This window comes from Podarcis melisellensis (assembly GCF_964234715.1).
Source record: "Podarcis melisellensis genome assembly, chromosome: 8".
NCBI classification, from domain to species: Eukaryota; Metazoa; Chordata; class Lepidosauria; order Squamata; family Lacertidae; genus Podarcis; species Podarcis melisellensis.
The window spans coordinates 11830859-11973015 of record NC_138540.1 but is presented as its reverse complement, the minus strand read 5'-3'; the positions used below and the strand labels follow the sequence as shown (position 1 = coordinate 11973015).

At 49.1% G+C, this 142157-nt stretch overlaps 2 protein-coding genes across 5 annotated transcripts; one reads left to right on the top strand and one right to left on the bottom strand.

Moving 5' to 3' along the window:
- Positions 1-7349: 7349 nt before the first annotated feature.
- ALPL (alkaline phosphatase, biomineralization associated) lies at positions 7350-64634 on the bottom strand. The gene is made up of 12 exons (XM_081923146.1): positions 64517-64634; positions 43809-43957; positions 42726-42845; positions 40479-40594; positions 34376-34550; positions 29290-29465; positions 18160-18303; positions 16873-16942; positions 15182-15316; positions 14182-14373; positions 9011-9130; positions 7350-8073 (listed from the first exon to the last, which is right to left on the bottom strand). The coding sequence occupies exons 2-12, from the start codon at positions 43864-43866 to the stop codon at positions 7802-7804; spliced, it is 1578 nt and encodes a 525-aa protein (XP_081779272.1). The 5' UTR covers positions 43867-43957; positions 64517-64634; the 3' UTR covers positions 7350-7801.
- Positions 64635-73589: 8955 nt separating this feature from the next.
- On the top strand, positions 73590-137246 carry ECE1 (endothelin converting enzyme 1). Of its 4 annotated transcripts, none has more exons than XM_081923133.1 (18): positions 73590-73697; positions 100439-100522; positions 109701-109842; positions 110965-111168; positions 112738-112862; positions 114708-114854; positions 116085-116150; positions 117330-117521; positions 118673-118815; positions 120386-120500; positions 121562-121672; positions 123566-123742; positions 124158-124261; positions 125863-125973; positions 128913-128980; positions 129508-129698; positions 131909-132004; positions 133542-137246. In XM_081923133.1, exons 1-18 carry the CDS (start codon positions 73695-73697, stop codon positions 133716-133718), a joined length of 2256 nt encoding a protein of 751 aa, XP_081779259.1. In that variant the 5' UTR covers positions 73590-73694; the 3' UTR covers positions 133719-137246. The 4 variants fall into 4 exon arrangements, with proteins under 4 accessions (XP_081779259.1, XP_081779261.1, XP_081779258.1 ...); XM_081923135.1 differs by lacking the exon at positions 73590-73697 and adding an exon at positions 73762-73869; XM_081923132.1 differs by lacking the exon at positions 73590-73697 and adding an exon at positions 78352-78456.
- Positions 137247-142157: the final 4911 nt, after the last annotated feature.

Sequence of the window (142157 nt, the reverse complement as noted above, 5' to 3'; positions counted from 1 at the left end):
AACTGTGTTTATGGAAGACAATCTTACTCGGCTACAAGTGATTGCCAAAGAAGAAGAAGACATCTTTGGAACTCCCTGCCTAGAGGAGCCAGACTCTCCCTCAGGAGGTGGCGGCCTCTCCTTCCTTGGAGGTTTTTAAGCAGAGGATGCTTCAGCTGAGATTTGCACATTGCAGAGGGTTGGACTAGATGACCCCTGGGGTCCCTTTCCAACTCTACAAATCTGCAATTCTATAACTGGCTCCTTCCTTGCTGTCCTTTCCACCAATATTGGTAATAATATACAAATAGAAGACTGGGGAAAATTATGGAAAGACGGAATAAATTTTACTGCTTGCAGTGCATTGAAAGAAATGATGAAATGATGTGCAGGATAGTATATAACACCAGTGAAGTTAGCTAAAATGTACAAAACAGATAACAAATGTTGGAAATGTAAAGAAAAGGAGAGTTCCTTTTTACCATATGTGGTGGGAATGTAAGAAAGTGAAGGACTTCTGGGAAATGATTTATAATGAATTGAAAAAAATGTTGAAATATACATTTGTTAAAAAACCAGAAGCCCTTCTGTTGGGTATGGTGGGTACAGAAATTTATAGGGATGATAAAAAATTGTTTTTATATGCGATAACTGCAGCAAAGATATTGTTAGCCCAAAGATGGAAGCAAGATGAAATGCCAGAGAGTGGCAAGAAAAACTGATGAACTATGCTGAGATGGGGAGATTAACTGGGAAAATTCGGAACCAGCAGCACCAGACTTTGCTAAAGGAATGGAAGAAGCTTTTGACGTATTTGGAAAGCAACTGTAACCAATTGACATCGCTTGTAGGGTTAAAATAAGTTTTGTAAGGAGTAATATATAAATTATTGTGAAAAGAATTAAGAATAGGTATTAAGATTTGAATTTATAGCAATAACTGTAGTAACAAAATGCATAATTAGAAAGGATTTTAGAAAACCATCAGTTGAGGTTGAAGGAAGTCTTAGGCTGTGATAGCCAAAGATTTTGAAATGATGTTTAAAAGGATGATATGCTGGGAAATATGTGTAAAAACCAATAAAAAATTATTATTTTTTTTAAAAAAAGGTGAAGGTTTTCTTCTTCCAATAGGCTTTTGGGAACTGACTGCTTTTAATAAAAGGGCTGGCGCTGTGCTGCTTTTATTGTAATTATCTGGTAAGTTTTTAATAAATCTTATAGGTAGCTAGTTAGGTGATAGTTTTAATTCATCAATGTTAAATCGTTTTAAATGGGAACACACACCCCCATTTTTAGCTGTTCCCATTTTATCTGTACGTCTCTGAGTCCCTATCAAGGTAGCAGGAAGGATATCATAAATATATAATATAATACTGTAATTATAGTAATAATCTGGTCAGCTGTTGTGCTGGCTTGATGAAGTGGGGCCCTGGATTCTCACAAGAAAAGGACACAACAGCTCTCAGTCACTTTCTGAGCAACTGTGTTCCCAAAGTCAGGTCTGTGGTTCTGGAACACCTGTGTGATGTCGTCCCTGTTTCCTTCAAAACACTCAGTTCTCCAGCTGTTCAAAAATAATTTTATTTCAAATTTTTAAAAAAAGTTATGCCAAAGGACAACAAGAAAATCAATCAACAGGGACTCTGATTTATAAAACACACACAACAGCAGCATCAACAACAACAACAACAACTCTCTCTTTCAGCAAAGTTTGATGCCAGCATCTCTGCAAATCCTTTGCTTTGGCAGCAAGCGTTTAATTCCACAAGTGAGCAGCAGCCAAGCTTGGATCTTCCTTCTGTCTGCAGGTGAAAGGGGGTCAAATCTTTGCTCAGTCTACCTGGCCCCTGCAGGGGAGACTGAAAGGAGGTTTCTCCCTGTTCAGTGACAAACATGCTCAGGCAAGGCGTGAGATGGGCAGATCTGAATCAGCTTCCACTCCTCTCCGATCTTCTAAACCTCTCCAATCTTAAGCCCAGTCCTTCCCATTTCCACATCAGCTTGTGGTTTGTTTGTTTTTAAAATCTCTTCCACCTTTTAGTGCCAGCTTCCCCCCAATGTAGGTAGACCTCCGCTTTCATGTATTGAACATGTGTGGTTTCAACTTTACGTTTTCGCAACACGAAAAGAGCTTTTAAGACCTCCGCCTTGCTTGCTGGACTGGTTAATTGCTGAACTGTGTTTCTTGTGAGCTATTTCCCCTGTTTTTAAATGGTTGTTTTGGCTATACACTATTTTGGCTGAGGGCCTTCTTGGTAGTGATGTCCTCCCTGTGGAACGCGCCCCCACAATCAGATGTCAAGGAGATAAGTAACTAGACAACCTTTAGAAGACCTCTGAAGGCAGCCCGATATCAAGAAATTTGTAACGTTTAATGTTTCATTGTGTTTTTGAATATGCTGGAAGCCGCCCAGAGTGGCTGGGGCGACCCAGTCAGATGGGCAAGGTACAAACAATAAAAAAAAATTATTATTATTATTTACACGCTATCCCTGGAATGTAACCCCCACAAAAGATGCGGGCTACCAGAATGCACATTTTCGCGTGCATTTTTCTCTAAAACCCACCCTTTTGCAAAGCAGTTTTCCCAATGCCACACATTAGCATACTTTATTATATGCAATTTAATCCATGATTTGCCCTAACATGTGCATTTTCGCACCCCATGACTTGGCTGGAGTGGCATTGCAAAATTCAGAGGCGGGCGAATTGCAAGGATGCCTTTGCTTTTGTTCGCACCTGGTTTTGGAAAGAGAAAATTAGATAGGTTTGTCTTTAAGTGCTAATAATAATAATAATAATAATAAATTTTATTTATATCCCACCCTCCCCAGCCGAAGCCGGGCTCAGGGCGGCTAACAACAATAAAACAGTACAAAAGTACAGCACAAACAGCACTCTAAAATCATTCATTATAAAATTAATTAAATTCAAGCCACTGGCCACCATTGGGCCAGAGCTCCACAAAGATTGCCGAGGGAGGGAGTCAGGCTGTGCCCTGGCCAAAGGCCTGGCGGAACAGCTCTGTCTTGCAGGCCTTGCGGAAAAATGTCAAGTCCCACCAGGTCGGAGCCACAGCCGAAAAAGCCCTGGCTCTAGTTGAGGCCAGCCTAACTTCTCTGTAGCCTGGGACCTTCAAGATGTTTTTATTTGAAGACCGTAAGTTTCTCTGTGGGGCATACCAGGAGAGGCGGTCCCGTAGGTACGAGGGTCCTAGGCCGTATAGGGCTTTAAACCATTCTCCTGTGTCCTTCCCTCCCCAGCGGCTTCCCCCACCCCAGTTGGTGTCCTAATAGGCAAAACTAGACTGAACTGACAGACAGACCTGAGGAGCCTGTGGCCCTCCAAATTGTGTTGGACTCTTCAATCCCAACAGCCTCAGTCCTGGCAGAAACAGGTAGCATTCAGTGCCAGATTCTATTTAGACACATACCCTCCAACATTTTCCCGATGAAAATAGGGACGTCCTAATCCATAATAGAGGGACGTGAGTGGTGCTGTGGGTTAAACCACAGAGCCTAGGACTTGCCGATCAGAAGGTCGGCAGTTCGAATCCCCGCGACGGGGTGAGCTCCCGTTGCTCGGTCCCTGCTCCTGCCTACCTAGCAGTTCAAAAGCACATCAAAGTGCAAGTAAATAAATAGGTACTGCTCCAGCGGGAAGGTAAACGGTGTTTCCGTGTGCTGCTCTGGTTCACCAGAAGCGGCTTAGTCCTGCTGGCCACATGACCCAGAAGCTGTACGCCGGCTCCCTTGGCCAATAAAGCGAGATGAGCGCCACAACCCTAGAGTCAGTCACGACTGGACCTAATGTCGGGGTCCCTTTAATCCATAATAATAACTGCCTTGCCCCCAGCCACTCTGGGAAGCTTCCAACATATATAAAAACATAATAAAATATTAAACCTTTTTTTAAAAAAAACCAAAAACCTCCCTATACAGGGCTGCCTTCAGATGTCTTCTAAAGAAGGCAGCCCTGTTCAGGGAAGTTTTTAATATGTGACATTTTAGTGTATCTTTCATCTTTGTTGGAAGCCGCCCAGAGTGGCTGGGGAAACCCAGCCAGATGGGCGGGGTACAAATAATAAATTATTATTATTATTATTATTATTATTATTATTATTATTATTATTATTATGTCTAGTTACTTATCTCCTTGGCTCGGAGGTCGCATAACTCCATACCCTCCAACATTTCTCCAATGAAATGCGGGACATTCTGGAATCTAATCAGGAACCGGGATGGCTTCTGTAAGTCTGGGACTGCCCCTGGAAAAGAGGGGCACTTGGAGGGTCTAAGACCACCTTGGGCGGCCAGGTGGTTAGGAAGGCCCAAAAGGGACTCCATTTCCTTAGGGTCTTGCGTAAGAACAATGTCACACCAAAACTGATGATCTCTTTCTACCGGTCCACAATAGAAAGTGTCCTTTCACACTGTATTACAGTCTGGTATGCTGGTTTGAAGTCCCTACAGAGGGTGGTGAATACAGCACATGATATCATGGGCTGTCCCCTGAGTTCACTTAGATGACATCGCAGGAGACCGCTGCCTCAGGAGAGCGAGGAAGATTCTCAGGGACGACACACACCCCAGCCAGCACATCTTTAATCTCCTACCTTCGGGCAGGAGATACAGAAGTATTGTCAGCTAAACCAACAGGTTAAAGAAAAGTTTTTATGCATGGGCTGCTAAATGGGGGGGGGGGGCAAATAGTGGTGCAGTTGACTTCCGACAAGCACACAAAGTGTAAACAAGACTGAGTGTATGTGGCGGGGGGGGGGCTCATTTAATTTCACTGCACACAGGTGGTGTAGTGACAATAAAAGTTCATTATTTTATTACTATTATTATTATTATTATCTGGGTCCCTCCCCACCGTGCCCCTGCAGTCGTGCCTGTGCCACTCACTGGTACCTGAAGTGCATCAGTATGGGCAAGGGGGCAGCCGTGGGGCTGGGACTATTTGCCTGCAGCACCAAAATGTCGCAGGCCAGCCGTGTCATCACCTGCCACCCCACCCACCCCCATTCAAAGCCATTGGCACTCCCTAGAACTTGGTGGCGATTAAGCCTGCAAATTTCGCATTATACGAAGAAGGGCATTTTTGTTTTGGCCTGAACTTGCTTCCAACCAAACGTCTTTCATTGAGCCGCCCCGAAGTTCAAGTATTATGAGGAACAGGGAATAATTCGTTCTGGTTAATTAGAATTGGGCTGTGGGCCCAGCTCAAGGCATTCTGCTGCCTGAGAGAAGGGACAAAATGGCGCCACTTTGAACGGACAGAAGCTGACTTAGGCCACTGGCTTTCAGCTGACCGGTTGGGACCCACTGCTGGGTCGCTAGCTGGTCAAAGGCGGGTGTCACAACAGCATAGCCACCATGCAAATATGTGGGGAACTATGAATAACTGTGCCCTCGCAACAGGTTGGAGATTACTGAACTAGGCTGATAGCTGGACTGAGGAAATCAGGGAGCTGCCTTTTACAGAGTCAGGGCATTGGCCCAACCGGGTGACAGGCAACAGTAGGTCGCCAGGGTTTTCTCCCAGCCCTACCTACCACTGGAGACTAGTACTGGGACCTTCTGCTTGCAAGGCAGATGCCCAACCGCTGAACTATGGCCTTTGCCCAATCCTCTCCTGGAGCTGATTTTAAGGAGAGATGGAGATTCTGCTAGTGCACATCCCTTGCACTGGATTTTGCCCGCTGTCCACTGAGGGGGCAGGCTATTTGGGGTGGCCAGGAGACGGTGCTTAGTATACAGCAGGTGCGTGCGTGCGTGCGTGCGTGCAGGAGCTTAGGAAGCCAGGGCCTGCTCCCTCCAGCATCCGCCACCTGAGGCACTGTCTCCTCTTTTTGCACAACGGCAGGGCCGGCCCTGGATACACGGCGCTGCCTTTAACCTCCTTGAGCCGTCAGAGGAGTCTTGAACTAATGGTTGACTCTGTGGTTGCTCCAGTGCTATGGAGCAAGCTCAGAGTTCAAATCAGAGCCTCCTCCGGGTTCTTGCTTTGCAGCTCCTCAATCCACCACGGGGCAGCACCTCTGCGTGTGGTTCATGCAAAGCCATTTGATAAAGGGTTTTGAAGGCTGCAGGGTTTGTGATGCAGGCTGCTGGCTTAAGACACCCTCCAGCTGCCTTCCAGCATTGCAGTGCCAGCAACTATCTAATTCCCTCCAGGGACAAAGTTGGAGAACTAAAGGCGGCGGAACCTTCTGTGTTGCTCACACAAAGCGAAACCACTTTGGATAGATCAAGGCTGTCCCTTGTGTGCCATGCAGATGTTGCAGGGTTTGCCATTGCCCTATCAGCCCTAACAGCTGGCTGGAGGCTAACAACATCTGGAGGGCTAAAGACGCTCCCCAGAACTGAAACAAGTCGGAAGGTATCGCATGGCTGGCTAACGTTGCAAGCTGCGTGCAGAGATAGCATCAGAGAGGAGAGCCAGCCCTTTTCCCAGCCCCAAGGCCACAGCACACCACATGAGCATGGCTCACACCACATCAAACAGAGCCCCTCATCCTCCTCTCATCCTCTCAGCACAAGTTCTCTGCCACTTAAGAAAACAAAAACTTCAGAGTTCATTTCTTTAAACATACAATCAAAGGTTTGCTCGTTGCTTTAAACAAAAGCATAGGATTTCAAATGCTGCAGAACTTGTGGTGTTACAACCAACGACCACTTAAAACACACCCACCCCACCTGGTTTATCATTCAGGCATGATTTTGCTAAGGGTTAGGTGCATACATGTGACCAGTGCTTTTTTTTCTTTTAAAAAATGTTTAGGGGTACTCTCATTTTCCTACTGATATTGAAATACTGCCCCTCCATGAGGCCAAACTTAGATCCACAAAATGTTTAGGGGTATGTATACCCCCCCGCGTCCCCCCATAAAAAGAACATGCTGCATGTGAACAAATCAAGCTGAGCATTCCTCTGGTTATTTGTTTGTTTTTGTGTGTGTGCTTTTGTTTTGTTTAACTGTTTTACTTCATACACACACACACACCCAAAAAGTGCTCCCGGAGCCATTTACAAAAAGCACTAATAAAATACGTGTGAAAGGAAGAAAAGGGGACTGGGAAGAAGGAGGGGGGGGGAAGCAAACTAGGCGCAGAAGTCCTTCGAATGAAGGAATGGAAAGAGGTTCAAGGAGAGCGGAGCCCCAAAGTCTCCCAAAGGAGAGTCCTGGTGCGGCCCACGGTCTCTCTTTCTGCCAAGTAGCCAGAGGCCTGTGGGGCAGGGGACCGATAACCCTCTGCTTCTTTGAACTTAAATTTCACGGCTGGTTTTGAGCTGGTTGATTGGTGGAAGAACTCCCACTGCTCACAATATAAATCAGGAATAATGGATTGAGAAGGAAGAGTGGGTGGTTTTTGTTTTTATATCTTTTAGGGGTGCCTGCCTTTGCAGAAGGAAGGAAGGTGACAAGCCTTTAAGACAGCAGGCGGTTAAAACGTTCTGGTGAAGTAAGAGACACTTCAGCAAAGAGAAAGAAAACAAAAAACGGAGAGCATGCCCTTCCCATGCAACAGAGCCCTATGGCGTTCTTATCTTCGTTGAGGAAGTTGCCAGAGAAAATATCTCAGAATGTCAGGCTGGCGTTGCTCCTGGAACATCCAAAACAAACAAGTGATGTTTGACCCGGTGCCCCCGGTGCCTTCGAGCCTGGAATGGAAATTCCTAGCGGTTGGTCAGTCGCAGCAAAGAGGTGCACTCTGTCGCTGAAACCTGAACCCCATTTCCAGAGGCAGGTCGTGGAGCCCCGGACGCTGCGCGGTCAGGCTCAACCGGTAGAGGAGCGCTCCGAAGGCAAGCCTTTAGAACAGCAGCCTGAGCAGAGCGAGGGAGAAGAACATGGGGGTCGCAGCGAGGAGTCCCGACGGGCTCCTTGTGGGCGCTCCGGAGCGGCAGTGGCCTGTGTTCTCGCCAATGCAGGCGGCGTAGGCCATGACGTGGGGTATGTAGTTCTGCTCATGGACTCCGTGGAGGAGGTGCGCCATGGGCCCCTTGGCGAAGATGGCCACGTCTTCCCCTCCATGTGTCTCCATGCGCATTGGGACGGCGGACTGAGCCTGGTAGTTGGCATCCGCTAGAAAATGGAGGAAACACTTATCAGGGTGCATTTTGTGGGATGCGATCCATGAGAGGCAGTCAAGTACAACATTCCTTGTTTTCCTAGAGTGGACATGCAAGGGAATGTTTGGTCCAGTCAGTCGAAACTTCCTGTTCCTCCTGGCTAGAGCATCCTTCCTTTTGCATGTGATAGAAGGTAGGCGTGACCTTACCTGTCCAGGTAACAAAAGGAAGAGTCACGCAGCAACCTTCCTCTTTTTGACTTCCTTCACTTTTGACCAGCTTCTAGCTAGGACTGCTCTGCTAGCTCTCAGCTAGCAGAAGCACTGGGATCATTCCCCCATATGGGGTAGATCCACATGTACATATTTGTAACTAAATCTGCCTTCAGGAATCCAACTGTGAACTGATGTGAGTAAACTTCTTTTATTGAATTTGAATAAGATTGCCATGTCTTTATTCTTTTAAGATGGATTCAAGGGAACTTACAGTTCACCAGGAACGTACAATTCAATCTGAGACAGACAGAATTGTGTAATAGTGAGAGGCTCACACGAGCCTGCAACCAGCTATCTGCTCTGCATATAAAAAGGAGAATGTAACTCTGCTGCATAAAGGAGCTTGATAGCGCAAGTTAGGAAGGATATTAATAAACAATATATCCTCTCCTGCCACCCTGAACATTCCCACACATTTCTCTCTATTAAAGTTATTAGACTTCTTAGCCACTTTGTGCAAGGAAAAAGTCTCGAAGCGACTTAGCGGTATGAAACGCAACCTGATAGAACCAGTGAAGAGTTAGAACCCATCTTAAAACTTAGAGCACTGCCCCTCCCGCCCCCCCCCTTAGAATTACCACCACCATTATGGCAGAGTGGAAGTGGAGGGAGGGGTGTGTGGGCAGGGGTGACTGGGGGTGGGGTGGGGGTGTCCCCTATAGGCCTGGGACTCACTGAAATTCACTGTGGACACGTTCTCTCTCTCTCCATCGATGACTCTGTACCCGGGCCCATTCCCGTAGAGGATAGAGGTGAAAGGTTTCTTGTCCACGTCACTCTGCATCGGGGCCAGACCTAAGTTAAGGGGAAAAGAAGAAATGAAGCACTAGACAGACCTTACGCAGCCACTAAAATATTTATTATCATCATTATTGTTGTTGTTGTTGTTGTTATCATTGTCATCATAGTTTAACAACTGTGAATTTGTCGAATCCTCTTTTTTAAAGTCACCCAGTGTGATGGCCTGGGACTCGGGCTCAGACTCGGAACCAGAGGAGTCTCAGTCGGCACCGGATCCTTTGCCTCAGGCGGCACCTGAACCAAGTCTGGGGCCTGATTCTGAAGAGCCCCAGTCTGCACAGGTTCCCCTGCAACAAACACCAGCTGGGCCAAGTCAGGGGCCTGAGCCTGTCCTGGCTCCAGATGCGGGGATTACCTTGTTGCCTCCAGCTGGGCAATCACTTACAGCTGCTCCACTACCAGTTGGGTCAGGGGAGGCTGAGGCGGCCCCTGGGTCTAGTAACCCACTGACGTCTCCCGAGCTGCAGAGACTAAGGTCTGAGAGAAGGAGAGACCTGAGTACTCGCAGGAGGAGTGCTTGCCTTCGGGCGAGACAGGGAGGAGAGTCACCAGGGGATCAGGACCAGTCATTACCCCAACAAAGACAAAAGGCTGTCGGACCCCACCCCAGGTTGCGGGAGCAACATTGCTGTTTGCTAGAACCTGCCTGAGACCCTGTGCCTGACCTTGCCTGGTTTCCTACCTCGCGTCCTGCCTTGGCCCTGTCGGACTGACTTCTCACAGAACCCTTGGATTCAGGACCGGACCTGGACCACGTTGCTCAGGTTACCCCCGGGCCCAGAACACCCAAGCTGTATCAGGGGACAGTGCTGAGGAGGGCTGCACTGAGGAGGAATGGTGGGAGCCACCCCCTCCCCCTGCTCCTGATCCTGAATCTTCCCAGGAGTAGGAGGACAGTATAGATTTGGAACAGTGGTTTGCAGAGGGGCACAGTTCAGAAGGCAGAAGCTGGGAAATACTGGATGGGGAACAGCTAGGAGAAGAAACACTGGAAAAGAGAGGGTTAACAGATTCACAGTCGCTGGACATCATTCCTCTGCTCTGCCCAAGGTCATGAAGAGCTCAGAAAGTCTCAGAACAGAAAGCGCAGAGAGTGCAAGCTCAAGATGTAGGAATGACATAGATTAATAGGGACGGATGGGAGTAATCCTTAATTGGGAGCACCGCCATTTCTAGGAGATGTGTTCTTTGTTCTCTCGCTGTGATTATTAAAGATTCTAACTGGTAAGACCTTCCTTTCGTTTGATCGTCTTATCTACTGCCATGGGGGGAGGAAGCTGATTCCCCGAAGCCTGACAGGTTGATGGCCGTCGCTTCCTGTGATCTGCCATGGATGCTTTTGTTGAGATTCCTGCATTGCAGGGGGCTGGACTAGATGGCCCCTGGGTTTCCTTCCAGCTTTACGATTCTACGATTCTACCTCCTGTGGGAAGGAGTTCCACAGTTTAACTATGTGCTTGCTACATGAAGAAGGACTTTCTTTCCTCCGTCCTAAGATTCAGCTTCATTGAATACCCATGAGTTCCAGTGTTAAGTTGAGAGGGAGAAAAGCTTTCCTCTGTTCACTTTCTGCAGGTAACACAGTAGGACACCTGCAGTTCAATGGCATTTTACTGGTGTTTTATTGAGCAACGATGACAGTGCATTGGTGCGACAGATAAAGGTAAAGGTAAAGGGACCCCTGACCATTAGGTCCAGTCGTGGCTGACTCTGGGGTTGCGGCGCTCATCTCGCTTTATTGGCTGAGGAAGCCGGCGTACAGCTTCTGGGTCATGTGTCCAGCATGACTAAGCCACTTCTGGCGAACCAGAGCAGCGCACAGAAATGCCGTTTACCTTCCCGCCGGAGCGGTACCTATTTATCTACTTGCACTTTGACGTGCTTTCAAACTGCTAGGTTGGCAGGAGCAGGGTCTGAGCAACGGGAGCTCACCCCGTCGTGGGGATTCGAACCGCCGACCTTCTGATCAGCAAGTCCTAGGCTCTGTGGTTTAACCCACAGTGCCACCCATGTCCAGAAGCAGGACCCAAATTAACCAGGACGTTAAAGGCATGATAACACTATGGAGTTATGGGATTTGCACTGACTGGAAGTGGCCCAATGTTACCACCCCAATGTTTTTGCCGGCATAAACAGTCTGGGAAACAGGCTTGGGTGTGAATGCCCTTATAGCATCGTGAGCACAAATCACCTTCGGAGAATGCAGCCATGTTCCCCGACAATCTTCGCTTCCCTGAGCTAAACACACCTGGTTCCTCTTAGCCTTTCCAATCTTTGTTTGAAACTTTTCTAGTTTGCCCATGTTCTTCTTTAAGTGCAGCGCCTGAACTGAACACAGCACTCCATACAAGCTCAGAGTAATGCAGAATAAAGCACAACTGATGCTTCTTGCGACTTGGAAACAAGAGTTCTGTTAAACCAGCCTAAAAATCGTATTAGCCTTTTTGGCTGCTGTGTCACACTGCTGGCTCGTGTTCAACTTGTGAATTGCCAGACAGGTGATAGGGCAGCATATAAATACTTGATATAAATCAATTGCGGTGGGAGGGGTGGAATTATGTGGAGCATCCAAGAAGCTCTGGGCAGGAACATCTTCCCGATATCTTTTTTTTTAAGGTGATAAGTGGTTAGAACCATGTAGCAACCCTATCTTGCATTTAAGCAAGGCAGGGCTAGGTGGCAATTCCTGAGAAATAGATGCCCTGCCGGTTTTAACCATTTTAACAACAACAACTTTACTTATACCCTGCTCAGCTGACTGGGTTGCCCCAGCCACTCTGGGAGGTTTTGTAAGGTTTAACCAAGTTCCAGCGTAATAAAACTACATTAAAAAACCAAACATTAAAAAATTTTTGATACAGGGCTGCCTTCAGATGTATTCTAAAAGTTGTGTAGGTTTTTTTTTATCTCCTTGACATCTGGTGGGAGGGCATTCCACAGGGTGGGCGCCACTACCGAGAAGGCCCTCTACCTGGTTTCCTGTAACCTCGCTTCTCACAGGGAGGAAACAGCCAGAAGGCCCTTAGAGCTGGACCTCAATGTCTGGGCTGAACAATGTGGGTGGAGACACTCCTTCAGGTCTACTGGGCCAAGGCCGTTTAGGGCTTTAAAGGTCAGCACCAACACTTTGAATTGTGCTCGGAAACGTACTGGGAGCCAGTGAAGATCCTTTAGGACCGGGGTTATATGATCCCAGTGGCCGCTCCCAATCACCAGTCTAGCTGCCACATTCTGGATTAGTTGTAGTTTCCGAGTCACCTTCAAAGGTAGCCCCACGCAGAGCACATTGCAGTAGTCCAAGCGGGAGACAGCCAGAGCATGCACCACTCTGGCCAGACAGGCTGCGAGAAATGATTAACCATTCTGCTCTGAATTTCATGGCACTCAGCAGTGTTTGCATTCCTCTGCAGTTTGGCTTCTGCCAAAAAGTTATAGGTTTCCCTGTCTTCTGTGGCAAGAGTATGTAACTTACACAATATATGTAATTAATTAGATAAATTGTGTTGTTATTACGTTATTCCACACCATTCATTTCAATGTAAATGGGGCAAAACAATGTAATCCATTTCGTACTGTTTGCAGACTGAAAGCAACCGCGGCAGCAGTGAACACCTAATTGATTTCTGCTACATTGATTTATGTTCCAAACACGAGACAAGTTAGTGAACCTCGGTAATTTCCACTCCTGTTTCTGTTTTCATGTGAATTTTCTAACATCCCTGATCGTCAGCAGGGGTCCTGTTTTGTTGCAGGAAAGCGGAATGAATCTGTAGTTATTTTTTAAGAAAAACTAAAACCATGCCTGCCTGCTAGAAGTTTGTAACTCTGCTCTGGGAAATATTCCAAAACACTGTAAACGTTAGCCACAAATGTTTCTTTGGAAATTAGCGTGGAGAATGCTCCAGCAAACCCTCAGGGGGTGGATCTGCAATTATCTTTACAGAGAATAAGTATGTGGACAGACCCACAAACACATGCCCAACACCCACACGGGACACCCACTTCAGTCGGTCATCTCCAAGAACAAGGCTGGTTGATGTGAAAGCAGAAAGATGTCTGGAGAGCACCTGAAACTCTTTGCTTGTAAGCCCAAGATAGGGTTGTCCTGTGTCAGGAATTTCCCAGACATAGCTGGGAATCGGCTGTTGGAAGCAGGGGCCGGGTGTCAGGGGCTGGACCGAGGAGGAATGGTGGGGATCGCTGCCCCCCCTTCTCCTGAACCTTCCTGAGAACAGGAGGACCGTATAGATTTAGAACAGTGGTTTGCAGAAGGGCATAGCTCAGAGGCTGCAGAGGGGAAATATTGGGAGGGGAACAGCAGGGGAGAGACAGCTAAGAGACTCAGTGTCTTTGGAAAGTATTCCTGACCCCACCCTCCCAGGACCAGGCAGCCATTGAGAGTAGTAGAACAGAAAGTGAAGAGGCAGAAAGCTCAGATCAGCCAATGTAGGGATGACGTATAATAGGAGAGACGGAGCTGGTGGGACTTTACTCGCAGTGACGCCATTATTTAAGGGAAACTACATTCCTTCTCTCTCTGTGAACATTGAATAAATTACTTGGTAAGACTTCTTCTTGTTTATCTGCTTCTTGGCTTCCGCCATGGGAGGGGTAGGATTCTCTGAAGCCTGACACCAGGTGGAAATTGTTGAAATGTCTGGACAAATACAGGCATACAGCAACCCGGGTCGGTAGTGTCGTTTTGGGCGATGTCCCTTAAAAATAGCACGCTCAACAACTTTGGCAACCTGAGGCAGAGCAGTTCCCTGCCCCTCCATTCCAATGACAGAAACTGACCAGCTTGGTAGCTGAATTGTACTTCGGTACTGCACCTCTCTCTACATTAAAACAACAACAAAGAGTCCCACATTTTCAAGTTGCAATGAAGTGGGAAAAGACGATGGGAACAGGGGGGAGATGAAAACACTACTGCGACTCTTAAATGTCACGAATGGCCCCTCCAGGTGGTTGCAAACTGCAACCATAGGGCATGTTTAACCTCTCATCTACGCCGTGGATGTCAGCTTGTGTGCGTGTCAACATACCAAAAATGGGATTGCCGCGGGGAGTATACCCTCCAAAAGTGAAGACGTGGGAATGATCTGCAGTAACCACGGTCAGGGTATCCTCAGAAGAGGTCATGATATCAGCCCGGCCAATTGCCCGATCCATCTCCACAGCTTCATGCAAAGCCTGCTTTGCTTTTCCTTCGTGGTGTCCATGGTCAATCCTGCCTCCTGCGGAAGGAATTATTAGAATCAGAAAACTGTCAGAAGTGCCCCAATTGTCCTCTAGTCCCAACCCTTACAATGCAGGAATTGCTGCTGAAGAATCTCTGGCAGATGGCCATCCAATCTCTGCTTAAATATCTCCAGCAAAGGAGAGCCCACCAACACTCCAATATTATCATCATTACTAAAATTGAATTTGTACTCTGCCCTTCAGAATTCGGATTCTGAAATTCCCAGGGCAGTACATAACAATATGTTAGGATACACAAATTTATACAAACATCTTCCATAAAACCATAAGAAAACCAGTCACCAGAAACCAAAATCAGAGACAATCAGTCCTTAACCTGTTTCATATGTTGTTGTTTTACCGCCAACAGACCACAGTCAGAATCCAGTTTGTTTCAACCATGGTTTGGTGTTATGTGTGAACTTGGCCACGGTTTGCTTGGCAACCCCACCCCAGATGCTCACCGAGCTACAAAGGCACGAGGGCAAGAGCAGCTGGAAAGCAAACCATACTTTGAAGAAGCAAACCATGGTTTCTTTGTCTGTTGGGCAACTCATGGCTTGCTAAACCAACAATGGCTTAAAAGAAACCACGGTGTTGTGTTGGATATGAACCAAGGGTTTCTTCATTCCTTTGGTGCTTTAAGAATAAAAGAAGGTCCTGCTGGATCAGGCCAATGGCCCATCTAGTTCTGCGGTCACCCTCCAGAATTGCTGCATAACTGGCCTTTGAATCAGCATGCAGGAACAGTGGTCCCTCCTACGGTGGTCCCTTGCCTTCTCCACACCTTCTTCCTCCTCTCACCTTCTACTAGAAGGAAGAACCCAAGAGGGTTCTTCTGGAGGATTTTGAGGGCCACCTCCACCATTTCCGTCAGAGAAGGGTCTGTTTCGTTGTTCCTGTTCAGCTCGTACACCAGGTCAATCGGCTCAAAGAGGCCTGCGGACGAAAGCCAGAGGTGTGAGTGACAGCCTCGTTATCGCTCATGCTCCATTCGAGTCCCTGATCTCACTTAAATAATGATTTTGTCTGTGTATTACATGTTTGCATTTCTCCACAACGCTGGCATAGCATGCAGCCAACATAGTCAGGGCCGGCTCTAACATTGGACAGAGTCAGCTGGCTGCTTCAGGCAGCAGAAGCGAAGGGTGTTTGAGGCACACAATATTTTTTATTATTTTTTATTAAATATGTATACCACCCTTCATCAGTGGATCTCAGGGTGGTTCACAACATTAAAAATACACAAAAGACATAATAAAAATAAGAACGAAAACAAACCAATAATCTCCCCCTCCCACAACACATATAAAAGGGCATTGGCTGTTAATCAGCCAAAGGCCTGGTTGAAGAGGAACATTTTTGCCTGGCGCCTAAAGGTGTATAATGAGCCTCCTTGGGGAGAGAATTCCACAAACAGGGAGCCACTGCAGATAAGGCCCGTTCTTGTGTTGCCACCCTCAGGACCTCGCATGGAGGAGGTACATGAAGAAGGGCCTCAAGTGATGGACACAGAGTTGGTTTATATGGGGTGAGGAGGTCTCTGAGGTATTGTAGTCCTGAGCAGTTTAAGGGCTTATAGGTAAAAACCAGCACTTTGAATTGGGCCCAGAAACTAATTGGCAGCCAGTGCATTATGCTCAAACGGCCTCGCCGTGGCAACCCAGCCGCCAAATTCTGCACCAGCTGATGTTTCTGAGCCATCTTCAGAGGCAGCCCCATGTACTGCAGTAATCTAACCCTCCTGGTCGATTGTTTGGGAGCTTCATAAGCTTTCTTCTGCCCTAAAATCACAGCGACCGATGCCAACAGACATCGGCACATTTAGGGATCCGCAGAGTTTGTGCAGCTTGCATAAGAGACCTCAGCAACTCAGCATTTTGGCTAATCTACTTTATTTACATATAAGCACTGCAACATGGCTCCCTCTCTCTCTAGCTTCAGACAGCAAAATGAAAGAACATCCTGTCTCCATCACTTTCCGCTCTGTGGAGTCAAAATGTTTATCGTCATGTGATAGACAACAATCCCATGACTGCAATCGCAGAGCAGGAATTCTAACAGTTACCAACGCATAGACAACAGTAGTTAGGTTGTCTCTGTCCAGACAGGGGTGCATCTGGGCCACCAGCCGGAGCTGATGGAAGGCACTCGGGGCCACTGAGGCCACCTGAGCCTTGAGCAACAGCAAAGGATCCAGGAAGACCCCCAAGCTACATACCCACTCCTTCAGAGGAAGTGTAACTCCCTCAAGAGCAGTCAACCTCCCATCTATTTGGTCTAGGAAACCACCCACTAAGATTGCCTCTGTCTTATCTGGATTGAGCTTCAGTTTGTTGGCTCTCATCCAGTCCATTACTGAGGCAAGGCAATGGTCCAGCACTTCCACTGCCTCACCTGTAGATGTAAAGGAGAAATAGAGCTGAGTGCCATCAGCCTATTGCTGACAACTTAATCCAAAATTCTGGATCACCCCTCATGAACTAGAAACTCACCCATTAAATAGTCCACCTTGTTCAGGTCAAGCTTCATCAGTTCTGTCCGATTCCACACATAAAAGGCGTTCTGGGGAGAGAGAGAGAGAGAGAGAGAGAGAGGAATCAATTTGCCACTGAGGAGCACCTTTGGTGGTCGTCTACTAAACTGGTGCACTGATGAGGTGAAATAGCAGTACTTCCAAGGGGTTGTATGGATTGGGCCCCTCTCATCAAGGCCACTGGGTTTGTTTTCATGACTATAGTAGAGTGTGAGGATGACCAGGAGGAGAACTGGGACCAAACAGATCCCCAACTGGGATTGTCATCATTGTTGTGGGTTTGGGGGGATCAGTCTGGGTGATGCCCCCAGTCCTTTCCAGTTCTTGGGGTCCTATAAAAGGTAAAAAAGATAAAGGACCCCTGGACGGTTAAGTCCAGTCAAAGGCGACTATGGGGTTGCAGCGCTCATCTCGCTTTCAGGCTGAGGGAGCTGTTGTTTGTCCACAGACAGCTTTCCGGGTCATGCGGCCAGCATGACCAAACCGCTTCTGGCACAACAGAACACCATGACCAGAGCACACGAAAACACCATTTACCTCCCCGCCGCAGCGGTACCTATTTATCTACTTGTGCTGGTGTGCTTTCGAATTGCTAGGTTGGCAGGAGCTGGGACAGAGCAACGAGAGCTCACCCCACCATGGGGATTTGAACCACCAACCTTCTGATCGGCAAGCCCAAGAGGCTCAGTGGTTTAGACTACAGTGCCATGAGGTCTTATATCCAGTGAGGGTCAGGATCTAAGAGAAGATTCTGTTGCTGAACTGGTTAGACAGGTTTCTTTGTAAGTCATTGACCTTAGCTGGCCATATAAGTATCCTGATCAGCATCCCAGAAGAATGAGCCACAAGAGCTACAACTGAAGGATGGTTCCCTCCAGGCTCATGGACCCCACTCTCCTTGCTGCTAGGCAGGAGAACAAGAGACAGAGAGCTGAGCCGGAAACAGGTTGGCAGCTGGAAGACCAAAGACCCACTTGCTCTGTGCTGGACCCCAAGGAGTGACTGATGGAGACGTAAGATCTGTTGGAGCATCAATGCCGTGAGCATCTCATGCTCAGGTTGGATATTTGTGTGAATCAAACCGTATATTCTACAGACCCCGCAGCCTCTGCCAACCTTCACCCCAAGGAAATCAAACTCTGGGAAAGTCCCTGGCTGCTCGAGATTGAGGTGGGGTGGAACATCATTGCAATCATAATCGCCACTCCAGACTTCACCGGGAGGGTTCCAGAAATGTCCCATTTACCTTATCCTTTGGTTTTGTCTTCCTCCATGCCTCAATGAGGTTCCTGCCATCCAGCCGAGTCCCCCTGAACTTCTCCTCGTTCGGATATTCCACATCGCTGGTGTTCTTGGGGAACATGTACTTCCGACCCCCTCCCATAATCACCTGAGCAGGAGGCAAGGAAAGGAGTCTGTTTCTACCTGGCATGCAAGGTGAGCATGGACATCACAGTATCGCTTGGATCGAAAAGACTTTCAGAGCGGCTGTGATGGCCTGGGAATCCGATTCAGAGGCTGAACCGGAGGAATCCCAGCCTGCACAGGAGTCCCCGCCTCCAGGGCCGGCTGAACTGGGGCAGGGCCTTGATTCTGAAGTGCCTGCACCTGTGCCGGATCCTCAGGAGCAGGCATCAGGTGAGTCCACTCTGGCTCCAGAGGTGGTTGAGGACTCAGTGCCTACAGGTGAGTCTCCCCCTGGGCCCAGTAACCCTCCAGCCTCTCCTGAACTGCAGAGGCTCAGGGCAGAGAGGCGAAGGGAACTGGTTTCTCCCAGGAGGAGTGCTCGTCTTAAGGCAAGGAGAGGCGGGTCTCCTGGGGGCCGGGACCGCCCCTGGCCTCAGAGAAGGGCCAGTCAGCCCGGTCCCAGGTTGTGGGAGCAACGTCGTTGTTGAGTACCTGTTCCTGCCCGGACCCGGACCTGACCCTCCAGTGTTCCTGCCCCCGCCCGGCTTCCTGCTTCAGATCTCGCCCCGCTCCTTGTGAACTGTTTCCAGGCTAGTGACCCAAGACCGGACTTTGACTACGCCAACGGTAACCTTCCCCCTGGGACCAGCACAGCGGCTTGCGAAGCTTGAGGCTGCAGTTAGAAGAGGACGATGTGCTCAGCTGAGAAAAAAGATACCAGTGGCTGAGCTAAGGCCATCCTGCCTCCTGACTGGGCAAGGTTTTGGTGCAGGGCCACAGGCCAGTGGTGAGACACGTGAGGAAAGCCTCAGGTTCAATCCCTAGAAAAATGCAACCTGTGCTGTTGATAGAAGTAGTACAACTCATGCAAGACATTGGCGACTAATATACACACAAGAATTACCAAAATAATTATACATTCTTTATCAACCTTCTGAGAAAAATACAAAACCTTGTGCAAAGCCACAGAGACTTACGAACTACCCTATTGAGGACTGGGGAAAGCTAGTGGAATATTGGGAATGTATAAGTGATAATGAAATAACGTTAGTGGCATTTAAAGAAGCTCTGTAAAAATCTAAGAAATATTGTAAGAAAGTAAAACAGGTGTGGAAGGGTGTGCTAAAAGGCAATAGCAAATTTAGGAAATGTGTAATCAAAACGTTTAATTCGGACGATTGTCAGAGAGGCTGAAGGAAGCCCAAAAACGAGAAAATGTGTTAAAGTTGTAATGTGGTACGATATGTATTTGTCTTGATGAAAATTAATTAAACATTATAAAAAAGGGGGGGGAAGAGACTTACAAACTACCCAACCTAAGATGAGCTTATAATGTCTGGTTTCAATTGATTTTTCAAATGCTTTTGTTTTCTTTATCTTTTTTAGGCTTTGCACAAGGTTTTGTATTTTTCTCAGAAGATGGATAAAGAATGTATAATTATTTTGGTAATTATTGTGAGTGTATCAGTCACCAACGTGTTGCATCAGGTTCAATCCCTGGCAGAGAGTTACAGAGCAGGTAAAAAAAAAAGAGGTAAATGACCCCTGGACGGCTAAGTCCAGTCAAAGCAACTATGGGGTTCCCTCGCTTTCAGGCCAAGGGAGCCGGTGTTTGTCCACAGACAGCTTTCCAGGTCATGCAGCCAGCATGACTAAATTGCTTCTGGTGCAATGTGACACCGTGATGGAAAACAGAGTGCACGGAAACGCCATTTACTTTCTCGCTGCAGCGGTACCCATTTATCTACTTGCACTGGTGTGCTTTTGAACTGCTAGGTTGGCAGAAGCTGGGACAGAGCAACAGGAGCTCACCCCGTCGCGGGGATTTGAACCACCCACCTTCCAATTGGCAAACCCAAGAGGCTCAGTGGTTTAGACCACAGCGCCACCTGCCTCCCTAGTTACAGAGCAGGCTGGCTGGAGTGCTGCTTCTCTGCCCAAGACCCTGCAAAGCTGCTGCCGGCCAGAGCAGCAGGTCCTGAGCCTGACGGGCAACAAAGCAGCTTAGGGCATCTGCGTCCTGCCCAGTTCTGGCACTGTGTCTACTGCAGCGTCCGACGGGCTCCCGCGATAAGGCAGGCAAGCAACCGGGAATGCGAGTCAAGGTGGACAGTTTGTTCCAGTGTAAACAGAACACCGTCTGACTCAGCAGGGTGTATCTAAGGACCTTTCCATGTTCTGGACATTTTATCATGCCACTTTGGCTCTGGGGCGAACGAGAACACCTTGGCTCCAGTTTTGTGGGACAACTGCAGGAATTGTGGTTGTAAGACCTGGATAAACAAACCTCCCAAAATGAGGTTTCAAAGAACCTCCTCTCTCATTCTGCTCAGTTTCCACTTTGCACCGGTTCAGACAGAATAGAAAAGGGGCCTCAGGTGGAGTGTTAGAATGTTAATAGAAAACTTGGCCCAAGAAGGGAATTGCTGAGCAGGCAATAGAGCATAGCTGTCAAGTTGCAGATTTGAAAATAAGGGACCAGCAGCCTCAAAAATAAGGGTTCAGCAGCCAAAATAAGGGATTTTAGTCAACCAGCTGAAATATGAAGTTAAAAGGGACCAGATAATTTGGGAGAGCAGCGCCGGTTTTTAGCCCTTCGTTTCCAGAGGTTGCTGCTCAAGACACCAGCTGATGAAACGCTGCAATTAAATAACTACAAGCAGCAACCACTTTTCGCGCAAAACGAAGCCCAAGCTATGAAGATGCTGCTGCAGTTCTGTATCTTTTCTCTCATGTTCCATCTGCAGCTCTCAGTTCCATCAGGCGGGGCGGGAGGAGGGGGGGGAAATAGCGCCCGAAGTAAACCCGCAGATCAGACCATCTATGCTAGTCTACCACTACAAATCTATGGGAGAAGCGCTTGCGGTCCTTCCTCCGCTTTCCCCCCTCTATGGTTAGCCCTTGGAACACCTGCCCGTGCCTCCTCCTCCTCTCTCTGAACTGCTTTCTCTATGGTTGCCCTCACTCTCCTCTCAAGGCTCCTCAGTCCTGGCGGGAAGGGGCTCCCAGGGGCCAAGGCTGGTGAGAGGAGGCCGGAGGGGGGCTGGCCGGACAGCCAAGCAACACAGTTGGAGCCTCCCTCCTCCCTGGCCGTCAGGGAGGGAGGGAGGGAGAGGAGCTGCTTCCTTTGAAACCCGGGAAATTTAAGGGACATCACCAATAAGGGACAGCAGCGGGACAGGGCGCTGGGATAAGGGAGTTTCCCGCCAAATAAGGGACGGTTGACAGCTATGTACTAGAGACATTTTGAAAGGGAAGGAAAAGTCTAAGGAGAGTCCTACATTCATAAACCTCTGCAGGTTTAAAAGAGATGCTTCCTGACTGTGTCTTCCTGCAATCTGTCCTTTGCAGGCTCTCTGCCCAGCCCAATAGGCGCTTACAATTCAGCTGGGCTGCATCTGTGAAGGCCTGCAACGGAGAGCCCGTTTATTTGACCACAATTACGCTTCTTTGCTGGCTCTCCAACCCCCTCCTCCGGTTTAGGGTCTTAGAAGGTGAATCACCCAGTACAGCAGAACTGGGCCAGGTTGTGGGGTGGGGGAAAAGAGATTTGAAGGGGAATATTTAATTACACACCCAACAGAATTGGCTCGCCCAACATGTAATTATTGCAGAAGAAAGTTAAAATTATTATCTTCTTTTTTTTTTAATGGACATATTAAGCTGCTTAAATAACAGGTTCAGCTTTTTGCTTTATTTTTGCCGTAGGTTTATTTGAAGTAGAGAGACACAACCACCCCTATTTATTTACCCCGGGGGGGAATGCGGTGCTGGGTTCCATCGGACGATGCGAGCGGTGAAAGGAGCCCGGAGACTGACCTCTGTCGCTCAAACCACGGGGTGGCTGGGGCCGTTGTGGCCGCCTGTTTGCACTGCCACGGCTGCTGCAACCAAGCTAACATCGCCCCTGGCATTGCCGGCTGTTCCTGGGCCAGGGCTGTTTGGAGAGCGCCCAGCAGCGCTCCAGGCGCCCGCAGGCAGCAGGAATGCGAGGTCATGCCTGGCTTAGCCAGACCTTTGTGGTGGGGGGAGAGCATTCTGTGGGGTTTGTGGCAGGGTGTGCCTGGCACCAGGTCCCTGGCCCTGCCCAATCTTCTGGGCCCCAGCACCTCTCTTGCACGAATCTACGGTTCGCACTCATGCCTCGCTGCTGCTGTTCCTCCTCCACCAGCCGCACGGGGACCCAGCGCCTTCCGCAACCTGCCAGGAAAGCGCACTGTTTTGCCTGGTGAGAAATCTAATTCCATGGCAAGGCCTCAGAAAACTGGGAGTGGGAAGCCAGCTGCCTGGCTCAGCCTCCTTTGGGCAACGCAGGAGCCCCCATGTGCTTGCATAACATTAGTAGCTTCTAATAACTGGCTTCCTTTGCCTGCGCACTGCAAAACGCCTCTTCACCCAGAGGAATGAATGCCACAGCGAGCGGCCAGCACCGCATTGAAACAGGCCTCTCCTCCCCCTAACTCTCTCCCTTTCTCTCTCTCTTTTCCCCTCCTGCTTCAGCTGGAAATTTTTCGCCCTGGGGGTATATATTTCATTCTGCGTTTGTTAGATTAAAGTCCTCTGAGAAGCATGGAAAAAGCCCTGTTTCTTCATCCGGAAAATGCCATGCCACCAGGTTCATGGGCACTAGGAAGATCCTGATTGCATATTGATTACTTTTAAAGGCTGAAGAGTTTAAAAAACCCAAAAGACTCTGCATTATACTGAGTCAGACCCTTGATCTGTCTAGCTCAATGTTGTCTACACTGACCGGCAGTAGTGGATCCCCAGGGTTTCAGGCAGGGAAGTTAAGAGGAAAGATTGTGTCTTTAAAAGATGTCTGGCGGTTGCTTCATCAGGTATGGCACAGGCAAAGGGTACCTCTGAATCAGGCATAGGCAAACATGGCCCTCCAGATGTTTTGGGACTACAACTCCCATCATCCCTAGCTAACAGGCTCAGCGGTCAGGGATGATGGGAGTTGTAGTCCCAAAATATCTTGAGGGCCGAGTTTGCCTATGCCTGCACCTTCCGATCAGCAAACCCAAGAGGCTCAGTGGTTTAGCGTCACTCGTGTCCCTGAAACCTCTGAATTACAAGCTGTTGGGGAGCAAAAGTTTAGAGAAAAGATAAGTCAGAGGCAACAGGAAAGTTTATACAATTATGAGCGGCACAGAGAGCAGCACTAGAACTCGTGGCTATCCCAAGAAGCTGGATGCTGGAAGACTGAAGACCGATAAAAGAAAGGGCTTCTTCAAGTAGTGCGTGGTTAAAACTATGGAACTCCCAGCGGCAGGAAGCAGCGATGACCACACACTAAAGGTAAAGGTACCCCTGCCCATACGGGCCAGTCGTGTCCGACTCTAGGGTTGCGCGCTCATCTCGCTCAAGAGGCCGGGAGCCGGTGCCGTCCGAAGACACTTCCGGGTCACGTGGCCAGTGTGACGAAGCTGCAACTGGCGAGCCAGCACCAGCGCCGCACACAGAAACGCTGTTTACCTTCCTGCTATAAAGGGGTACCTCTTTATCTACTTGCACTTAGGGGTGCTTTTGATGTGCTAGGTGGGCAGGAGCTGGGACCGAACGACGGGAGCTCACCCCACCGCGGGGATTCGAACCGCCGACCATGTGATTGGCAAGTCCTAGGCGCTGAGGTTTTACCCACAGCACCACCTGTGTCCCGACCACACACTAGGATGACTTTAAAAGAGGATTAGACAAATTCATGAAGGAAGAGAAGGCCTTTGACAATGGCAGATCTTGGGGTCTCAAATTTCAGCGGCGCCCTGGGCAACGTCAAAATTTGGCATCCCCACCCTGCCTCAAGCCTTCCATTCTACATCATAGCTGCAGTGCGCCAAATGCTCCATACCCTGTGCAACCAAACTGATCGCGTCCCCCTAAATCCACCTCTTGGCGACTATGCTCTGCCTTTCAATGGCTGTCACGTGGAAGAGGGAACAAACTTGTTTTCTCCTGCTCTGGAGGGTAGGACTCGAACTAATGGCTCCAAAGTCCTACATTGGCTCCCAGTACGTTTCTGAGCACAATTCAAAGTGTCGGTGCTGACCTTAAAAGCCCTAAACGGCCTCGGTCCAGTATATCTGAAGGAGTGTCTTCACCCCCATCGTTCTGCCCAGACACTGAGGTCCAGCTCTGAGGGCCTTCTGGCAGTTCCCTTACTGTGAGAAGCCAAGTTACAGGGAACCAGGCAGAGGGCCTTCTAGATAGTGGCACCCGCCCTGTGGAATGCCCTCCACCAGATGTCAAAGAGAAGAACAACTACCAGACTTTTAGAAGACATCTGAAGGCAGCCCTGTTTAGGGAAGCTTTTAATGTTTGACAGACTAATGTATTTTAATACTTTGTTGGAAGCCGCCCAGAGTAGCTGTGGAAACCCAGCCAGATGGGTGGGGTATAAATTATTATTATTATTATTATTATTATTATTATTATTATTATTATTATTACAAGAAAAAAGATTCTGACTAAGTGGGAACGGTCTCCTTCGGGAGATTATGGACTCTCCTTTCTTTGAGGTTTTTAAGATAGCCGTCTATCATGGACACTTTAGTTAAGATTCCTGCATTGCAGACCAGACCAGCCACACATGGCACCAAATGGGTGCCCAGCTACAGCCCGTCATCCAACGCCTCCATTGCTGCCCGCAGAACCTCCAGTGTGAACATCGGCCCACAGAGACATCAGCATCGCCTCTAGGCGCTGCTGACCTCATTCCACCACCAGGGGGAGCTGTGTCCCCTCCTGCTGTGCCCACTGCCTGAGACAATAAGCATTGATTGTTCCTTTGGGCAAGCTGTGCCAGCTGGCATTGGGTACCCTGCTGTGACGATGCAACCGATGCGCTCTGCTACAATGGCCCAGATAACAGATCAGCGCACGACACCACGGCGCATCTTTCAAGCTTCTCTTCACCCTGAACGTCGAATGCATCTGCAGAGAGGTGCCCTCTGACCTCCTGGCACTCTCTCGCCCTTGCCAGCTTCCTGTGTTTGGGGAAAACGGGCCGGGGAGGTGGGGGCTGCTGGCTGGGTGCTTGAGAGAGTGGGCCTGAATAGCAACAGGGGCCCATTGCCCTAGTGCCAGGTGCAGGCAGGGACTGGAAGAGGCCACCCTGCTCCCTCGCGTTCTCTCGCCTTTTTGGGTTGCAAGGCAGAGGACGAGAACAGCTGTTGTGGGAAACAGAGACACAATTCAGGCTCTCTGGTCCAGCATGAAGGAGGAGGAGGAAGGGTCTGCACTACCAGAGACTTTCTTGGGTTGCATTTCCAAGGGCCTCCCCTCTCGCCCCCCTCAGAGCCGCTGATTCGCACTACTTTTCCACTCGCAGCACTGAAAGCTTTCTTTGAGCTGATCTGCATAGTTAAATCAGCTGCTTGGAAAACGCCAAAAGCTTCTAACCTCGGCCTATCCTTCTCAGCCAGCCAAGAGCCTGGCTGTTGTTCCAGGCAAGGAATAGATGAAGTCACCCATTTGGGGTTTTCCTCGTTTTCCCAATCTCCGCTTCTCCACATTCTCACACCGCTTTGCAGTTTTTCGTCAACGTCCCCGGGGAAATTTTGCCAGTATCCGAATGCAAATTTCTCCTAGGCTACACTTTTCCCCCATGCAATTACCCCTAATGTTTGCCAGCAGATTTTGGTATGTCCTTTCCACTAATGCATTTCCCTTCAATATAAACTTTTATCCAGCAGGAACATTTGGCATTGCAAAATACAGAGAAGGGGGCTTTTGAAGAGTAGCTGCGATTAGGTGTGTTTATTCTTTCGGGAAGTACAGATCCCGGACCAAATTCCTTTCCCATGCTCCTTCCAGATGAAATATCTGTGCAACTGATAAAACATAGGGCTGTCACCTGATTCCTCAACTTTTCTACAGCCCACCCCTCTAGCCATCTGGGCTAGAGATTTTAGCTTTCAATAAAAGGGAACGAAATCAGGACAGCAGTAGTGTATCTTCCACAAGAGCAGGGTTCAAGGGCGGAAAGATGATCCTTTATGCACAACCGAGGAAACATTGTGACTCACAGGGAGACAAACCGCTTCTTGGTTTAACTTCCAAGATTTGAAAAGAAAGTTGCAATGCAAGGGAAAGAAGAAGAAGAAGAAGAAGAAGAAGAAGAAGAAGAAGAAGAAGAAGAAGAAGAGGAGGAGGAGGAGGAGGAGGAGGAGGAGGAGGAGGAGGAGGAGGAGGAGAGGAGGAGGAGGAGGAGGAGAAGAAGAAGGAGGAGGAGGAGGAGGAGGAGGAGGAGGAGGAGGAGGAGGAGGAGAGAAGAAGAAGAAGAAGAAGAAGAAGAAGAAGAAGAAGAAGAAGAAGAAGAAGAAGAAGAAGAAGAAGAAGAGGAGGAGGAGGAGGAGGAGGAGGAGGAGGAGGAGGAGGAGGAGGAGGAGGAGGAAGAAGAAGAAGAAAAACCACATTTGCCTGAAAGTAACAGGAAGTTTTTCTGTGAATGTTGTGGGATGGGTGATTCTGTTTTTTAGTTCATTGCAAGACAGACAGACAGAGAGGTTTTTCTCCCAAGACCCAGCCAAGTCATTAGATGGTAATTCAGCCCACAATCTCTAATTTAAGGAGTTTCCTTTTTAAAAAGAAAGATTTTTGTTGTTGCTGTAAGACTCCTCATGCTTTAACCAATTTCAATTTGTATACGTACAATGCACCATGAAGCGTTGAGAGAAAGAAGGCAGGGAGCAGCTTTTCCCCCCCACCCCCCAAATGAAAGATCTGAGGGGAGCTGGGGGCAGGGATTAAATATTCTGTCAGTTTTCCGGTTCCCTGGCTTTCTAAATTTCCAGTCTTCAATTCAGATCTCCACATCTCCACAGCAATTTGAGCTGTGGTTGTTTCAATCTTTGTGAAAATTCATCAGTATAATCATAATCATAATAATAAACATGGTTCTGCAAGCAATTTCCCCAAATACAGGCATCGATGTGCATATTGTTTGATTGTAGAAGTGCCTTGCAAAATCTGGAGAAGTGTGAACTTTGAAGGACTGCTGTGCTTCAAATATTGCTTCGAGAAGTACGCATTAGGGAGCATCTCATCCAAGGCTGCAAATGTAAGATTCACATCTATTGCTCCGCCCACTTATGCACCACTGTCATGTGACCCTGGAAAGGTTTCCCACGAGGTCATGTGACCCCTGAACTCAGCCTGAGGATAACATGGGGTTAGGGAGGCCGTTTTCAGTCGCCCTGATCTCCTTGGAGCAGGACTGAAAATGCAATAAATCCACTCAGAGCTGGATCCTCCCTTTTGTGTCCCTCTCACACCCACCCACCTTGCTCTCCAAAATAACTGCTTGCTACCGAAACTAGAGAGCGAGAGTAACGCCCGAGGAAGGGCCGTGGTTTTCCACGTACGGCATAGTACATTCTGCACAAAGTAGAATAATTATTAGGCTTGCGGCAGAGCCTGAGCCGTTCTGCAGTCCCAGGAGACAGTGCTGGGAGCTAAATGGACTGCTCATCTCAGGGGTGGGGAGCCTTTAGAAACCCCAAGGGATGCATTGCCTTCTGGGGGGGGGGTGGCCAGGGGTGGGGCAAAAGCAGGTGGAGCAATGGATGTGAATTTTTCCCTTCGCGCAGTAGGCTAGTTTCCACGCATCCCTCTCTGGCCTCCATTCATGCAGGCAAGAGGCATTATCTGAGTCCAGGGACAGGTACCAGTCAGGCAAAAACATTCAGGGAGAAGACCATTGAGGGGTGGGCCCTAGGGACAGGGCTGGGGAAACCCAGCCAGATGGGTGGGGTATAAATAATAAAATTATTATTATTATTATTATTATTAATCCAAGGGCCCAAATTCCTTCATTTGCTGCATTTCCATCCCGTCTATTCCTGACAAGGAGCTCCAAGTGGTGTACAGTGGTACCTCTGGTTGCGAACGGGATCCGTTCCAGAGGCACGTTCGCAACATGAAAAGCCCGCAACCTGAAGCACCGTATCTGCACAGGTGAGCAGCGTGATTTGGTGCTTGTGCACATGCGTGAAGCATGATTTAGTGCTACTGTGCATGCGCGAGCAGTGAAACCCGGAAGTAACCCAGGTCACCGTGGGACGCAACCTGAAAAAACGTAACATGAAGCAAACGTAACATGAGGTATGACTGTATATCATTCTGCCTCTCCTTGTTTAATCCCCGCAACAGCCATCCTGCGAGGTAGGTTAGGCTGAGAGGCAGGGACTAGCTCAAGGTCACACCCAGGCAAAGCTGTCAACTTACAGATTTGAAAATAAGGGACCCTGAGGATCAGTGCTTTTTTCTTAAAAAGTAAAATAAAATTGTTTGGGCGTACTCTCACTTTCCTAAAAAGGTAAAGGTAAAGGGACCCCTGACCGTTAGGTCCAGTCTGGGGTTGCAGCACTCATCTTGCTTTATTGGCCGAGGGAGCTTCCAGGTCATGTGGCCAGCATGACTAAGCCGCTTCTGGCAAACCAGAACAGCGCACGGAAACACTATTTACCTTCCTGCCAGAGCGGTACCTATTTATCTACTTGCACTTTGACGTGCTTTCGAACTGCTAGGTTGGCAAGAGAAGGGACTGAGCAACGGGAGTTCACCCCGTCGCGGGGATTCGAACCACCAGCCTTCTGATCGGCAAGCCCTAGGCTCAGTGGTTTAACCCACAGCGCCACCCGCGTCCCTATTTTCCTACTCATTTTCCAACTCATATTGAAATACTGCCCCTCAATGAGGCCAAACGTAGATTCACAAATTGTTTAAGGGTATGCATACCCCCATGTCCCCCCCCCAAAAAAGCACTGCTAAGGATCCAATCCCCTGCAATACAGAAATATGCAGCTCTCTCATATGGGGATCAAATCTGCAACCTTGGAGTTATCAGAACCATGCTCTAACCAACAGGGCTATCCAGGTCCCCTCCGCCCTGTCCACTCTTTATTCCCCTTCTTCCCCTCTTATATTAAAACCGTCCCACAGCTGTTCTCGGCTGACCCGCGCTCACCTCAATGTCTGGGATGTTTTCGAAAAGCTGGTGTGCGATGTCTTTGCAGCCCTGCTGAATGGCCTCAGGGGGCATCTCGTTGTCGGAGTACCAGTCCCGGTCGGCAGAGTGCGCATAGGCCGCGCTCGGCGTGGCATGGTTGACCCGCGTTGTCGTGACGATGCCCACAGATTTGCCTGGGATCAGAGAGCAAAGGAAGCACACCGTCAAGGCAAAGATGCGCTCTTCATCCTGGAGGCCTGGAGGTTGAGGCTTTCCAGGGCCGACGGCATGAACTTTGGCAAAACTCAGCAGGCACAGAAGCCAAGCTCACAAAAAAACCCTTCTGGGCAAGACGCCACCAAACTCCCTCCCCTCTCCTCCCAAGCTAAATGACCCCTCTCACATCTTGGGCATGCAACGGGGTCAAACCGTGCTGCTGAAAACACATTATTCTGTCTATCGACACAGCCGGTTAAACATTGTTCCGCTCTGCGGAGTTAATCATCTCGCCGAGAGTGATTTTTGGCTCTCCTCGCCTGTCCCTCGGAGCCCACGGAGAACAAGCAGAACAACTGCGCTCTGTGTCTCCTCCAGATCATCCCTTCGCTTTTCGCCCTTCCTTCTTTCTCCCCCACTGTCTCTCTGCACCAGCCCCATGGGGGCAGCATGGAGAAAGGCAAGGCCAGGCACAAGACCCCTTTGTAACTGGAGCTGGGGGCACACACACCCGTCGAGGGGGAACCCGAGGGTTTATTTTTAATCGCGGTTTCCAGCTGATCCATGGAAAGAGGCGCTCTGTTTGGCAGAAAGAGAGAAAAAGTGGGCAGAGAGGTTCCGAGTGTGGGCACCTGCAAATGTCAGGCTTTGATCTGATTTCGTTCCAGCCCACACACCCCAAAATCACAGTGTGACCACCGAGGCCACTCAAACCAGCTGGGCCATGAAAGGACAGCGATCAAACAGGTTCCTCTTCAGACATTTAACTATGGACTCAGGTCCAAAACGTTGGATTGGTTGTTGTTTTTTTAGCATCAACAGAATGCATTTTTCAAAAGCAATGTTTTCTTGGCATTTTCCATCTGTTTATTCATTTAAAACAACAACAACAACAGGAAGGATCAGAGCCTTTGGCTCCTCCAAAACATTTCAGCGGCGACGATAAAGAGGGCCGCTTCTTTGAGCAGCGTGACTTAGCGCTTCCCGTTTTATAAATATCCTGGTGGAATTTTTCTCATATATGTATAATCACACACATTTTCTATCATGAACAGATGTAACGCAGAGGTTGCAGGTTCAATCCCCATAAGGGCCAGCTGTCTATTCCTGCATTGCAGAGGGTGGACTGGAATTCAGCATTTCCCAAACTTGGGTCTCCAGCTGTTTTTTTGGACTACAACTCCCATCATTCCTAGCTAGCAAGACCACTGGTCAGGGATGATGGGAATTGTAGTCCGAAAACAGCTGGAGACCCAAGTTTGGGAAACACTGATAGATGATCGTCAGGGTCCCTTCCAACTCTATGATTCTTGTGCTCTATGATTCCAACTCTATGATTCTTGTGCTACGCTCATTTCAGGCAGGAGATATTCCCAGCCTCACCTGGAGAGGGTCAATCCAGGGCCCTCCTGTATCTGCTCAGATGCTCCTGGTACTTACCAGGGGATGCAGTCCAGGGGTGCTGGAAGCTGCCTTAGACTGTTATAACAATAATATAATAATAATATAATAATATTATAATAATATAATAAGCTGGACCATAAAGAAGGCTGATCGCCGAAGAATTTGTGCTTTTGAATTATGGTGCTGGAGGAGGCTCTTGAGAGTCCCATGGACTGCAAGAAGAACAAACCTATCCATTCTGAAGGAAATCAGCCCTGAGTGCTCACTGGAAGGACAGATTGTGAAGCTGAGGCTCCAGTACTTTGGCCACCTCATGAGAAGAGAAGACTGCCTGGAAAAGACCCTGATGTTGGGAAAGATGAAGGGCACAAGGAGAAGGGGACGACAGAGGACGAGATGGTTGGATAGTGTTCTCGAAGCTACCAGCATGAGTTTGACCAAACTGCGGGAGGCAGTGGAAGACAGGAGTGCCTGGCGTGCTCTGGTCCAGGTGGTCACAAAGAGTCGGACATGACTAAACGACTAAACAACAACAATAATAATTTATTATTTATACCCTGCCCATCTGGCTGGGTTTCCCCAGCCACTCTGGGTGGCTCCCAACAGAATATTAAAATACAATAACCTATTAAACATTAAAAGCTTGCCTAAAGAGGGCTGCCTTCAGATGTCTTCTGAAAGTCTGGAAGTTGTTTTTCTCTTTGACATCTGGTGGGAGGGCATTCCACAGGGCGGGGGCCACTACCGAGAAGGCCCTCTGCTTGGTTCCCTGTTGGGGGAACTGCCAGAAGGCCCTCGGCATTGGACCTCAGTGTCCGGGCAGAACAATGGGGGTGGAGACGCTCCTTCCTGTTAAGAATGAATGGGGAGCCTGGCTGCTGGATCAGGCCAATGGCTCATGTAGTCCAGTGTGCTGATCCCAGAGGGATCACCCAGATGCCCCAAGGAGAAACCAACAAACAGGACCCAAATGAGCACAAGAGCCCTCTCTCCCCTCCTGTGGCTTCCAGCAGAAACTGGTATTTGGAAGCACGGCTGCCTCCAACCACAAAGGCAAAGCTTAGCCATCCTGGACCCCTGACCATTAGGTCCAGTCGTGGCCGACTCTGGGGTTGCGGTGCTCATCTTGCTTTATTGGCCGAGGGAGCCGGCGTACAGCTTCCGGATCATGTGGCCAGCATGACTAAGCCACTTCTGGCGAACCAGAGCAGCACACGGAAACACCGTTTACCTTCCCGCTGGAGTGGTACCTATTTATCTACTTGCACTTTGACGTGCTTTCGAACTGCTAGGTTGGCAGGAGCAGGGACTGAGCAACGGGAGCTCACCCCGTCGCGGGGATTCGAACTGCCAACCTTCTGATCGGCAAGCCCTAGGCTCTGTGGTTTAACCCACAGCACCACCTGCTCGTAGCAACCAGATAGCCGTTTCCAGGCCTATCAAGCAATTTAAGGATTAAACCAGGTACCTTCCATGTGCAAATAGATGTGCTTTGCCACTGGGCTTTTAATACAGCCCTTCTCTCCAATGCTGCGAAAACTTGGACACGAAGATTCTGTTTTGCTTGCGTATCAAACCAGTCTCAAGTCCAGCTCTTGTCCCGGACAATGCACTTATTGTGGTTAAAGTATTCTGACACCCTTCCAGAAAGCTATCTGCGATCTGTTACTAAGTGAAGTTTTAAGAGGAAACTTTTGCTTGGCGGTTTAAAAAAAAAGCCCACCTATTTTCACACGAGAATGAGAGCAAAACCCAACGTTCAGCTCTGGATCTGGAAAGACCCACAAATAAAAATGATTCCCCCATTTGGGGAGAAAAGTGGAAAATTCCAGCACCTTTTCACTGAAGCCCCATATTGAACAAATGGATTTTTTAAAACGTATTGATAAAAGCCAGGCCTTGTCTCAAAAGCGCAGATAACAGCGAAGCCTAAGCTGCCATCTTCTGTGCCCTTGGAAAAAAGCCACATTTAATTTTGAGGTACTTGCTCTTGATTGTGCTGTTAACGGAATAATAAGCAGGCATTTATCTCTCAAAGCCCACGATTTTCAAAATGCCTTATCAACCAGCGAGCTTTACTCTTGCAATGTGTTTCAAAGCTGCTGCATTTTGAATTGTTATGACCTGCCCTGGGGCCTTAGGGTGAAGGGTGAGTAATAAACCAAATTTATTATTAGGATGTTAACAGGGGTGGGGAAGCCTTAGATCGCCAGATGTGATCTTCCAGGCCTCTTTATGTAGACTGTGGACTGTGTCCCTCCTCCTACTGAGCTACGGTCCTTCCTTTAAAAAAAAAAATCAAAATTCTACTCCTCATGGTTCAGAAGGAAGGGCTGGCTTAAACAGGAACACATAACCTCCAACATTTCTCCGATCAAAATAGTCCCTGCTCCTGCCAACCTAGCAGTTCAAAAGCACGTCAAAGTGCAAGTAGATAAATTGGTATCGCTCTGGCGGGAAGGTAAACGGCGTTTTCGTGCGCTGCTCTGGTTCGCCAGAAGCGGCTTTGTCATGCTGGCCACATGACCGGGAAGCTGCACGCCGGCTCCCTCGGCCAAGAAAGCGGGATGAGCAACCCCAGAGTCGGCCACGACTGGACCTAATGGTCAGGGGTCCCTTTACCTTTATGCCGTAATAACAATAATATTTATATGTCATCCATCTAAATGGGTTGCCCCAGCCACTCTGGGAGGCTTCCAACATATATAAAAACATGATAAAACTTTAAACATTAAAAAAACTTGTCTTCTGAAGGTTGTACAATCGTACCTTGGTTGACGAACGCCTTGCAACTCAAACGTTTTAGCTCCCAAACAAGTGAGTGTTCCAGTTTGTGAACGTTCTTTGGAACCCGAACATCTGACGCAGCTTCCAATTGGCTGCAGGAGCTTCCTGCAGCCAATCAGAAGCCATGCCTTCATTTCCGAACATTTTGGAAGTCAAACGGACTTCCGGAACGCATTCCATTCGACTTCCAAGGTACCACTGTATAGTTACTTATCTCCTTGGCTCGGGGGTCGTGTAACTCCATACCCACCAACATTTCTCTGATGAAAATAGGGACGTCCTAAGGAAAAGTGGCACATTCCAGGATCAAATTAGAAACCAGGACGGCTTCTGTAAATCTGGGACTGTCCCTGGAAAATCCCAGACTTGGAGAGTCTGGGAACATAGGAAGCTGCCTTGGATCAAGTCAGGCCACTGACTCATCTAGATCAGTTTCTCTGACATTGACAAGCAGCTGCTCTCTGGGAATCTAGCCCCCCGTGATTGAACCTGCAACCTGCTGCCTGCAAAACAGAGGCTCTGTCCCTGCCCCCCGAAAAGCACCAGTAACTTTTCACTTTTGCATTCAGAGGGCACACAAACAAGGTTGCTCCCAAACAGCAAGTGGTTTTAAAATAAATAAATACCTTTTCACCCAACTCTGGCAGTAAAAGGAGCCACTAGACACCCCTGATTTTGGACCCATTGTCCCACTCACCTGCTGCCTTCGCCCATTTGAGGATAGAGGTCACCTCGTTCCCCGCCGTGGTGTTGCACTGGGACCTCGTCACAGCCGCGCTGACCCCCAGCGTCCCCTCGTTGGCCTTCACCCCACACAGGTAAGCCGTGGCTGTGCCAGCGCTATCTGGGACCTGGGCGTTGGTGTTGTACGTCTGCGTGGAGCAATGGCAGAAGGGCAGTTTGAAAGCATGAAGTGCAAGTAGATAAATAGGTACCACTCTGGCGGGAAGGTAAACGGCGTTTCTGTGCGCTGCTCTGGTTCGCCAGAAGCGGCTTAGTCATGCTGGACACGTGACCCGGAAGCTGTACACCGGCTCCCTCGGCCAGTAAAGCGAGATGAGCACTGCAACCCCAGAGTCGTTCACAACTGGACCTAATGGTCAGGGGTCCCTTTACCTTTACAGGGGCCACATAAACCCGTTCCGCATTTGTAAAAATGAAAAGTAAAAAAAGGGCACTTTGGAACTCCCTGCCCCTTGATATCTAGTAGGCCCCTTTGCTGTGCTCTTTTTGGCGCTTGCTAAAAACATTTTTCTTTAGACGAGCCCACCCAGACGTTTAGAAAGTTGACGCGAGTTTTAATCTGTTTTTTTTCAGTCAATCGTTATTTTAACTTTTCAAAAGCTTTAAATGATCGTTGCTGGTTTTTCTTATGGATGAGTTTATCCTTCCAACTGCTTTGAGGAGGGCCTAAAATCAAGCAGCGTGTAATTGTTACCTAATGAAATAATAATAATAATAATAAAGAGTTTGAACATGGTAGAGCAGATTGTGATGGAGAGGATGAGTTTTCTCTCCTCCCCCCCATACATTTCTCCTGCCGCTGCTGCCCAAGCTGTGAGCTAATCCCTGAGAGAATGCCTAAAATAAGGCTCTGAGGCAGGATCAGCCCCATCGCTGGCAGCAGCAGTTGCCCCCTGGAGCTTCTGTCAATATGATGATGATGATGATGATGATGATGATGATGATGATGTACTGAGTTGAATATGATCCAAACTGCAGCAGTCTGATTGGTCCTAGAACAATAGGATCCAAAAGGCAGCATTCTGATTGGTCCTAGAACAATAGGATTCAGAATGCAGCAGTCTGATTGGTCTTAGAACAATGCAGCAGTATGATTGGTTGGCAGGAACCACCCAATCATGCTCCAGATAGAAGTGAATCCACAACCTGGTTGACTTATAGTAGAATTCCAGAATTAGCCAGTCGCAGCCCATTGTGTAAATAATGTATATAAAGCAGATACTTTGAGGGGACTTTCATTCATTCCTCCTCACCACTATGAGCTGAATAAAGAGCATGAAATCACTTTGCGACTCTGAGTATATTTCAATTATTATTATTATTATTATTATTATTATTATTATTATTATTATTTATATCCTGGCTTTTTCTGTGACAGGAACTCAAGTTGGCTGACAGCTAAAAAGTAGAGGCAGCTAAAACATCGAGGTGGGGAGAAAGCACTCATTAAAAAAACAATTAAACATAAATAGAATTAAACATATAGATTTAATAATTATGTTTGTTTGTTTGTTTGTTTGTTTATACCCTGCCCATCTGACTGGGTTGTCCCAGCCACTCTGGGCGGCTTCCAACATATATAAAAACATAATAAAACATTACACATGAGTTAAACATACATTATAACTCACTAAAACATTTTTTGAAAAATAGCCAGCATGACTACTGTCCATAGCTGTCAACGTTTCCCTTTTTTAAAGGGAAATTCCCTTATTCCAAATAGGATTCCTCACAAGAAAAGGGAAAAGTTGAAAGCTATGCTACTGTCAAATAGAGGGGAAAGGACCAATTTGTTAGGAGAAAAGACAAAAAACAACAACAATTGAATAGAATGCAGGTCGGATGTTTGTTGCCTCAGTCCTCACATTGGCGGCAGAGCAGTTTAAAATGTCGTAGCGCAAATTTAAAATACCTGGGGAACTGAAGCAACCTTAGCTGCAGTTGGCAGAGGGCTTGCCTGCTGGGCTGGGGTGCGAAGCTGCCTAGAGCATTGGGGTGGAATATGGGTGCAAACAAGCTCTATGGGCAGGGGAGGAGACCTGCGGCACATTGACCTAGTTTTATGTGGCCCCGGCCTAATTTCAAAATCCCTCTGCAAGCAATCAGTACAGTCCTTTGTGGCAGCAGCAATGCACATCGTTCCCCTGACAGCCTGGGGAGATGGAGAGAAGGGTGAGAGGGGAGAGATGGAGGAGGGAAAGTTGGTGACAGAAAGGGAAAGGAAAGTGGGTGGGAGGAAATATTCTGAATCTCAGAAGCCAGAACAGCAAGAGGGATCGCTGCGCAGTGAAAGCAGCAATCCCTCTTGCTGTTCTGGCTTCTGGGTGAAACTGCACTCGAACCAAAACCCAGCTGATCTTGGGAATTTGCACTTTTCTGAATTTTGCAATGCAGTTCCCCAGTTCCCTGAAATGTGTGCAGAAATTAATACACCGGAATGTTAAGCGTGCATATAAACACATATAATAGGTGAAAAGCAACATTTCGAAAGGGCATTACATTAGTGGAAACTGTTAAGCTATATAGTTACCGTATTTTTCGCTCTATAAGACGCACCAGACCACAAGACACACCTAGTTTTTGGAGGAGGAAAACAAGAAAAAAAAATATTCTGAATCCCAGAAGCCAGAACAGCAAGAGGGATCGCTGCGCAGTGAAAGCAGCAATCCCTCTTGCTGTTCTGGCTTCTGGGATAGCTGCGCAGCCTGCATTCGCTCCATAAGACGCACACACATTTCCCCTTACTTTTTAGGAGGGAAAAAGTGAGTCTTATAGAGCAAAAAATACGGTATCCCTTGGAGGCCTGCCCATATGAAGTTTGGACTTTCCCCCACTTGGCCCAGAGCAGGCAGGGAATGACAAAAACAAGTTGACCGGACGGAGCATCTTACTTGGGGGGCCTTTTTAAGCTTCCTGAATAAGAAAATGAAGATCACTGGTGATGATCAGGGGGAATAAACAGAGTTTCTTGAGTCTGGGAGGAAGAATGCCGTTCGGCCTCTCAGAACACTGGAACGCAGCGTTCGTCCAGGAAAACATATTGACTCTAGGTCTGTGCAAACAGAATGTTTTCTTGATCCAGCCCACAAATTCGCTGAAGGGGCTCCTTGCTGCAGGCAGTTGGGACGGTCCCTTAATGGGGGGCTGTGAAAATGACCCAGTTGTGAGATCCTGGGCACACTCGCTCAGAGGTAGGTCCTGTTATGATCCACGGGGCTCTCTCGCTAATAAACGTGTTTTAAGGGAGCACACAAACAGCTTGCCTGCATCTAGCTGCTGGCACTGGTACTGTAGCTTACTCTAGGAAGCTGATGGATCAGCACCTCTGCCCAGTATTGCCTGGATCAGCACCTCTGCCCAGTATTGCCTAGCTCAGTATTGCCTGCACTGACTGGCAGGGGCTATATGCCTACCTTGTTTTCTTCTTTAATGCTCACAAATTACTTGAGAATCCCATTAAGAAGAGCCCGGAATAGCATCGGCGCAGGGAATCCTGTGCAATTTGTTCTTGTGTTCCTTCTTCTTCTTTTTTTTAAGAAGAACTCGCAGCCGGTTGACCAGAGTCACCCCGCCAGGGCACAAGGGGTGGTCTACCAAAAATGTGAATGCATCCGCCACAAGACGGGCCAAAACAGAAGGCAGATTCCAAGCTGGGGCAGGGAGGAATTTGCTCTGTTTGTTTTTGTCACAGGGAAGCACTTAAGGAGTTGCTCTGGAAAGGGTCAGCTTCCAGATGTCGTCTGAGGGGGGAGCTGTCCGGGGGCTGGACCCGTGAGCAGGATTTGAACTATGAGCAACAGGAGGGGTTAAATGTTATAGTAGTTTTGTTAAGGTTCAGAGGGAGAAAAATAGAAACACCATGGAAAAGGGGCTGGGAAGTCAGGGGAGGGAGTTTTTATTATGTGTGAAATTTTGGAAAACTTAATAAAAACAATTTCAGAAAGAAAGGAAATTGGTGCCTCCTTCAAAGGTAAAGGTAAAGGGACCCCTGACCATTGTTGGCCGAGGGAGCCGGCGTACAGCTTCCGGGTCATGTGGCCAGCATGACTAAGCCACTTCTGGTGAACCAGAGCAGCGAACGGAAACGCCGTTTACCTTCCTGCCAGAGCGGTACCTATTTATCTACTTGCACTTTGACGTGCTTTTGAACTGCTAGGTTGGCAGGAGCAGGGACTGAGCAACGGGAGTTCACCTCGTCGCGGGGATTCGAACCGCCGACCTTCTGATCGGCAAGTCCTAGGTTCTGTGGTTTAACCCACAGCGTCACCCAGTGGCATAGCGTGGGGGGTGCAGGGGAGGCCGGGCGCACCGGGCGCAACATCTGGGGGTTAGGGTTAGGGGGTGCAAATCTACAGGTTAGGGGGTGCAAATCCATGGGTTAGGGGGCGCAAATTACTTGCCTTGCCCCGGGTGCTGACAACCCACGCTACGCCACTGGCACCACCTGCGTCCCTACATCCCTAGAAATGGGGCAAGGAGAGAATACCCCACATTGCTCTTGCCACGTGAATCTGCTCTGCGTACAAGTTTGCCAGCCTGGGCACTGGCTTTAGGCTACACCCAGGCTCAGCAAGCACTGTGAATTTTGTTTTACAATATCCCCATCAGTATGTCTCTTGGCATCACAGCCCCTCTTGAAGGACCGGCTTGATCATTTAAATCAGCCTCAGACCACCTGGCACCCTCCTCTGCAATGGAGCAACTGCTTTGCGTTTCCCAGGTTCAGTCCCCAAAAGGCAGGACTGGGCAAAGGCTCTCTGCTTGAAACCTTGGAGAGAGCTTCTGCCAGTCAGTGTAGGCATGGCTGGGCTAGATGGACCAAGGGTCTTGTTTTTGTTCCTAAATTTCCTGCAGAAGTTGGTCAGTGTTCCATGACCACAGAGCACTACCATTCTTCACTGGGATGCTTCGGGTGTTTCCTTCCACCATTTAATATATTTTGGTGCCGAAATCCAGCATCGCCTGAGCTCGGCGAGTGCAGCTTTCTCCCAGTTGCAGTGCAGAGTGTTTGAGGACTGCGACATTCGCAGGGAAACCAAAATGCTTGTTTGCAAAGCTATTGTACTACCAACCTTACTGTATGCTTGTGAAACATGGACCACTTATAAACGCCATCTCCGACTCCTTGAAAGTTTCTGTCAATGGTGTCTCCAAAAAATTGTACACATCACTTGGGAAGACAGGCAAACTAATGCAAAAATCACCAGTGTCGAAGCAACGGTTCTTCAACATCAACTTTGTTGGACTGGTCAAGTTGTGTGGATGCCTGATTATCACCTTCCAAAGCAACTGCTCTATTCCAAACTTAAAAATGGAAAGCGTAATGCTGGTGGTCAACAAAAGAGTTTAAAGACTCTCAAGGCAAATCTTAAAAATGTAGTATAAACACCGACAATGGGAAAACACTGGCCTGCGAGCGCTCCAGTTGGAGAACAGCTTTTACCAAAGGTGTCATGGGCTTTGAAAACGCCTGAACTCAGGATGAAAAGGAGAAACGTGCTTGGCAAACCCTCACCGTGATCAACTCCTGCCCGAAAACCAGTGTCCCCTCTGTGGAAGGATGTGTGGATCCAGAATTGGCCTCCACAGTCACTTACAGACTCACTGTTAAGACCGTGTTCATGGAAGACAATCTTACTCTGCTACGAGGGATTGCCAAAGAAGAAGAAGATATTTTGGTGCTGTTTTATAAACCTCGAGGTTTGTTCACTCTCAATCAGTGGGCGTTGCCATTTTGGCAGCTTGAAACAACGACACTTATAACAACTCGAACATCAGAAGTCGATGACGGGACGTACCTCTGAGTAAACGCACAGAGATTAAGCGCACATGAATCTGTTAACTACGAGTTTCCACATACGTTTGCTGGAATCGAAGGGCGAGGCTCCACATGTTTTAAAGAAAGGGGGGATTTATTTTATTTTTTAAAAAAAGAATCACAGGGTAGCAGACCTTCTGTCTTATCTTCACCCAAGTAAAGAAGGACCACAGCCTTTGTGATGCCCATCCAAAAGGAGAGAATGGGAGTAGAGGCAGGGCTGAAGAGGTCTCCTTACCTTGGACAAAGCCACAAAGGGAAACCGGTCCATTTCCAGGACTGTCTCTTCCCCATTGTTGTTGCTCAGCTGCCCCTTCAGGATGCGAGCCGCTGTCACCGTGGGGACTCCCATGCCTACAGTCAAAAGAACCACACGTGAGAAAGGCTGGGAAAGGCCTTTACATAGAGTTGGCATATATGAGCCTGCCTAATACTTGGTGAAACTGCACTCGAACCAAAACCCAGCTGACCTTGGGAATTCGCACTTTTTTGAATTTTGCAATACAGTTCCCCAGTTCCCTGAAATGTGTGCGGAAATTAATACACCGGAATGTTAAGCGTGCATATAAACACATATAATAGGTGAAAAGCAACATATCGAAAGGGCATTACATTAGTGGAAACTGTTAAGCTATATAGTTACTGTATTTTTCGTTCTATAAGGTGCACCAGACCACAAGACGCACCTAGTTTTTGGAGGAGGAAAACAAGAAAAAAAAAATTCTGAATCTCAGAAGCCAGAACAGCAAGAGGGATCTCTGCGCAGCGAAAGCAGCAATCCCTCTTGCTGTTCTGGCTTCTGGGATAGCTGCGCAGCCTGCATTCGCTCCATAAGACGCACACACATTTCCCCTTACTTTTTAGGAAGGAAAAAGTGAGTCTTATAGAGCAAAAAATACGGTACATCGTGCAGGTGAGTGTATTCAGAAGGGACTCATTCAGGTGTCCTACATGCCAGGAAACGAAATTCCTGCAGATCTGTTGCCTAAGGTTGTTAACAGAGAACAACTTAAGATTTAGGTACAGAGGTTGCAATTGGGTTGAACCACAGGTACTACAGGTTACATGGAAGGGGGGGAGGATGTTAGGATATAGTTCCATTCCACCTTAAAAGGGTACAGGCATGACGTTTGTGTATCACATGCCTGTTTACTCCCAGCACAGTCTGCTGGGAACTTCCGTTGTATTTTGCTTTTGCTATACTGCTGTTTTGTTTTTGCTGGACACGAAGGCAAGCAGACATGTTTTCCTTTGTTCCTGAGCTATGCTAAATAAAATGCTGTATGTTATGCTTGCACATCTTTGTTTGCCTCTTCCGTTGTGGAGATTTACACACTCTGCTGTGCACGGGTCTCTAAACGTATCTGAGGCTCATGTCGCTGGCTGACTGATGCTGTTCCGCAGGAGACCGGTGATCGTCCGGAGCCAGCTGGGGGGCCTGCGTGATGCCCCCGTCTCCCCGGCAGTATACCAACAGAAACTGCTTTGCAAAAAAAGTGCGTATCAGGGAGGAAGGGAGACTGTAGATGTAAAACTGATGTGGAAATGTGGAGGGCTGAACTCAGAGCCAGGCAGAATGGAAAAATGAGAAATTCAGGAAAACCAGGCCGGATGGATTCACCCCTGTGCCAACTGTGACCCGTGGGGAAAGTCCCTGTTTCACTCAGTGCCAGGTAATGACAGGCAATCTGGCCCCAAATAGGGACAGGGAGAGCAAAAAAAGCTGACTCAAGCTTTCCATTCTCATGATTCATGTAAGAATAAAAGGGAAGAACTCGGGATCAGGGCGAGGAGGCACAACCCAGCTCACACTTTCCTGAACAAAATGTGAACCGAAGGAGATTTATCCTTCCACATTTGAACTTTTCAGAATTTTGCAATGCACCAAAACCCAAAGAAGCCTATTTGAGGAGAAAGCTTGCATAAAGGTGAACACATTTGTGAAAGTAACCTTGGGGAGAAAAAATGGATGATATTTGATTATAGCAATAATAATAATAATAGTAATAATTTTATTATTGATATGCTGCCCATCTGACTGGGTTGCCAACAAAATATTTAAAGCATCCACTATTAAAAACTTTGCTGAAGCCTTCAGAAGTCTTCTAAAAGTCAATTTGTTGTTTATCAGTTTGGTATCTAGGGCAGGAGCCACCACCGAGAAGGCCTGGTTCCTTCTGGTTCCCTGCCTGGTTCCCTGTAGCTTCACTTCTTGCAGTGAGGGAAACACCAGAAGGCCCTCGGAGCTGGACCTCAGTGTCCGGGCTGAACGATGGGGGTGGAGACGCTCCTTCAGGTATACAGACTCCAGCAACAAGTATGTGGAGGGGTGTATTCCCTTCTCTAGAGGAAGTATATCTGGGTCTAACAGGGAGCAGCAGTCTGGGGAGACTTCAAGTCCTGCCCTCCTCCTTTGTGTCTGAAGCCCTCTATTGCCCCCTTTCCCATCCCACAGACTTCCACCGCCCCGTGCCCCAGATCTCACCGTCCCCGAGGAAGAGGATGACATTCTTGGCCACATTCGTGTTGAGCTCCTGCAAGCTCAGAGCCCTCCGCAGTGTCTCCTGGGCCTGCTCTCGCCAGAACCGGGGGTTCTTCTCCTTCTCTGCAATTGGGAGGAAAGAAGAGGAGGGTGACTGGAGACCATAAGGCACCTTGTCGCCTTCAGGGCTTGTGTAAAGATTGCAGGCAGAATCCACATTCGTCCTCAGGAGCTCTGCACCACAGATCAAGAGGGGCTGTGTGCACACCGCACATTTAAAGTGCACAGCCTAGTTCCCCGTAGAACCCTGGGAACTGTAGTTTTTTTAAGGTGACTGGGTGCCATAGCCCTGTAGTGAGTAAACTACAGTTCCCGGAATTCTTTAAAGCCATGCGCTTTAAATGTGCGGCATGCGTAGCCTGGCATGCTCACAACTGTTTCCTGCTGTCTGTCTGCTTTGCACATGGTCTTGATTGCAGGAACCGGCTGATTGCTGGGCTGCTGTGCCAGTAAGATGGGCCTCTCCAGTTCTTCCCAGGTGCATTTTAACCCCCTGGGTGGTCCAAATAATTTCCCCTCCCCCCATACAATTTGGGAGAGAAGGACTAATCCCTTAGCTTAATCTGTCCGGATGAAGGCGGAGAGCTACCCACTCATAACGAAATTACTATGCGCCAATAACGGACATGCCTATGTGTGGCCTAGTATTAAAAACAATATTCTTATAACAGCAGCACTCAGTCGCCGGCACTTTAAAAATGTCCTCTTCCAAAGCTCTGCCTGGTGTTGACATCTTTCCTCCTCACCTGAGTGTTTACAAATGGCTCCTTGACTTCACTCGCTGCTCAGCCAAAGAGCTGGGTGGGGGAACGGCTGCCAGGCTGAGCAAACATTTATCATAGAATTGTAGCGTTGGAAGGGACCTCAAGGATCATCTAGTCGAACCCCCTGCACTGCAGCTGTCCCATGCAGGGACTGAACCTGCGACCTTCCGAAGTTCCTTAGGAAGACCCCCCAAAGTGCTCAGAGCGGTGCAGTTCTTGCACGCGGGGATGGGCCAATTGGCTTCGCTCCAAACTCACTTACCTGGAACCAAAGAGGAGAGGGACACTTCGATCAGGAAGGCAAAAAGCAGCACTCTCATAGTGACGTCGTCCTCAGTGGCAGGAGGTGAGGGCAAGTTGAAGACCAGCAGGCAGTGTCCGTGGAATATGCACCAGAGGAAATTTGGGTTACTGCGTAAATTGGGGGAGGGGGAGTAGAGAAGAAGTATGAAAACTCAACCAAGAGTTGGGTTTTCCAACTGTGACAACACAGAATTGTGACGCAGGAAACCAGGGGCAGTAAAGGCAAGCGATGGTCTAATTCAGAGGTGGGGAACCACTGGCCCTCCAGATATTGCTAAACTTCCAGCTCCCATCAATCGCACTCAGCATGGCCAGTGGTCAGGGAGGATGGGAGCTGTAGTACAGCAACACCTGGAGGACCACACAGGTTCCTTATCCATCCATTAAAAGGAGGCACAGTTTCATTGGCAGTAGCTTGGAGTGCAGTAAAGGCAGGTGATCATAGAATCATAGAGTTGGAAGAGACCCCAAGGGCCATCGAGTCCAACTGCCTGCCAAGCAGGAAACACCATCAGAGCACTCCTGACATATGGTTGTCAAGCCTCTGCTTAAAGACCTCCAAAGAAGGAGACTCCACCACACTCCTTGGCAGCAAATTCCACTGTCAAACAGCTCTTACTGTCAGGAAGTTCTTCCTAATGTTTAGGTGGAATCTTCTTTCTTGTAGTTTGGATCCATTGCTCCGTGTCCACTTCTCTGGAGCAGCAGAAAACAACCTTTCTCCCTCCTCTATGTGACATCCTTTTATATATTTGAACATGGCTATCATATCACCCCTTAACCTCCTCTTCTCCAGGCTAAACATGCCCAGCTCCCTTAGCCGTTCCTCATAAGGCTTCGTTTCCAGGCCTTTGACCATTTTGGTTGCCCTCCTCTGGACACGTTCCAGTTTGTCAGTGTCCTTCTTGAACTGTGGTGCCCAGAACTGGACACAGTACTCCAGGTGAGGTCTGACCAGAGCAGAATACAGTGGCACTATTACTTCCCTTGATCTAGATGCTATATTCCTATTGATGCAGCCCAGAATTGCATTGGCTTTTTTAGCTGCCACGTCACACTGTTGGCTCCTGTCAAGTTTGTGATCAACCAAGACTCCTAGATCCTTTTCACATGTACTGCTCTCAAGCCATCCTTGAACTAGATCGTCACTTGCCTTTACTGTCCCTTAACAACCTTCATAGCAACTCTGCCTCCTTTTAATGCGTCACCAATACAACAACAAACCCGCGTTGCAAACTTAGCACAACAAACAATACAAGCAACACAAAACCAGTTTACTAGCTAGCACTGCAATTCTTATTGCATAAGATACATGATTTAGTACAACAAAAATCAAAATGTGTACACTTGTGAATTCTCTAATATATTTGAAAGCAAATGAACACACGTCTGTCAATCTTTGAAAGTCCGTAGAAGTATAATAAGTCTATGGTTGAAAGAAAGTAATAGATGCTATCCTGTGGGCTAAGCGGTGAAACTTTTTTAGGCGTTCATGGTGCTGAAGTAGTAAGTTGCAATGTGTGAAGTTTATATAATGTACACAGGTCATTGTTTTATATTTGAGTTCTTTTGTAGTTGTGCTGAAGAAGATTCCAGCGAAACAGTCAGATTATACAGGATCACTGTCCTACGTTGTTCTTAACTTACTACTTTGGCACCATGAATAAGAATCGCAGCGCTGTCTAGTAGACTGGTCTTCGTGTTGCTTGTATTGTTTGTTGTCCTTTTAATGCATGGCTGGGTGACCTACGGCTCACAACCTATTTTCTCCGCCCGTTGCCTCCGTCGCACGTGGCTTTTTAGCCTGGCTTTTCATCAGGCTACTGTGCAAACAGGGCTTGGACAGGCAGGATCTTAGGGCAGCCCACTGCAACCTGCCCAGTCCACAGCTTCATCGCCACAACTGACTCCAAACGCCGCTGCAGCCCGTGACAGCAGCAGCAAGCTTTAAGGATAAGCCTCTGGGCTGTAGCTAATTCTCTGAGATTACTCCCGCTGAGCGCAAGCGATACTGGCAAATGTTCTTAAGAGAGACTCATGGAGCCTTGGCAGGGGCCCAGCCAGCCAGCAGCTCTGCCAAAAGCCACCAGGTAGAGGGGGTAGGAGAGAAGGAAAGCACCAGGCAGAGGGGTTTCCCAAGAAAGCCTAGCATGCTCAACTGGCAGCAGCAACCGCAGCACCCTGGCCTTGCCCTGAGACCCCGTTGCACAGATAATGCACATGGAGCATGAAGAAGCCTCGGCTCCCAGGGCTGGCCCAAGACATTTGGGCACCTGAGGCGCAAAGATCTCCATCAGGAACAAGGGTGGGAGGAGACCAGTATGCCAAGAGGCTGCTGTAGAAGTGGCATGGGTGGGTGTGCTGAGGAGGCGCTAGATCTGGCCTCCAGGGAACTCACCACAGCTGCTGCTGTCCTGCCACCGCAGCAGCGGGCGATACATTCCTTGTCGGCCGGGTCTGCTGCCCCTGGGGATCTCGCCACCTGAAGCAGGTCACCTCTGTCCATCTGTGGACAGATGTTTCTGAGGCTTGTGTCGCTAATTGACTGATACTGTATCTACGGGAGATTGATGGATCGTCCGGAATCGACGTGGAGGCATGATGGCTTTTGTCTCCCTGGCAGTATCCCAACAACCTCATGGGTGGGCCAACCCTGCCGGCTGCCTCTGCTGTGGATGTGGGCCAAGAACAGGGGCTTAAGAACAGTAAATAGCTTGCTGGATCAGGCCCATGGTCCATCTAGCAGACTCTCCAAGTGTCCAGGGTCAGTCCTGGATTGACATAAGCCATCCCGGTTTCTGATTTGATCGTGGAATGTCCTGTCTTTCCTTAAAGGTACCCCTGACCGTTAGGTCCAGTCGCGGATGACTCTGGGGTTGCACGCTCATCTCACTCTATAGGTCTAGGGAGCCAGCGTTTGTCCGCAGACGGCTTCCGGGTCATGTGGCCAGCATGACTAAGCCGCTTCTGGCGAACCAGAGCAGCGCACGGAAACACCATTTCCTTAGAACGTCCCTATTTTCATCGGAGAAGTGTTGGAAGGTGTGATCTCGGTCCAGAATCCTATTCCCACAGGGGCGCACTGAGTGTCTCTGGGAAACTGGCTAGCAGGACCTGGGCACAAGAGGGCTCTTTCTTCCTGCGATTTCTGGCAACCGGCTGCTATGATAGCTGCAGCAAGGCTCCTGAATCCCGGGTGCTGGAAGAGACAGGAGGGCGGAGTCCGCTCCCGTGCTCAGGTTCCTACTTGCAGAAGAGGCATCAGGTTAGCCAAAGAGAGGACAAGATGCTGAGGTGGACATTTGGCCTGATCTACCCACAGCCTGGCTCTTCTGAAACTCTTAAACACATCTACAGCACTGGAAAGCTCAGCTGGTTAGAGCCAAGGTGGCAGGTTCGATTCCTGCTTGGGACAGCAGCGTATTCCTACCTTCCAGAGGGTTGGTCTAGATGGTCCTCAGGGTCCCTGCCAACTCTACAATTCTGTGATCTACTGCAGGGGTAGGCAACCTAAGGCCCGAGGGCCAGATGCGGCCCAATCACCTTCTAAATCCGGCCCACGGACCGTCCAGGAACCAGCGTGTTGATACATGAGTAGAATGTGTGCTTTTATTTAAAATGCATCTCTGGGTTATTTGTGGGGCATAGGAATTCGTTCATTTCCCCCTCCCCCCCAAAAAAATATAGTCCAGCCCACCACATGGTCTGAGGGACGGTGGACCAGCCCACGGCTGAAAAAAGGTTGCTGACCCCTGATCTACTGCTATGGGGAACAGATGGAGCCTCCCTATCCAGGGGAAGTCTACCTGCAAATCCCAGTTACAGGGACTCCCAAGTGGGCAGAGTTCTGCTTGTGGGGTTCCCTTGAGGGCATCTGGTTGGACCAGGTGAGGATGGACTCAATGGGCCCCTCTTGGCTCTTCTCATTTTTAAAAAAATGCATCCTTCTTTCCCTCGCAAAGAACACAAGCAGTGAGATCTCACCAGCATCAAATGCAGAGGCTCTTTAAGAAAGAAGGTAAAAAAAGGTAAAGGACTCCTGTCAAAGGCGACTATGGGGTCGCTTTCAGGCCAAGGGAGGGATTTGTCCACAGACAGTTTTCCGGTTCATGTGGCCAGCAGGACTAAACTGCTTCTGGTGCAGCAAAACACCGTGACAGAAACCAGAGCACATGGAAATGCCATTTACCTTCCCGCTGCAGCTGTACCTATTTATCTACTTGCACTGGTATGCTTTCGAACTGCTAGGTTGGCAGGAGCTAGGACAGAGCAACAGGAGCTCACCCCATTGTGGGGATTCGAACCGCTGACCTTCAGGCTGAGGGAGCCAGCATTTGTCCACCGACTGCTTTCTGGGTCATGTGGCCAGCAGGACTAAACCACTTCTGGCGCAACGAGACACCGTGATGAAAGCCAGAGCACACGGAAACGCCGTTTACCTTCCTGCCACAGCGGTACCTATTTATCTACTTGCACTGGTGTGCTTTCGAACTGCTAGGTTGGCTGACCTTCTGATCAGCAAGCCCAAGAGGCTCAGTGGTTTAGACCACAGCGCCACCTGCCGCCCTGCCTTTAAGGAAGAAACTTCAGCTGACTGAGGAATGCAAAAGAGCAACAGTGGTGGCTTTTCCGAAGACTGAGGAGGCCCGAGGTGAGGAACAGGTTGAAGGTTCAGTGCCAAGAACTTGTTGTGAAGGCTCAAGGCGCAGCATTGTTCTTGTGACAGGAAAACGCTCAACTGTCTTGTGTTGAAACAATTTAAGAGAAAAACAGAGTAATGACTTCTGGCACCGGCGATACGGTTTTCGAAAGAAAGGAAAAAAGTCTCAGGAGCCACAGAGCATGAAAATACAGAACCTGTATTTGGACCAACTAAAATGCAGGATCTCAAAAACATCTTAACCTTTTTGAAACTGTACATCCCATTGTTTTTAAATGGCCTGCTCTAACATACGTTGCTTTGCTGACCTGAGAGGACAGGTCAAACTTCGCGTTCCAGGAACCACTTTTATAAAAGACTTGGGCCCCAGGATTGTCCTTTGGGTTTAGAGGAATCATTGTTCTTGCCTGGACCTAAGGGAATAATTCATGCATACTTTTTTAAAAATAACTCATGCATTTTAACTTCCACTTTTGCAGAACTTAAAGCTGACCTGCTTTGGGTGGGATGGAGCACGGTGAAAGCCAAACCCAAGAAAAAATAGTGCCTTAAAGGTTTTTTGGGTGCAGAAGGTGGAAGGGAGCAGGAGAGAGGAGGCGATTGATGTTTTAATGTGCCTCATGTTAACTAAGCAGTCCATGCCTGTTACCTTCTTCCAAAGCAACAACTCTATTCTGAACTTTAAAATGGAAAGCGTAAGGCTGGTAGTCAACAAAAGAGGTTTAAAGACTGTCTCAAGGCAAATATAAAAAAATGTAGTATAAACAATGACAACTGGGAAACACTGGCCTGTGAGTACTCCAGTTGGAGTACAGCCTTTACCAATGGTGTTATGGGTGTTGAAGACACTCGAACTCAGAACCCAAGGGAGAAACATGCTAAGAGGAAGGCACGCTTGGCAAACCCTCACCGTGATCAACTCCTGCCCGGAAACCTCTGTCCCCACTGTGGAAGGACATGTGGATCCACAGTCACTTACGGACTCATTTTTAAAACCGTGTTTACGGGAGACAATTTTACTCGGCTACAAGTGATCGCCAAAGAAGAGGAAGACAACTTTACATAAGAACATGAGCAGAGCCTTCAGCTGGGTCAAGCCAGTGGCCCCCTTAGTCCGGCATCTTGTCCGCACATTAGCCCCAAAGTGTAACCCAAAGTACAAGGAGGATTTGAGAACCAGAAGCCTCTCTTCTCCTGAATCTTCCATCCAGAAGCATTGCTGCCTCCAGCTGTGGCAGCAGGGCATAGCGGTTATAGCTAGCGGTCATCTATAATCCTCTCCTCCATCAGTTTGTCCAATCCTCTTTTAGGACTCAGCTGCAAATACAAGTGCCTTTTAAGTGCATTGTACAAATGTGACAGGGCCACGGGTGGCGCTGTGGGTTAAACCACAGAGCCTAGGACTTGCCGATCAGAAGGTCGGCGGTTCGAATCCCCGCGACGGGGTGAGCTCCCCTTGCTCGGTCCCAGCTCCTGCCAACCTAGCAGTTGCAAAGGCACACCAGTGCAAGTAGATAAATAGGTACCGCTCCAGCGGGAAGGTAAACGGCGTTTCCATGCGCTGCTCTGGTTTGCTTAGTCATGCTGGCCACATGACCTGGAAGCTGTACGCCGGCTCCCTCGGCCAGTAAAGCGAGATGAGCGCCAGAACCCCAGAGTCGGTCACGACTGGACTGGATCAGGGGTCCCTTTACCTTTACCTTTTTACAAATGTGACACTAGATGGCGCTGATGAACCAATGGCAAATTCCACATATATAACTTTTTTTAAAAAGCATTTTGACAGCAGTTTTGGGGGGGGGGTTTACATCTGTGTATATTCAGCCTTCGAGCTCTGTGGCTTTCTGCAGAGATACTGGGTACTGCAAAGTCCTGCAAAGTTTCGTTAGCGCTCACAGAGCATTAGCAGATCCAGGGTGCCCTCACTCCAGGGTGCAACACCCTGTTTACCACAGTGCCCCCCCCCATTTATTTCCTTTTTTTGCATCCTGTCTAACTTCTTTAGAGAAGCAGCTGCCTGAGCAGGGAGTGGGGATATTTAGGCTTTCGCCTCACACTTTAGAGTGGTTGGGGAGGCAACAAGGAACTAGCAATTGTGAATCAAGTTCCTTTGTGGCTTTTCCTCAAAATCTCTTGCCAGAAACGCTTCTGGCAAGAAACACTTGTGTTGGGGGTGGGCAGCAAACTCTCCTTTGTTTGTGACTATATTTTACCTCTGGCCTCTTCTCCTGGTCTGTCTGGATTCTAGGAAGCTGACTTGTACTGAACCAGACCATTGGTCTCTCTAGCTCAACATTGTTTACACTGGCTGGCAGCATCCCTGCGGAGTTTCAGGCAGGGAGGGTCACCCAAACAGACCAAGGACCTTCGGCATGCAAGGCAGGACCTCTGTCATTGAGCTACGGCCCATTATTCCTTGCTTCACAGGCATTTTGAAATTGCTTTAATGGGCTGCCTCAGTAATAGCTGTAAAATGGGCAGAAGGGCCCCATCCTCTCAATACAGCTCCCTTGCCTTGGAGATTCCGATGGCTGCTTTTTGTTCTCTCCTTTTGGCTGGAAAAGTTAACTCCCAACTTTTCTTCCTCCCAGCAGCTCAGAGCTTGGCAGTGCCTGGGCTAAGATTATCTTCTTCACAATGAGCCTGTGGAGCGAGTCAGGCGGTATCACGGCGACTGAGGCAAAGTTATTCCTGAGTGAGCAGGGGTCTGAAGCCAAGTCTCTCTTACATTCTTGCTATCGCTTCGCCCTGGTTCTCAGGTTCCTTGGCATCCCCACAACAGATCCCAGCCATTGGGGCTAGTTGTAGCCTCTTTCTCCCAGCCGTCCTTTAAAGCCACCCGCGTCTACGCCGACCATCAGCCAGAGCTCATCAGACCAGAGACCCACATTTCAACTGGAAATGTGAAGGCATGCAAAGCAGAGGCTTTGCCCCTCACCACACCCAGCTCCCGCTGCCAACCACCACAAAACTTTGGCACTTCCTTGAGAAGTTCACAACAAAGATGTCCGCAGGGAGGGGATGATCCTGTAGAGGAGGATTAAGCTAAGGTTACCAGACATCCCCATTTCCTGGGGACAGTCCCCGGATTTATAAAACAGTCCCCATACAAAATCAACTGAAGTTGAAAGTGTCCCCAGATTCATTGGGAAAAATCGGGTAACCTTAGATTAAGCAGAACTTCCCCGTTCCACAAATGGCTGCTTCTGCCCTTGAATGAGACATCTGAAGGGAGCCCTGTTTAGGGAAGCTTTTAATGTTTGATGCATTAAAGGTAAAGGTAAAGGGACCCCTGACCATTAGGTCCAGTCGTGGCTGACTCTGGGGTTGTGGCGCTCATCTCGCTTTATTGGCCAAGGGAACCAGCGTACAGCTTCCGGGTCATGGGGCCAGCATGACTAAGCCGCTTCTGGTGAACCAGAGCAGCACACGGAAATGCCGTTTGCCTTCCCGCCGGAGCGGTACCTATTTATCTACTTGCACTTTGACATGCTTTCGAAGTGCTAGGTTGGCAGGAGCAGGGACCGAGCAACGGGAGCTCACCCCGTCGCGGGGATTTGAACCGCCAACCTTCTGATCAGCAAGTCCTAGCAGCCCTGTTTAGGGAAGCTTTTAATATTTGATGCATTACTGTATTTTAATATTTTGTTGGAAGCCACCCAGAGTGGCTGGGGAAGCCCAGCCAGATGGGCGGGGTATAAATTATTATTATTATTATTATTATTATTATTATTATTATTATTATTATTATTAAATGCAGAAGCCCAAGGAAGCCATGGCCTTCCTCTCTTGCCCAAGGTTTTCCTCCGTGATGCACACTCTTCCCCCGCCTCTGTGGACAACCCTGGTGACGGCCTATGAAAGAACCAGGAAAGCCCAGAGAGGTTTCCCGCAAGCTCTGAGCAGGGCCTCCACCCTCCACTGCCTAGAACTGTGCCAACCTCATCTGGCACTGACTGTGCCCCTTGAGGAGGGCGTGGATGGACGGCAAAACCTCACTATGATTTGGCAAATTGCTCGTGAACTTGGGCAAGTCGGAGAGAAATGATATCATTCTCTCTCTCCTTTGAAGGACATCTGGTGCCTCTTTCACATTTTTCCACTGGCACATATCCATGCAATTTGTTCAACCATAAGTACTTCTCTCAGTCAGATAGTTCCTCATAGTTCTGATCCTTTTGTCTCACAGGACAGCCCTGTGAGAAGGGTTGGGCTGAGAGAGGAACTGGGCTAAACTCACATATTCCAGGGAATATGCAAGAACGGACTTTCCCTGGTTTGCTCATAAGGCTGAAGTTGTTTCTGAAAGTTCATGATTTGTTACAGAGGTGGGTGAGTAGCCTGAATAAGGAGGTAAGCTGCACATGCCTTCCCATCCCCGAATAATTATTAATAATTATTGTTGATTAAATTTCTATACCAGCCTTCATCTGAAGACCAGAAGGTGGTTTACAACAGGAAAACACAAAAATGCACACTGTAATCACAAAGGAAAACAATAGCATCCCCCCTAAACACAGACACACACGGTTTGAAAGGCTGTAGATTGTTGAATCAGCCAAAGGAATGCTTTTGCCTGGTGCCTAAAGATATTCAATGAAGGCACCAGGAGAGCCTCCCTGGGGAGAGCATTCCACAAATGGGGGGCCACCACAGAAAAGGCCCATTCTCATGTTGCTACTGTCCAAACCTCACAGATGCACACAAAGAAGGGCCTCAAATGTTAGGCTATAGTTCTGTTCCACCTTAAAAGGGAGCAGGCATGACTGTTGTGGGTCACATGCTGCACTTGCGGGGATCTTCCGTTTGTATATTGCTGTTTTGCTGGAGACGAAGGGAAGCAGACATGTTTTCTTTTGTTCCTGAACTATGCTGAATAAATGTTGTTAAATATGCTTACACATTTCTCTGTCCGCCACTTCTGTTGTGAGAAGATTTATTCACTCTGCTGATAGAGCGTGCATGGCCTCTAAGTGTATCTGAGGCTCGTGTCGCTGTTTGAGGCTGTTCCAAGGGAGACTGGTGATTGTCTCCCCGGCAGTATCCCAACATCAAATGATGATTGCAAGCTGGCTGCCAAATTCTGCACCGGCTGAAATTTCTAGTGCATCTTCAGAGACAACCCCATGTTATAACGCATTGCAGTAATCTAACCTAGAGGTTTGCCAGCAGGGCTGTCTTAAGAAGAAGAAGAAGAGTTTGGATTTGATATCCCGCCTTTCACTCCCTTTAAGGAGTCTCAAAGCGGCTAACATTCTCCTTTCCCTTCCTCCCCCACAACAAACACTCTGTGAGGTGAGTGGGGCTGAGAGACTTCAGAGAAGTGCGACTGGCCCAAGGTCACCCAGCAGCTGCATGTGGAGGAGCGGAGACGCGAACCCGGTTCCCCAGATTACGAGACTATCGCTCTTAACCACTACACCACACTGGCATATCCGGCGCCGTAGTGCAAAGATCCCTCCAGTGCGCCCCACCCCAGCAACACCAAAACAAGGGAGGGGGCAGTGGAAAATGTCCTCTGCCTCCCCCACTGCCCCGATCCCCGGCGTGGTGGAGACGATCAAACAGGAAAATGTGCTGGGAAAGGGAAGGCTGCCAGCAAAGCCGCCCAGCTCCCCCACTCGCTAGGGCGCCACTGAGAGGCCGGCGCTCTGGTGCAACGAACCACTAACAGCAATGGGAAAGACGGCTCTGGTTACCAGAGCATAGACAATAGGCTGTCCCTGTCTGGATAGGGGCACAGCTGGGCCACCAGCCTTCTCATTCTATGCCGCCGAATCCACCTGAGCCTCAAGTGACAGCCATGACTCCAGAAGGACCTCCAAGCTACGTAGCTGCTCCTTCAGAGGAAGTGTAACCCCCTCAAGAGCAGGCAACCTCCCAGCCATCTGGTCAAGAGAACCACCCACTAACAGTGCCTCTGTCTTATCTGGACCGAGCTTCAGTTTGTTGGCTCTCATCCAGTCCAATACTGAGGCAAGGCAATGGTCCAGCACTTCCACTGCCTCACCTGCAGCTGTAAAAGAGGAGAAGAGGTGAGTGCCGTCAGCAGACTACTGACAATGTACTCCAAACTTCTGGATCACTCCACTCAGCAGTTTCATGCAGATGCTAAACAGCAGGGGAGATAAAAATGAGACCCTGAGAAGCCCCTCATTGAAGGCCCTATGGGGCTGAAAAGCACTCCCCAACAGTGGCGTCGCAAGGGGGGTGCGCCCTGGGTGCCAAGTCTGGGGGGGAACAAGAAGGCACCCCGTGGGATCTCGTGGCGGCGTGAGACCCATTGCGCTGCAGCAGCCGTGAGCAGAGGATCCTAGCGCCAGCTGCAAACCACTATGTATAGTGCGTGCGTGTCGTTGCACACATGCGCTGTACATAATGACGCCACACACGGACAGCGGTGGGATCCTTCGGTCGCCACTACAGCCGCATGTAGAGGGTCCTCCGTTCGCGGCCGTAGCGAACGGCTGGAAGAATCCCAGCACTGTCTGTACGGCACTGGAGCCGCGCCAGCGGCGAACTGCTATCTACAGCGCATGTGCGGCGTCGCTACGTAGCGACGCCCTGCCCCGGGTATCACAACGCCTTCGTTCACCCCTGCTCCCCAAGCATCACCCTCTGGGAATGACCAACTTAGTAGGAAAAGAACCACTGCAAAGGAGTGCCAGCCCCCCCAGCTGAGATAGTTGCTCCAGGATACCATGGTTGAATATATCGAAAGCTGCTCAGAGGTTGAGGAGAATTAACAGGGACACATTTCCCCTGTCTCTCTCCCGATGGAGTTCATGATACAGGGCGACCAAAGCAGTTTCTGTGCCCAAACCGGGCCTAAAACCCCGGTTGAAATGCAGCTAGAAAATCCATTTTTTCCAACAGCACCCAGATCCTGGCTAAACCAGGCTCCTTCTGTGATGGAACTCCTATTTGGGGACTTCCCTGGCTTTTTGCTGGCCCATGCAGGACCAGTCTGGATAGTTGGCCTTAGTGAAGAGTTAACATTTTCATCCCCCAAAAAGTTTTTTATTTGAGTTCCTACTGAAATGAGGCTGCATTTTAATGTTTTAATGTTGTATTTTAATCTTGTTTTTAAGTTGTATTTCAATCAGTTGTTTTTATACTGGTGTTAGCCGCCCTGAGCCCAGTCTTGGCTGGGGAGGGCGGGGTATAAATGAAATTGTTGTTGTTGTTGTTGTTGTTGTTGTTAGAACCTTGCCCGAGAAGGGGAGCATGGAAAAATAAACTTCAGACTCCCCTCTATCACACAACTCCATGGGGCCAAGCGTGACACGGTGGGGACTCAAGGCACCCCCAGTGGTGTGTGTGTGTCATTTTGGGTGGGGCAAATCTGCTTGCCCAAAAGGTGTTTATTACTCAAGACTGCATACGAACAAAATTGTGTTGATGAGGAGAAATTCACATTAATATGCTGATGAATTGTTCTGGAAGTTGTTGTTTTTTAAGGCATTCGCAAACTGTTGTGGAAATATGGAGAACAGGCTGTAAGCTTGGAAAAAATGAGGAACCAGAGAACTAAACATGGGAGCTAATAGCAGATAGATCCACCCTCTGATTTGCTTGGGGGGGGTGGAAATAGGAGGAAGACAGCCAACTTAATTCCCCCCCCCCCAATGCAGGATCTAGGGTTGCTATACGTCTGGAACTTTGCAGACATTGCTGGGATTACAGGTGGAACCATAGCTGTCAATGTTTCCTGTTTTTTAAGGGAAATTCTCTTTTTCCAAATAGGATTCCTTGCAAGAAAAGGGAAAAGTTGACAGCTATGGGTGGAATTAGCGTAAATGTCCAGGAAAATCCAGAGGTATGGCAACTCATGTCGGGAGTGTAGATTTTGCCAAATTCCCTTTAAAATAGCTCAGAAACTTCTCACTTTTTTATTGGAGATCTTGCAGGAAAAAAGCTCCACAACTTTGCACAAAACTTTAAAAAAAGTTCTACAGCTTTGGCCCCAAAAAGCTCAAACATGCAACCCTACTTCACCCATAACCAGGTTAAAGGATGCACACACCATATCTAGGCTTAAGAAGAAAGATTCCCATGACTAGAGGGGCAGGAGGACATTCGATTCAGTTCTCGTTTAAAGGCAGACCTCCCTAAATTGCACTGTCCAAAAGAATGCATGAAATTTCCATATCTCTGAATTTTGCAATGTGCTTCTCCAGCTGGTGTGTACTCCCCCCCCCCCCAAAAAAAACCCAGCATGCACTGATGTGAAGTGTGCATAAAGATGCACATCTTAGTGATTATTTGTAGAGGAGTCGCTTTGGAAAAAATGTGTACAGTCAAATGTCGGTTGTCGAACGCAATCCGTTCTGAAAGCCCTTTTGGCTTCCAAAATGTTCAGCAACTGAGGCGCAGCTTCTGATTGGTTTCAGGAGCTTCCAAAAATGTTCAAAAACCGGAGCATTTACTTCTGGGTTTTCGGCGTCTGGAGCCGAAACGTTCCAAAACAGAGGCATCCAGGAGCCGAGGTTTGACTGTATACTGTATTGGGGGAAATGGCATGTATATTAGGTGTATATTAATAATAATAATAAATTTTATTTATACCCCGCCCTCCCTGGCCAGAGCCAGACTCAGAGCAGCTAACAACAGTAAAATTACAGTAAAAACATAAGGGGGGAAATTAATTTAAAATACAGGTTAAAATGCAATTTAAAATCCAGCCTCATCAAAACCATAAGGGGAGGGAAATATAAGGGTCAGACTGAGTCCAAACCAAAGGCCAGGCGGAACAGCTCTGTCCTGTAGGCCCTGTGGAAAGATGTCAAGTCCTGCAGGGCCCTAGTCTCTTGTGACAGAGCATTGCACCAAGTAGGGGCCAGTACTGAAAAGGCCCTGGCCCTAGTTGAGAGCAATATAACTACCTTGGGACCTCCAAGGTGTTGTCAATTGTGGACCTTAAGGTCATCCACGGGGCATACCAGGAGAGGCGGTCCCGTAGTTATGTGGGTCCTAGGCTGCATATATTAGTGTATATTGGGGGGGGAATGTGTATTAGGATGGATTTTAATTTGGACTTTTTTTTCTAACCGATGTGGAAGTGTGGAGAATTGGACTTGACTGGAAAAATGAGAAGCTGAAATTGGCAAGTGTTTCCCAGCCCAGCCCCTCTCTCTTTTTACTTTTATTTTTAAATCCATAATCACTGGAAGAAGCCCCTGGAGGCATCGGCAGACCTTGCTGCGAGTGGCCAGCAGGACGTCACTCAGTGCCAAAGGGGTGAAGGAGTGACAGAGGGCAGCCGAGATAATTCTTGCATGCAAGAGCACACACACACGCTTTAACATTTTAATTACATTGCATTGATCGGGAGAGTGCACTGCGAGCCATCCACGTGCCCTTCCCAGGTCTCCTGCTCAGTGGCGTAGCGTGGGGGGTGCAGGGGGGGCCGGGCGCAACATCTGGGGGGGGCGCTTGCACTCGCAGCTCTCTGCCCCTACCTGGCTCACTCACTCTCACTGCAGTGTTGGCTGTGCGAATCCGAGCCGAGCCGCCGGTCGCCGCCCACTGTGTGGGGGGGTGCCAGGCATGCGGTGCGGGGGCGCAAATCCACGGGTTAGGGGGCGCAAATTACTTGCCTTGCCCCGGGTGCTGACAACCCACGCTACGCCACTGCTCCTGCTCGCTCTCGTTCATCACTGATCTGGCTCCAAAAGGACACAGAAGGAATCCCGACATGTTTCAGCTGTGATCGCTGCAGCTGAGTCACAGCCCAACCCAATCCAGGTTGACTTAGAAGTAAGCCTTGTGCTATACAGCCGTGTGCACAGGGGCTGCAGCCTTAACTTTGAGCACGGGAGACTCAGGGCCTGCCCAAGACATTTTGCTGACTGAGACAAAAAGGGCAGCATTTCACCATCCTCCCCACTCCCAATCCACAGGCAGAATCCAACCGGATGGACAGTTGAATCTTAGGGCAGCCCTGGGAATGGGGGTGAGATTCTCCACCATTGCTGAAGGCAGCATGAGGCTAGCTTAGGAGGAACTGGGTGCGAGACAGAGCTTGGAAAGAGGACTCCCCCCAACATTGTGCTCTGTGAGAAAGGGCCTCTGGCTCCTCTCATATCTTAAACGATAAGGTAAAGGACCCCTGGACAGTTAAGTCCAATCAAAGGCGACTCTGGGGTTGCAGCGCTCAGTTCGCTTTCAGACCGAGGGAGCCGGCGTTTGTCCACAGACAGCTTTCCGGGTCATGTGGCCAGCAGGACTAAACTGCTTCTGGCGCAACAGAACACCATGATGGAAACCTGAGCACATGGAAATGCCATTTACCTTCCCGCCGCAGCGGTACCTATTTATCTACTTGCACTGGTGTACTTTCAAATTGCTAGGTGGGCAGAAGCAGGGACCGAGCAACGGGAGCTCATCCCATCGCGGGGATTCGAACCGCTGACCTTCTGGTCGGCAAGCCCAAGAGACTCAGTGGTTTAGACCACAGCCCCACCAGCATCCCTATTCCACTGAGAAGAGAATTATAATGGGATATAGAACTCTCAGCACAATATTTAGTTTAGTTGGAATCTCTTTTACAGTGGTACCTCGGGTTAAGTATTTAATTCATTCCGGAGGTCCATTCTTAACCTGAAACTGTTCTTAACTTGAAGCACCACTTTAGCTAATGGGGCCTCTTGCTGCCACCACACTACCAGAGCCCGATTTCTGTTCTTATCCTGAAGCAAAGTTCTTAACCTGAAGCACTATTTCTGGGTTAGCGGAGTCTGTAACCTGAAGCGTATGTAACCTGAGGTACCACTGTATTGTCCTTTTAATCTACTGGCTTGAGTCCTATCCTGTCGAGCAGCAGAACACAAGCTCTTCCACGGAACAGCCCTTCCTATTACCAAGTTCAACGAAACATGCAATAGCATAGCTGCATGATTGCCCATCAAGGGGATGGGATTACAAAGATAATTCCAGCATCAAGTATAAAAGTCGAGACCATCTGAAAATCAGCACAGGTGTTGGGCCTGGGGAGAGAGAAATCTGGCATATCTAGAGCCTTGAAATAACCTCATCCTGCTCCTTGACATGCATAAGAAGGGAGGTTTAGCTCCGTGAAGGGTATACACTGTGGGGAAACTGCTGCTGGTTTCTCGCCAGAGCCTGCAACCCACAGTATGAGGGATATGAAGGTATTAAGTGAGTTATAGTATCAATTGTCTGCATGCACTCACCATCCAACAACTAAGAACACGGCTTCCCCAAACAATTCCCAGAACTGTAGCTCACCCCTCACGGGTTTACAATTCCTAAATGCAGTGCCCAGGATTCTTTGTGGGAGGCTATGCACTTTAAGGGACGCGGGTGGCGCTGTGGGTTAAACCACGGAGCCTAGGGCTTGCCAATCAGAAGGTTGGTGGTTTCAATCCCCACGACGGGGTGAATTCCCGTTGCTCGGTCCCTGCTCCTGCCAACCTAGCAGTTCGAAAGCACGTCAAAGTGTAAGTAGATAAATAGGTACCACTCCAGCGGGAAGGTAAACGGCGTTTCCGTGCGCTGCTCTGGTTCGCCAGAAGCGGCTTAGTCATGCTGACCACATGACCCGGAAGTTGTACGCCGGCTCCCTTGGCCAGTAAAGCGAGATGAGTGCCGCAACCCCAGAGTTGTCCACGAGTGGACCTAATGGTCAGGGGTCCCTTTACCTATGCGCTTTAAGGCTATAAGACAGGGCACAGGTGGATGACAGAGCAGAAATGTTCTATCAAGTCCAGGCAGCTAGTTATACATTTGCGAGCTGAGATATAATATCAAGGGGTCTTGTGGCTGCGGTGTGATGAGATCAGGAAGGCAAGGGACACTCGCAAAACTGCACGGTACTGTACAGATAAGCCTGAAAATACTGGCAAGGAGTTTACAGTAAAAGCCTGTTTTTAAAACCCTGTAATCACAAGGCATTATCAGGCAACTCCTGGCTTGCTAAGAACCTTCCCTGCCCCCTGGCCTGATTGACCAAGTAAAGCCTATGCTGCCTCGGAATCATATAGCACAGCTTAGCTCAGGTGGATAGAGCATGGTGCTGATAACGCCAAGGTTGCGGGTTCGATTCCCGTATGGGTCAGCTGCGTGTTCCTGCATTGCAGGAGATTAGACTAGATCAGGGCAGTGGCATAGCATGGGTTGTCAGCACCCGGGGCAAGGCAAGTAATTTGCGGCCCCTAACCCTTCCGCACCGCACTGCACGCCTAGCACCGCCACCCGCTCCACAGTGGGCGGCGACCCGGCGGCTCAGATCGGATTCGCACAGCCAGCACTGCAGTGAGAGAGAGTGAGTAAGCCAGGTAGGGGCAGAGAGCTGCGAGTGCGAGCGCGCCCCCCCTCCAGATGTTGCGCCCGGTGCGGCCGGCCCTCCCTGCACCCCCATGCTACGCCACTGGATCAGGAGTCGGCAAACTACGGTCCAGGGGCCAGATGCGGCCCACCAGGCTTGTAAATCCAGCCCGCGGACCCTGCCACCCACTCAGTCAGTCCCCGCGCTGAGCTAAATTGGCGCAGCGCGGCGTTTCCTTGAAAAGAAGCTGCGGACACCTTGCTGTGCGGGGACTGAGTTCTGCAACACTGGCACGGCTTTGGATTGGCTGCAGGAAGCTCCAGATGCCGCAGATGCAACTGGGCAGGTAAACCCGGCGCGGCCATGGATGGAGAGGCTGGCGGGCAGGCAGCGGGTCTGGGCATCATGACGGGCACATCGTGGGGCTTCAGCCGGAGCTTGGCGTGCCTGCTGGCCCCACACCTGGTGCCCAGCTCGGAGGCGTGCTCGGAGGCCGTGCTGGAGCAACTGGAGGGTGAGCTGCGCACCACCTGCTTCGTGCTCTGCATGCACAGCCTGCCCACCAACCTGGCCTCAGACGACGGGCCGCAGCGCAAGGTGCAGGGCGCCTGGGAGCTCTGCGGGGATGGGCCAATGGAGCAACAATTGCTCGTCAACAATGCCGGTGAACGGGCAGCGCCAAGATGCACTCCTGAGCGCGTGCAGAGTACACTCCTCCAGAGGCAGCTGTGGGACCAGCTTGCAGGGTATTTATATTTTTCATAATATAATCTGGCCCCCCACAAGGTCTGGGGGGCAGTGGACCAGTCCCCTGATGAAAAAGTTTGCTGACCCCTGGACTAGATGGTCTTCAGGGTCCCTTCCGACTCTACAATTCTAAGATCTCTTACTTGCTTTGAGTGCTAGACGATATTAGAAGGGGACACATGTGTACAATGAAACGAATTTAACATATCAGGGAAGGATCAGAGCTGCATGGCAGAGGGCCCTGCAGGCAGGAATATCTTACGTTCAGTTCCCCAATGCCATCTCCAGGCTGGGAGAGACCCCTGAATCTGAACCCCCAGGGTGCTGCTGCCAGTCAGTGTAGGCAACCCTGAGCTAGATGGACCCTCTGCTCAGACTCGGAATAAGAGCAGCTTCCTATGTCCCTACAGGCGGGTTGCAGCGACAAAGGAGAGAGCGAATTTAAGCACTTGGGAACTGCATTCCATACCTGACATCTCCTGGGTTTATAAGGCTAGTGGCAACCGCCAGATGAAACACTCCAGTTGCAAATGTCTTATAAGATTTGGGGAAAGGGAGAATTAGCCATCAATAACCTGATGGGCCAACAGAGGCGGCTGCCTCATTCTGCCTGCTTTCTTTTGTGACTTTGAATTTATTATGCATTTGCTAAATTGCTGGGTTCCCCCTCCCCCCATTTGAACTTGACACATTTTGTAAATGGGCTTGCCCCCCTGCCTCTCCTCCCCCCCCCCATCCCGCCGCCACCAATTCTTCAGTCTTGCCCACACACCACATCTAAGGACAGGCTGTGGGGGATGTGGTTATAATTATTCTGTGCTTTCCAGCAACTGCGATTGAGAAGCATTCCTGAATCCAGCTATGGAGACAGAGCAAAGCCATCTGGCTAGTAGCCAGCTATAGCCCTCTCCTCCCTGGACATTTGCCCAATCTTCTTTTAAAGCCATCCACCTTGGCGGTCATCACTGCCTCCTGCAGCACTGAGTTCCATAGTTCAACTACCTTATTTTTTGCTCTATAAGACTCACTTTTTCCCTCCTAAAAAGTAAGGGGAAATGTGTGTGCGTCTTATGGAGCGAATGCAGGCTGCGCAGCTATCCCAGAAGCCAGAACAGCAAGAGGGATTGCTGCTTTCACTGCGCAGCGATCCCTCTTGCTGTTCTGGCTTCTGAGATTCAGAATATTTTCTTTCTTGTTTTCCTGCTCCAAAAACTAGGTGCGTCTTGTGGTCTGGTGCGTCTTATAAAGCGAAAAATACGGTATGTGCTGACTCTCATCTGTCCTGAATCTGCAAACATTCCACTGGAGTTCTTTAGTGTCAAGGAGACAGAGAGGGAAACATTGCTCCCTTCACTTTCTCCATATCGTCCTGAATTTTATACAATTCTGACTTTTCATAGAATCTTAGGGTTGTAAGGGCTCCCTAAAGGTCATCTAGTCCAACCCCCTGCAATGCAGAAACTTCAGCTCAAGCATCCATGACAGACGGCTAAACTGAAATGTTTGAGGATGATCTTCCCTGTTGTGAGTCCCTCATTTATTTATTTTCAGTTTGGGGGCGATTTTTCACCTTGTTTCATGTTCACAGCACGCTTTACTCTTTCGTTTCGCATTGCTTCTGTTTTCTGAATCTCACGCCTCTCTTCCTCTCGCAGCGAGTCCTGGGTTCAAGTCTTGCTGCCTGCCCTGGGTTATAAGGTCACCTGACAGAGCCCCATGCAAGGAAGCTCCTGCAAAGAATGGGGCGTCCCCCCCAAAAAAACCCCAACCCCAAACAGCTGAAGCAATGAAATTGCCACCACGAAGGAGACGGTACCTTTGCAAAAACTTTTCAGTCGTTCTTGGAAACCACATTGCTGAGTGTAAGTGCTATTGAAAGCCAAAAATGCAGTACATACAGGAATATTGTGGAAGGCAATGTCTGGTGCAGGAATAAATTTCCTAATGCATCGCAGATGGGGAGGGGGTGGGGGAACGGTTGCCGACTTTGGGAGAATGGTGAAGAGAGGAAACTGCCTTTCCTAGCTGGACGCAAATGACCTGTTGGAGGACCTGAAGGAGCAGCCACCATGCCAGAAATCTCTCTGCCCCACAGAGGCGCTTGGGGAGAAAGGGGGTGGGGGCAAGGAGGCTGCGGCCCAGCGGCAGACCCCCAGCTTTGCACACCCCCGGTTCAATCCTAAAAGGCATCTCCAGTTAGGGCTGAGAGGGACCATTGCCCGAGAGCCGCTGCCAGCCAGTGCAGACGACACTGAACCAGCACCAGGCAGCTCCCTGTGCTCCTCTTCAAATTCCTCTGGAACCATGAGGACTAGAATCTTTTAGAAGGAGCATAGCCCAGTGGGAGAGCACCAGCGTCGCAGGAAGGAGGTCCCAGGCGCAAAAAAGGCATCTCCACCTGAAGCAGACCGTGTGGAAGGAATATTCTCCACCGGACCCCCTGCAGCCCAGCAGAGCAAAGACCCCCCGGGGAGCGGGGCTGGCCGGGCTCACCCAGAGCTCCCTTCAATCCACAGTAAGAGCTCCGGCTGTGTTGTGATCTCCCTTAAAGCTGCCTCCTTGTAGTTTATTCCTTTTTGCCAACCCGCCCCCTCCGCGCTGCAGCCCCCTCCGCGCTGCGGCAGCTAAGGCACTCTGCACATGGGCAGGGGGTGTGTGGTCCGGGAAAGGAGCTCGGGAGAGGAGCTGCTTCCCGGGAAAGAGAGAAAGAAAGAAAGAGAGAACGAAAGAGAGAACGAAAGAGAGAGAGAAAGAGAGAAAGAGAGAAAGAGAGAAAGAGAGAAAGAGAGAAAGAGAGAAAGAGAGAAAGAGAGAAAGAGAGAAAGAAAGAAAGAAAGAAAGAAAGAAAGAAAGAAAGAAAGAAAGAAGAGGGAGGGGGAGAGGCAGAGAAAAGCGTCCCCTTGTCAGGAGGAGGAATAAGGGGGCCGGAGGAGGGGGGTTCCCTGGGGGGCGCCTGTCCCCATAGCCTCACCTCCAGCTCTGATGCGCGTCGCCTCCTCCGCCAGCCGCTGCCCTCGTTCACTGCGCCGGCACCATCTGCCTGCAGCGCGGGCATCGCCGGAGGGCCCCGCGGGCCTTTTTAAAGGGGGAGAGGGAGGGAGGGGGACAGGGAGTGTCAGTCACTGGACCCCCCCCCTCCCTCTCGGCTGGGAAGGAAAAGGGACTGGCTGCTGCCCCATCGCAAGAGCCAGGCGGGATTCTGCTGCCCTCTGCCGGGCAGGAACGGAAAGGCAGCTCCCTTCCTCTGTCTCCAGCGGGGCTGAGCGTCGGAGCAGCTGCTTGGCATGTAGAAGGCGGCAGCTCAGTCCCCAAAGGCAGCGTCCCCAGGCCCCGACAGAGTGTTGTTGCTGTGGGTGTTGTTGTTTTTTAAAAAAATATTTTTTTTATAATTTTAACATATTACTTATCATACATGCAACAAAACTTCACTTCTTATACAATCTTTTTCTGACTTCCATCAGCACCTCTGATGATCCCCCATTCTTATCACTTCTTCTGCACTTCTTAAATTCATATTGCCTTTAATTATCTTAACTAACAATTCTCATCTTTACCAATTTCCCCAATAATTCAAATAATTCACCTCACAAAACCTCTTGCAAACCTACAAACGTAATCTGTCGTCACAATTACTTTTCAAATAGTCCGTAAATTTACACCAGTCTTCTGTGGATCTCTGGTCCTGCTGGTTTCGAATTCTTCCTGTTAGTTTATCTAATTCTGCATAGTCCATCAATTTCAGCTGTTGGTGTTTTTTCCCCCGTCTTCGTTTTAGATCTCGTTATGATTCGTGTGGGAATTATCCTCTAGTCCAAACCCTCTTCCATACAGGATTCTCCAGGTATGCCCCACGGAGGACCTTAAGGTCCACAAATGACAACACTTTGGAGGTCCCAGGTTGCAACATGGTTAGATTGGTCTCAACTGGGGCCAGGGCCTTTTCAGTACTGGCCCCGACTTGGTGGAACGCTCTGTCACAAGAGACTAGGGCCCTGCAGGACTTGACATCTTTCCGCAGGGCCTGCAAGACGGAGCTGTTCCGCCTGGCCTTTGGTTTGGACTCAGTCTGACCCTTATGTTTCCCTCCCCTTATGGTTTTGATCTATGGGCTACTATTAAAATGAGGCTGCATTTTAAACTATATTTTAACCTGTATTTTAAATTGGTTTATTTTTAATTTTAATTAATTTTAATTGTAATTTTACTGGTGTTAGCCGCCCTGAGCCCAGCTCTGGCCGGGGAGGGCGAGGTATAAATAAAACATCATTATTATTATTATTATTATTATTATTATTATTAGATAAACCCTCCCTGACTGGTAGGTCATTCGGCCTCTGCTTAAAAACCTCCATGGAAGGAGACTCCACCAGCTCCCAGTAATTAGATAATGTTTATTTATTGTTTGTGATTATCTTTGTTATATTGTAGTTGTGTATTTTTTTTTTTCATGTTGCAAGCTGCCTTGAGCACAGTCTGAACTGTGGCAATGCAGCATACACGTAAAATTGTGTGTGTGTGTCTCATTATTTCAAAAGAGAGGGGCTGAGAACTGATGTGCTGATATACAGAGGATATATATTTATTATTTATTCACCTCATAAACATTTATGTGCACTACTTGACTGTAACAAACAAACCAACCTCAAAGTTGTTTACAAATAAAAGACAAAATGACAAAATTCTCAATACGAAAAACCAACAGCAATAATTTGGTTTTGTCATTAAACTGACAAATACTGAACCATATTCCAAATTTGTTTAGCATGAATACAAAAAAAGCAATGACTATTTGATTCAATTTTAGTTCCCCACCTTTGATAAGTTAAATATAACAATACTCTTTTTAAAAGATGGTATATGGTACCACTTCTGATTTTGCCTATTTCATTCATAGACTAGTTTAATGGGGGGGGGGGCTGCTCTACAGGATTGGTGGGTGTGCCTGAGAAAACTCTTTGTGGGCATCAAAAACCTGAGAGGTGCATTCATGGCATTAAACAGATTGTAACCAGTCCAGCAGAATGCATTTTATATCTACAAAGAGGACCAGACAGAGAATTCCATGTCCTCTTTATCTGAAACAATTATATCCCAGCCTTTTCCATTTTTATTTTTTTTTAAAGTTCAAGGCATAACCGAGCAGCATAACTAATGAATCAAAAAGCTGGGATCAAACATTAAGGTAGATAAACCTTAAGCAAAACAGCAACTGAGTAACTAATTAACAGAGAACCTTCACAGCTTGCTCCCTGCTGGCAAGAAGGCACAAGGAATTTTAGTTCTGAAGAAAACAGCAGCAGCTTCTCATGGTGAGGAAAATATAATAATTAGCTGGGCTGCTGAGACATTAGCCGATTCATCCGTTGTTTGACTTTAAAAGATTTCCACCGGGCAGCAGTTTAAAAATATATTTTTTTATGTGAGGAATTCTAAAAACTGCAGGTGTCAAGGGCCAACACACACAGCACAGCACAACACACACACACAGCTTCTGCTAGGCTCTCTCTCTCTCTCTCTTGCAGTTCCAAGCATTGGCCAGCAGGCTGCAGTGTTGGCAAATAAACGTTCCCCCACCTCCTGGCGCTGTCGGTCTCTTCTCTCAGACGGCAGCGCTGGGGCTGCAAAAGAAATATTTTTTTAAAATGGGGGGGGGGGAGTTGGCTGAGGTGCTATGATAATATAAGAACAGCCCTTCTGGATCAGGCCAGTTGCCTATCCAGTCCAGCATCTTCACAGATCCAGGGGTGTGGTGGCGGGGACTACAACAGCAACCCCTAGCTGTTCATCCTGAGCCCTCCAACCACGTCCTTCTACTGCCCCATGGCCTCTCCTGGGTCCCCTAAAGTGCCCTTTTGGGTGCGTTCATCACCAGTGTTTTGTTTTTTTAAAAATAATATTTATTGAAGTTTCAGAGGTGACAAAAACAAGACAACACATCACAATAAAAAATAAAATTAAAAAAGAAAAAAACAGAAAAATAGAAACAATTAAAAAAACAAATCAAACCTTCCATAACTTATCTTTCATTTGCTTGTTTCTTTGACCTCCTCACACCTCCCTTTTTTGTATTCTAGTTCAATTAGCTATTTCAGCAAATCCTTTCCATCTTTGTTTTTGTCCTATTATCTTAATATAATGTAACTTAACATTCTCACCAATTGACAATCTATTTTTACTTAATCTTTTATAACATTTCTGCTAAAACCACATAACTTCATTCCAACATCCTTCTAACATTCCTTAATTTTGCAATGTTTCTGTAGATAGTCTTTAAATTTCTTCCAATCTTCTTCCACCGACTCTTCTCCCTGGTCTCGGATTCTGCCAGTCATTTCCGCCAGTTCCATGTAGTCCATCACCTTCATCTGCCATTCTTCCCGGGTGGGTAGATCTTGTGTCTTCCAATACTTTGCAATAAGTATTCTTGCTGCTGTTGTAGCATACATAAAGAAAGTTCTATCCTTCTTTGGCACCAATTGGCCGACCATGCCCAGGAGAAAGGCCTCTGGTTTCTTCAGGAAGGTATATTTAACGTTCATCACCAGTGTTGAACGGTGCCTTTCTCCATTTCCCTCAGGCAGCAAAATATATTGGGCTGGCCCCGTCCCAGAGCAGAACCAGAGTGGTACTTGCAAACAGCTCTGGATCATTCGTGCCCATGAGCCAAGCTTGCATGCAAGGCCTGAAACGCACACCCATGTCTAGTGGGTGTGAAAATATACAGGGATGTCATTTTAAAACTCCCTGGGCTGCTTCCAGAACCACCCTTGAAAAGACAGGGCAAGCCGCTTCTGCTTGGAAAGCCCAAAGCCCATCTGCTGATCTGCCCTGCACCTAGAAATCACCAATGAGCGACATTTTCCTGCTCCAGATCTGCCCTCCAAAGGTTTTGGACTACAATTCACATCAGCCTCAGCCAGCGCGGTGCAAAGGACCACCAGAGGCAGCCCTGCTGTACCTTGTTTTCTACCTATTTGGGTGCGGATTTGGGGTGCGGGGAGGATTCCATAGGGGTTGCCGAGAGAGATTTGGGGAGAAAACAGCTGGAGCTGGATGCTGTTGCTGCAAAAGACCCTTGAAAATGCCCCCAGATACTTCTAATAACAGTTGCCCTTTTATCCACAGAACAACCCTGGGAGGTAGGTGTAGAATAGTGGGTAGACATGGCAGATGACACAGCGATTTCTCCAAGGCAGCTCTTTATTTTGTAAGCTGGAACAGAAAACTGAACAGCAAACAGCTCAGCCGGCCTGCTTTTATAGGCAGTCGGCTGTCAACATTGTAGCAACAACAACCCAGAGTTTACCCGCCTAAAATAACTGACGTGGACCTGAGTGAAAACTATCTACAGACCTGAGTGAAAACTATCTACAGTATCCCCCTGCTGGCCCATGGGTGAACTTCACTACATAACAGTAGGCTAGGCTGAAAGACAGTAACTGGCCCAAGGCCACCCAGTGAACTCTCTGGCTGAATAGGAATTCGAACCCGGCTCTCCCAGGTCCTACTCCAACATTCTTATGCACAGCACCAGACTGGGCTGGGCTGTGGCTAATCAGTTGGGCTGCACTCTGCACATGACTAGAGGCCCTCTTTCCTTCTTTTTTTCACAAGTTCCACGATGGTGTTCTGACACTTTAAAAAAAAAATGGCGTGGAATTAAACCTTGGCACAAATAAACTCCTTTCTCTCTCCCCCTCCCTCGCTGCTCTAAATCTGGATCTTCCAGCTGTCCGGGCAGCTTTTAAAGTCGCCCTGTTGTTAACCTTGAAGGGGCTTGCAGAAGGAGGTTTGACAATGGTCCTGTGAGGGCAGGACGGTTGGGTAGGTGGCTAAATATTTGTGAACCTGGGACTTCTGCAGAGGCAAGACCCTTCTGCTTGGACGTCCACCAACTCATCTTGAACTTGTGTCAAAGCTCAATTTTCTGCGACAAAAATACTGTGGCTTCCCTGCTGTTCCTCAATTGTTGTTCAGATTGGTCCTTCCTTTAAACCGGAGAGGGGTAATGATGGTGGTCTGGTTTTGATTACAGCAGGAGAGAGATGGAAAGAGAAAGAGAGAAGGAAACTGGGTGGAGGAAGGGCTGGGATTTGCTGAAAGCTTCTCTGCTCTCCTGCAAATCCTTCCAGATTCTGGGACTCCTCGGGCTGATAAGTGCAACCGGGTCTTTATTGCCTCAATTTTCCTCCCCAGAGCAGACTTCTCTGATGTGATGCCCTCCAGATGTTTTGGTCTACATCTCCCACCAGTCCATAAGAAAAGCATTGCATAATAATAATAATACAGTAATAATAATAATAATAATAATAATAATAATAATAATAATAATAATTTATTTATACCCCGCCCACCTGGCTGGGTTTCCCCAGCCACTCTGGGCAGCTTCCAACAAAACACTAAAATACAATAACCTATTAAACATTAAAAGCTTCCCTAAACAGGGCTGGCTTCAGATGTCTTCTAAAAGTTTGGTAGTTATTTTTCTCTTTGACATCTGGTGGGAGGGCGTTCCACAGGGCGGGTGCCACTACCGAGAAGGCCCTCTGCCTGGTTCCCTGTAACTTGGCTTCTCGCAGCGAGGGAACCGCCAGAAGGCCCTCGGCGCTGGACCTCAGTGTCCAGGCAGAACAATGGGGGTAGAGACGCTCCTTCAGGTATACTGGACCGAGGATCAGGCCAAAGGGTGCCCATTGGGTCCAGCATCCTGTTCTCACAGGGGCCAACCAGAAAGCCGAAAACAGGACCTGAGCAAAAAAACAACTCTCCCCTCCTAAAGTTTCCAGCCGCTGGGATCGCTGCCTCCTCTTCTTAGGAGTTTAAAACATCTGGAGGGCATCTTTGGGCTGGCTGGCTGCCGTCTCTCCTCCTCTCTCTAGTCTATCTCTCGTTCCCCCAGCCCAACCTCTTCCCAAAATCTCAGACAGGCTCCCCGCTGGGCACAGGCCATGAGGGAAGTCCCGGCTTCCACTGAACCATCACAAGCCCACCTTGACTCCACAGTCAGTATTAATATTGACATTCGCAAGCCAACCAAGTCATTAAACTGTTTGCACGTCTTGTGTCAACCAGTTTTAAAACCCAAGGGTTATTTTTAGGATGAGCTGGAGATGCTTACGAATTGCGGTGGAGTGGGGAAGCAATGGTAAAGTCCCCCCCAAGAACATCTCCTAGGCAGGCTTGCCCCACCAAAAGAAAGGCGGTGTTGTGCCCGTGTAGATTTCCTGACCCACACTTTTGCTTCAGTTTCAGATTTGCACAGAAGTTGTTACTCGTGGCGGATCGAACAGCAGGTTTCATTTCGGGTGTTTTTTTTTATTTTAAAAACTGGTATATTAACATCGACAAAAGGTGCAAAACTAGCAAAAAGGAAAACAAAGCGTCAAAAAATTAAAGCACAAAATGTCACAGCTCAGAAGGACAAAAGTACCAAGATCCAGGGCAGCTCCAAAGGGATATTAAAAGTATTCACTCATACAAAGGCTCCCTTGGCAAATAATGAAGATTTGTAAAAATAAAAGTATTTTCCACCTGTGAGTTCTGTCATGATTGAGAACGAAGGTTCCATATACAGTGGTACCTCAGGTTAAGTACTTAATTCGTTCCGGAGGTCCGTTCTTAACCTGAAACTGTTCTTAACCTGAAGCACCACTTTAGCTAATGGGGCCTCCCGTTGCCGCCACACAATTTCTGTTCTCATCCTGAGGTAAAGTTCTTAACCCGAGGTAATATTTCTGGATTAGTGGAGTCTGTAACCTGAAGCGTATGTAACCCACTGTAGTCTTAAATGAGCCAGACATTTGCAGATAGTGGTGGCAGCGAGCAACGGTGTGTCTCGGTATTTGTATAAGAAATATAATCATAAATTTCACAAATTATCATAAATTGGGGGGGGGGGGAGAGACTATCAGGGTAACTGTGGGCAAAGGTCCTGGCAGGGCCGCTCTGCGTTCAAAGAGGTTTGGTACCACAATGCCTGTTGCTATCTGTAACAGAAAGAGAACAGTTTCCATTCTGCATACAGAACGGGCTTAAACTGATTTGATTACCAGAGAAACCAGAAACCACCAAGTGGGGGGGGGGGTGTTCCAGGAGGAAGCAAAAAGGGGAAAGAGGCAAAGTTGCATCTGTCTCTTCTCTATAAATAAGGTACATTGCGTCAACACCAAAAGCAATTGGCCATCGTGTTGCTAGGATCTCCCCCTCTTTGTTTCCCCCTTCACTCTATTCCAGTTTTATAATTATGGTTAAAATCACACACAAGGTTTTTTGTTTGTGTGCGGTTACTTTGCAACAAGAATAGAATCGTAGAATCATAGAGGGGATCCAAGGGTCATCTAGCCCAACCCCTTCCAATATTTATTATTATTATTATTATTATTATTATTATTATTATTATTATTATTATTATTATACTGCCCTATACCCAGAGGTCTCAGGGCGGTTCACAAAAAAATATCACAACATATAAATTCAAAATAAAAACAATAACCCAATAATACGAGGTAAAGGGACCCCTGGCCATTAGGTCCAGTCGTTACCGACTCTGGGGTTGCGGCGCTCATCTCGCTTTACTGGCTGAGGGAGCCAGCATATAGCAAGTGGCCAGCATGACTAAGCTGCTTCTGGCAAACCAGAGCAGCGCGCAGGAACGCTGTTTACCTTCCCGCCAGAGCGATACCTATTTATCTACTTGCACTTTTGACGTGCTTTCAAACCGCTGGGTTGGCAGGAGCTGGACTGAGCAACGGGAGCTCACCCCGTTGCGGGGATTCGAACCGCCGACCTTCTGATCAGCAAGTCCTAGGCTCTGTGGTTTAACCCACAGCGCATGACTAATAGGCAGGGATAATGATGTGAAATGGCATCCAGGGGCATCTGCAAAACCGCATGTGTTCTCCACTCTGGGATTAAAACAGGGATGGGGAACATCTGCATTCCTCCAGATGCATTTTTGGACTCTGACACTCATCTGGCTCAACCAGCATGGCCAATGGGTGAGGGATAAGGACGGGAGTTGTAGTCCTAACATCTGGTGGGCAAGATGTTCTCCATCCGTATGTTGGAAGAAGCCAAGAGCTGCAATGGAGGTAGACCAAGTGGTACAGGCAAGTGAGGGTCAAGTTCAGAGATGGGGGAGCTGTGGCCAGCAGGGATAATGGTGGGAGTTGTAACTCCTATCTCTCCAACTCCTGTCAGCCCAGCCAGGGGTCAGGGATGATTGATTTATTTATCTCATAACATTTATATACAGCTTAACTGCCGTAAAACAACAGCAGCAAACCTGAAAACGGCTTTCCAAAAAATCAAGAAATAATTACAACACTGTACTGTACTTTAAAACCTTTTAGCTCATGTATTTTTCATTTCTGTTGGAAGCCGCCCAGAGTGGCTGGGGAAACCCAGCCAGATGGGCGGGGTACAAATAATAAATTATTATTATTATTATGTATTAATGATAATGATGACAACAACAACAACAACAACAATAATAATAATAATAATAATAATAATAATAATAATAATAATAATAATATAGTATACCACTCCATACACACAGGTCTCAGGATGCTTCACAACATAAAATCACACTATAAAAACACAAAACACATAATAAAAACAAGAACCCAATAATCCCCCTGCGCATTTTAAAAGGGCATTGGAGTAGTTTAAACTGCTTTAGCTCAGTCGGTTAGGGGGTCGAGCTAGCAACGCCAAGGTTGCAGGTTCGATCCCCGCAAGGGACAGCTGCATATTCTTGCATGGCGGGGGGGTCCCTTCCAACCCTACGATTCTACCGGATATCCAGGAGCTGATATACTGTGTACCAAAACGGCGAAGATGGGAGTCGGGAGCCCAGCGGCATCCTCCCTCCCCCTGCAGAGGCGCACCTGGGCACGAGGAAAGGGTTAATTCCCGGGCGAGGAAATCCCGCCCACGCCGCCCCCAACCCCGGACGCCGATTGGCTGCGCGGAGCCAGGTGCGCCCTCCCGTCCGGCCGCCATTGGACCGTCGGCACGCCGCTCCGCTCCACACCTCCGGCCGGGCTGAGGCGCCGCAGCAGCGGCGGCGGCGGCGCTCAGTTGGCGCGCAGCTGCTGCCCGGCCAGGCCGACGAGGGGACGGGAGGCGAGCGCCGCGCAGCCGCCATGGTGAGTCCGGGCGCGGGGTGGAGAGAGGGCGCCGGGCCAGGCCTCGGTCGGGGCAGCCCGAGAGAGCGCCAGGCACACGGCTAGTCCTCAGCGCGCCCAGGCGGAGAAGGCGCCTCCGGGTGGCGAGAAGGGAGGCGGCCTAGCAAAGCCCGCGCGGAGAGAGAGCCTCCAGGTGCAGGAGCAGTCTATCTCTGAATGCCTGAGGAGCGGGAGGCGGCAAGGGGAGGGTGACTCCCGCTTCCACATCCCACTTGCCGGTTCCCCCGGTGCCGCTTTGCAGCCTTTCTCAAGCTGTGGGTCCCCAGATGTTGTTGAACTACAACTCCCATCACCCCTAGCTAGCAAGGCCAGAGCTCAGGGGATGATGGGAGTTGTAGTCCATCAACATCTGGGGACCCACAGCTTGAGAACCGCTGAGAGGGACCGCATCCAGGTCTCTGCGGCCCTCAGGTTGGTTGTAGGACGATCCCTACATGGCAGAGGGTTGGACTGAATGAGGCTTGGGTCCCTCCCGACTCAAATCAATTATGCTTTGAAGGTTTGTACATTTCACTAACTTTACAATCATTTTGAGATTTCGAAACTTGACTTCCTTCCCCCTCTTTCTGCGGTTCCTTGAGGTTATTTTTAATATCATCTGCATATCCTTATTAACTTGATTTGCTCATATGTTCATCTGCTTTACATATATGCTCTAAGACTTTATAAGGTTCTATACCCGGTGACCTGACTCCCCTCTTGCCGTGTCTCCCATCCCATAAGACGGCCCTGCTCCCACCCGTCACTGCCCCTTGTCGGGTCGTCTGGCCCTTGAATATATGTCTGCACGGAATTGGAAATCGAGGCACCCCAAACTGTTTTGGGGAAACCCAGGGAGCACATTTGGAAAAAGATTTCCAAATGTCATGCACGCCCCAAAATACCCATTTTTGCAGAAGGAAAAGCTGCTAGTGCTGAGATACTGCGCCCCCCATGAGCAAAAGTGCAGACAAAAAAGGAGGACCCCCCTCTCCCCAGAAGACAAGATAGTTTAGGATGGTCAGTAAGGCTGGGCAATATATCATCCCGTACTGGTTTGAAGTCCATATTGGGATACCAGTTTCATAATTTTTGACCTGGTGGTATATCACGGAACATGGTGTGTGTGCTATGTAAAAATTACAATGTGGGGAAAACCGTGAAGCCAGCCAATGCCTCTACAGATCTCCATCCTTATTTCAGGCATCGTGATATATTGGTATATTGTGATGTTTAGCTGGTGATATATCACAATGTTGAAAGCCAGATATTGCCCAGCCCTGGGCACCATAGAATCATAAGAGTTGGAAGGGGCTCTGAGCATCATCTAGTCCCACCCGGTGCAATGCAGGGATATGCAGCTGTCCATATTGACTTCTGGGTGAAACTGACATGCCTTTGGCCTGATCCAGCAAGGCTGCTTTTACACCCTCAAGACCATGTCCTAACATCTGTTGAGACAGAAGCAGCCAGGATGTCGGAAGGACAATTCCGCTCAGGCCCCCCTGCCGCAGTCTCGGAGTCTGGCCTTGGGACCATCCGCATGCCCTGTGCCCATCTCTGTGCAAAAATGTCGCATTTGTAAGATTGGGAGGAAAATAGCACTTGGGAGTCTGCATGAAAGGTTTGGAATAGCCTTGCAGAGAGTAGATTCAGGTGTTTTGACGGATCGAGGATTTTAAAAGCATTCCGCTTTTTGCTTAGGATGCCAACAAAGGACATTTGCAATCATAAAGCGTTTTGAGGCTTAGCCTGATGACAGAAACCAATTAGGTTAATTCTCGCTGAGAAACAATGGCATTTTTTTGTCTTTTTAAAGTGGCGTGTTGTTATAGCTTTCTGACAAATGTAGAGGTTTTGCAGTTGTCGAGGTTTTAGAGTAGCCTTCCTCAACTCGGTGCCCTCCAGGTAAATTTGAACTACAGTTCCCAGAGAGCACAGCCATAGCCCAAGATGGCTTAGGTTGATGGGAGCTGTAGTTTGAAACATCTGGAAGGCACCAGGTTCAGGAGTGCTGTGCTGGAGTGTTAGTATTGGGACTATGGCCTTTCAGGTTTGCTGTGGCTATAGATATACTGCTTTGTGCATGGAGAAAAGTTGGGATATGAATATGATGAAGAATCTTCAGGGATACCTTTCTATAAATGGACATGTGATTCCCTGGACCTTCTATTCTCATTGATCTTAGCCGTTGAAGGCCCTCGAAGTGACAAGAACAGAGGAAGGAAGGCTTGAAGGCTCCCAGCTTTATATTATAGCTTTCCTCCTTTGGAGGCAACTCAGGAAGCTATTTTGAGACAGGGTAGAGGAGAGTTTGCAAAGGGATTGCAAGGAAGGAAGAGTTTAAAATACTGGAGTAAGAATATACCAGATTATTTTCTGGTATATCTCCTGAAACAGCAGGAGCAGCCTCTCTGTAACCGTGACATTTTAAAAAATGAATTTATTTTAAAAGAGAAACGAATGAAAAAAAAGTCAGAGCAACTGTTTATAAAAAACGAACAGGCAGCTGTAAATCTGCCTTCCCGTCATGCGTCAGAATGGAGTCCTGCGGTGTGTGCATTTGTGTGTCCCAGGAACATTTCTCGGGTTTGTGGGCTCGGCTGGCTGCTGACCCTCCTTGCAAGCAGAGACCCCCGCAATGGCGGCTGTTGCTCAGGCTGCCCCCTCTCTGTGGTGGTGGTGGGGAGCCTGCCTGCCTGCCTGCTTGCTTGCTTGTCTGCCTGGTGACCTTTGCTCCTCGAAAGAGAGGCTGTTTTGCAGATGCAGGGCAGAGGCCTTTTTGTTGTCCAGCCCCCGGGGAGGCCACTTTTGCTGCCTGCTTTTCCAAGAAAACGCTCGCCTGCCTATCGCAGCCCCCGGATTGAAGTTGGATGAGTTAGTGGGTGGAGAAGCAGGAGGGAAAGATCAGTAACCCCCCACCCCCAACCCTTGAGCTCTGACGCAGTTCGTTGACGTGGGTTTGTATTGTGCCAAGGAGAAACCAAACAGTGGTGGGGTTTGCATTCAGTGAAGCGGCGAGGGGGGGGGCAGACTCAGAGCCTGACATCTGGGGCTGCTGCTCAGTAGTTGCCTGCAAATTTTGTAGCAGAGCTTTCCTCCCGAACTGCAAAAAAAAGGGCCTTCCAGGGCTTCTCTGTATCTCTTGGAAACGTCATTTCCCATGGCATGTCTTTCCAGGGGCTCCCTAAGATAAAGGGGTTTGTCCTGCTCAGAGCAGACTCGCTGCATTTCTTTAGTATCTTTACGTCTTAAAATTTGGTACACTGCTTGACGGCTTTAAAAAGCCCTCAAAGCTGTTCTGCAAAAAAATAACAAAATAAAAATAGTTGCCGATAAAAACTAACAATAATCTAAAGCATCTGAAAAGTTGAAATGACAGTAGATGAGAAACAGATCAAAACTCAACTTTCTGGACAGGCTTAGAATTCTACAGTTGGAAGGGACCCCATGTGTCATCTAGTCTAACCCCCTACAATGCAGGAATCACAACTAAAGCATCCAGGATAGATGGCCAACTAGTCCCTGCTCAAAAACCTCCAGTGAAGGAGAGTCCACCACCTTCTGAGGGTTCTCAGACTGTCAGAAAGTTCTTCCTGATGTTGAGAAAGAATCCCCTTTCTTGTAACTTGAATCCATTGGTTCGGGTCCTCCCCTCTGGGAGCAGGAGAAAATAAGGTTTGCTCCAACTTCCATGTGACAGCCCTTAAGGCAGGGGTGGGCAACCTAAGGCCCATGGGCCGCATCCGGCCCAATCGCCTCAATCCGGCCTGCGGATGGTCCAGGAATCAGCGTGTTTTTACATGAGTAGAATATATCATTTTATTTACAACGCACCTCTGGGTTATTTGTGGGGCCTGCCTGGTATTTTTACATGAGTAGAATGTGTGCTTTTATTTAAAATGCATCTCTGGGTTATTTGTGGGGCATAGGAATATATATATATATAGTCCGGCCCACCACATGGTCTGAGGGACGGTGGACCGGCCCACGGCTGAAAAAGGTTGCTGACCCCTGCCTTAAGGTATTTGAAGACGGCTATCATATCTCCTCTCAGTCTCCTTTTCTGAACCTTTTCCAACTCTGCAGTATGCTTTTTGAGGCGAGCCTACCAGAACTCCAAATGCGGTTGCAGCACAGATTTGTATACAGTGGTACCTCAGGTTAAGAACTTAATGCGTTCTGGAGGTCTGTACCTGAAACTGTTCTTAACCTGAGGTACCACTCTGGCTAATGGGCATCCCGCTGCTGCCGCACTGCCACCACATGATTTCTGTTCTCATCATGAAGCAAAATTCTTAACCCAAGGTACTATTTCTGGGTTAGTGAAGCCTGTAACCTGAAGCATCTGTAACCTGAGGTACCACTGTAGTGGCATTATGATTTCGGCAGTTTTATTTTTGGAGGAGGAGAAGGGATCCGGCCCCAGTTGTGATCCTGGCTCAGTCCCAGTGGCTCTGGGAGGTTTGCAGAGGCTTCCATGAGAAAGGATGGTTTCCGTTTGCTGTTTTTCTCTTTCTCTGTGTGCTTTTCGTTTAGTTTCTTTTTATCTTACTGTATTATGAAAACGTTTTAATAATTTTTTAATTTTTTTTTAAAAAAAGGTTAGTAGAGCATGGGTTGTGGGTTCAAGCTTCCTGCATTGGACTAGATGAGCTCTGGGGTCCCTTCGATCTCCACGAATCTTTGCTTCCATGATGGAGAAGGGAGCCAAGCCAGGTTGAGAACAAACAGCAAGCAAGTGGGTGGATGACAGTTATCTAACTCTCCCTGATAAGGAGCTATTGACAGGAGATGGGCGCATTTGCATGGGCGATAATGGGCTACTGTTTGCAGAGCTGGGCTCTGGTGCTCCTGTGCCTGGGCCAAGAGGCATCAGTGAGTGCCCTGTGTGCCAGGGCTTGCCTGGCCCTTTGAAAAAGCGGCACCCATCTCCCGAGCGTCATGAGTCGCCGTCCTCTGCGGTCTTTTCCCCCAGCCCAAGAGCACGTGCTGAATCCAACATCAGAACGACACCATTGTGGCCTAGTGTTTAGAGCAGGGGTGGGCAATCTAAGGCCCGGGGGCCGGATGCGGCTCAATCGCCTTCTAAATCCAGCCCAGGGACGGTCTGGGAATCAGCGTGTTTTTACATGAGTAGAATGTGTCCTTTTATTTAAAATGCATCTCTGGGTTATTTGTGGGGCGTGCCTGGTGTTTTTACATGAGTAGAATGTGTCCTTTTATTTAAAATGCATCTCTGGGTTATTTGTGGGGCATAGGAATTCGTTCATTTCCCCCACCACAAAATGGTCTGAGGGACGGTGGCTGAAAAAGGTTGCTGACCCCTGGTTTAGAGTGTCAGCCTGGGAGAGCCAGGGCTCAAATCCATCCACCCTCCACTCAGCTACAAAGCTCACTGTGTAATACTCGGCCCACTCACTGCGTTCTCTTGGCCTAACCTACCTTGCAAGGTTGTTGTGGGCATTAACTGAGCAGGGGAAGAACCACACACACTGCCTTAAGCCCCCTGGAGGACAAACCTGGGGTGCCAATGCAATAAATCAAGCGGTCCCATCTAAATCAGTAGCCCTAACTTAGCTGTGCCCATTCATTTTTATTTTATTACATATACCCCCACATTTTTCCCAGTGTTCGAAATTAGTCAGAAATTAAATGGAAAGCAAAATGTCACTTAAGAGGTGGATCTGAAATATTTCCATTGGCGCTTGAATTAGTTTGATGCTGGATTGTTTTATTTGATCTTTTAGTGTTTTGTAAACGGCTTTGAGATTTGATCTCAAAAATATAAAGTGGTATAGAAATGTTAACAACAACAACAGTCAACGGGGGGTGGGGTCGGCTCCTAGACATTCCACTGTGGCAACTGCAGCCCAGGTTTAAGGTGCCATTTGGCTATTAGATTACCGTATTTTTCGTCCTATAGGACGCACCGGCCCATAGGACGCACCTCGTTTTTTGGGGTGGGGAATGAATAAAAAAAAAATATTTACCCCCTCCAGCCGCGGCTGCCGCCCCAAGCCTTGCACACGCCTGCCCGAAGCACGGGGCACCCTCCGAAGGGCTCCGCGTGCTTCGGGCGGCAGGCTGCCACCCCAAGCCTCGCGCGCCCAGCGGGAGCTCCTGCCGGGCGCGCAAGGCTTGCAGACACTCGCCCGAAGCACGGGGAGCCCTCCGGAGGGCTCCCTATGCTTCGGGCAACAGGCTGCCGCCCCAAGCCTTGCGCGCTCGGTGGGAGCTCCTGCCAGGCGCGCAAGGCTTGCGGACAGCTTCCTGAAGCCTGGAGAGCAAGAGGGGTCGGTGCACACCGATGCCTCTTGCTCTCCAGGCTTCAGCGAAAGCCTGCATTCGCCCCATAGGATGCACACACATTTCCACTTCATTTTTGGAGGGGGAAAAGTGCGTCCTATGGGGCGAAAAATACAGTATTTATCTGAGTCTCTAACACTATTTTCCCCACTCTACCCACAAGGCACTCCTGGTGACATACATGGTTCCCCCGTCCTCATTCAAGCCCCACAACAACCCTGTGAGGTAGGTTCGGCTGGGAGGCAGTGACTGGTCCAATATCGCACCCAGCTGAGTGGAGTGCTTGAACCCTGGTCTCTCCCAGGTCTTAGTCCAGTGCTTTAACCACTGCACCACACTGTCTCTCTCTGTCCCCTTGCTTTGTGGGGTGTCAGGGGCAGGAGGGGGCGAGAGAGGCGGTGTGGTGCCCTTCCTACCTGTGATGCTTCAAACACCTTTTCAGGCGTAGAGGAACTGAGCAGGGCAGCCCTCCAGCCTCTTGGACTTCAGCCAGGCTTAAAAGAGCCTTAAGGCAGAGGCTCCTTGAAAGAAGGATGAGCAGGAACCTGAAAGGCTAAGCCTGGCTATTCTTTATTGGGGTGGGGAATCCTTTCCTGGAGAAAGAGGGTCTCCTTGGATACTCTAGCCCTGCATTTCATGTGGGTTTTTTTCCCCAAAATGCAAGCGACTGCTAGCAAAAATAACACATGCAAAAGCTCTCATGAAGCCTTACTTTTGATGCATTCCTCTTTCTTGCAGTCAGTTGGATCGTTCCTTTGGGGTGGGTGAGGAACACGAGTTGCTTTTAAGAGAGCCATGGATTTTGGCGGGGGAACGTTCCGCGGAGAAAGGCAATTTGGGGGCCTCTGGTAGCCCTGCACTTTTTGAAGGCTGCCCTAAGCCGATTAGGGCAAACATGAGAGGAGTCCAGCTGGCTTTAGGGAGTGGGTGGTTAGCGTCTTCCAAATTGGGGTGGGGGGTGGGGAAGCAGCCCTAACAGGCCCTTGAGAAAGTATTCTGAAATCCTTCCCTGCTCGTTGGTCAAGTTGTGGGTTTCCACTCACCCCTGCCTCCTTCTATAATTTGGGACAAGCAGTTCAAAAACAATTGCAAAACCGGGATAAAGAACCATCTCCAAAGCCTTGTTGGGAGGGGGGGAGAGAGAGAGAGGCAATGCTTAGGCATTTCTTTCCCCACCCAACTCTTTCATGTTTGGCAAAAGCAGAAGGTGCGGTAAGGATTCAGGGATCCAAAAACAAAAGCCCTGGAGCCAAGCCGCATCTCTTTGCCAGCTTAGGGAAATCCTTCGGTGCATTCTGGGTGTGTAACACCACCCTCTCTTCAGGGCAAGCTTAAAACATGCTCTGTAAGCTGGGGATGGCAGCCTCCCCATTGTTGCAGCTATGGGAGCAGTCAGAAGGGACTCGGCACGTTATTTCCCCCTAAGGAATACTGGGAACTGTAGTTTGAGGGTGCTGGGAATTTTAGCTCCATGAGGGGGTATGCTACAGTTCCCAGGATTCTGGAGGAGGGAGGAGGAGAAAGGAGTTTTATATGTGCCATAGTGTGCATGCTGCTTCCCTCTCTCCTCAGTCCCTGCCTCTTCCCCCCCCCAAAAAAAAACCCCTCCTTCCTGTCCAGAATTTTTCAGCAGGAGGGAGTGCCTTTCCCCAGGAAACAGGGTGTTGGGAATGAGTTTCCAAGAATCATAGACTCTGAATTGTAGAGTTGGAAGGGACACCCCCACCCCAAGGATCATCTAATCGAACTCCCTACAATGCAAGAATCACAGCTGAAATGATCACATGACAGGTGGCCTCCCAAACTCTGTTAAAAAACCTCCAATGACAGGGGAGGCCACCCCAGAAGCTGTACGGTTTTTGGGGAACCAGGCCCTGCCATGAGCCCAGAGTGTCCAGCAAGACTCGGACTTGCTGGCTTTCACCCGGCCATCTAGCAGGTCAAGCTTAGAACTGGAAGCTTCTGAGTTTCCCTGGAATCAATTGTTTAACAAAATTTGTAGACTGCACAGTAATAACAATAAGTAAGCACTTTGCATGAAGCAGGGCAAAGGGTTTATCAAAAATACAGATAATATCAGTAAGAGTTGATTTGCTTGGGTTGGCTTGCTGAAGCAAAGGGCTGAATCCAACAAAGGCCTGCTGTGGTTAGGACTAGCATTGAATACGCCCTGAAGCCTTGTACCCAGAATCAGTCCTACTTGGAGTAGACTCGTTGAAATCACTGTATTTTTCGCTCTATAAGACGCACCAGACCATAAGACGCACCTAGTTTTTTGAGGAGGAAAACAAGAAAAAAAATATTCTGAATCTCAGAAGCCAGAACAGCAAGAGGGATCGCTGTGCAGCAAAAGCAGCAATCTCTCTTGCTGTTCTGGCTTCCGGGATAGCTGCACAGCCTGCATTCGCTCCATAAGACGCACACACATTTCCCCTTACTTTTTAGGACGGAAAAAAATGAGTCTTATAGAGCAAAAAATACGGTAATTGATACAGCCCAGAGTTTTAAAGCAGGCACTTTAAATGAGTATTACTTGATGTCAAGAGGCAGGGAGTTCCAAAGCTTGCCGTCCTGAAAGAGGAGCTCCTTGCAGATGCTGAACAAACGTTAGGTGGCGCTTGGGAAAGTGTTGTGTTTCCCCCCCCCCCCAGTGTTTATATCCTGCACTTCAACAATAGGTACCCAGAGAAGCGTGTAGAAAAGGAGAATAAACAAACATTAGTTGAATAGAAAATGGCAAGAATGAGCTGAGATGGGATCTCTTGCATTGTTTGGGTCTAAGTTTACACGGGCAGGACGGGAGGTGGGGAGAGAAGTTTGCATGTGTTGCAAAAGTGCACAGCTTTAGGGTTTGCACAGGAACCACATCGCCCTTTTGTCTGACATTGGCTTTTCCCATGTCTGAGGGTTTTGAGGTTCCTTACGAAATCCACAAGCCCTGTTCAGTGCCTTTGGGAGAGGACTATTTCCTCTTCCTTCTGATCTAGGCTTGCCCTCCCGACAATGTCCCACGCCTGGCTTCTAGCAATGTTGGAGAAATCTGCCAGGAACGGAAACAGGAGTGGAGATTGCTGTGATTGGCATTTTCGCTGGAAGTTCTGGAGCAAAATTTGCTGTTGTTGTTTCCTAGCCCACAAACTTTACGTAAACTTTTCTGTGTCATTTCCCCCTTTTCGCTGAGATGCACTGAATTTGGCTAAATAGTTCATCACATTCCTTGCGAACAGCAGTGTAGGTTTTGCCGAACCATAGCAGAAGGGAGACGCTGTGGGTTGGAATGAGCACAGAACAGGGTGGAAATTTCTGCTTCCTTACATCCCATTTTCCCTTTAGAAGATGTGCTTGAGGCAGGGGGATGTGTTTTCAGTGTGGGTCAGTGGAGCGCCCAATGTGGCTTTGCAGGTTGCCAGTGGAGGAACTGCTGCGTAAACCTCCTTAGGCTCCTCTTCCCCACGCCAAAGCTCAGAGAGGACACTTTATCTTCTAGGAATCTGGGGATCGCCAGGATCTCTTTGTTCCATTCCCCGGATTCCCTCCTCAGTACCCAACCAGCCCTGGCTTGCCTTGGCTGTTCCAGAGGCTGACTTCCTTTTGGCTGGCTGCGACCAGATTAAGTGTGTGTGTGTTTGGCAGCAAGGGCGGGGGGGGGGGGGAGATGTTTTGGCTGGGCATCTCCACGCACAGCCGTAAGTCCGTAAGTCTGTGTAATGAGCCTGGCAGGTGGCAAAAGCTCTTTGCCTGAGCCAAGGCGGCTGGCGCTCAGAGCCAAGCTTCTGGGGCTCCGATCCAAGAGGTGGGGAGAGGAGGGAGGACGCCTCTCTTTTTCCCTTGGTCCATCAGGTAAGGCTCAGGAGAGGCGGAAGTTTTGCTCGAGGCAGAGAGGCAGCTGCTTTAGATACCAAACCCCTCAGGCAGGCTATTTTTCAGTTGTTTTCATGGGAACAACAACAAAGAGACAAGTTGTGGTGGGACACAGAAAGCTCCCTTCTCAGCTGCCACCAGATCCTGGGTCCCTCTAGCTCAGTGTGGTCTACACTGACTGGCAGCAGCTCTCCAGAGTTTCAGATTGTGGGAGGGCCTTTCTCAGCCTTACCTCGAGAGCTGCGGGGGGATTGAAGCTGCAACCTTCTGCACGCAGGGCACCACTGAGCTAGAGCCTTGTTGGGTGTGCTTAGGGGGAAGATTTGGCGATGGGGACAGCTTCCCTGCAGCAAAGTTGTTGCTTCGTTGCAAAGGGCACTATGCACCTCCTCTCCCTCTCCAAGCCAAGAGAATGCATAGAAGATGAGACTCCTAGAAACAGCAGCTGGATGGATGCAGTCATCCTTCTGAATCCAATTGCAGGTTTCCCACGATGGGCATTTGGTTGGCCACTAAGAGAACAGGAGTCTGGACTAGATGGGCCATTGGCTGTTACATCATGGAGGACAAGGACATTCATTGAAGAGAGGACAGTTGAGGCCTAGTAGCCGCAGTGGCTATGCTCTGCCTCCAGTCCCGTGTTCGAAATTTGCCAGGTGCATTTTGCACCTGGCTGCAGGTGGTGCTGTGGGTTAAACCACAGAGCCCTAGGGCTTGCGAATCAGAAGGTCAGCGGTTCGAATCCCTGCGATGGGATGAGCTCCCGTTGCTCAGTCCCTGCTCCTGCCAACCTAGCAGTTCGAAAGCACGTCGAAAGTGCAAGTAGATAAATAGGTACCGCTCTGGCAGGAAGGTAAATGGTGTTTCCATGCGCTGCTTTGGTTCTCCAGAAGCGCCTTAGTCATGACCCGGAAGCTGTACGCCGGCTCCCTCAGCCAGTTAAGCGAGATGAGCGCCGCAACCCCAGAGTCGTCCACGACTGGACCTAATGGTTAGGGGTCCCTTTACCTTCACCTATCGACCACTTGCCGCCAAGTGAAGATACCTGGGTGCCAGGATGGTGCCTGACATCTCCATTTGGAGGTGCATGCCTGTGGATCCTTGGATCTGGACTGCCTTCACACACTTAACACCACATCCTTTAGAAATCTGTCAGAATGAATTTCAGGAACCTGAATGCCTTTTCTGTGCAGCCTGAGCAGGAGCAGTGAACAATGTTATAGTTAATTGTTGCAGCCAGCACTCCCCCTCCCCTAGAAAATTAGGTTCCAGTGCTGCGTACATTTGAGTACCCCTTGGGGGGGAAAGCACAGGTGCCCCTGAAGGACCAGGTGCACAGCCTGGGAGTCATTTTGGACTCACAGCTGTCCATGAAGGCGCAGGTAAATTCTGTCTCCAGGGCAGCTGTTTACCAACTCCACCTGGTACGCAGGCTGAGACCCTACCTGCCCGCGGACTGTCTTGCCAGAGTGGAGCATGCTCTAGTTATCTCCCGCTTGGACTACTGCAATGCGCTCTATGTGGGGCTACCTTTGAAGGTGACTCGGAAACTACAACTAATCCAGAATGCGGCAGCTAGACTGGTGACTGGGGGCGGCCGCCAAGACCATATAACACCGGTCCTGAAAGACCTACATTGGCTCCCAGTACGTTTCCGAGCACAATTCAAAGTGTTGGTGCTGACCTTTAAAGCCCTAAACGGCCTCGGTCCAGTATACCTGAAGGAGCGTCTCCACCCCTATCGTTCTGCCCAGACACTGAGGTCCAGCGCCGAAGGCCTTCCGGCAGTTCCCTCATTGCGAGAAACAAAGCTACAGGGAACCAGGCAGAGGGCCTTCTCAGTAGTGGCACCCGCCCTGTGGAACGCCCTCCCATCAGATGTCAAAGCGATAAATAACTACCTGACATTCAGAAGACATATTAAGGCAGCCCTGTTCAGGGAAGTTTTTAATCTGTGATATTTTAGTGTATTTTTGGTTTCTATGGAAGCCGCCCAGAGTGGCTGGGCAGGGTACAAATAATAAATTATTATTATTATTATTATTATTATTATTATTATTATTATTATTATTATCCCAAGATACCACTGTCTAACGTCTTTCCAGCAACCCTGCAAGGTAGGCGAGGCCTAGAGGCTGGCTGGCAGCTTTCCTAGGCTCCTGCACTGCCAGCTCCTGTCCTGTACAAGTTTGCATGGATGTTCCTGGAAGCTTCCTTGCACAGAGTCGGCTCAACGCCTACGCTAACCGGCAGTGAAGACTCTCCAGGATTTCAGGCAGGGAATTCTTTTCCCGGCCCTGCCTGGAGATGCAGCCATTGGGGATTGAAGCAGGGGCCTTCTGCACGCCAAGCAGCTGCTCAGCTTACAGTGCTTCCCCAAGCAGGCAGCCCCATCTGCCCTTGCAATGCCTGCCTTCTGTGGGACGGAGCCTGAGAGTGTACGGGGGGGGGGTGTCTGTGGGAATGCCTTTAGCCAATTTCCCTCTTTCCCGCAGGTTGCAAAGGGTGCCTTCTCCCCCCCCTCCCTTCACCAAAGCCACAAGTGTGGAGCCAGCCAGCTCAGAGAGGAAGAGATTAATAAGGGTAGTGCTGTGGGTGGGCAGTGTCTCCGGTTCCAGCAAAGACTGCGAAATCCCGGCAGGGGAAGTGATTCACTGGCCTGGGAATGGCAAAGGCTGCCTTTATCTCCCTTTCACACCGTTTCCCTCTGGCTGTGAGCTCTGGACAAGGAAGAGGCAGCCCGGGACTCTGAAGTATCCCAGGCTCTCTTGACGTCTGTGATTTTGGGGTGCGAGAAGGAGAGAGAGGGTCCCACAAATCCCCCCAGATCTGCTGGTCTTTCTCACGGGCCGGGCTAACAAACAAGGTGAGCAGGGTTTCCCCATTTTCCTTTTTTTCCGAGGCGGCAGAGAAAAGACTTGGAATGCATTTGTGTGTGTTTGTTAAAAAAAGTATAATAATAGGAGAAAGTGTGTTTAGAACTGTTTTTTTCCCTCCCCTGTGCAAAGGAAGTTGTTAGAGACAGATACGCTTGTACAAACTTGTTCTCCTTATGCCAGATTTCTAAAAAGGCGGGGTGCCCGCCCCCCCCCCCAATGCCCCTTGGATTGAGCCATCATGTTTGTATTGGGGCTTATTTTTAGCTGGAGGAGGGCTTCCCGAGAGACTCTGGGGCTTGGCCCTGCCTGTGGCAACCTTCTCCCAGGTTGAGCGCCTGAGCCCTTGAGTGAGCATAACCAGGCCCAGCCTGCCTGTTAATCGCTTCTGGATAACAGAACAGTTTAACGCCTACTTAACTCCTGTCCAGGCAGCCTCCACCTCACTTTTCCTATCCACAACCTGTATATTAATAGCCAGTCTGTTGCTTCCTGTTGGTTGGCTTGCGTCTCAGAAACGGTCGTTTTTTTATTTCTTCTTTGTTCCGAAACAAGCAAGGTGGACTTTGTCACCTTGGTGCCACCCTCTTGATAGTTGTCACCCATGCAATGCAACTGCGGTGTTTTTGCATCGTGAGGCTCTTCTGTTTGGGAGTTGACCTGGAGCTCAGGTGCTCTTGCATGGATAAAATTACAGGTTCGCTCCCCGGTGGGAACCCTGGAGAGCTTCTGCCAGCCAGGGGAGGCGAAGCTGAACTCACTGTGTTTGTGCTGTTAACACAGTGCGCTGTTGGGGGGCTTGTAGAAACACCTCGGAGACCTCCAAATATAAGAAGGGAACAAGTGGTGGGGAAATGTCAATGGATGTTCAGTGTTAGAAACTGAGATATATAAGCTAATCACCAAATGGCACCTTAAACCTTGGTTAAGGTCACCACAACAGAATGTCTGGACGTCATTTTTCCTTCTGCAGGGACATTTATTGTTATTCATTTCATTTCATTTCTATACTGCTTTATATTAAAAAAAGCAACTTTCAAAGCACTTGAAAATATCAAATCAAACAATCCAGAATAAAACAAATTAAAGATTCAAGGAAAATATTTCAGGTCCTACTCTTAAGTGGACATTTTGCTTTCCTTGTACAGTGGTACCTCGGGTTACAGGCGCTTCAGGTTACAGACTCCGCTAACCCAGAAATAGTACCTTGGGTTAAGAACTTTGCTTCAGGATGAGAACAGAAATCGTGCTCCAGTGGCACAGCAGAAGCAGGAGGCCCCATTAGCTAAAGTGGTGCTTCAGGTTAAGAACAGTTTCAGCTTAAGAACAGACCTCCAGAACGAATTAAGTACTTAACCTGAGGTACCACTGTATTTATTTACCTACCTGCCCCATAGCAGAATTACTCTAGGAAGCTTGTGTGGTGCAGTGGTTAGAGTGACGGACTGGGACCTGGGAGATCAGGGTTCAAATCCCCACTCAGTCATGAAGATCACTGGGTGACCTCAGGCCAGTCACAGCCTCTTAACCTACCTCACAGGGTCGTTGTAGGGTTTAACTGAGGAGGTGGGGGGAGAACCATGTACAGTGGTGCCTCGCAAGACGAAATTAATTTGTTCCGCGAGTCTCTTCGTCTTGTGGTTTTTTCGTCTTGCGAAGCACGGCTATTAGCGGCTATTAGCGGTTTTAAGAAAAAGGAAAAAAAGTCGCAAGAACTCGCAAGACGTTTCATCTTGCGAAGCAAGCCCATAGGGAAATCCGTCTAGCGAAGCGACGCAAAAACCGAAAAACCCTTTCGTCTAGCGAGTTTTTCGTCTTGCGACGCATTCGCCTTGCGGGGCACCACTGTACTCACTGGAGGAAAAGGTGGGATATAAACGCAGTGAATAAGCTCTTACCTGCTTAGGAAAGCTGGAGGGATCAGCCAGATGGAGATGTCAGCAACCAACGTAGGCAGCCAGAAATCTCCACCTGTTCGCAATTGGACCTGCGCTAGTTGCAAAATGCGCCTGGCGCCTAGCTAATTTCTAACGCTGGTGACCCCCTTCTCTCTCCTTGATCCAAACACATTTGCACTGTGTCCCCCCACACACACACCCCAGACTTTACCCCTCCCCAGCAATACTTTGGAACTAGATTTGGGGAATCCTCAAGGCTTCTCCATGGGGGCTGCAAGAGGACATTGGATTCAAATGACCAGAAAGGAGATTTCAACAAAACACAGTTCTCCCCACTCGTTTAATCCTCACAATAACCTTGGGAGGTAGGTTAGGCTGAGAGGCAGCGACTAGCCCCCCAGGTCATCACCCCTTGAGCTTCATGTGACCAAGTGGGGATTTGAACCCTTCCCCCCCCCCAAGGTCCTACTCCAACATGCTAAGCATGCTGACTCTTGTGCTAAATGGGGGGTGTGGTAGGAGAAATCGGCAAAAGCCACAGGGAAGCTGCTTGAATACAATAGAGCCTCCTGGAGTCTGATGCCCTACCAATGTTTGGGGCTGTAGCTGCTCCTGTTGTGCTGCCTGGGGCTGATGGAAGTTGCAGTTTGGGAAGGATGGAATGCAGCAAGACTGAGCTTGCCTTCGCTTTCCATTGTCAGGACTGTGTCGCCAAAAATTGTTTGAATTGCACACAGAACTTTGCACCTTCACCAAAACAGGGGCTTTGGAAAAAACAAAACAAAGAGTACTACTGTACTAGTCTCCAGGGGTCTTTTGGAGATACAGTGGTGCCTCGGGTTACAGACGCTTCAGGTTACATACGCTTCAGGTTACACACTCGGCTAACCCAGAAATAGTGCTTCAGGTTATGAACTTCGCTTCGGGATAAGAACAGAAATCGGGCTCCGTCGGCGCAGCGGCAGCAGGAGGTCCCATTAGTTAAAGTGGTGCTGCAGGTTAAGAACAGTTTCAGGTTAAGAACAGACCTCCAGAATGAATTAAGTACTTAATCCGAGGTTACCACTGTACTGGAACTGGCTCAAAACAAAACAGAAAACGTTGAAAGGGCACGGCCTGCTGTATCTATTTGGCTGCTGGGGCGCAGGAGACAAAACTGGGTTTATCCTTTGGATCATAGAATTGGAAGGGACCCCTGAGGCTCATCTGGTCCACCCCCCGCAGTGCAGGAAGCTCAGCTGAAGAATTCATGACAGACAGCCATCCAGCCTCTGTTTGGAAACTTGCAACAGATGAGAGCTTACCACCTTCCAGAAGTTCTTTCTGATGTTTGTTCCTTGAGTGGTGGATTTGCAGGGGCGGGGGGGGGGGGGTTAGGTGTGAAAAGGCTTCCCCTAATTCTGGGGACTTTGTGGAGAAAATCCCAAGTGCCAGTGCCCTCTGTGAAACCCTCCTTTCTGAAGAAGCAACGCGGATTCTTCTACTTCACCTTTTCTGGGAAAGTGGAGGTTCCTCTTGTCAACTGTGTCAACTGCACGGTTTCAGACATCTGGGGCTGGTTTCTCTCCTCCGCCAGCTTCCACGCATGTGACCGCATTTGTTCCACTGCCGTGCAAAATAACTCTCCCTTTCTGCCTGACCCGAGGCCGCAGGGAAAGAACTTGATGTGAAAGACATTTGTCCCTTGATGCAGCGCAAAAAGCCGCTGACTTCCTGTATAAGCTCATGGGGTGTGCGGCAGCCGTGAAGAAACAAATTACGTGCTAGGGGCCATTAGGAAACAAATTGAAAATAAAAGGGCCCGTATTATAATGCCATTACACAGATCTATGGTATAGGCCAGGGGTCGGCAAGGTTTACCTCGCCTGGGCTGGTTCACCCCAGTGGAGATCCCTCCATGGGCCGCATTGTGCACGCACGTGATTTCCAGCATCTTCGTCTGCGCAGGCACAATTTCCGGCGCCGCGGAAGCGAGTCCCTGTGCCGTACTGCGCTGGTTTAGCGCAGGGACTCACAGAGCAGGTGGCTCGGTTCAGTGGCGGCTCGTGGGCCGGTTAAACAACCCCTGTGGGCCGCTTGTGGTCCATGGGCCTTAAGTTGCCTACCCCTGATGTAGGCCATGTTTGGAGTACTGTACTCTCTCTGTGTGTTTTGTGGGGGTTGTGCCGTTGGGCTCCACAGCCGATTTCTGCTCCCTGTAAGGCTTCCCCAAGACACCAGTTCCTGCTTTTGGCTCATGTGACTCAAGCAGATGGGCTTTAAAGATGCATGCAAACACACACACACACACACACACACACACACACACGGCTCCTCTTACCCCTCCGAATGTCAGGATGCAACCCCAGGCTCTTCCAGGCAAGAAGCGATCACCTCTTGGTATGCATGAAGCTGGCGCAAAATGCCCTTCCCTTGCGCCAGGGTTTCACTCGCACCCAAAGTGGATGGTTTTATTTTTATTTATTCTTTCCTGGTCAGAGCATCTGGGCCCCTGGATTGTGGAGAGGTGAGTCCTGCGAGGGATTGGGGCTGGGAACTTGGGGATGGGAGTTGTTGTTTTGTCTCTGGTTTTTTTTCTTTCTTTCATTGAGGTTGCATCCAGTGCTGGCCCTAACTCAGAGTTGTTGTTGTTGTTTAGTTGTTTAGTCGTGTCCGACTCTTTGTGACCCCCTGGACCAGAGAACGTCAGGCACTCCTGTCTTCCACTGCCTCCCGCAGTTTGGTCAAACTCATGCTGGTAGCTTCGAGAACACTGCCCAACCATCTCATCCTCTGTTGTCGCCTTCTCCTTGTGCCCTCCATCTTTCCATCCTCAGGGCTGATTTCCTTCAGAATGAATAGGTTTGATCTTCTTACAGTCCATGGGACTCTCAAGAATTTCCTCCAGCACCATAATTCAAAAGCATCAATTCTTCGGTGATTAGCCTTCTTTATGGGTAGACCTGTTGAAATGAATGGCCACAACTAACTCGGTCAGGCCCATTAATTTTAGTGCATCTGCTCCGAATACAACTCAGCTGACTTGCAACACTTAGTTTTTTAAGGCCACCACATGCGTTAAATAGAACCTCATTGTTCAGGAGCAGTATAACTGCAAGGGGCTGATGCTGTTGCTGCATGTGGGGCCACCCTGGCCTTATCCTGTGTGTGTGTGTGTGTGTGTGAGAGAGAGAGAGAGAGAGAGAGAGAGAGAGAGAGAGGGAGGGAGGGAGGGAGGGAGGGAGGGAGGGAGGGAGGGAGGGAGAATAAGACCTGTAAGGTAAGAAAAAGATTTAAGGAACCTGGACAGTTAAGACCAGTCAAAGGGCTCATCTTGCTTTCAGGCCATGGGAGCTGGTGTTTGTCTACAGGCAGCTTTCTGGGTCATGTGGCCAGCATGACTAAACCACTTGTGGTGCAACTGAACACTGACAGAAACCAGAGTGCACAGAAACACCGTTTACCTTCCCTCTACCTATTTACCTACTTGCACTTGTGTGCTTTCAAACTGCTAGGTTGGCAGAAGCTGGGACAGAGCAACAGGTGCTCACCCTGTTGTGTGGATTCAAACCGCTGACCTTCCGATTGGGAAGCCCAAGAGGCTCAGTGGTTTAGACCACAGCGCCACTCGCATCCCTATAAGAGATGTAGAGTTGGGACGCCAAGGGTCATTTAGTCCAAGGGATATGGACATTCAACAAAGGAGATGCCACCACCTTCCAAGGGAGTCCCATCCACTGCCAAATAGCTCTTACCCTCAAACATTCTTCCTGATGTTTGTTCTTCAGTTTCTCTCTCTACCTTCTCCTTCCTCTCACCGTTGGGAGGCAGTAAATGCCCCCCAAATCCCTGGACGGGATGCCAGGCCTGATCCACCTTCAGGGCTCGTCTTCTATTCTTCTGGGCGTCCATCTGCAAGCCCCTTTATCCCTCCTTTGGGCCAAGAAGGAAATTGTGGCTACCCAGCTGAGAGCAAAGCCAAGATTGCAGGTTGTAGAGTTGGATGGGCCCCTGCGGATCGTCCAGTCCCTTGCATTGTAAGAATACAGTGGTACCTCGGGTTACAGATGCTTCAGGTTACAGACGCTTCAGGTTACAGACTTTGCTAACCCAGAAATAGTACCTCGGGTTAAGAACTTTGCTTCAGGATGAGAACAGAAATCGTGCGGTGGCAGTGAGAGGCTCCATTAGCTAAAGTGGTGCTTCAGGTTAAGAACAGTTTCAGGTTAAGAATGGACCTCCGGAACGAATTAAGTACTTAACCTGAGGTACCACTGTATGCAGCTGCCCCATATGGGGATCGAACCTGCCACCTTGGCATTATCAGTTCCACACTCTAACCAGTTGTGGTGAAGTCCCAGAATCTTCAGATGTTGCTACTGGCACCTACTATTTTTTATTTTGCAAAAAACAACACCACAGTGTTTCCAGGTCCAGATGCTGGAGAATGTGTGTGCTTCTGGCTTGAGTTGAGGTTTAGAAGCTTGACATCTGCTTCCACTTAGGCCTATTCTTCCGCGTGACACTGTCAGATTCCCTGGACGGGAGGCTGTGTTGACTTCGTTCTGTAATTGGCATTTTCAGGTCCAATATCCGAAATGTGCTCGTCTTATTGTCATGCTGTGTGTGTGTGTGTGTGTGTGTGTGTGTGTGTGCACGTGCGCGCGCACGCAAGGAAGATGTTTTCGATTGCTCTGGGAGTGGCAGAGAAGTAGGAAAGGGGGAAATAATTTGAGACAGGGAGCGGTGATTTCCTCCTTCAAATAAAATAAAATAAAAACCGTGCTGCAATCTGGAGCAAAGCATTTCCTCCGCAGGAAGGATCGAATAGCAAACTGGAGTCTCTGTGGGATTCACCCCATGGAGAAGCATGTAGCATCTTTTTTTAAGCTCTCTGGGTAGGACGGGAGACTGCTGCTTGTTTGGGCTTCCACCATCCAGGGCATCTGGTTAGCCATTGTGAGAACAGGAGGCTGGATTAGATGGGCCCCATTTGGCCTGATCCAAGCGGGTCCTTCTTATGTACTTAACTGTGAAGGAACCGGCTTCAGAGTGGCTGAAAGGTTTTGAAAAAGATCGATAGAAAAGCTCCCCCTACCTGGACTTTAAGGGGGGGGGCTTTGCAGAAAGCAAGTGAAGGATACCAGGTTGGAAGGATGCCTCTGTGCTTCATACATTTCAAACACATTTTCTCTCCCTCCCCGGAAAGAGGGAACTGTAGCTTGCAGAGCTGCAATTTCCAGCACCCTTAACAAACTACAGTGCCCAGGATTCTCGTATGGTGCGTTGGCAAGTCAGCATGTTTTCATAAGCACACTTTAATAAGTTCCACAGTTTTAACTATGCAGCGCATGACAAAGGGCTTTTAGCTGTGCTGAATCTTCCCACGTTCAGCTTCGTTAAATGTCCACAAGTTCTAGCGTTACAAAGGCAGGAGAAAAAACTTTCTCTGCCTGATCTCTTCACGCCGTGCATTAGTTTTATGAACTTCTGTAAAGCCAAGAACAAGAGTGCCTCTGAAGAGGTGCAGAATGCCCCCACCTCCGAGTCATCCAAATGATGCCCGGAGCCAGAGCCTTCTGGGTCAGCGAGCATGGCTTTGAAGCCTGCGTGAGCCTTTGCGTCGGGAAATAGGGCCATGAGGTTCAGTGATCCCACAGCTACGGCGTTCAGCAAAATCGGGGGAGCCACTGCAAAAAAAGGAAGGTTTTATTTGCTTATTAATTGGGAAATTGGGAAATAGTAATCATGAAATGTAAGGGACGTGGGTGGCGCTGTGGGTTAAACCACAGGACCTAGGGCTTGCCAATCAGAAGGTCAGCGGTTTGAATCCCCACGACGGAGTGAGCTCCCGTTTCTCGGTCCCAGCTCCTGCCCACCTAGTAGTTCAAAAGCATGTCAAAGTGCAAGTAGATAACTAGGTACCGCTCCAGCGGGAAGGTAAATGGCGTTTCCGGGCACTGCTCTGGTTAGCCAGAAGCGGTTTAGTCATGCTGGCCACATGACCCAGAAGCTGTCTGCAGACAAACGCCAGCTCCCTCGGCAAGTAAAGCGAGATGAGCGCCGCAACCCCAGAGTCGTCCGCGACTGGACCTAACGGTCAGGGGTACCTTTACGTTTTAATCATGAAATGTGCCCCAGTTCTGCAGCCATTCTAAGCACGTTCTCCTCTCTTTGTGGCGTTTTGGCTGAGTAATGCTTGATGAAGACAGGCAACTCCCATTTTGTGTGCATGCAAGAAACGCGAGATTGCTGACACACGTGACATTTTCAGCCCCAGAAAGGAGTGGGGTGGGCTTATGCATGCTCCTGTACATCTTCCCTACCTGCCCATGCTCCTCCTTTGCAGAAGTCCTGGAGGCTGTCATGAATGAAGAGACAGGACAAAATGAAGGCATATGTAATACTGTGTCCGGTTCTGGAATACTGGAATACTGTGTCCGGAATACTGTGTCCGGTTCTGGTCGCCATGATTTAAGAAGGATGTTGACCACTTGGAACGTGTGCAGAGGAGGGCATTGAAGATGATCAGGGGTCTGGAAACTAACCCTGGCTGAAGGAGCTGTGTCTGTTTAGCCTGGTAAAGAGGAGGCTGAGAGGAGATACGATAGCCATCTTCGCATGTCTCAAGGGCTGTCACGTGGAAGATGGAGCAAGCTTGTTTTCTCCTGCTCCGGAGGGTAGAGCTGAAACCAGTGGCTTCAAGTTACAAGAAAGGAGATTCCAAAGGATGAACTTTCTGACCGAGCTGTTGGGGCAGTGAAACAGTCTCCCTTGGAAAGTTGTGGTCTCTTCTTCACTGGAGGTTTTTAAGCAGAGGTTGGATGGCCATCAGCCATGGATACTCTAGTTGAGTTTCCTGCATTGCAAGGGATTGGACCGGATCACCCTCAGGGTTCCTTCCAATTCCGTGGTCCTATGTTCTTTCTCTCCATGGGGGGCTAAATGCATGTGGGCAGGCAGCTGGGGTCAGGATGCACTCCATCAACTCTGGGTGGGGGTGGAGATCTGGATGGCTCTGTTCTGCATGGGCGTTTTGATCAGCCTCAGAGGCATCCAGTCTTTTGACGTTGACCAGAAGTGCGGATCCTGCCCTGCAAGGCTGCTGTGGAAGCTGGGCCTTCTCTGGGCAGGCAGTGTGGTGGTGTAAACATTCCTAGAGATGTGGCTCACAGTCTTGCTGGCCGACAGGAAGAGGGAAACAAACCTTGAAGGTACTTTGGCAAAGGACCATAGCTTAGGTCCCGTGTTTGCTGAAACCCTGGAGAAACCACTGCCAGTTAGCGCAGAGAGAATGCTACCTAGGAAGAGCCTGCTGGATCAGAGCTGTCTACCAGCTCCATCCTGTCCTCACGGGGCAACCAGATGCCCCAAAGGGAAGCCTGCAAGCAGGATTCGAACACAAGAGCAACTCTCGCCTCCTGCAGTTTCCAGCAACTGATAATCAGAAGCTTTGCTGCCTCTGGTTGTGGAGTCAGAAGAGAGCCATTGATTCCAGTAGCCATTGGTCACCCTCTTCCCACCCACCTCCCGAATAATTTGTCTAATCCTCTTTGAAAGACATCCAAACTGGTGGCCTTTACTGCCTCCTGTGGGAGTGAGTTCCAAAGTTTCACCCCCCAACATTAAGCTTCATTCATACTGAGGTCTGGGTCAGGCTTAGGAAGCTTTCTGTTCAACTCAGAACTTTACTGCAAGCCATGAGGACTAGAATATTCCTTTTTAAAGGAAGGGCCATAGCTCAGGGGTGGTGCCCCCTGTTTTGCATGCAGAAGGTCCCCAGTTCAACCCCCCACAACAGGTAGGGCTGGGAGAAGACTCCCTGCCTCAAGGTGAGCCTCTGCCTGTCAGTGTAGACAGTACTGAACTAGATCGATCCACACCCTTAACAAGCTACAGTAGTCATTGGGGATTGATCTTGGATCCTTCTGCCTGCCAAGCAGGTGTTCCATGGAGGCGCAGGTTAATTCTGTGTCCAGGGCAGCTGTCTACCAGGCTGAGAACTAGGCTGTGTCCAGGGCAGCTGTCTATGCAGGCTGAGAACCTATCTGCCCGCGGACTGCCTCGCCAGAGTGGTGCATGCTCTGGTTATCTCTCACTTGGACTACTGCAGTGTGTTCTGCATGGGGCTACCTTTGAAGGTGACCCAGAAACTACAACTAATCCGGAATGTGGCAGCTAGACTGGTAACTGGGAGTGGCCGCCAAGACCGTATAGCACTGGTCCTGAAAGACCAACATTGGCTCCCAGTACGTTTCCAAGCACAAGTCAAAGTGTTGGTGCTGACCTTTAAAGCCCTAAACGGCCTCGGTCCAGTATACCAGAAGGAGCGTCTCCACTCCTATCGTTCTGCCTGTACACTGAGGTCCAGCGCCAAGGGTCTGCTGGCAGTTCCCTCACTGCGAGAAGTTACAGGGAACCAGGCAGAGGGCCTTCTCGGTAGTGGCACCCGCCCTGTGGGAGGCTCTCCCACCAGATGTCAAAGAGAACAACAACTACCAGACATCTGAAGGCAGCCCTGTTTAGGGAAGCTTTTAATGTTTGATGCATTACTAAATTTTAATATTTTGTTGGAAGCCGCCCAGAGTGGCTGGGGAAGCCCAGCCAGACGGGCGGGGTATAAATAATAAATTATTATTATTATTATTATTATTATTATTATTATTATTCCAGCCCTGGGTCCTTCAAGGTCTGCCTTCCCCACCAGAGCATCCCTGGTGCTTGACCGCACAGGGGGCCGTGGCACAGTCCCATCTACACCGATGGACCCTGCTTTCACACCCACCCACCCACCCACCCTGGGAGAGCCCTTGGTCCAGGTAGCCTCCCTCTCCCAGCCCAGAGATGAGGCCCATGCTTTGAACTCTGCTGCCACCAGAGGGCTGAATCAGCAGCCGGCAGGCTTCCAGGCCTCCCAGTTGGAGAGTGGCTTTGTTTGGGATATCTTATGGCTCCGGCGCCGCGCAAGGAATCCAGCAGAGTCCCCTAAGTTCATCAGCAGGAGGGAGGGTTGCCAAAGACAACACCCCCAGTTGGGTGGGGACAGAGGAGGCGCAGGAGCCTGTGTGTGCACTGCAAAACTCTGTGCATGCACCGCGGAACGCGCTCCTGCAGGAGGCTGAGGTGGCTGCCAAGCTGGGTGGCTTGAAAAAGAGGACAAGACACGTTCATGGAGAGAGGAGAAGGCTCCCTATGGCTGCTACCCACAATGGCTGGGCTTCTCAATCGCTCTTGCAGGAAACAGCAGGAGGGGAGCCGGCTCTTGTGTTCAAATTCCGCTTGAGGGTTTCCCCATTGGGGCATCCAGTCTGCCACTGTGAGAACAGGACGCCGGACTAGTTCGGCCCTTGGCCTGATCCAGCTGCAGGCTATTTTTATTTCAGTTTGATTCCCTTCCCCTCTTCTTTTTTTTCCTTTCTCCTCCTGCGATGGAACTCTTATTTGGGGACTTCGCTGGCTTCTTGCTGGCCCATGTAGGACCAGTCTAGAAAGTTAGCCTTGGTGAAGACTTGGCGTTTTCATCCCCCAAAAAGTTTTTGAGTTTCCATTGAAATGAGGCTGTTTTTTTAATGTGTTTTAGTCTTGTTTTTAAGTTTTATTTCAATCAATTTGTTTTTATATTGCGTGTTAACCGCCCTGAGCCCGGTCTCGGCTGGGGAGGGCGGGGTATAAATAAATTTTATTATTATTATTATTTTCTTGGATTTGTGTACTTCTGCATGAGCACACTCATGCGGGAGAGAGGAGGCTGTCAGTGTTGTGCTTCTGGGTGCCTAATGTGGCACTGCCTCTGCAGAAGCTGGCTGCCAATTTCCTTTGACCAATAGCCCTTTGTCATCTTGGAGAGGTGTCATAGTCAGATGGGAACAAGACTGGTGGGGGATTCCTCTTAGCCAAAAGAGGTGGGGGACTCTTTCTTCCTTGGAGGTTTTTAAGCAGAGGTTGGGTGGCCACCTGTCATGGCTGCTTTAGCTGAGATTCCCGCATTGCAGGGGGTTGGACTAGATGACCTGGGGGGGACCTTTCCATGGTTCTATGACCCCTCGCCCTGCCTGCCCCGAATCCCCCTTTAAAATCCCTTTAAACGGACACACCTCTCTCGGCAGGCACTGTGGGGAGATGGCCTTTCAGATAACCCACAGTAACCCTGTCTCATAGTCCAGGGAGATGTGTTTGTGGCTTCTGTAGCTCAGAAGGAAAATGGAGATCTGTGGGAACTGGGCGGGGGAATGCAGGGTCCCTGGGATCTGTTTCCTTGGCACCTCTGGAGCAGCAGGCCCCCCAGAGAGCGGCAGCCCATGCTAGCCCCAGGCGCCGCAAGGAGTATCGGAGCAGGAAACAGGAAAGAGGCAGATAAGCCCTCTTGGATGCGAGCCGAGAGAGAGACTGGCCCGAGAAAGGCATCGAGGGGGTGCAGAGTCCCACTCGCTGTGTTTTACAGAGAGGTTAAAAAACATGAGAAGTGTCTCCTTCTATTTGGCCAGTGGTCCGCAGAGTCCAGCATCCTGTTCTCACAGGGGCCTGTGGGAAACCAAGCAGGATTCGAACACAAGAGCAGCCCCTGCTGCCTCCGTGGAGGCAGAGCATAGCAATTTGCCTAATCCTCTGTTAAAGCCATCCAAGTAGGTGGCCGGTCACTTCCTCCAGTGGGAGGGAGTTCCACAGTTTAACTTTGGAAAAGTAAGAAGACTTTCCCAAGGAACAGAGAAATGATAGGGGGAAAACAGAACTGTAGAGTTGAAAGGGATCATAAGGGTCATCTAGTCCAACCCCCTGCAATGGACGAATCACAGCTCAAGAATCCCAGGTAGAGAGAAATCCAGAGAGCTGCTGCCAGTGAGTGTAGGCAATATGGAACTTTACAGAGCAATTCTCCTGCCTCTGTGCAAATCAGTTTCTTCTGTCCCTATTTAGATCATTCCTTTATTCAGAATCATGAGGACTAGATTCTCTCTTTTAAGTTTTAGTGGAAGAGGGTTGGCACGGGGTCCCCTGCCTGAAAAACACACACACACCCCAGAAAGCTGCTGCCGGTCAGTGTAGACAATCTCGCTCAGCCACAGGCTCCGTAAGGGTCTCCATGACTGGAGGCAGAAATGCTTCTGAATTCCAGGTGCTGGAGAGGTGCTGAGGGAGTCGGCCAGGTGACGAGTGGCGCAGAGTCCAGCCGCCGCCACTGCCGCTGGCCGTGAGCAAGACGGGACGTCCCTGCTGAGGAATGCGGCTGGGCTTCCTGTTTTCCGCCGCCTGTGCCAGTCCTTCTGTTTGGAAACGTCCCGATCAGTGGTGGCCTGGGGGGGGGGGTGACAGGGGGAAAGACCTTCAGTGGTTTGAAAAGGAGGGTTTACTTCAGGCTAAGGAGAGGGTTGCATAAGCTTGCTGCCCCCCCCCCCCCGTCTGCTGGGTGGAGGGGGGTGCAGTGGGCGGTCTGCCTGGCTGGCTTCTGCGCTTCCTTGTGTTATAATTGCTCAGTAACGTTAGGTTTCCAGGCGGCGCGAGAGGCTTGCATCCTGGTGCAGCAGATGCCCTGCATGGCTGCTGCCTGGGTGCCCCTCCTCCCTGGCTTCCCATGGGAGGAGAAGGAGGAAGCAGCAGCCCTGACACGGGTCCAACCCTGCAGGATGATCGGATAGGGCTTGGACAGGTGGCCTTCGTGCATTCAGCATGGCTGCACGCCACACAGGACAGAGCCTCCCTCCCACCTCAGGGTTGAGCTGACCACTTCAGTGTCCCCTGTGGGCACACTCTCGCGGGTGGCATGGAGTCACTCAGGGATTCTGTTTTGCATTTGGCCTTGCAGATGTCGACCTACAAGAGAGCCACCCTGGATGAGGAGGAACTGGTGGACTCCATGGAAGGAGAGGTCTACCCCAACGGGATCCAGGTAAGATCCGCTTGGTTGTACGTGGAAGTGGGGCACAAGGTGCATTTGCATACTGGAGACTCCTCAGTGGCTTCACCTGTTGGTTGCCTGCCTGGGGACAGGAGCTTTCTCCCTGCTCTTGAGGGCAAGTGGGATCTCTCCGCTGCCCCGCAAAAGGGAGCATGGTCTGCATTGGGGAGTGGGCTCCCTTCCGAGCCGACTGCAGTTCATATGATCTCCCTCTGGGAGACCCCTCTGCCCTCCTTGGAGGCTTTCTGGGGGGGGGGCTCTGCTCTTAGAGGCAAGAACTTAGTCCTGGGTGGGTGGGTGTGCAAACGTCTCTTTTCAAGAAGAGGACAGGAAAGGGGTACCTGACTTAATCTAACAGGACCCTGGGTGGGTTTTCTGTCCTCAAACACACACGTTTGGTTCTTTCCTTCTAATCCGGCACCATCCTGTCCAGTTCATACTCCAATCTGTCGCTGACCGCATGAGGACTAGCTGCTTGGGCTGTAGGCAAAAGGCAGCTGCTTCCTCCGATCAGCTTTGTGGCTCAGGAAAGAGCAACAGGCAACCTGTTGATTAAGCGGCGTCTCTCCCGCCTTTTATGAGAGATTCTGTGAGACTCAAATCATGGACCCTAATCAGAGCTTTATAGGTGCACCCCAAATCGAGAATAGCCAATGTGGTGCTCCCATCATTCCTGACTTCTGGCCATGCTGACTGGTGTGACTGGTGGCAGTTGGAGTCCATCAGCACCCCTGTCCTGAGTCCAGTGTGATAAATCCAGAACTCTCTGTTTGCAGGATATACTGTGGCTCTGCAACCTTGATTGTGACACTGTCTGGTCTTCTAGAGCAGTTGTTTCCCAAACTTGGGTCTCCAGCTGTTTTTGAACTACAACTCCCATCATCCCTAGCTAGCAGGACCAGTGGCCAGGAATGATGGGAACTGTAGTCCAAAAACAGCTGGAGACCCAAGCTTGGGAAACACTGGACTAGAGGCAGGTTCTCAATTCGAAATTAAAACACAGACTGTCCTTGCGGCACTAGCTGTCCTTGCGGCACGGGGAGCAGTGCCTCCAAACAGAATCATAGAATTGGAAGGGATCCCCAAGGGTCATTCAGTCCAACCCCCTGCAGTGCAGGAACCGCATATAAAAAATCCCTGCCAGGTGGCCCTCCAGCCTCAACCTCTTGCACAGCTGCTGGTGGCGAATGACCTGCCTGTCGGCCACTGATCCCCACACCAGTGGCCACCTTTTGGGGACAGGCTCCCACATTGGGGTGTGCACTGAGCCAATCCCTCTCTATTCCCCAAAACAATCCCATTAAGCAGGTGCTTTGTGATGAATGTCTTCCGGACCTGGAGGAGATGCAGCCTGGTTGTAGCATCTGTGAATAATTATTCACAGCTGCTTCTGAAGGAGGGAGGTGGGGGACAGCGACTAAGACAACACACCTTTCCCTATTAAATGAGGTGAGGGGCCTTGGATAGGGCAAGGAACGTCCAGGAGGACCCCCCACCCCTCAGAAGGGATTTGCTTCTCCCCGGGGGCAGCTCATGATGGAAGGTTGTGCTCCTGCTCCTGAGCACGTCCCCAGTGCACAGCCTCTCTGTGTCTCCCCACCATCCCACCCCACGCCCCGCCATTGGGACATCCTTAATTCTCAAGATTTTAACCTAAGGGGGCAGGTTTTATGTTTCTAATCTCAGTTTGGTGCTGGGTTTCCTGGATTCTGTCTTAACCACTCTGAAATCCCCAGAACACTGGAAGCTGCCTTACACTGAGTGGCCCATCTAGCTCAGTATTGTCTGCACTGACTGGCAACAGCAGCTCTCCAGGATTTCAGATTGAAGTCTCGCGTACCGGGATACCGAGACCTTCTGCATGCAGAGCAGGTGCTCTGCCCACCAAGCTTTGGCCCTTCCCCGTGGGGGCAGCTGCTTTTATGCAGAGTTAGGCCACTGGTGCATCTAGCTCAGTGTTGCTTGCACTGGCTGGCAGCGGCTCTCCAGAGTTCGAGGCCAGGGTTGCCCAGATCCGGATCCTGGGGCTTTCTGCATGTAAGGCAGTTACTCAGCCATCAAGCCTTTCCCCAAAGATTTCCTGCCCACCCCAGTTCCTTGAGGCCAGAGAAGGCTGCCGTGTGTCCTTTGAATAAGTCTGCCACTGTCTCTGGCACAAGTCACAGTTCCTTCCTATGCAAGCATTCCTGGGACACCTTGAATTGTTGGACCGTGAGCCTGCATGGATTTTTGCCAGGCAGGAAGTAGAAGCGGGTTGGGGATCACAGGGTAGGGATATGCACTGTTTTTCTGTTATTTTGAAAGTACTTTTTATTGAATTTTATCCATGCAGCCGAAAGAACAGAAGAGAATTTCATGGGCTGAAATAACGTAGGGCAAACAAAACTGATCTTTTAGTATCAAGGCATCACCACTGACAGAGACCCCTGAAGAGGGGAGGGAGGAGAGTCAGATGGTTTGCAATGCAGGAAGATGATTTAGACTGAATCAGACCCACTGGAGCTCAGTGTGGTCAGTACTGACAGGCAGCAGGCGGCTTTTCCCAGCGCTACCAGGAGATGCTGCCAGTGGGGATTGAACCTGGAGCCTTCTACATCCCAAGCAGGGACTCTGCCAAAGAGGGATGGTCCTTCCTGGGTCTTCCACCTGATCTGCCCACCATCACTGTATATTCCTTTTGTTTTTCCTCTCCCTCTGGGCCCCCACTTTCTTCCTCTCCCCTCCCCTTTGCCTGAAAAACTTGTTCTGGGCTGAGAGATTGTTTGTTTGGCCTGTCCCAGCCCCCTTTTTGAAACCAAATCTTTATCCCTTGGGGAAGAAAGAAGCAAATACTCGACTCCCCTCTTTGTTCTCCATCAAGCAAATCTTCAAGAACAACAGCAACCACCCCAAACCCTCCCCAGCTTTTGGAAGCCAGGTGGGGAGTGGTAGAGCCAGAAACCTGCTCAGGTGTGTTTGCATGACTAAGGCTGACCTCTGCGCTACTTCTGCCGCTGGGATGGTTTCAAAACCCTCTTTTTTTATTACTATATTTATAACCCTTGTCTCTGTATCTTGCAAATGACGCAATCCAGGGGCACTTAAAATCACAACAGTCACTAAACAATTTTTTTAAATGACCTGGAAAAATAAGAGCACGAAACACAGAAGGAAGGAGAAACTCAAAAGTGACGAGAAGAAGCATGGATTAAAAGTGAAGGATCCAGGCATGAGCCCAAAAACCAGAAGGATAAAGGCGGGTTTGGGCTTCTGAAAGAGCCAGCCAAGATCCATGTATCGGCAAGCAGAAATCCTCACAGCTCTGCTGACACAGAGGCACGAGGAGCCACCTGAACATAAGAAGAGTCTGCTAGTCACAGCATTGTAGAGTTGGAAGGGAACCCCAAAGGTCCTCTAGTCCAGCCCCCTGCCTTGCAGCCTTCTGTTCTTGCAGTGCCCCATGGGAAACACACAAGTAGGACCTGAGTCACCAGCAACTGGGATTCAGATGCCCCTGGCAGTGCCGGCAGAGACCAGCAGCTATCAGTAGCCTCAACCTCCATGAATTTGTCCAACCCTCTTTTAAAGCCATCTAGGTTGGCGGCCATTGCTTCCTCCTCAGTGCGAGGGAGTCCCACAGCTTAACTGTGCTGCATGAAGGAGGGCTTTAATTTCTCGGTCCTTAATATTCCAACATTCAACTTAATCGGACGTCTGTGAATTCTAGCGTTATGAAAGAGGGAGAAATTACTCTCCTCTATCCGCCGAGTATCATTCTTGGCAGCTAGAATGTTGCCAGAGCTTCTGTGATGTCACAGCAGCCCCAGCCAGTGGCAGGGGCCCATCTTAGGTAGCGACCAGTTGTTGTTTTTAAGCATGCTCTCATTCCTGATAGAAACAGGAGATTTAGGAACGAGGCTGATCCACTGAGAAAGCTTGGGCCTCCCCTTCCGTCACGCCGGGTTGCCTGGAGGCGCTGAGGCCTTTCGTTCATTTGGCTTGTCTTCCTGGACGCTTCGAAGGCGGAACTGCCTGGCTCCTGTCTCTGTTCTCATTAAAGATCTTTCAAAATCCAAAAAACAGCAGAACGTTCTCTTGCCATATTCATCTCTATTGTGAGTTCTGCAGCAAAGGAGAACTGTGCCGGATTGCCACAGCCCTCAATGCCTCCCTCTCTTCAGCTGGGAAAAGGGCTGCCTGCAGAACACGCCCTCCCTGACAGGTGGGCACTTTCGCTGTCAAATTGGGAGTGATCTTGCACCCGCCTCGCTGAGCTGAAGAAGCTCCGCTCCCAGTGCCTGTTGGCTGGGTGCACCCTTCTCTGCACAAACCTGCCATCGAGCTGGCATGTCTCCTTGGCCCAGAGCCTGCTGACTGCAGCTGAGGAAGACCAGATGTTCTCCAGACTTACTGCTCCGTTGACGTGGGATTTTGTGGGGATGAGCTCCTTGCCATCAGGGTCTCCTGGGTGTCCCTGAGAAGAGCCTTCAGCTGGATCAGCCCCAAAGGGGGGCACACGTAGCCCAGCATCCTCTTATCCCAGTGGCCAACCAAGATGCCCCAGTGAGGAAGCCCACCAGCAGGGTCCAAGCAACTCTCCCCTCCTGGAGTCTCCAGCAACTAGGATTCAGAAGCATCCTACCTGCCCGCAGACTGTCTCGCCAGAGTGGTGCATGCTCTAGTTATCTCCCGCTTGGACTACTGCAATGCGCTCTATGTGGGGCTACCATTGAAGGTGACCCGGAAATTGCAATTAATCCAGAATGCGGCAGCTAGACTGGTGACTGGGAGTGGCCGCCGGGACCACATAACCCCAGTCCTGAGAGATCTGCATTGGCTCCCAGTATGTTTCCGAGCACAATTCAAAGTGTTGGTGCTGACCTTTAAAGCCCTAAACGGCCTCGGCCCAGTATATCTGAAGGGAGTGTCTCCACCCCCATTGTTCTGCAAGGAACCCTGAGATCCAGCGCTGAGGGCCTTCTGGCGGTTCCCTCATTGCGAGAAGTGAGGTTACAGGGAACCGGACAGAGGGCCTTCTCGGTAGTGGCGCCCACCCTGTGGAACGCCCTCACTTCAGATGTGAAGGAAATAAGCAGCTATCCTATCTTTAAAAGACATCTGAAGGCAGCCCTGTTTAGGGAAGTTTTTAATATTTAATGCTGTACTGTTTTTAACACTTGATTGGAAGCCGCCCAGACTGGCTGGGGAAATTCAGCCAGATGGGCAGGGTATAAATAATAATTGTTGTTGTTGTTGTTGTTATCACTTCTTCTGATAGCAGATGCAGAGCATGCCTGCCATAGCTAGTAGCCAGCGAGAGCCCTCTTTTCCATGTATTTGTCCAATCCTCTTTTAAAGCCATACAAGTTGGTCTGCCTCTAGTGGGAGGGAGTTCCACAGTTTAACTCTACACTGCATTGAGAGGTCATTTCTTTTATCTGCCCTAAATCTCCCAGCATCATTGGATGTGACGAGTTCTAGTGTTAGGAGAGAGCAAGAAAAACTCTCCCCACCCCTCAATTTCCCCATGGCAGGCATAATTATATACACATCTTTTAGGACATCTCTTACTCTCCTTTTCTCTGATCTGAAAAGCTCCGTGGTGGCCGTGGTTCAGACTGCTTGTCTGCCTGCCTTCATCCTGGCAACAGTTCTTGGAGGTTTTGATCTTGGTGGTGATCTTGGGGTTCCTTTGCTGCAGTTGTTAATAGCCCCATTTCACAGGTTCATGAAGATGTGCAAGTGTAGAGTCTCGTGCTATAACCCAGGGGCTGATATTTCTCAGCTTTGCTCCACATCCTAAAAGAGGGGGGCGCCCCAGAGGCCATGCAGTCTGACCCCTCCCCCCAAAAGCTGGGATCAGCACTGCCTGCCCCACTCCACCACTGTCCTGTGTGAACCCAGGCCATTGCATGCTGTTCTGCAGAAACTCTGCCTGCTGCAGGATAGCAGGCTTTAGGTGACTCGAGTGAGTGAGCCAAGCCACATTGTCTTGAGAGCACATGAACATGCTCCTTGGAGTCTTTCCTCATTGGGGAGCAGGGGCATTGACCCCCAATTAGACGGCTCTCTTAGATCCAGAAGCCTTGTCCCTAGATCTCTCCTCTGCCCTTCCTTTCACTGTCCTTTTGGAGTTCTTTGCTGCCCCAAAGATGTGAAGGGGATAGTTCTTGACTCTTGCAGGCCAACTGACATAACTGGACTCTCTCCTCCCTGGGAAGATTTTAAGCAGAGGTCAGATGGCAGGGATTTTTGAGCCGTGCATTGCAGGGAGTTGGGCTAGATGAACTTTGGGGGGTCCCGTCCAACTCTATGATCTGGAAGCGGGGGGGCGGGGAGAGAAAGATGCAACTCACACAATCCCTCCTCACAGTCAAAGTGGTGCAACCCGCTTGCCATTCTTTTGGGGGAATGCCCTCTTGGGCTGACTTGACACATGACTCCTCCAGGAAGGCGTTGCTGACCAATCCGATGACTCCACACAGCAACTCCTACAAGGACCCTCCTCCCATTGGCTAGAGATGGGGTGGGGGCGGGCAACATCTGCTTTGCTGGGTCGCCTGGCTTGGCAGCTCAGCCCCAGCTCTGAGAGGCAGCCAGCAACCCCAAACTCTCCCCTCCTTGCTTTGTGCTTCTGGGTCTGCAGCCGCCCAACCCTTGGTGTCTGCTTCCTCTCATTGTCCCTCCCTGCCTGGATAGCTGAGGGCCTTCCCATTTGTTTTGTACTCAGTTGAAGGCAGGTTCAGGAAGTTATAACTGGGGACCCCTCCTTCTCCCCCAATTCTCTCCTTCCTTGAGGGTTTTAAAGCAGCGGTCAAAGCACCCCCTGTTAGGATTGCTTTACTTGTGACACCCGCCTTGCAAGGGGGTTGGGCTTGATGATCCTTGGGGACCCCGTCCAGCTCTTAGGATTCTGTGACAATCTAGATCCTCTCCAATGAATTCTTTCCTTTCAAAAAATTTTGTTCATTTTATAACACAAATAAACAGCCCAAACAGAAATACAAACAATACAATTTTTTTGTCTTATCTTTATTTTTTCTAAACATTGTTAGGTGGGCTTCCCCAAGTCCCCCCTATCTGATTTTCATTTTACCTCATCTTTAGCAGTTTACATATATCATAATTTCTAACCATTTTTTTATCACACTTTTACCATAAAAATCTTCACATTTGTATCACTTACAAATACAGTGGTACCTCAGGTTACATACACTTCAGGTTACATACACTTCAGGTTACATACATTGTGCTCTAGCCTAGCGGTGCAGCGGCAGCAGGAGGCCCCATTAGCTAAAGTGGTGCTTCAGGTTAAGAACAGTTTCAGGTTAAGAACAGACCTGCAGAACAAATTAAGTTCTTAACCCGAGGTACCACTGTATTTTAAAATAGTATTAAAGTGAAGCACCACTTTAGCTAATGGAGCCTCCTGCTGCCGCTGCACCGCTGCTACACAATTTCTGTTCTCGTCCTGAAGCAAAGTTCTTAACCTGAAGCACTATTTCTGGGTTAGCAGAGTCTGTAACCTGAAGCGTATGTAACCTGAGGTACCACTGTACACTATCTTCTACTTCTAACCCTACAGCCTATATCCCCTTCCAAAGCTATTCTAAGATTTAAATATTAACATATTTTTTCAAATATTCCTTAAACTTCTTCCACCATCTCTTCTCTCTGGTCTCGGAGTCTCCCAGTCAGTTTGGCAAGTTCCATTTAGTCCATCATCTTCATCTGCCATACTCCAAGGAAGTCTTTTGCCATTCAGGTGCCCTCCAGGATGTTGCTGGACTACCACTCCCATCGTGCTCCTCCCCACTGACCATGGGCCATGGGGGCTGCTGGGAGGTGGACCCTGCACACCCAACCTCTGGGAGGCAACAGGCTGGCGAAAAGCCACTCCAAAGCTTGGTGCTGATTGGACATTGGTGGGCAGGTGGGCACCAGCCCAAACTGTAGCATCCTGCTTCTCGGGCAAGGGGGGACTGTGGAACTCCCTGCCACAAGAGGCAGTATTGGGCCCCAACTTGGACGGTGAAAAGAGGATTCATGGAGGACAGGGCTGCTAGTGGCCATGCGGGGGCTCCGTGGTCAGAGGGAGCAATTCTTCTGAATCCCAGTTGCTGGAAAGCACAGGAGGGCTCTTGTGCCTGGGTCCTACTTGGGGGTTTCCCCTAATAGGCACCTGGTTGGAGACTGTGAGGATGCTGGTCTACATGGGCCCCTTTTCACCCTGTCCAGCAGGTGGTTAGAATCATAGAATAGAATCATAGAATCATAGAGTTGGAAGAGACCCCAAGGGCCATCGAGTCCAACCCCCTGCCAAGCAGGAAACGCCATCAGAGCACTCCTGACATATGGTTGTCAGGCCTCTGCTTAAAGACCTCCAAAGAAGGAGACTCCACCACACTCCTTGGCAGCAAATTCCACTATCGAACAGCTCTTACTGTCAGGAAGTTCTTCCTAATGTTTAGGTGGAATCTTCTTTCTTGTAGTTTGGATCCATTGCTCCGTGTCCGCTTCTCTGGAGCAGCAGAAAACAACCTTTCTCCCTCCTCTATGTGACATCCTTTTATATATTTGAACATGGCTATCATATCACCCCTTAACCTCCTCTTCTCCAGGCTAAACATGCCCAGCTCCCTTAGCCGTTCCTCATAAGGCATCGTTTCCAGGCCTTTGACCATTTTGGTTGCCCTCCTCTGGACACGTTCCAGTTTGTCCGTGTCCTTCTTGAACTGTGGTGCCCAGAACTGGACACAGTACTCCAGGTGAGGTCTGACCAGAGCAGAATACAGTGGCACTATTACTTCCCTTGATCTAGATGCTATACTCCTATTGATGCAGCCTTCCGTCTGCAACTGCAGACACACAGACACACCTCAGGCCGCTTGAAAATTACAAACTGACAACCCACGGACCGCCGACTAGAATCCCCCCGAGTTAGAGAATGTGGTTTTGGGGGGCTTCCATAAAACTCCCTTTTCCTCCTCCCCCCCCCCCATTTTTCATAGTTGGTGTCCTCCTGACCCAGGGGACCTGGGTTCGAATTCCCAACCCAGCCACAAAGCTCAGCCAGGTGTTGGATTTGTTCATCTGGCTTGCAGCGGGGGGGGGGGGGGGAATCGAAAGGCTGCACACCCATACACATCCCACACCCTAAAGCTTGACTTCTTGCCTTCTTCCTCCCCAGGTGAACTTCCGTGGGTCGGGGACCAGCAAAGGCTGCTGGGCCGAGCGGACGCATGTTGAGAAACGCCTCCTGGTGCTGACAGTGGCCCTCTCAGCTGGCTTCCTGGCCTGCATCTGTGTGCTGCTGTTCCAGTTCCGAACCAGTGAGTCCCCCTCCTGGCTTACACTAAGACTGCACTGCCCCCTGCTGGTGCCCTCCAAGTGGTTTTGGACTACACTTCCCAGCAGCCCCTTGCAACTCTCAGGCCAGCGTAATGGACTTTGGTCTAACAGATGGTATCCAGCCAAGTTCCACTCCTCAGGGTAGACCTATTGAAATTTAAGGCCATGACTAGAGAAAGTGGCAAGAGAAAAGCCTTCTCTCTGTGTGTCTCACCATTCTAGAGCTTGTGGCCACCCAGTGAAGCTGAATGCTGGAAGATTCAGGACAGACAAAGGGAAGTCCTTCTTCATGCAGCACATAGTTAAACTGCGGAACTCCCTGCCACAGGAGGCAGCGGTGGATATCAGCTTTAAAATCGAGGATTGGGTGAATTCATTGCGGAGGAGAGGGCTGTCAATGGCTGCTAGACACGACAGTTGTGGTCAGCAGTGCTCCTGAATCCCAGTTCCTGGAAACCACAGGAGGGGGGAGTTTACTTTTTGTGCTCAAATCCTGATTGTGGGTTTCCCATAATGGGCATCTGGTTGGGCTACTGTTAAGAAGAGGAAGCTGGCTTGCTGGGCCATATTCTTATGACTGGGTGGCTTCATTAATTTCAGTGGGTCTACCCTGTGTTTCATTTCTATTTGCCTCCCCCCCCAGGGATGCCTAAATGAATGAAAATAGCTCCTAATTCACATTCGAGTTGTGCATGACTGCACACACAAATGCCCCTTGCGGGGGCGGAATGGGAGTGGAGTGGTCCATAACGGATTCATGCACAGAGAGCCAGTGTGGTGTAGTGGTTAAGAGCGGTGGACTCATAATCTGGTGAACCGGGTTCGATTCCCTGCTCCTCCACATGCAGCTGCTGGGTGACCTTGGGCCAGTCACACTTCCCTGAAGTCTCTCAGCCTCACTCACCTCACGGAGTGTTTGTTGTGGGGGAGGAAGGGAAAGGAGAATGTTAGCCGCTTTGAGACTCCTTCGGGTAGTGATAAAGCGGGATATCAAATCCAAACTCTTCTTCTTCTCGGAATGGAAGAACCGTGCAATTACATACAGGATTCCCCTGTAAGTAATCCTGTGACCCTGACCAGCCCTTGCTGCCCCTTTCCTCCAGGGCTCTGCCTGACGGAGTCTTGCATCTCCGTGACCAGCTCCATCCTGAGCTCGCTGGACCGGACAGTGGACCCCTGCGAGGACTTCTTCAGCTACGCCTGCGGGGGCTGGATCAAGGCCAACCCCATCCCCGACGGCCATTCCCGCTGGGGGACCTTCAACAAACTCTGGGAGCACAACCAGGCCATCCTCAAGCACCTTCTGGGTGAGACCCTGGGGTGGGAGACCCACCTCTTCCCATGGAATCTGCAAAGGAGAGCGGGGGGAATCTTCAAGGGCTGCCACCTGAGTCCGGCAGCAGCGTGAAACAGGGTCTTTTCCAGCAGATTGTCAGTGCAAGGAATTCTGCTCGTGCAATGAGGCTCCCCGCCCACCCAATTTCCTCCTTCCCCACACCATAAATTAGCAACCCTTTTAATCCAAGATTAGTGGTTCCCAAGTTTTTGGGAGCCAACGCCCCCTTGGTTCCATAAACCCATCCCCAGTGCCCCCTACCCTGTTGAAAGCAAGAGTCAGAACAGCAGTCTGCACGTCTTGCTTAGGAAGAAATTCAAACAATTAAATTCAAGGCAGTAATTAATTGCACATTTTTCAATACCCAACCAGCATGTTCAGTTTAATTAACTAACTCCTAACAGAGTTGATGAAATTGCCTGCATCTTCTGGCTCCATTGAAATAGGTTTCCAGGACACTTTTACTGTCTTAATCTCCTGTGCTTTTGCCACCCTGCGCTCCCTTTGGGAGGAAGGGCGAGGTTATAAATTGAGTGAGTAAGTAAGTAATAAATTCATCCTAGAGGTTCCTCCAACTCTCTGGGGCAGACCTGGGGTGACTGTGGGGGCACAGGAGGGGGTGCAGGACGTCCTGTTGCACAATTGGATATCCTTGCGCTGGCAGGAGGCCTTGCAGTTTCCATTTTCTTTCTGCTTTCTGGGGGTGTTTTGACCTTTCGGGGCTTCTGGGAGGGAGGGAGGACAGAAAGATGGAAGCAGGCTGGCTGGCTTGGGAGGGATTGAGTGCCATTTGTTTCCCTCTTGCCTGTGCTCCACCGAGGCCCCCCAATTCTCGAAGGCACGCGGCAAATCTTGCCGGTGTGTTGGGAGCTGCACAAGCAAAGGTTAGGTGGATCACTGGTAGAACATATGCGCGGCATGTGGTCGCTCTCTTCCTCTCTCTCTCATGCATTCCTTCAGTCTTCATTGAGACGGAGAGTTGAGAGGCGACCCAAACGGTCATCTAGGCAGCAGTGGGGAGATCGCAGCAGCCTCCCCCTGCCCCCAGCTCCCTTTAACATCTAGCATACAGAGGTATACTCCCTCCGGGACTGGAGGCTCCATAACACCATTGTGCTTTCATAGGTGTTAATTTCCCATATCTCTGTGAAATAGTGTAATGCTGGGGGGTGGGAATGAGCTGTCAATGCTAGCCGCTCTTCTTGTCCCATCTAGTGGCAGTGAGTTCCACAAGCACATCACCTCTGATTCTCAAGGCCGGTGGCTCCCTAGAAAAAACTCTCCTCTCCACCTTTCCATGCATGTACAACAGCTGAAGAGAAAACAGGCTTTGCAGTTTTCTGGAGGTGGAAGTTGAAGGGCAGGGAAACTTCAGTTCACCCCGGCCCCCAAGCTGTGATTCCTACGTTTCAGGAGGGAGTTGAACTAGGGTCCCTTTCAACTCTGCAGTTCTGCAGTTCTTCGTCTTGTGCCTGGCAGCGAAGGGGGTTGGGTGTCGAAGTGGCATGGCTGACTGGAGCTTCTCTCTCCCTCTCTCCAGAGAACACCACGGCCCAGGTGTCCAGCGAGGCAGAACGCAAAGTCCAGCGCTACTACCAGTCCTGCATGAACGAGACCAAGATTGAGGAGCTGCAGGCCACGCCCCTGGTGGACCGCATCAAGAAGGTGAGGGAGTCCAGGGAACGCGGGCCAGGAGCCAAGCAGGCAGGCTAAGAGGCTGGGCGGAAGAGGAGAAGGCAGCGTTGGGCTTTCTTCCTTTTTTCTTTTCTCTCTTTTTTGATATTGATATTTTATCGAAAGGTTTTCAGTTACGAAGAAATAAAGTGATGCAAAGAAAAAAAGAAGACACCGAAATGTGTAGATAAATGTGAATATATACGAAAAAATACCCATACATTTTTAATAAGTTTGATAATACATAGGTAAATATTAATAGCCTACTACATTTTGTACGGGACACGGGTGGCGCTGTGGGTTAAACCACAGAGCCTAGGACTTGAGCCTAGGTGAGCTCCTGTTGCTCAGTCCCTGCTCCTGAAAGCACATCAAAGTGCAAATAGATTAAAAGGTACCGCTCTGGCGGGAAGGTAAACGGCGTTTCCGTGCACTGCTCTGGTTCGCCAGAAGCGGATTAGTCATGCCGGCCACATGACCCGGAAGCTGTACGCCGGCTCCCTCGGCCAATAAAGTGAGATGAGTGCCGCAACCCCAGAGTCATCCACGACTGGACCTAATGGTCAGGGGTCCCTTTACCTTTACCTTACATTTTGTATAAACTTTCTTAAAAATGGCAAGAAGGCCACTGGGGAAGAGGTTGGTCATTGTTTCTGGTTTGAGTCTGTGGCCAAAGGTCTCCCAGGTCTAGCTTTTTGAGAATTATTAGCTTTGCTCCGAAATGTTTTGTGTGCTGATTGGAGAGTGTTGTCCAAAACCACCACCATCATTATTACATTATGGAAGCTAAAACATTGTCCCACTGTTTAGGTAAGATAGAAACTCCTAATTCTTTATTCCAATCATTTCTCAGATTGTGCACATCAAACTGATTAGTCGAAACCAAGTTTTGGTTTTTAAAAAAACAAAAAACCAATCACCGGCTTTTTGATCTCAAAGGATTTTACCAGTTGTTCTTATCGTTCAGGTGCATTGCTCTGTGAATGCATTCCTTCATGCAATATTGCAATCCATAATGAATTGGGGAAAAAATGTTTAAAAGTACTTTTCCAAAAATACTAGAGACCTTTTTGTTGGGGATAATTCAGACATAAATTCCCAGGTGTCAAAAAACGTTATTTATGTATGCCACTGCTGCAACCTGTGTTTCATTAGCCCCCAAATAGAAAACAAGCGAGTCGGAACTAAAGAAGAACGGCAACTTAAGCTGATGGAATATGCAAAGCTTGTGGACTTAACATGTATAATAAGAGAACAAGAAGAACATACGTTTAGAGAAAATTGGAAAATGTTTATTGAATATATGGGGGGAAATGGTGTACACTTGAAAACGTTGGCAGCATTAAGATAAATTCAACAGAATGAATAAGTTTTGATGGACGTAATAATGGAATACTAAATGGTTTAGTTTATGTCAAATATGCAGGGATTTATGATATGCAAAAGGAACCATGGAAAGAGAAGAAGGGAAGTCATTGATATTTTAAGGATGTTTAAATGAGTGTTATAAATTGTAAAACAGAAAATTTAATTTTATACACACAGAGAGAGTGAAACCTTGGTTTACAACCATAATCTGTTCCAGAGGTCTGTTTGTAAACCAAAACAGATTGTAACCCAAGGCGCGCTTTCGCCAATGGGGCCTCCCAAAAAAATTTGTGTGTAATCCCAAAAAAAATATGGGTTGTAATCTAAAAAAAAAGGTTGCAAACCGGGACACGCACTTCTGGGTGTGATGTTCGTAATCCAAAACGTATGCAAACCAAGACATGCAAACTAAGGTACTACTGTGTATATATACAGAATATAAAAGCTATATTACAATCTCTCCTCCAGCTTGGTGGCTGGAACATCAGTGGTCCCTGGCAGGAGGACGACTTCAACCAGACTCTGCTGCAGCTGGCTGCACAGCACCACATCTGGCCCTTCTTCTCCATCTACGTCAGCGCCGACTCTAAAAACTCCAGCGTCAACATCATTCAGGTGGGTGTGGGAGGTGGAAGGCCACGCAAGGGGTGAGATGCATTTTTTGGAGCGGGAGCTGTCGGTTCTCCCTGCTCAGGCCAAGGTGGGAGATTGCATGCCCTAGCCCAGGCAGGCGGAACCTTTGTCACCTCTGGAGGCCGTGTGCCCATGGTGGACACAGCAGGCTCCATTCCAGCTGTGTTAAAAGCTAGGAGTCTCTGCACAATGCCGTCCTCCATCCAGGCAAGGAAGAGGCATCACCCATGCCCCAGAAGTCATTGCGGCCAGGTAGAAGCACTCGGGGGCATGGTGGAGACATTGCGGGCCTAGGCTGGTTTCCTGAGGGCCGGTTCGGGAATCTTGGCGGACCTCCAGGTTAGGGTTACCAGACGTTCCCGGGGACAGTCCCCGGATTTGCAAATCTGTCCCCGGACAAATTCCATCCCTGGAATGTCCCCAGATTTGCAAATCTGTCCCCGGGAAACGTGGCAGTGGCAGCCTCAGCAGCCCAGAGCCAGCCTGGTAGCGCAGTTGGCTCTGGCCGGCTTCAGGAGCTGCTCACTGCCGTGGCGCCCGCCATTTTTCCTCGCCGGAAGTCCCTATAGGATGTGTATTCTGCTCGTATGATGTGTCTTGTGCGATCTCCTGCCCATTTCCCCCTTTGTTTTGACTGATTGGGGGAGTCGCGGGTGGGCAGCCGTTGCCCAGTCTTTTAAAAAACTCTGCATTTATTTTTCACAGGATACGAAAGAAGGGCTTTGCACCTTTATACAATATACATGTATGCTTGGACCCAAGGTCTTTTGCTTCACCATCCCCAAACTGACTCCCTGTTGCTACTCAGCTTCAAAAAAAAAAAAAAAAAGTGTCCCTGGATTCATTGAAAAAAATCTGGTAACCATACTCCAGGTTCCCCACACCGGCGGCACCTGATTGGTTGCTGCAGGATACAGGATGCTGAGCTCGGTGAGCCTTTGCTCTGACCCAGCAAGAAGGCCCTGTCTTTTTGGTCCAGAATTGCAGCCCAGGGTCCTGCACTGGAGGAGGGGAAGGGCTGGAGCTTGGTGGGTAGAGCTCCTGCTTGACATACAGAAGGTCCCAGACCTCCAGGTAGGTTTGCAGGAACTTTGCCAGCAGCCCTGAGCTGGATGGAGCCCAGTAGTCTGACTCAAGTTTCCTCCGCTCTAGACAGAACTGTGGCTCCGCATCCGCACTGTGTCTTCACTCCAGTTTGTGTCTCCCCTCCAGGTGGACCAGGCAGGGCTGATGTTGCCTTCCAGGGACTACTATCTCAACAAAACGCAGAACGAGAAGGTGAGGGTTGGGCGGGGAGCGGTTGGGGTGCTTATGGTCCTAGCTTCAGACTGGGGTGCGTAACGGATGAGGCAGTCTGTTATGTCCATGGTTCTGAAAGCGGGCAATAGCGCCCCCCAGGTGGCAGTGGGATTCCCTGGGGGGGGGGGTGCCAAAATGCCAGGGGATGCAGGAGGTCTTCTTCTTCTTTGGTGATCCCTTGTAGCCAAGAAAGATTGTCTTCCATGAACACGGTTTTAACAGTGTGTCCGTAAGTGACTGTGGAGGCCAATTCTGGATCCACACATCCTTCCACAGTGGGGACAGAGGTTTCCGGGCAGGAGTTGATCACGGTGAGGTTTTGCCAAGCATGCCTTCCTCTTAGCACATTTCTCCCTTACGTCCTGAGTTTGAGCGTCTTCACAGCCCATGACGCCTTTGGTAAAGGCTGTTCTCCAATTGGAGCCCTCTCAGGCCAGTGTTTCCCAGTTGTGGGTGTTTATACTACATTTTTTTAGATGTGCCTTGAGAGAGTCTTTAAACGTCTTTTGTTGATTTCCGGCATTGCGCTTTCCATTTTTAAGTTTAGAATAGAGCAGTTGTTTTGGAAGACAAACAGGCATCTGCCCAACATGTGACCAGTCCAACGAAGTTGATGTTGTATAAATGACTATCAGCCATACAGGATCCAGTTCATCCATTCTGTTGAATTAGTTAATTGAATATATTCAATCAGATTTTGAATAAACATGCAATGAATTGTTACTGTTTTGAATTTTATCATTTTATTATCTCCCTTACCGGGTCATGCAAACCACTACTCTGAATATTGCTTTTTATAGGGTAGGGGCCACTGGGGAGGAGTTTATAGACCTTGAAAAAGACTGGGAGCAGCTGTTTTTAGGTATGACCTTTAAAGTGTGACTCCCAGGCCCCAAACATCTGCAGTCAGCCTTGTGATTTGCCTGTGTCTGAGACTGGACATTTGCAGTGGGGAGTCCCCAAAGGCCGACATTGCAAGGGCTGCAAGGTGTTGCTGGTATTTGATGTTGTGGTTCCCGTTCTCCTTAATTCCGTGCAGCCTCCTTTCTCTGCCTTAGAATCATAAAAATTGTAGAGTTGGAAGGGGGACCCCCAGGGGCCATCTAGTCCACCCCCTGCAAATACATAATTCTCCCCCCACCTCGCCTTCCTCCCCAGGTGCTTGCAGGGTACCTAACCTACATGGTCCAGCTAGGCATGCTGGTTGGGGGGCAGGATGAAGCTGAGACCAGGCGGCAGATGGAGGAGATCCTGGACTTTGAGACCACCCTAGCCAACATCACCATCCCCCAGGAGAAGCGGCGGGATGAGGAGCTCATCTACCACAAAATGCCTGCCAGGGAGCTCAAGGTAGGCAATGTGTTTTTTAAAAAAGACTAGGTTGAAGCTTCCTGCCCGTGCAAAACTGCCGCAGATAATTGAAAGCCAAAGGCCTGGTGGAAAAAGATAGTATATGGGTTAATGAGTAGGTTTTGACCTATCAAGCCTTAGGCCCAGGCTATCTGGAGGTCCATATTCCCTATGCAAAGCTGCCTGCGCTCTGAGATCGGGGGGGGGGGGCCTTCTCTCAGCCCCACCACCCTCACAAGCACACTTGGCGGGAATGCACAACAGGACCTTCTTGGTGGTGGCTTCTCCCAGACAACTTTGGAACTCGTTTCCTAAAGAAGTTAGACCAGCTCCCTCCTTCTTGGCCTTCCGCCGGCAGGTGAAATGAAAACCTTCAACCAGGCCTTTGGCTGATTAATATTCTACATCCTTTTAAATGTTGTTTAGAGGGAGAGGGGAGAGACTTACTATTGTTTTGTTGTTTTTGTTTTAACTATTTGTGTTTTTATCTTGGCTTTTTATCTTGTGAACCTCCCTGAGTTCTTTTGATGAAGAGCAGTATATTATTATTATTATTATTATTATTATTATTATTATTATTATTATTATTCATTCTTGTTCCAACAGGCTTTTGGACAGTTATTAACATTTGATGCCTTACTCTGCTTAATGTGTTTAATTTGTTGGAAGCTGCCCTGAGTGGCTGGAGCAACCCAGTCAGATGGGCAGCATATAAATATTGAATAATAATAATAATAATAATTACTATGATTTAGGGAAAGAGCTAATGCTGTGATGGGGGGGGGAGTGTTTAGTTGTCCCCCACCTCCAACGTTTTTAGATGTTTCTATTTTAGCTGTAAGCCGCCTTGAATCTCTGTCAGGGAAAAAAGCAGGATTGTCAATGTAATACAACAAAAATTAAAACAGTGGCTCTACTCTGTTTAGGACTTAGCTGGAGACAGCCCAATCCTTACTGGGATTCTTCCAGCTTCCCTAGGCTTGCTTGTTTGTTTGTTTTGGAGGGAGGGGTTCCTCTCTCTACCGCCTGCTCAGTAGGTCCCATTCCGCCAGCCACCCTAGCCAGAGAGAGACCTCTAACTTGTCTTTGTCTCTGCTTCTTGCACCTTCCCCATCCCTGCCCTGCCCCTCTTCTACTCCCGCAAAAAAAAGAACCTTTCTCCGGCCGTGGACTGGATGCCCCTGCTGAATGCAGTCTTCTCCCCGGTGGAGATCAACGAGACAGAGCCAGTGGTGGTCTACGCCAAAGAGTACCTTGAGCAAGTCTCCTATCTCATCCTCAACACAGACAGGCGGTGAGTGCGGCTGGGTCTGGGAGCGAGTTGAACTGATGGAAGTTTTCTTCTCTGTGGCCCCCATCTCGCCTTGGCTCAGTGATCAGAGCACCTGCTTTGCATGCAGAAGGTTCCAGGTTCAGTCCCTGCAGGTACAGCTGGGGAAAAGACCTCCTGCCTCAAACCCCAGAGAAGCCACTGCCAGCCAGTGTGGGCTATATGGGTCTAGATGGACTTGTTGGAAGGCAGTTTCCTCTGCTATTAAATCAGCCCTTACTGATTGATTGATTGATTGATTGATCAGAACCGCAAGGATTGGAAGCTTAGGGAGAAGGCTGGAGCTCACCTGCTTTGCATACATAAGACCCCGGATTTAGTCTAGTGCTCTGATCCTCTCTAAGGTAGCTTTCTGGTTCTTTCAGTTCTTCATTCAGAAGCATGAGGACTAGAATATTGGTTCGTCTTCAGCAGAAGGAACACAACGTCTGCAGCAGAGCACCTGCTTTGTACGCAGAAGGTCCCAGGTTCAATCCCTGCTGGCAGCATCTTCCAGGTGGGGCCGGGGAAAGGCTCCCTGTCTGAAACCCTGCAGAGCCCTTGCTGCCAGTCAGTGTAGGCAATACAGAGCTAGGTGGACTCGGTAAAAATCAGCTTCCTTTAAACTAGCCCTTTTTTCAGAACAGTGAGGACTAGGCGCTTGCTTTATTTTTAAGGACCATAGCTCAGAGGTGGGGCATCTGCTTTGCATGAAGGAGGTCCCGGGTGCAGTCCCCAAAGGCACACCAGGTAGGGCTAGTAGGGGGCTCCCTTGCAACGCCTGCGGTGTGCAACTGATATTGAGGGGAGGGCACTTTTTGCAGCCAGTTCCAGGAGAGGATGGAGAGGTCCTCATCTTTCCCTCCTACCCCACCTGTGCTGGTCCCGGGGGGAAGGTTACTGTTACTGTAGTCAAAGTTCAGTCCTGAGTCACTAGCCTGGAAATAGTCCACAAGGTGCGAGGTGAGGTCCAAAGCAGGGAGCCGGGCGGGGACAGGAACACTCGAAGATCAGAAGCAGGAAGCCGGGCGGGGACAGGAACACTCGAAGATCAGAAGCAGGAAGCCGGGCGAGGAACAGGAACGCTGGAGGAACAGGACTGGATGCTGGCCGAAACAGCTCTTCAGTGACGACGTTGCTCCCGCAACCTGGGACCGGGCTGACTGGCCTTTATCTTCTCTGAGGCCAGGGGCGGTCCCGGCCCCCAGGAGACCCGCCTCTCCTTGCCTTAAGGCGAGCACTCCTCCTGGGAGAAACCAGTTCCCTTCGCCTCTCTGCCCTAAGCATCTGCAGTTCAGGAGAGGCTGAAGGGTTACTGGGCCCCGGGGGAGACTCACCTGTAGGCACTGAGTCCTCAACCACCTCTGGGGCCAGAATGGATTCACCTGGTGCCTGCTCCTGAGGATCCGGCCCAGGTGCAGGCTCCTCAGAATCAAGGCCCTGCCCCAGTTCAGCCGGCCCTGGAGGCGGGGACTCCTGTGCCGGCTGGGATTCCTCCGGTTCACTCTCAGAATCGGAATCCCAGGCCATCACACCACCCCTTTTTCCATTCCAGTATCTTGCACAACTACATGATCTGGCACCTGGTGAGAAAAGGAGCCGGCTTTCTGGACCAGCGCTTCCAGGATGCAGAGGAGAAGTTCATGGAGGTCATGTACGGCTCAAAGAAGGCGAGTAGGAAACTTGGACGGCACTCATTGCTTTATTTTGTTACAGTGGTGCCTCGCAAGACGAAATTAATCCGTTCCATGAGGCTCTTCATATAGCGGTTTTTTCGTCTTGCGAAGCAAGCCCATTGACAGCTTAGCGGATTAGCGCTATTAGCGGTTTAGCGGCTTTTAGCGGCTTAGCGGATCAGCTGATAAGCGGCTTAGCTGCTTAGAAAAAGGGGGGGAAGGGGAAAAAACCCCGCGGGAACTCGCAAGACATTTTCGTCTTGCGAAGCAAGCCCATAGAGAAATTCGTTTTGCGAAGCGCCTCCAAAACGGAAAACCCTTTCATCTAGCGGGTTTTCCGTCTTGCGAGGTGTTCGTCTTGCGGGGCACCACTGTACATTCTATTGTAAATAAATACAGTGGTACCTTGGGTTAATAACTTAAGTCATTCTGGAGGTCTGTTCTTAACCTGAAACTGTTCTTAACCTGAGGCACCACTGATGGGGCCTCCAGCTGCCGCAGCCACGCAATTTCTGTTCTCATCCTGAAGCAAAGTTCTTAACCCGAGGTACTATTTCTGGGTTAGTGGAGTCTGTAACCTGAAGTGTCTGTAACCCGAGGTACCACCGTATATGCATTTAAAATAAATAAATAAAGCTCTACAAAAGAAAAGCAGAAATCTCATCCTAAGGCAAAGAGCTGGGCGGCTGTCTGCAATTCAAAGACTGGGAGACCTGGTGGTCCACCCATGTCCATCCTGGGTGCTTCTCACCAGGAGTTGCTCTCCAGGGACCATCACCCTCCTGCTTCCTGGGTGGGGAGAAAGAAAGGGTTTGCTGGTGGCATTCATCTCTGGCCCTCAGTTGCCCCAAGTTCCTCCGCTGATGAGAGGCGGAGCTAGCTGCTCTGGCACCTGAAGTGGTGTACATGCTGTACAGATGGGGGTGGGGCTAGCCGCCTGCAGCAAGCGTCCCAGGGGGGTGATGTCACCCCCCCCAGGGATGACACCCAGGGTGGACCGCACCCCCTTCCTCCACCAGTGCCGCTGACGCCAAGGGTCTCCTTCCGCCCCACAGACCTGCCTGCCCCGATGGAAGTACTGCATCAGCGACACAGACATCAACCTGGGCTTTGCGCTGGGTGCCATGTTCGTCAAGGCCTCCTTCGCGGAAGACAGCAAGGCAGTGGTAAGGCGGTGACTGTTACAGGGCCAGTTCCGCTAATCTTATTTTATTAGAGTTTTCCAATATACATTTCCACCATTAAATATCCACTACAGTGGATGCTTGAGTAGCAAACGTGATCCATGCAGGAGGCACGTTCGCAACCCACAGCACCACGTCTGCGCACGCACGGGTTGCGATTTGGTGCTTATGCGCAAAGCACGATTTAGCACTTCTGCGCATGTGCGACCCCCAAAACCCATAAGTAACCTGTTCCGGAGTACTTCCGAGTTTTGGCGTGTCCGTAACCCCAAAAAAAGCAACCTGAAGCATCTATAACCCAAGGTATGACTGTATTGCAATAGTACCTTCATCGACTTCCCTTCTTCCTCTTCCATGGTTCTTTTAATTTTTCCATAATTTCTGCATATTCTTGGGTAGGGAGGGAGAACAATGTTTAATTTCATCCCCCCCCCAGTCATAGTTCTCTATTATACATTATACAGTTGAATTTACATTAACCCCACTAGCGTTTTCACTTGTTTACAGTTATTTTCCAAATATTCCACAAAGATTTTCTGCTCCTCTTTAGATACTTGATATTCTCACTCTCTTATTCTGTTAACGCTGCATATCCTATCATTTTAAGTTGCCACCTCTCCTTCTTAGGGACCTCTCTGACCCTCAATTTTTGGGCTAACAAAATCCAAGCTGCTTTAGTTACATACATAAATAAGTTTTTCTGACTCCTGGGTACCTCTGTCTGCACCATTACTAAAAGGAATGCCTGTTTGGGGGGGAAATGTTTTTTTTAAACTTTTTTTTCCATATCATTATATATCATTTCCCAGTATTCTTTGGCTATTCTGCATACCCACCACATATGTTCCTTCTACTTACTTGCATTTCCAACACACATCAGATTCAGATTTCTACATTTTAGCTAATCTGCTCAGGGTTAAATACCATCTATGTGTCATTTTCATATAATTTTCTTTCAGTGAGTAAATTTTAAATCTTTCCTCCAAAGTTTCTCCCAGAGGTCTGTTCTGCTAATCTAATCTAACATATTTAGCTTACTTGTGTTTAGCAGAAAGTCCCAATTTAGGCTGGATCTAGACACATCAAAGAAGCGTTTCAGTTTAAAGCGTTGTAAATTTAAACAGGGAAAACAGGTAGAGAAAAAGGCAGCTCCAGATCGCCGTCTGGTGGCACAAAATTATATCACATATACAATGCATATACAGTATTTTTCGCTCTATAAGACACACTTTTTTCCTCCTAAAAAGTAAGGGGAAATGTGTGTGCGTCTTATGGAGCGAATGCAGGCTGTGCAGCTATCCCAGAAGCCAGAACAGCGAGAGAGATCGCTGTGCAGCGCTCCCTCTCACTGTTCTAGCTTCTGACTTAGTCACGCTCTGTCCCTTCCCCCACCTCCCAGAAAAGCCCGCAAGAGCCACGCGGAGCCTGTGTGCTGCTCTTGGGGGCTTTTCCCCGAGGAGGGAGAAGGGCAACCAAAATAACTACCAAACTTTTAGAAGACATCTGAAGGCAGCCCTGTTTAAGAAAGCTTTTAATGCTTAATAAGTTATTGTATTTTAGCGTTTTGTTGGAAGCCGCCCAGAGAGGCTAGGGAAACCCAGCCAGATGGGCGGGGTATGTATGTATGTATGAATGAATGAATGAATGAATGAATGAATGAATGAATGAATAAAATCATCTCTCTCTGTGAATATTGAATAAATTACCTTTGTAAGAACCTCTTGTTTTCCATTTCTGGCTGCCAGCTGTGAGGGAGGGGGATGGGATTCCCTGAAGCCCCTCACACACCGACCATTTGCCAGGACCTCCCCCGCCCCCCCAATTCCTATTAAAAGAAGCAGTCCGCCTCGTAACTTCGTGTTTTGTCTCCACCAGGCTGAGGAAATGATTAAGGAGATCAAGATGGCCTTCGAAGAGAGCTTGGCCACCCTCCCGTGGATGGATGAGGAGACGAGGCGGTCCGCCAAGGAGAAAGCCGACGCTATCTACGACATGATCGGTTACCCTAAGTTCATCATGGACCCCAAAGAGCTGGACAAAGTGTTCAAGGATGTGAGTTGGAGGTGGGGCAGGCCCACTAAGGCCAAGCAGCGGGATTTGGAATGGGGGGTTGGCGGTGACTGCGGCCAGATGCCCTGGCCTCTCCTTGCTTCCCTATTCTGATGGGCCAGTGTGGTGTAGTGGCTAAGAGCGGTGGACTCGTAATCTGGGGAACCGGGTTCGCTTCCCCGCTCCTCCACATGCAGCTGCTGGGTGACCTTGGGCCAGTCACACTTCTCTGAAGTCTCTCAGCCCCACTCACCTCACAGAGTGTTTGTTGTGGGGGAGGAAAGGAAAGGAGAATGTTAGCCGCTTTGAGACTCCTGAAGGGGAGTGATAAAGTGGGATATCAAATCCAAACTATTCTTCTTCTTCTCCTTCTCCTTCTTCTTCTTCTTCTCCTCCTCCTCCTCTTGCTTCCTGGCAGTACGATGCCGTCCCGGATCTGTACTACGAGAACGTCATGCAGTTCCTCAACTTCTCCGCCCGAGTGGCCGCTGAGCAGCTCCGGAAGCCTCCAAACCGTGACCAGTGAGTCGACCTCGGGATGCTGGGGGGGGGGGTCGAACGCCGGGGAGGGGGGCCCACTCGGACCGTGCATTTTTTCAGGCACACCAAGCTTTGGCTGAAGCTGAATGTCGGAAGGTTCAGGACGGGTAGAAGAAAGCACTTCCTTATGCCTTGCATAGTTAAACTATGGAACTCGCCGCAGCGGGAGGCAATGATGGCAACCAACTTCGTTGGACAATAACAATAAATGTATATGACTGGGTTGCCCCAGCCACTCTGGGCGGTTTCCAGCGAATTAAAACACAGTGAGACATCAAGCATTAAAAATGTCCCTATACAGGGCTGCCTTCAAATGTCTTCTAAAAGTTAGATAGTTGTTTATTTTCTTGACATCTGGTGGGAGGGCGTTCCACAGGGCGGGCGCCACTACCGGGAAGGCCCTCTGCCTGGTTCCCTGTAACCTCACTTCTCAAACTTTGAGGAGGAGGTTGCTGTTAGTGTGTGTGCATAGGCGCCGACTCCATGGGGCCTGAGGGGGCCCGAGCCCCCTCAAAAATTCGTTTGGGGGGCTCTGCCCCCCCAATAATTTAAGAAAATTATTAGTTATATTATGCTTTGTAAAATCACAAAATTATGTTGGTATTTTTTATTTTCCTTGTTTGACGATAGTTACCTTTTAAAATACATTCAGTAATGAGTTAAAACAAAGCCACTCCCGATCTAGAGAGGGGGTGGGGTTGCGGGCTCTCGACTCATCAACAATCTCGCGGGGCTGGCATCAGCCCCGCGAGAAGCGGGGATTCCCCCTAGCTCATTAATATTCACCGCCCACGGCGGCAGCCAATCGGCTGCCGCAAAGGGCGGGCCCTCACAGGTTCACTTAAGGTCGGGGCAGCCCGGGGCTCGCCCCTTTCGTTCCCCCAGCAGCAGCGGTTTGGAGGTCTTGGGCCCCCCCAATATTTTTTATAAGTCGGTATGGCCCCCCCCCAATATTTTTTATAAGTCGGCGCCCCTGTGTGTGTGTGTGTGTGTGAGAGAGAGAGAGAGAGAGAGAGAGAGAGAGAGAGAGAGAGAAGGAATCTTTTATCCAAGTTGGATCTCAAGGCAGAAGATAATGTCCCCCGGTTCTTACAGGTTCTGCAATCCAGTTTCTATATATTGAAGAAATAAGCTGAGAGGGCCGTCTTGCTGGTCATCCAAGTTGTGCATCCTGCATTCCAAGAAAAGGACAAACCTTTATGTCCTCAATCATTCCTGCCTATTTCCTGCTCCCACTGCATTTTTGCTTGTGCAGTCTTGCACAATTCCAGCTGGAGGCTGGCATTCAAGGGGAGAGCTCAGCTCAGTGCCAAAGTGCAAGCTTTGCAGGCATGTGCAGAGTACTCCCTACCCCCTGCCCTGACTAACAGATCTGCAGTGAGCAGTAAAAGGCCCCCAGGGCCAAGGGTGCAATTTCCAGACATGTTTTAGGGTTACCCATGAAGACTTTGAGGTTGAGGAATGGGAAATGCCCAGAACCCAAATTGGGCTGATGGAGCATTGAGCTTTTAGGACACCTCGAGTGGTTTTGCCATTGACCATACTCTCCCCCTCTTCTCTCCCTCCTCCTCCTCCTTCTGCAGATGGAGCATGACTCCCCCAACAGTGAATGCATATTACTCCCCGACCAAGAATGAAATCGTCTTTCCTGCTGGGATCCTGCAGCCTCCGTTCTACACCCGAAGCTCCCCAAAGTACGAAGGTTTCACTCTCTTTCTCTCTGTCACCCCACACCCAATCAGATAGTCAGTGTTTGGCAAGGCAGGGGGAGGGCATTAACACCCCTCCCAATTCAGCCTCACTGCCGTGAGGTTCAGGAAGAACTCCAGCAGGGATTGGTTTTTTTTTAATGTGCGGCTGGAAGTAAAGCACTATGGTCTCAGAGGTGATGGATGGAGACTAAAATGCCATTAGAGGCCTCCTGTGTCTGTAAAGCTTAAACTGGGCACCACAGTTGTAAGGAGGATATTGACAAGCTGTAACCAAGATGAAAAAGGGGTCTGGAAACCAAGCCTGATGAGGAACGGTTGAGGGAGTTGAGTACGTTCAGCCTGGAGAAGAGAAAAAGGAGAGGTGATAGGATAGGCATCTTCAAACAGCTAAAGGGCTGTCACATGGAAGATGGAGCAAGCTTGTTTTCTGCTGCTCCAGAGGGAAGGACCCAAACCAATGGATTCATACGACTAAGGGATGAAATTCTGACGTTAGGAAGAATTTTAACGTTTTAAAGAGCTATTCAGCAGGAGAATGGAGTCCCTCAGAAGGTGAAAGACTCTCCTTCACGGGAGGTTTTTAAGCAGAGGTTGGGTGGCCATCTGTCAGGGATGCTATAGTTGCAATTCCTGCATTGCAGGGGGTTGGACTAGGTGACCCTGGGGGGTCCCTTTCCAACTGCACAGTTTCATGGTTCTGTGGTGTCTTCCTGCCCAGCCTCTGTGCAAATCAGCCTACCAGCTCCCATGATTGTTACTCAAATTCATACGCCCTGCTTCCCAGCATAATGCCGTCAGAGCAAAATTAGTGCAAGATAAAAATTATAAAAACAATGCTGCAAACTCCCAAAGCAATAAAATATCCTGGCGGACTCCAAAAACACCAGAACGTTTTCCATCAGATATGAAATCAATCTTCCATAAATGACTGGGGTCACATGTCAGGGGAAAGCCTTCACTAGCATATTTTCGGTAGGCCCATCTGTGCGCCACATGAGCCTGGTCCTTGTTCCTCGGCCCTTTCTGGATGGCTGTCTTCCTGCCAAACCAGTTCCCTCACAGCCACCTCCGTTGGTCAAGTCAAATTCCACAGCTCCGCCTCCCCAACTCAAGAGGTAGAATGTTGGTGAATGTGCCGTCACATCAGAGCATCTCAGCCCATGGGCTAGAGCAATGGGGCAACTGCAGTCAATTTTGAAGGTTTCATTGTACAAACCGTACCTCGCACCTCGCTGGGTATGTGTGCGTGTGGTCCAGGGAGAGAAAGTGTTGCCAACCGCTAGAGAAGGTGGCTGAGAATCAGTGCCAGATTTACGTATAGGGCCCCACTTTCTTTTTCCCCCAAAAAATTTTAAGGGGGAAAAACTGGATGTACATTTCCAAAATATAAGATAAGTTCAACAATTACTTTGATAAAATACAGATTTTGTTACGTGCAAATGGCTTTAGATACCTATTAGGTCCATAAATGACCATATAGTATATAAGGTAAAGGGACCCCTGACCATTAGGTCCAGTCGCAGATGACTCTGGGGTTGCAGCACTCATCTTGCTTTATTGGCCAAGGGAGCCGGAGTACAGCTTCCGGGTCATGTGGACAGCATGACTAAGCTGCCTCTGGCGAACCAGAGCAGCACACGGAAACGCCGTTTACCTTCCCGCCAAAGCGGTACCTATTTATCTACTTGCACTATGACGTCATTTCGAACTGCTAGGTTGGCAGGAGCAGGGACCGAGCAACGGGAGCTCACCCCGTCGCAGGGATTCGAACCGCCGAGCTTCTGATCGGCAAGTCCTAGGCTCTGTGGTTTTACCCACAGCGCTACAGCGTCAAATTGTTGTTGACAAAGGATAGCTGGACATATAAAGGGCCCCATTACCTTTAGTAGCTTAGGGCCTCATCAAACCTAAACCCAGCCCTGCTGAGAATCAGCATTGTTGAGAAAAGGGCAACCCAAAAAGCTCAGCGGGGTGGAGCGACAAGCCTATGAAGAAAAGTTGCAGTGTTTGGGACTTCTTGCAGGGGTTCTCAACCTGTGGGTCCCCAGATGTTGTTGGACTACAGCTCCCATCATCCCTGAGCTCTGGCCTTGCTAGCTAGGGGTGATGGGAGTTGTAGTTCAACAACATCTGGGGACCCACAGCTTGAGAAAGACTGGCTTAGAGGAAAGGTGACATGATAGAAGTTTACGAAGTTATTCATGGTGTGAAAAAAGTGGAGAGGGAGAGAAAAGTTCTCCCTTGAAACCGCTAGAGCTGGTTGGGAATCCAGTGAAGCTGAATGTTCGGTACGGGTAAAAGGAAGACCTCCTCCTTCACGCAGCGCAGAGTTAATCTGTGGAACTCCCTCCCACAGGAGGCAGTAAGGGCCACCAACCCAGGTGGCTTGGAAAGAGGATTAGACAAAATCCTGGAGGAGGAGAAGGCTACTAGCAGCAATGGCTGTGCTGTGACTCCACGGTCGGAGGCAGCCATGCCTGTTGCCAGAAACCGCAGGAAGGAACAGTTGCTCTTGGGCTAGAATTCTGCTTGCAGGTTTCCCACAGACATCTGGTTGGCCCTGTGACAACAGGATGCTGGACTAGGTGAGCTGTTAGTGTGATCCAGCAGGCTCTTCTTATGTCCTTATTGTTTGCAGTAGTTCCCCTGGAGCCAGCAGATTGGGGCTGGCTCCTCCGTGGAGCCAACAAATGTATTTCTGACTTACAGTGGATGCTCGAGTTGCGAACGTGATCTGTGTGGGATTCGGCGCTTATGTGCAAAATGTGATTTAGCGCTTCTGCGCATGCGCAGCTGCCGAAACCTGGAAGTAACCCGTTCCGGTACTTCCGTGTTTCGGCAGTCCACAACCCAAAAGAACGCAACCTGAAGCGGATGCAACATGAGGCATGACTGTACTGTCATTTTCTTTCTCCCTGTAGGGCACTGAATTTCGGTGGGATTGGTGTGGTCGTGGGCCATGAACTGACTCATGCTTTTGACGACCAAGGTCAGGACCTCCTTTCCTCCATCTCTTTAATTCATCTTCTAGAATTTATCTTCCTCCTCTCCACCCCACCCCCCTACACCACACACTTTTTTTGCTGCTGTTCGGGCTGTTCATTTTTAAACCCTTAGCAAACTTCTTGCAAACGGTTAGATTTTTCTTGCAAAGTAAACTTGTGGGGCAGAGCAGCACTTTTCCTAGGCGTTGCTTTAAAAAGTAACAATAAGGATCTATAAGTAAAAGTTTACAGTTGTATATAAGCATGCAAACATTTGATTGTCGTAACATCCAAGTACACCCCACCACACACATACAATTAGTACATAAAAGGATATTTAAATGTTCTCAAATTATTTCGTTCATTCCACACCGCAGAGTATTGAGATGGGGGGTGGCACAATATCATTTTGTGCGTTTAGCTGCGATTTCCGCATTGCAGGGTGTTTGACTAGATGGCCCTTGGGGGGGGGGTGTCCCTTCCAACTCCAGAATTCTGTGATTCTTTTTGCTAACTTCCTTGGTCCTTGCAGGCCGGGAGTACGACAAGGACGGCAATCTCCGCCCCTGGTGGAAGAATTCGTCAGTGGAGGCCTTTAAGCAACAGACCGAGTGCATGGTGGAACAGTACGGCAACTACACAGTCCACGGGGAGGCCATCAATGGCAAGCACACCCTGGGGGAGAACATCGCCGACAACGGGGGTCTCAAAGCCGCCTACCGGGTGAGACTTCCTCAGGCCTTTCAATCAGACTTTGGGAGCTGTGGGGTCTTCTTTGCTGCAGAAGCCGCCTGGCAAAAGAGGAGCGGGGATGAGGTTGCCAAGTAAAGCTGTTGTTTACTGTCCCCGTCCCCCCGCAAAAAAACCCCAAAATTGATATGTGAGTCTCAAGCCATAGAGAGAAAAGGCCAAGGCCACTTGCTTAGAGCACTCATCCCAATTTCTCACAAATAGTCTCTAAATTGAACACCGCAGCTTTGTGTCTCTTCCTTTTCTTAAAAAATAATGGTTGTTATTCATTTTTTAACTACAGGAACAACATCGTATTTGCAAAAGACAAGCTGTAAAACGCCGAAATTGGAATTTCCCATGCACAATAACTGATTTGGTGTTATATTGGCTTAAATACAGAATCATTAAAAAATGGCAAACTAATCAAACCACAAATAATATGTAAATCACAGTGCACGTAAAGAATGGAAAAAAAAACCCCAAATGCAGTGCCAAAATCTTAAAATAAATAATCCTTTGAGATGGAGTGAATAAAAATAATCAAACCTTAATTCAGAATCACTATAGCACCACCTAGTGGTATTAGAGGTGTTATTTTTTTTTCCCCACAGGGGAGCCTAGGTCATCAAAGAAGGGTTGGGAGAGGTTCGGAAAGTTGTGAGCCACATATTACAAAGAGTTGGTGCCAGAAGATTGCCATGTTTGGCTATTTTCATAAAATCTGCAAAGCAAGCCCAAGTTGCAGTAAAATTGTCCTTGTGCAAATCTCTGTTTAGTCATCAGTTTTTCTAACACTGCAATCTGCCATAATACTAATTTGTACATAATACTAATGTGTAACATTTACTCCTTCCAGGTTCTTTCAGGGTCTAGCTATAATAATTCTCGCTGCTTGCACAAGCAAGTTTATCAGGTCTTTGTTCTGTAAATCCAGTCTATAGCAGTGGTTCCCAACCTTGCCCCACCTAAAAGGTAAAGGTAAAGGGACCCCTGACCATTAGGTCCAGTCGTGGCCGACTCTGGGGTTGCGGCGCTCATCTCGCTTTACTGGCCGAGGGAGCTGGCGTACAGCTTCCAGGTCATGTGGCCAGCATGACTAAGCCGCTTCTGGCGAACCAGAGCAGCGTATGAAAACACCGTTTACCTTCCCGCTGGAGCGGTACCTATTTATCTACTTGCACTTTGACGTGCTTTTGAACTGCTAGGTTGACAGGAGCAGGGACCGAGCAACGGGAGCTCACCCCGTCACGGGGATTTGAACCGCCGACCTTCTGATCAGCAAGTCCTAGGCTCTGTGGTTTAACCCACAGCGCCATCCGCGTCCCTATGCCCCACCTAAGCGTCTCTAAAAGCCTGATCCCGCCCCACGCCATTAACATATAATTCTTACTATTCAGAAAGTGAGCTATTCACATGGAGGAAGCCTTAAAGGCCATTGACTGTTAATAACTTATTCTCAAATTGCCCCCCTTAAAAATCAAATTGCCCCCCTGTGGTGCATGTGCCCCACATTGGGAGCCATGGGTCTATGGGGAAAATATGTATAAGAACTAAATGTGGGCTAGGCGTTAATTGCTGTGACTATTCCTGTAATCTAGCTGTAAGAGTTGGAAGGATGTCTGATAAGTCCTGCAGGGTCGGGCCAAAGGGGGGCCCATCCAGTCCTGATTCTTGTTCTCACAGAGGCCAGCCAGATACCCATTCTGGGAAGCCGACAAACAGGGCCGGCTCACATGAGCAACTCTCCCCTCCTGCAGTTTCCAGAATCATTGCTACCTCAGACCATGGAGGCAGAACGTAGGCATTCTGGCTAGTAACCTTTGATGGCCCTCTATTCCATGAATTTATCTAATCATCTAACCCTCCAAGTCAGTGGCCATCCCTGCCTCCTGCAGCAGTGAGTTCCATAGTTTCAAACTGCGAAAAAGTCATTTCTTCCTGCACCTTCAGGTATTCTGTTTCCTTGGGTGGCCCTGAGTCCTAGTGCTACGAGATCCACTTTCTCCACTCTATGAGTAATTGTATCATGCCCCCTGTTGCTCTCCCTTTTTTCTACGCCCCCCCCCCAATAAAGCAGGTGTTATCCCGTTCCTCCCAGGGAACATGCTCCAACCCCTTGACCGTTTTGGCTGTGCTTACCTGAGCCTTCTCCAGCTCTACGGCATCCTGTTTTGATTCGCTTTTCTCTCCTCATCTTCCAGGCTTATCAGAACTGGTTGAGGAAAAACGGAGAAGAGGAGACTTTGCCCACGCTGGGCCTCACCAACTACCAGCTCTTCTTTGTAGGGTTTGCCCAGGTAGGTCTGAGTGTCCCATTTTGGAGGTGGGTGGATGATGGCATGCCTGGGCTATGTTTTGTCTCTGGGTTTGATGCTACAGACAGAGAAGGCTGTGACTAACTATATGCAGGCCTTTTGACACCTGAGATGTATGGATATAGAGATATATATTTATTTTTTTATTGATTTCCAAGAAAAAAGAACATGTATCTTTTTAGGACCCATCCTATTTTTGTGCATGTTGAACAGTTTATTCATGCTGTATTTTATCTTGTTGTAACCCAAGCCTGGAATTAGTTGGAGGCGGTCTTCTGCGCCCTCCAAGACCTCAAGATAATTCTTGGCCATTAGAAGAAAAATGCAAATAAATCATTACCTAGTTAGCAAACCTGTTGTACCCTGCTTCATGACCTTGGTTGTATCCAATGCTTTTCCTACTCATAATAGGCCCATTGGAGTTGGGGAGCATGACCAATTTAGGCCTATTAATCTCAGTGGGTCTGGCCTAAATAATACCCCTCCCCCACCATTAGTAATATCCTTTGGCTTCACTAGGTCTTGTCTGAGTAGGACTAGTGTTGGATATAACCCAGGATCATTTTTTGCAGTGGGCCTGCTTTGAATTAATACAGTGGTACCTCGGGTTGCAGACGCTTCAGCTTACAGACTCCACTAACCCAGAAATAGTACCTCAGGTTAAGAACTTTGCTTCAGGATGAGAACAGAAATCGTGCAGCGGTGGTGCAGTGGCAGCGGGAGGCCCCATTAGCTAAAGTGGTGCTTCAGGTTAAGAACAGTTGCAGGTTAAGAACGGACCTCCGGAACGAATTAAGTTCTTAACCCGAGGTACCACTGTAGTTGGATACAACCCTTAGCATGGATTAAAACTCAAGATTTACAGGAGCAGAAAAGTAACTCTGATTTACATGAAATAATACACCCTGTTGAATATTATGGTGATACTTCACATCCCAGGGATTTACAAATAAACACTTTCCCATAAATTTGCCCTCCTTTCAATAGCTCATCTCTCCATTGATAATAATGGGATTCTCGAGGATTTCCAAGATCCTGTTCTCTCTTCTTACAATGCCTTGGGTGGTAGCTGATGTTACTTGAGAGTAGAACCACTTAAATGAATGCTCATGGCAAACTCAGTCCCATTAATTTCAGTAGGTCTACTGCTGTATGGTTGACAATAATAAAAACATATAACCAAAACCATATTTTAAAAGTTTAAAAAAGCAGGCCATAAATTAACCATTGTGGAAGGACGTCTTCCTAATTGCCTGCAAAGGCCTGGCAGAATAGAAAGGTTTTCAGCAGGCATTAAAAAAATTGGCACTGAAGGCGCCTGCTAAAATTCCAGAGGTTGAGAGTTCCACTGGGCTGTGCCAACAAAACTTAAAGGCTCAGTTTCTCATCATTGTCAAGCAAGCTTCACCAACTTGGGGAACAACCAACGACACTTCTGTGGGTGATCTCTGCAATTGAGCTGGGGGCATAAGACTTAGCTGGATGTGCAATTCCTCTTGCGATTCCTCTCTCCTTCCAGGTCTGGTGCTCCGTCCGCACCCCGGAGAGCTCTCACGAAGGACTGGTCACCGACTCTCACAGCCCCTCCCGCTTCCGAGTCATCGGGACCATCTCCAATTCCCCAGAATTCTCGGAACACTTTGGGTGCCCGCGGGGCTCCCCCATGAATCCGCAGCGGAAGTGCGAGGTCTGGTGAAGTTCCCCAAAGCCGAGGAGAGAGAAAAGGAATGGGATGAACTGGAGGGCAGCCCGTGGGAAACACAGCAGGAGGGAGTGCCCTCAGCCTTCCTCCACACCTAAGAGGCGCCCCGTGACCTTGGGACTAGCTCAGCGCTCTGCGATGGCTGGGAGGGGTCCCCAGCCCTCACCCCAAAGCACCACCCCATTTGACCCACTGTGAAGAAGTCCTCTACTCCGGAACCAATTGCATCGGTGTCCCCCTTTGCCTCTCACTTTGCTAAAAGTGCAGACGTCTGCACGCATGTCTGTGTTTCAGATGCACTGACTTTGGGGTGGGGATAAGGTTGTGCTGTCTCCCCCCCACACACACATATGCAGCGGGGGGCGGGACTGGCTCTTCGCCACCATAGGCTTGGAAGTTCTTGTGTCATTTTTTCCCCCAAAAGGGAGAACCACCCAAATTTTAAAAGAGAACCCATTTTGGTCACATCTAACAAGCACCAACCCTCTCTGTAGACAGACATACACGTCCATACATATGTATAAGATTTGTGCGCTCACATACACATGGTAAAACTTGTAAGATATTTCTGCGGAATTTTTTTTTTTTTTATCTTGCAGAACACTGGAAAGTTCAGGGAAAATGTATTGAGTTGAATGGACTGGTATATTTATTGCGTGTGTGTGCAATTCTAGGTTAAGGGCATTCTGCTTAAAGCTGAGAGGCAGGATACAAACCTCCCCCATGGCTCATCTCTCCTCACCCCCAGTGTCTTCTTAGGAGGAACGGGTGCGGCTCATTTCCACGCAGACTCTCTTTGCTTGGGAAATATTCTGGGGCCTGTCTTCTCCAAAACCCTTTCCTTCCTGGCAACACTGTTGACTTTCCCAATTGAAATCCCGGACCTCTGCCCTAGCCCCAGGCGCAGAGCAGGCCACATTTTCTAAAAATGCTGCCTTTGGGGCTTCAATCTCCAAGCTAAATCTGAGAGATTTCCCAGCAGGACAAGCATGTCAAAACCTACCAGCCATCGTTGGCAGCCTTTGCACCAGGAAGATGAGCTGAGCTGCCTTGCAGAGAAATGCCCCCATCACAAACTCAAAGATGCACCTCGAATGATGTACCTTGTGTGTCAAGACCCCAGCTGACGGTGGGCAGTTTCAGCGCCGCTGAAGAAGTAGCCCCTGAAAGTCTTGCTGAAGTACTGTCTGTCTTTGCTCAGCCAAAGAATATGCCTGTATTGAGTCTGGAGCTGAATCATCTGGACATTTGTACACATAACCCCAAGTAAAAGAAATTTTAAAGGCTTGTTAGGCCCACGGACCTGCAGCTGACATGTTCTCCCTTCCTCCCCCCACCCCCTTGTGGCCTTAATAACTTAATTAAGGGTTACTGAATTTGAAAAAGCCCCAAATCCTGGCTGTTTGTGGTGTCAGCAAACTCTACACCACAGCCAAACTCTTACAGGCATCTAACTGCTTTTGTGCCCTCCACCACTGTGAACTCTCGGGTGCTCAGAAGCTCGACAAAGGCACAAAACCTGGAGCTTTCAGCTGTGGACAGGTGTCAGGACTGCAGAGAAGACCGTCTGCCTCATGACAAAGTCATTTTTTATTGTACTGAAATACGGCGGTCGGTTTCGGAGACCCCTTGACTGGTGAGACTTGGGCAGTGATGCTCCCGCGCTTGCAGACAAACTTCCTTGAAGAAACAGAGCTTCCTTGGACTTGTGAGCTGCCCGTCTCTCCTTCCAGCCTCCCTGCAACACTGTGGGGCCAGGAGCCATTGCAATCCCAACTCGTATGCTGAACTTCAGGCAGGGAGAGATGATGTGCTGTACCTCCTTTCCTAGGCAAGCTTTCTTATGCCTTGAATTAAACAGAGGAGGGGAGAGCTCTGGTACTGCAAGTGCAACTCAGGCCTCCCCGACTCCACTACAGGTTGAGATGCCTTCATTCCAAAGAGTCAGCAAGACTATGCTTGCGTAGTGATTAGCGGCTTCTCTTCATCTTTTGCTCTTGAAGAAGTCCATCTTGCGTGTATTTTTGGCTTGTGTGTCTGTCTGTCTTTACTTTGTCTGGTGAGCCTCCTGCCCTGAGGACGGGCGAAACGGATCAGTTGGTTCGCAGCCTCCCAAACTTTGTAGGCTTGTGGAGTCCCCACTCTTCATTTCCTGCGGAAGTGGCTGTCCATCATTTGGTACCACAACTCCAGGTGGACCTGGGGGTGCAAAGGGATAGCCACTGAGTTTCTGGGGCTCTGGGTACAGCAGCAGTGTCCCCACTTCCTGTCCTCAGTCAGTCTGGTGGTGAGTGGCCTTGCAGATGTGCAGGAGGGGAACATGGTCGCTTGTACTCTGCCCTGCTGCGACACATGGGCCGGAGTTGAGAAAATGAGTGAGTGTGAGCTTTATCTTTGCGGTGGGGAAATGCCTTACTCTCAACATGACTGAGAATGCGCTTCTAGTGCCTTAACAATGTTGGAGCAATCCTCCCACCAGCAACATCATGCACTTCCTGAGCCAAATCCTGCCCTGCACCAAACAATGAGCCCTGCAAGCACACAGTAAACAAAAATCCAGCAGGTATTGTGCTGATCATGCCACCTCTGACATCTTGCCATCTTGGACTTGTGGAAAGGGTGCCTTGGACACTCTTCCTGATTTCCCCAAGCTCCTGTCTATCTGTCTGGCTCCCTTCTCTCCCCCCCCCCCTTTTCTCTCTCCCCGGAGATCTTTCCTGGTGACCAAAAGTGGTCTCTTTTTTGCTGCTTGGGACAGGCACTGATCCCTTGATGCCATTTTTTTCAGCTGCCTTCTCCCACCACTGAAGGTAAGGAGAGGGTGCCTTTCCATCACCTGCGCAGGGGAGAGCGAAGAAGGAAAACCACCCCAGGGTTTTGTTCTGTACCCTTTAACAGACCCCCACTTTGTGTGGTGAGAGCACAGACCTGCTCTTGAACCCAGTGCTGCTGCTGCCGCCGCTGCCGCTGCTGCTGCTGCCGCTGCTGCTGCTGCTGCTGCAGCCGCCATTCTTCCCATTTTGGGCTGCTCTCTTCCTCTTCTGGTTTTCCTCTTGGATCCCTCCTGTGCAGAGCAAAAATGGTTCCATTTGTGTAATCTGCTTTTAGTAATTGGACCCAAGAAGAACGCGAGCTGATCGCTTCAAGATGGTGCAGCAGATGTTTTAAGAGGGCTGGGGGCAGGGAGACCTAGTAGAACTTCTCCCCTCCAAATGGATAGAAGGAAGACCACCACCACCAGAAATGTAGGGCTTGTGATACCCTAAGGGGGCTTGCTCAGCATCTGGGAAGGCTTGTAGCCACTGAAAAAGGGAAATATTAGGAAATTGTTTTCTTCGCACCAGACAAGGCCAAACTTATTTCAGACTAAGGGAAGGTGTGGGAGGAATATTGTGGTATTTATGTATGGACAGGATGGGGGAGAATATAAGGTCTGGCTGATTTGTTCTTTGTTGTCACCTTCCCCGCATCTTTGGAGATTATTGTAATTTTGAAATAAAAGCTTTTCTTGGGTTTTATTAATTTTGGGAGTTTGTGTGTGTGTGTGTGTGTGTCCCTAACTCTGCTTTTGACTATCCCCTATCTCCCACCAAGGTTCCTATTTTCCCCTCACACTATTTGTTATTTGTTCATTAAAATATCTACACTTATTGAACAGTTTACCACAGTAAAAAAATGCAAGCTCTAAAACCTGCAGTATAATAAATTCTTGCCTATTAGCCATTTATAATGGTCTCTGCTTACCTGGGAAACAAGCAATAGAATTCTAGGAGGTGAATTTTTCACCATTCTGGTTTCTTCATCCTTGTTCTCAGTCCAGGCAGAGGCTGGTATGTCACAACTGACAGTGACTTTGACCTAGATCTGCTTAACTAAACAAATACTCTCCTTTCAGAATTGCCTTGGGCCGTTTCCAGCTTGGTTAGAGTCAGGGCAGACCCACTGAAACTAATGAACCTCAGCTAGTTATGGCCATTACATTACATTACATGGACTAGTATTGGGTACAACTCTTGGTCCACAAAGGCTGGTTCAGATCCACAAACAGTAGCAGGTACTAATGTGGATCCTAGGACCCTCGTACCTACGGGACCGCCTCTCCTGGTATGCCCCATAGAGGAACTTACGGTCTTCAAATAAAAACATCTTGAAGGTCCCAGGACACAGAGGGGTTAGGCTGGCCTCAACTAGAGCCAGGGCTTTTTCGGCTGCGGCTCCAACCTGGTGGAACGCTCTGTCACAAGAGACAAGGGCCCTGCAGGACTTGACATCTTTCCGCAGGGCCTGCAAGACAGAGCTGTTCCACCAGGCCTTTAGTCAGGGTGCAGCCTGACTCCCTCCTTTGGCAATCTTTACAAAACTTTAGTTTATTGTTGCCATCAATTTTGATTTTAATTAATTTTTATAATGTTTTTATAATGTTGCACTGTTTTAGTGTTGTTAGCCGCCCTGAGCCCGGCTTCGGCTGGGGAGGGCGGGATATAAATAAAATGTTTTATTAGTAGTAGTAGTAGTAGTAATCTTTCCCAGACTGCTTGTCTATCTTGTTTCATTATCTCTTCATATGCCTCCTTAGGGGGTCTTTTTATACTTGTGTATTTTGTTCAACAAGGAAAATATTGTATGTAAAAACAATGCAAACATTAGAAAACCTTTTCCACCTATAAAAAGTAGAGTTATTCCAATACTTACACAGACTGGGAAGAGGATCTCCATTTAAAAGGTTTGTTGAAAGAGGAAGGTAACCAGCAGATGCCTGAAAGCTAACTAAGCAAAGAGGAAGAGATGAAGCAGCTATGTAAATAAGTCTTGCTAGAAGTGCACTCTTAATGCGAACAGTTGCAAGAAACTGCAGAGCACAAAAGAAATGCACCTTATCTTGATGCCACCTCAACTCTTGCCAGCTGCCTGAAAGCAAAAAGAACCTGCAGTTTCATAAGAGTATATATTTAAAGAAGATTAATAAATGAGCAAATTAAGTTAATTTGGATATGCAGAAGATATTAAAAATAAATTTAAGGAACTGCAGAAAGGGGGAAGGAAGTCAAGTTTTGAAATGTCAAAATGATTGTAAAATTCAATGGTTTCATACAGGTAAGAAACCATTTGAATGCAATGAGTGTGGAAATGGCTTCAATCGGAGTGGACTTCTTACAAAACATCAACACACTCATACAGGGGAGAAACATATAAGTGCTAGGAAAGTAGATAGAGGTTCAGTTGTAGTGGAAGTCTTACAAACCATCAAAAGACTCCGAGGGGTAAGAGCTGCAAGACTGGAAACTCTACAAGCCATCAATTAACTCAAAGAAGATAAATGGTTTAAACAGAAGGAGTGTGGAATCTGCTTTGGTTATTATGGAATGCTTTTCCAAAACATCTACTGACTTCCATGGGGTGCAACCATTTTCTCCGAGTTGACACTTTCTTTTCATGAAATCAATCTTTTTTAAAAAAAAAAAATTGTAAAATTAGTGAAATGTGTAAACCTGAAAAGTAATAATGGTAGTAGTAGTAAAAGTAAAAGGAAGAAGGAACCTGTCCATTATCCAACAGGAAAGAAAGGGGACTTAGAAATATCAAAATGGAAAAGCCACTAGTGTGAAACCAGCTGGCATCATCTGCTCAGTTGTCACCAGCAGCCAATTTCACACTTCATCTTGGGGCAGGGGGTATGTTTTTTAGCCTCTCTACAGGAAATACAGTTTTGAGGTGTGGCTTGCACACAAATGTCACAATTGAAGCACTTCCAAGATGGAGTCTCTTTCGTCAAGCATGGAGGAGGCTCAGGCAAGAAAGAGTAGAGGCCTCTGTAGAACCCGGCGAAGGCCTACTGGGTCAGTGCTGCCATGGTAACAACACTACTGCCAGCCAGCGCTGGTAGTGGTCTACAGGCCTTGTGTCCCGAAGTGACTCTGAATGTTGCAGCTGGCTTTACCTAAAGGTTGGGCCCTGGACTAGTCAACCCAGCCTTTCTTAATAGTGGGGTTGGAGAGCTGAAAAAAACAAATCATGTATTTGATTTCAGATAGTACATGGGTTGTTGTTTAGTCATTTAGTCGTGTCCAACTCTTCATGACCCCATGGACCAGAGGACGCCAGGCACTCCTGTCTTCCACTACCTCCCGCAGTTTGGTCATACTCATGTTAGTAGCTTCGAGAACACTGTCCAACCATCTCGTCCTCTGTCGTCCCCTTCTCCTTGTGCCCTCCATCTTTCCCAACATCAGGGTCTTTTCCAGGGAGTCTTCTCTTCTCATGAGGTGGCCAAGTATTGGAGCCTCAGCTTCAGGATCTGTCCTTCCAGTGAGCACTGGGGTCTGATTTCCTTCAGAATGGATAGCTTTGATCTTCTTGCAGTCCATGGGACTCTCAAGAGTCTCCTCCAGCACCATGGGGCAGGTCTTTTGTTAGGGGTGCAGAGCCTCAGTTTATGTTTTTTTTTAATTGAATGGGTGGGGGCAGCTGCCCTTCCCTGCCTTCCCCCCTTGGCTATGCCCAGGTATACCTTTTTCAACCGTGGTGCCCCTCCTTACAGAATACCCTCTCAATGGCGCCATACTTAAGCACCAGATTAAAGTTATCGGTCTTTTCCTGACTTCTTTTGGTCTCACCTTTTTCAGATTTCATTAAGCTGTTTTTGTTTTGTTTCCTATTATGTAGGTTCTACCCTGTGTGCCAATGTTTGTAAGCCACCTTCAAGTTCCTTTTTTTTTTAAATTGGGAAGTGAGATATGAATATTTTCAGTAAAGAAACAAAATCCTCTGTCGTCCCCTTCTCCTTGTGCCCTCCATCTTTCCCAACATCAGGGTCTTTGCCAGGGAGTCTTCTCTTCTCATGAGGTGGCCAAAGTATTGGAGCCTCAGCTTCAGGATCTGTCCTTCCAGCGAGCACTGGGGCTGATTTCCTTAAGAATGGAGAGGTTTGATCTTCTTAGTACATGGGTAGAAGAGTCTAAAAAGCCTAGGACACGCATTTTCACGGCCCTTTAGCAGCTATGGTGGCTCATTTACCAGAAGTAATGTATTTAGCATTAACTCTGGAAGTGGAGTGGATTTGGAGTGAGGCCTCAAATTGACTACGTTGACTCATACATTTGAGTGCAGAGGATGTGTCCCTTATTGTACAACCATAGCCTGCTTTGTGCTCATGGTGGTTTCAGGGCTGCCCTGGCCTGTACAGTGTTGGGATATCATGGAATCGTAGAGTTGGGAGGGACCACAATGGTCATCTATTCCAACCCCTTGCAATGTCACACACATGCGCAAAGGGGGCCCCCCAATCCTGAGGGCAACCGGGCGTCACCGATACACGCTGCCCTGGCTTCTGCCCCAGGGAGGTCACTTTGGTGCTGCTCATGCTAGAGTTGGGCTTCACCCCCAGAGATGCACTCCGTTGTCCCTGGAGACAGATGGATGCCAACAAATGCACTATTATTGCACCAATGCAATACAGTGGTACCTCGGGTTAAGAACTTAATTCGTTCCGGAGGTCCGTTTTTAACCTGAAAGTTCTTAACCTGAGGTACCACTTTAGCTAAGGGGACCTCCTGCTGCCGCTGCGCCGCCACCATGCGATTTCTGTTCACATCCTTAAGCAAAGTCCTTAACCTGAGGTGCTACTTCTGGGTTAGCGGAGTCTGTAACCTGAAGCGTCTGTAACCCGAGGTACCACTGTACACGCGTAAAAATGCATGCCTGTTCAGAGCAGCCCTAAGAGATGCCAGAATGTTCTGGTTTCATCTTTGTCTTGTATATCAAACAGCAAACACTAGAGGTCAGGGCAGGCAAGCTTCTCCTGTCTGTCAGTTGCCCTGATGCAGAAAACCTTGGCATTGCTCACAGAGACTTTAAATGAGAGGGGAGCACCCATCTCTTTAACCACCCCAAATGGTGATGTGCCAGGAAGTCGGGATTTGTGCAGCCCAGGCAGAGGAGATACCTTCCATTGGTCTCCTTAACCTGGAGGGCAACAAACAGAGATCTCAGTGGTGTTTCTGGTCTTCTTGGGTCTGAAGGGCTGCAAATTGCCTTTCCCCATGCAATGCCCATTTGACGACTTCAATCTGCAGAACTGGCACATGACACTCGTTGCACATTTGTAAGAAATAAAAATTATAGTGTGGCAGCACCCACTCTTTGGAATTCCCTCCCTATTGTCACGGCACTCTTTTTTAGCACTTTGTTTAAGCATGCCTAAGCAGACATGTGGAACGTTTACATGCATTTTAATCTGGTTTTTAGTTTATTGTAGATTGTCATTCTGCTTTGAAGGTTTGAAACAGTTGGTCTTCAGCTTTATTTACTGATGATTTCATCGTTTTATTCTTTTGTGTAAACCATGCTGTGGGTTTTAAACAAAAGCAAAAAAACGCCAACAGCCACCAAGCTATATAAACTTGTATTAAATGAAATAAATAATAAATCCATGCT

Coding starts and splice junctions, on each gene's coding strand:
- ALPL (XM_081923146.1), bottom strand. CDS start 43,866: ATGAGAGTGCTGCTTTTTGCCTTCCTGATCGAAGTGTCCCTCTCCTCT. Junction 34,551..40,478: donor CCTTTGTGGCTTTGTCCAAG/GTAAGGAGACCT, acceptor TGCTCCACGCAG/ACGTACAACACCAACGCCCA. Junction 15,317..16,872: donor CAAGGTGGACTATTTAATGG/GTGAGTTTCTAG, acceptor TTTCGTCCGCAG/GCCTCTTTGAGCCGATTGAC.
- ECE1 (XM_081923132.1), top strand. CDS start 78,367: ATGAGCTCTGGGGTCCCTTCGATCTCCACGAATCTTTGCTTCCATGAT. Junction 112,863..114,707: donor TGGTGGACCGCATCAAGAAG/GTGAGGGAGTCC, acceptor TCTCTCCTCCAG/CTTGGTGGCTGGAACATCAG. Junction 116,151..117,329: donor ACAAAACGCAGAACGAGAAG/GTGAGGGTTGGG, acceptor CTTCCTCCCCAG/GTGCTTGCAGGGTACCTAAC.